The sequence below is a fragment of the Leopardus geoffroyi genome, chromosome A2 (genome assembly GCF_018350155.1).
Source record: "Leopardus geoffroyi isolate Oge1 chromosome A2, O.geoffroyi_Oge1_pat1.0, whole genome shotgun sequence".
Lineage (NCBI taxonomy): Eukaryota > Metazoa > Chordata > Mammalia > Carnivora > Felidae > Leopardus > Leopardus geoffroyi.
This window is the reverse complement of record NC_059331.1, coordinates 157,246,587-157,386,907: the sequence shown is the minus strand read 5'-3', so window position 1 is coordinate 157,386,907 and position 140,321 is coordinate 157,246,587. Positions and strand designations below refer to the sequence as shown.

General features: G+C 47.6%; 5 protein-coding genes across 15 annotated transcripts; 3 read left to right on the top strand and 2 right to left on the bottom strand.

The window, feature by feature from the left end:
* The first annotated feature begins 35,530 nt into the window (after nt 1-35,530).
* On the top strand, nt 35,531-60,571 carry KEL (Kell metallo-endopeptidase (Kell blood group)). 5 transcript variants are annotated; one of them, XM_045495964.1, is made up of 20 exons: nt 35,531-35,645; nt 37,463-37,623; nt 41,659-41,746; nt 42,020-42,182; nt 42,467-42,643; nt 44,109-44,233; nt 44,579-44,725; nt 47,773-47,835; nt 47,935-48,123; nt 48,366-48,514; nt 49,615-49,744; nt 55,626-55,736; nt 56,907-57,005; nt 57,242-57,319; nt 57,760-57,860; nt 58,047-58,157; nt 58,300-58,367; nt 58,580-58,749; nt 59,099-59,194; nt 60,284-60,571. In XM_045495964.1, exons 1-20 carry the CDS (start codon nt 35,604-35,606, stop codon nt 60,443-60,445), a joined length of 2,430 nt encoding a protein of 809 aa, XP_045351920.1. In that variant the 5' UTR covers nt 35,531-35,603; the 3' UTR covers nt 60,446-60,571. The 5 variants fall into 5 exon arrangements, with proteins under 5 accessions (XP_045351920.1, XP_045351923.1, XP_045351924.1 ...); XM_045495967.1 differs by lacking the exons at nt 35,531-35,645; nt 37,463-37,623 and adding an exon at nt 41,203-41,326 and having other exon boundaries at nt 47,683-47,835; XM_045495966.1 differs by lacking the exons at nt 35,531-35,645; nt 37,463-37,623 and adding an exon at nt 41,399-41,430 and having other exon boundaries at nt 47,683-47,835.
* Nucleotides 60,572-60,740: 169 nt separating this feature from the next.
* On the bottom strand, nt 60,741-62,549 carry LLCFC1 (LLLL and CFNLAS motif containing 1). The gene is made up of 3 exons (XM_045495970.1): nt 62,160-62,549; nt 61,924-62,044; nt 60,741-61,335 (listed from the first exon to the last, which is right to left on the bottom strand). The coding sequence occupies exons 1-3, from the start codon at nt 62,193-62,195 to the stop codon at nt 61,157-61,159; spliced, it is 336 nt and encodes a 111-aa protein (XP_045351926.1). The 5' UTR covers nt 62,196-62,549; the 3' UTR covers nt 60,741-61,156.
* Nucleotides 62,550-66,450: 3,901 nt separating this feature from the next.
* TRPV5 (transient receptor potential cation channel subfamily V member 5) lies at nt 66,451-95,689 on the top strand. The gene is made up of 15 exons (XM_045495963.1): nt 66,451-67,015; nt 69,497-69,594; nt 69,749-69,871; nt 72,438-72,575; nt 72,872-72,970; nt 73,073-73,248; nt 73,620-73,766; nt 75,600-75,812; nt 86,731-86,817; nt 86,916-86,992; nt 87,238-87,403; nt 87,562-87,628; nt 89,709-89,977; nt 93,444-93,550; nt 94,240-95,689. The coding sequence occupies exons 1-15, from the start codon at nt 66,888-66,890 to the stop codon at nt 94,544-94,546; spliced, it is 2,202 nt and encodes a 733-aa protein (XP_045351919.1). The 5' UTR covers nt 66,451-66,887; the 3' UTR covers nt 94,547-95,689.
* Nucleotides 95,690-109,489: 13,800 nt separating this feature from the next.
* Nucleotides 109,490-124,269, top strand: TRPV6 (transient receptor potential cation channel subfamily V member 6). Of its 2 annotated transcripts, XM_045495962.1 has the most exons (16): nt 109,859-109,913; nt 114,381-114,491; nt 117,686-117,783; nt 117,933-118,055; nt 118,371-118,508; nt 118,805-118,903; nt 119,006-119,181; nt 119,553-119,699; nt 119,782-119,994; nt 120,309-120,395; nt 120,495-120,571; nt 120,784-120,949; nt 121,346-121,412; nt 121,785-122,053; nt 123,074-123,180; nt 123,475-124,269. In XM_045495962.1, exons 2-16 carry the CDS (start codon nt 114,436-114,438, stop codon nt 123,752-123,754), a joined length of 2,103 nt encoding a protein of 700 aa, XP_045351918.1. In that variant the 5' UTR covers nt 109,859-109,913; nt 114,381-114,435; the 3' UTR covers nt 123,755-124,269. The 2 variants fall into 2 exon arrangements, with proteins under 2 accessions (XP_045351917.1, XP_045351918.1); XM_045495961.1 differs by lacking the exon at nt 114,381-114,491 and having other exon boundaries at nt 109,490-109,913.
* Nucleotides 124,270-124,381: 112 nt separating this feature from the next.
* On the bottom strand, nt 124,382-139,739 carry EPHB6 (EPH receptor B6). Of its 6 annotated transcripts, none has more exons than XM_045495957.1 (19): nt 138,458-138,569; nt 132,514-132,649; nt 131,680-131,751; nt 131,184-131,383; nt 130,845-130,909; nt 129,904-130,657; nt 129,016-129,171; nt 128,288-128,644; nt 128,042-128,166; nt 127,752-127,914; nt 127,368-127,482; nt 127,068-127,120; nt 126,727-126,846; nt 126,364-126,611; nt 125,925-126,098; nt 125,542-125,691; nt 125,089-125,282; nt 124,813-124,968; nt 124,382-124,704 (listed from the first exon to the last, which is right to left on the bottom strand). In XM_045495957.1, the coding sequence occupies exons 4-19, from the start codon at nt 131,281-131,283 to the stop codon at nt 124,596-124,598; spliced, it is 3,039 nt and encodes a 1,012-aa protein (XP_045351913.1). In that variant the 5' UTR covers nt 131,284-131,383; nt 131,680-131,751; nt 132,514-132,649; nt 138,458-138,569; the 3' UTR covers nt 124,382-124,595. The 6 variants fall into 6 exon arrangements, with proteins under 6 accessions (XP_045351913.1, XP_045351914.1, XP_045351911.1 ...); XM_045495958.1 differs by lacking the exon at nt 138,458-138,569 and adding an exon at nt 135,609-135,626; XM_045495955.1 differs by lacking the exons at nt 132,514-132,649; nt 138,458-138,569 and adding an exon at nt 139,622-139,739.
* Nucleotides 139,740-140,321: the final 582 nt, after the last annotated feature.

Genomic DNA, 140,321 nt, shown 5'->3' with positions numbered 1-140,321 from the left:
AACATTACATAATTTATCTATAACTCCCTTGAAATTCGCTTGTCATTGGAATTTTCTCTAGTTACTTGAGACAATTCCATTCTTATATGAGATCTGTCTCTCACTAGATCAAAAAAAGTATGTCTTTTCTGAGGTGATTTTTTGGAAGTTGTTGTGGAAATGGGATTGTTGGCATCCCCTACTCAGCATGTCCTCTACCAACTCACTGCACCAATCCCCCAGCTACTGTGAGGGTTGACTTCAGCCAACGGCTCCTTCTTCAGACAACTGCCCTTGACTAGACAGGAGCCCCGTCATGCAGAACGTTTATAACCTACCCTTCCCCAGAGAAAGACTGACTGACTGAGAGACAGAAAACCATTCCATTTGTCTCAACATGCGACCAACTCTATGGAACAATTATTTTGTCAAAAGTCCTATGGGACCAGGCTAAACTAGTCCTCAGTTGAGACCACGTCTTTGAGTGGCTTTCTTTCCTTGTCCTATTCTGCTTCCCTCACTCTTCCTTTCCAGAGAGCACTCCCACCATAAATCACTTCCTCAGAAATCCTTGTCTTAGGCCATTTCTAAGGAACCCAATCTAAAACAGTTGGTATTAGAAGTGGTCTTAAAAGCAGACACAGATGAGGAGACTCTGGAGGTGGATCACTTGTTGGTCAGATGTCAATCACTGACAGCTTGGATAGACCCTAGAATGATTATAAGGATATATCAAATGCAATTGTTAAGATTTTTTACTCTGGTAGACTAGTATCTGAGAGGTTCAAGGAAAATAGTAACTGTAAGGAAAATGGAATTTGGTAGATATTGTGAAGTGCCATTATTGAGGAAAGAAAATGGCAGGCTCCGCTCTATTTAAAGCTAAGTGTGAGACTTTCAGGGCCCTCTTTGGCAACATTAAAGACACTCATTCTGTATAGTCAGAGGACTGACAGAGTGAAAAACAGACACAGAATTTAATTATAAAAGTAATGTAATTTCAAAGAAGGCTCATTCAACCTTGCCAATTCTCCTTGTTCCAAAGACAGGGCCCTGATAGGAAATGAGTGGGACTCTCAGTGTCAGTATGATGATTTCTGGGTAGATACAAATGGGAGCTTTGAACCCCCAGATTCCTCTAAACTCTCTTGATCTGCAGTAATGACGCATTCCCCTTTTGGAAGACATGCCCCCTCCTTTCCTTTAGGACTAAAAGAAGTCAGATAAGGCACAGGCCTTATAAGACAATGCCATCTTCCTCAGGATCTTCATCCATCTCTTCTCCTTCTACAAGATTCATAAATTAAGTTTAATCTCCACATAAACTAGGGAAGAGCTAAATCTGCCAGCAGAAGAGAGATACACATCAAAGTTTCTGCAAGAACTGACTAACATGCACTAGCAGGCACTGGAACAGCCTGCCCAGGAGTGAGTTTAGAGGGTGGGGGATCAAAGGATGGTTGGAACTTAAAACTGAATAAGAGAGAGTCTGTTGATATGGAGCCACTCCCCCATCATGCAGGATTAAAACCTTGGCAAGGGTCCTGGGGATAAGGTCTAATGTATGCAATTTTCTGACTCATAGAATTTTGAAAAAGGTGAGAGCCTTCATTAAATTAAGTAAAAATGCCAAAAATTGCCTTGGAAGACTTGGAAGGAAGGAATAAAAAGGCTTAGAAAAGTAGAAATGTATAATGGGGCTATTATATAAGACTGAGAAACCCATCAGTTTGCCATGTTGCTTGGGAGGGAGGACCAAGAAGGTGATAAAAATGTATGGTTAGGGAGGACATCAGCTGAGGCTGTTGTTAGGAGATATTGTTACAGAACTGGGCTTCCTAATGGCAAGAGCATACAGGTGACCAGAATAACAGAGGCCACATGGCAACACTTAACTGTCAGATGCAAAGTGCACATACTTTCTCTATTAGACAGCAAGGTCAAAATGGCAAACAGGAGGAGCCAGAACTGCATCTTTGGATATAGAAAATAGAACATGGTGTTCATGGGGCAAGATATATGGGCAACCAACAAGAGTATTGCTTAGTGTACACAGTGAAAGAAAGTAAGAATAAATGAGAAGGCTCAGATCAGCTACTCCAATGGAGTCATGATCCCTTCGCGCAATCTCTAGATTTGAACCATCTCTCAGCTCAAGTATCATCAAATAAAAGAGTGTGAAGCACCAGAAGTAGGACCCTATAATACCAGAACAAGTATATTCAATGTGATTTCCCCAGCCTTGCCCCTAAAGCCCACAACCATTTACTTGGATAACCATCACTAGAGAAAGGGGGAATACTCAGATATTTTAAGAGCTGTGGGATATAGTAGGAATTGAAGCTTATATTCAGGGATATGAGGCAACAGCAATGCTCCCTTACTAGAGAAACATGTGGGAGCCAGGTAATTAATGGAGTTTGGATCCAAATATCTCATACTAGTTTCACTGGATTCATCTATTTTTAACTCTTTTTCTCCCTGTTTTCCTCTCCATTTTCCCTCTTTCTCTCTTCTCCTTTCCTCTCCTCTTCTACCCCTCTAAATTCCAATCTCTCTCTGTCCCTCCACCACCCCCCCCCCACTCTCCCTCCTTTATAAACACAAACTGCAAATATTCATTCTGCATCAGGCCCTATGCTAAGTACTGAGAATTCAAAGATGAGATCCAGACTCTTCCATCAAAGAGCTCACAGTGCAAGGAGGGAGAGTCGCAAGTCAGAGAACAGCACATTGTGATAGGATCCCTCTCAGAGTCATGCATAGGGGCGTGTGTCAGCATAGAGGGGGAGCCTCCAACTCAGCTAGGAAGGAGTAAAGTAAGGAAATTATTCTCAAAATCAATCATGTTTCACTTCATGTTTGAAAGAAAAGTGAGCATTATCAGGCAGAAAATGGGAAATCCCCTGCGTTCTTATGCTCATTTTCAACTGGACCTGACTTCCTTCAAGGTTAATCTCTTGGCATGTATTCCTAGTCATGTTAAATAGACGTTTCAGAGAAGACACAGTTGGTGTTCAGTCAACCATAAGAACGTTCAGAAAGCCATCTTGTAAGCAGGCACTTCCCCCTCAGGAGTTTGGATTCTAGAAAAAAACTGGCTTTTGCCAGATTATATTATTTCTCTCTCACAGATGAGCTACCTTCCTGGAGCAACCTGGAATACTCCAAGATGTAAGTAGAAAACTGTTCCAGTTAGAGAAGCTATACATGCAGAGGAGAAGCTTCCCCAGGAGCCCAGATTCTTTCTCTGAACTCTCTCTTGCCTTTGGAAGATGATTAATAGAGAAACATGAAATTTACAACCAGGCTTAGGCTCAAGGCTCTGCTCTACTGTTTCTGAGTTGTGTGACCCCAGGTCAGATATCCAACCTCCCTGAGAATTACAGGGTCAACCTCTAAGGAAGTTGCAGAGAATTAAAAATATGGTATTTAAAGGAGCAGGTCCTCAACCAATGCCAAAGTTGGAACAGCTGTCTGAAATTATCTACACTTTTCTTTTTACATAAATCATTGTCTAAATTCACATAATCAGTGCCCATGCTAGAAATTAAACTTGGATCTGCTAAATTAAAAGGAAGATGGTGGACTTAAGAACCAAAGGTCCAAGAGAGAGTATGTACTGAATGGGCAGGTTCATGGTAACAAACACTGCAAATTGCTTAGGTCACTTAGGAATCAGTGGAAATCAGGAAAGATTCACGGTCGAATCCTAGAAAGAATTTGCCAGGGAGCAGAAATGTAGGTAAAATATGAAAGAAAAAATAAACGGCTGAATGTTGGTAGATTAAGGGGTCTGTAAATTAATCTATAGGCAGGACTCCACACTCAAAGGAGGCTAAGACCTCTCTCAGAGTGCAGACCAGATGTGATGGGCTCAGGAGGCTGGGGAGGCTGGAGTCCACAGCACAGTGATGACGTCTACCTGACAAGCCTAGTGATGGTCGTTCTGTTCTTTTTAAGTGAGAGATCTGTTTCTTTATAAGAGGAACACCTTGAGGGCCAAGCCACATTAAGGAAAAAGGGGACTAGACCAAAATGTTATGTGGTGATCTGGGGCATCTTAAGAGAGGGAGGTGCTGATGAAGCGATGACTCTAGAATATTGTATGTGACAGAGGAAGGAGAGGGTAAGCTGTCTGGTAGACCTCGCTGAACTAAGAGGTGAATTATCCAAGTAGGTGCGTTGAAAGAAGTCGGTGTGCACAAGCAAGGTGTTAGAAATTTCGGGAGATTAAAAAACAAAAAAGAATTAGGAAAAGGTTGATCACATTTAGTGATATGATAAATTGGCCAATCTCTTACTTACATGTGGGTTATAATGGTGATTCTTTCCCCTTGTGTTAAAAGTATAATGCATTGATGTAATTTTGAATAGGAAATTGGAGAGATGAAGGAGGAGACTATATGGTAAATAGATATCAAAATAAGGTCATAAACATGTAAAAGGAAAGACACAGCAGGGGACTTGACTGGATACAGAGGAAAGTACTCATTGTTTGAAAAGATGACTCCATGTAGAAGCCAAGAGAAGATACAAGGAGGCAGAGGTTGGGCCGGTGCGGTGGGGGAGGCAAAATCCTGGGACAACTAGATCAGTTGGCTGACAATTGGATAGAAAACCTGGGGTCCAATAGGAAAGGATAAAGATTGTCTCTAAATATCAGAGATACAGCAAAACTGCTTAAGAGTGAAATTAACTTTTAGCAACAATTACCACCATTGCTGGGAACACACCTACAGACCTCATGTTGATGACCCTGTATACATTATTTGGAATCCTCACAATGACCTTGCCAAGAAAAGGTTATTATCTCCACTTTACAGATGAGGAGTAGGAGACCCACAGAGGTTAAGAAACACAGCTTGAAAGTGACAGAAGTTGTGGGGCGCCTGGGTGGCTCAGTTGGTTAAGCGTCCAACTTTGGCTCAAGTCATGATCTCACGGTTCATGAGTTCCAGCCTCACATTGGGCTTACTGCTGTCAACACAGAGCCTGCTTCAGATCCTCTCTCCCTCTCTATCTGCCCCTCTCCCCCCCTCTCAAAAATAAATAAACATTTACAAATTAAAAAAAAAAGAAAGTGACAGAAGTTGTATTTGAACTCGAGTCTAGCTGATGCCAAAGCACCACCCTGGTGCTTCCTTCCCAACCAGGGTTATTGCAAGGTACTTGCAAATACGTGTGCACACCAAGCATTGCCAATACACTGAATAAATAATAGGGCCAGTGTAAATGTAGGTAGCTGCAGCTCTGATAAATGAAATGTCCATCTGTTAAAAAACATTGCTGATTTTGCAGTTTTGTGTGAATTTTCTCAACTAAGGAATATTAAAACTATCCATTTTATAACCGTAGTGTCAAGGGGAGGGGTTTCATAATTTGTTACCACTTAAAAGAGAGTCCTGCAACTGAAAGGCTCCATGCTGTCTCACCCAAGCTGGCCCCATCCTGCATCACGTTGGCCCAGGTTGTATGTGTCCTGCAGGCCAATAACACGCACAAAGTATGTACCCTGAAGTTCTTCACGGTGTGCAAAAAGGCACTGTGTACTTTATACAGATGTGTGAATATGAAGTGCATAGAGAGACACGTTATGAAATGAGTGAGAAGGAAAGGTAAATGCCTTGAGTCTAAGACACTTAAGTAGAATTTGAATGCTGTTAATTAGAGACCAGAGGTGATAGGAGAAGCCTTTTGCTTAAGATGGTTTCTGCTTGATTATACGTATCTTCATTATATTTATCTTATTTTTTTCAAGTTAATTAACGTTCTTAAACAACTACTGTTACCCCCTACCCTTTAAAATCGAGAGCCAGAACCTTGGGAGATCACAATTCCCAAGTCTCACAGGTGTGCACCTTCTCAGAAATGTGTCTACACCTCCACCTAGTGGCGGCTCTGAAGAATTCAGCTGTGATACCTGGGAGCTGTCAGGCAACAAACTGCGTATTCCAGGGATGATGTCATAAGGAAAAGTGAGAACCAGAGCATATGCTCATTTTTCCTGAGTGAGGAAGGAAGAAAAGAAAGAAAGAAAGAAAGAAAGAAAGAAAGAAAGAAAGAAAGAAAGAAGAAAAGAAATAAGGATGAGGGAGGAAGAAAGGAAGAAAGAAAGAGAAAAGAAGGGAGGAGGGAAGGAAGGGAGGGAGGGAGGGAGGAGAAATAGAAATGAGGAAAATGAAAAGAAAAAGTTAGGGAACTTTTTTTTAAAACTTGAAAGTAGTAGACATTTCTTTTTTAGATGTTCATTTATTTATTTTGGGAGAGAGAGAGAGAGAGAGAGAGAGAGAGAGAGAGAATGGGTGGAGGAGGAGCAGAAAGAGAATCCAAAGCAGGTTCCACGCCCAGCACAGAGCCCGTGAGATCATGACCTGAGCCAAAATCAAGAGTCAGATGCCTAACTGACTGAGCCCCCCCCCAAGTACCCCCCAAATAGTAGACATTTCTGAAACAAATTAGATTTTCAGAGATTGAGGAAGATCCATGAACAGAGAGACGCTCACTACCTGAGAATAATTAACAGAGTTCATTTCCAAGGATAGGAAAACAGAATTGAACTGATTGTTAAGAGCTGGATTGAACAATGGCCTGAAGAAAGTAGTATAGTGAAGGGGATTCAATATTATGTTGATTCCCTCCAAGACAGCTGAGGACCTGGGGACAAATGTTGGGGCCACAGTTTGAGCTATAAAACCCAGAATGCTATGTCTGAGAAGATCAAGTTCTCAGACACATATTTAACTGGGTTTACTGTCTCTGGGGATTATGGGTGGTACACATGAACGTTTTTATGACTATATTGAGTGCTATTAATAATGTAGCCACCGTCTGTGAAGCCCACACCATGTCACAGGTCTGTCATGGGGATTTTGCTGCCTCATCTTCACCATCACCATGTAAAAGAAGTGTTCTGCCCCAGGTTAAGGATGAGGAAAACGGAGATACAGAGATGCTGAATAACTTGCCCATACTGTCCTAAGAACTCACAGGTTAAGATGGGATTCAAATTCAGGACTATAATTCCAGGTCCTGTTCTTTCCACTACATCATATTACTTTTCTTAGAAGTACATGCATTAAATTTTTAATTTTAATGTTTACTTTAAATTGTATTTATTTGTTGAATTATTAATAAGTTTGTGTGGTATAAAGTTCAAAAAGTACAAAATTGTAAGAGCAAGTGAAAATCAAATGAAAACAAAATGAGCAAGTGAAAAGCAATCTTCTTCCCACCCTAGCCATCCAGTCCCCCTCCTGAAGGCATCCCTCTCTTGCCAGAATCTTCTATATCTTTCCAGAGTATATTATCCACATGCATGACGACCACATGTTAACAGCAATTTATTGAGCCTCCAACATAATAGGAAATTTTATTTGTATGGCGAATGCAGAAAATCACAAGAGGTAAATTAATTTAAATATCATAATCAAAATTACCTTGCTTGCTCCAATAGAATTTGCAGTTCAGTCAAGAGTTAAGTATAGAGGATTTTCAAAATAAAATATGTGTTAATTCATCATTCAATCATTTGAATAGTTTTGAGTGACTACTAATGGAAGGCTTTAAAACGATTTCTTAAATTTTCTCCAGAACTTGCATGGATTCCCAAAACCCTCTTGAGAAGCTTCCAAATTATCCAGAGGTTTTCCCCCTTCTTTTTCTTTTATTAAAAAAAGTGTTGTTCTTATTCCCAGATCCTTTTCTTGGTTATTAGAGCGATCCTTAGTCAATCAAGTTAATGTTGGCTGGAGACACCCTCAAAAGAGTCCGAGCCAAAAATGTCGGTCTGGATTTTATTTCTGGATATATTATGGGCAAGCTAGCTGGTCATTTCTCCAACCAAATGCCTTGAAGTTTTGAAAATGCTCTAAAACTCTTTTCCCACATGTTGTTTTGTCAGTATGAGTTCAGTTTTCACATGCAAAGTGAATCAGATTCACTGCACTCAGTTTTACAGTACATTTTTGCAAGAGATCCCATTTTTAGCCAAGTCACAGCTGAGCTTTACTTTCAGCTAATTAGTACTTGTTCTCAAATTGGGCAGTTCTAACCCAAGCTAGGAGATGAGATGCAATTTACTTCCTCTCTACTCTCCTAAAATTAACTAAGCTATAAAATGTGAGTGTTCCCTTGTTTTCCCCTTTGTCTGCCCCAGGATTTGGTTCCATCATAACGAATTCAACAGAATTCAGAATGTTTCAACAAATCTTGCCGTTCTGATTTGAACAGTAATGGAGTACTTCCTTTCAAAATCTCAGCTCTTTGGTTGCCAAGCAACCATTAATTTACTGTACCTAGCTAATATTTAAAACTATACTTGATAATTAAACAGAACAGTATGCATTTCATATTCCTGAATATACACACAGCTTTGGCCAGATCACAATGAATATGGCTGGTTTGGGAGCATCAAAAACAAATCACAAGGAATGCTTCTTGAGATTAAAAGGAGAGGGAATCTGCCTGTTCCTATGTACGAGCCCTGAAAGTGGTCTTAGAAACTACAGTGATCTGTGAGGGTCACACAATTAAACTGTCCACAAAATTGGAGGAAGCCCAGGTACTAGAAGATCCTTGTCCCTAAAGAAGAATTCTATGACTTAGGGATAAGATATAGGGATCCCTTGAAAGGCCCCAACTACGCTTCAATTAACTTGGTTAAGCTGATCCTTTTAATCCATGATTTTTTGTATAAGGACATTTCTAAGTGTGTGTAACTAACTTATTAAATGAGCTTAATGGGATAGAGATAAGTGGCTTTGTTTTCCTTTGAACCTTTGTTTTCTACGTGCTCCATCAGATATCCCTTCCCTCCCTCTGTGTGACATTTAGGGTATATCCCACAATTTTCCAGTCACTTTTCTTACAAAAACAGCCTCATATTGTTCACAAAGACCTGTTATCAGGTCCTAAACCACGCATGCTAGTCTATATTAGAACTTCAATGTTTCATCTCACTTAAAGGTTTTCTTCTCCCCTGGTCATGTCTGAACTGCATCTTGGAGACCTGCAGATGGAAAGCAGGAATGGTTTGCTCTTTCTCTCATCCTTGTTGATCTATTCCAATTCTCCATCTCTGCCCTGAGTCTTCTTGGGTACTGACAAGGAAGAAGTTAGGGGAAAGGGACTGAAGTCCTTATACTTGCCTGGAGCCATTCATCTTTTCCTTTCCAGCTGATGCTCTTTGTGGGACAGGGGTTCTCATTGGACACATTTGTGCATTCTTTAGATATCCTGAAAGAACATGTGCATTTCAAATTGCTTAGTGACTCCTCCTCCAACTTAGAGCCTCTCAGTGCCAAGGTCTCCTCCCATACAAGGAGGTAGCCCTCTTGGATCAGGAACCTTCAGATGGCTCTTACCTTCTCTGTTATCTACTTGGCTCCTTTTGCCTTATCAGTAATAGGAGGGCAGTCTTGCTATAATCCTCACCTGTGATGAGGCAAAGCTCTCCCAGCCTTCTCAAACTCTGAGGATGGGTATTTATTTCTTCCTAGAACTTTGTCACCATGCTGCTTCTTTAGTGGCACCAGAGTGGGTCTGTAGGGTTTTGCATCCAACCAAGCAGTGGGATAAGTAGCAGACTACTCCTGCACTTCTAAACTCTTTGGCAATTTCATTTTGGAGACTGCCTTTACCTGCCTACAGTGTGTGGGGGCAGTTGGAGCAGGGACTACAGAACTCTACTCCTTTGAACTTCTTCCCACTAGTAACTGTTGTCTTTTGTTTTTATAGCCTGGCTGGGTGATGAAATGAAGGTCACTCCATTTTTAGTAAGTCTTGCAGAGTTGTGCCTGGTACTTCTCCTTTAGAATTTGTGGTACTTGATACCCATTTTCTGAACTTTGGCCTTTGAAATTCTATGATGATGAAAAGGGACATTTCAATATGTCAGTATATAGGCAATCAGAAAATGACCAACATTTCCTCAATAGAGGCAGAGCCATGGGAGGGTGTGATGCTGCCCATCTTGGAGTCCACCAAGTTTACTTAGATGACTTTGGTTTACTTAGGTTGAAAGCTAGATGGGAAGTTCAGAGTTGGAACAACGTGAGGGATCCCACAGGGAGAATGAAGGCATTGAGAGTAAAGCTTGATAAGATAGCAGGACATGTGGCTGGCAGGCAGACAAATACTAGAAAGTCTGGAAAGGAATCTGCAAGAAAGAAGATAGGAAATCAAGTATTCTTCTGTTTCTGCTCTTATCCTTCAAACCCACTCAAGGTTATTCCACTCTGTGTTAGACTCGGTTCTTCAAGATGTAGACACCAAGCAGGATCAGAAGTCCAAGAAATTTCTTAGGGAAAATGCCCATGAAGAAGAAGGGAGGAATCCTGGAGTTGGGAAGTCAGGGAGATCCATCAGATTGTCATTCAGGTATAAGCGTTGTGAAGGAGAGAGGACAGGTTATAAGGTTGGGTGACAGAGCCTGACACTGTAGCACAGTCATAATACAGTTCAACAAGGCTATCAAGTTGTTCTTGAGCCTAAGTCACCCATCTGAACTGTCCTGATTGTCGTTCCAGGAACAGACCTGCTTTGGTGCCCCTGCCACCCACAATCGTCAGCGGGGGGTAGCCATGGGAGGCATGGCAGACAGGGAAGCATTTCAAAGCACAGCGTCTGGAGCTGCCTGTCAGTTAGTCCTGCCATTAGAGATACTAGAGGTACCTTTGCATGGTCGCTTCACACCCTAGACAATGAATGAATGAGCAAATAAATGAATGAATATCCTTTTCTTCTTTCTTAGCCATTGAGTTACCATTCAATCTTACCTTTCTCGCCAAATTTCCTGAAATAGAACTATACACCCACTGTTACTATTTCCATATTGTCCATTCATTTCTTCACCCACAGCAAGGTGGGTTCTCCTCCCCATTGCCCAGTGAAACTGCTCCAACCAAGATGACCATGGACTTCGCAATTACCCTATTTGAAGGATTGAGTGAGTTTGGAGTTCAGAAATAGTTAATGAGGGATAATACTTGTGGATACAGGGATGTGGAAACAGCCACAAATCTGAGGGAGGAAAAGAGGAGCTAAAAATTTGGAAGTTTTATAAAAGAGATGGAAGAAATGAAAGAGGCAGGGAAATTAAAGAAAAGTATAGGATTTTAAACTAGCTTTTGGGATATTGAAAAATCTTTTCAGACAGAGAGTCTAGGAAAACCCTTAGGAAAAATAATCAAAACTGCCATTTCTGACTGATTTCATACTTGCCAGAAGAGGTCAGCAAAGGCATTAGTATCAGTCTGCCCTCCCTAGAGGAAAGGTGGTTGGTTAGGAAGGGATTTTTGCCTCGGGCTGGGCCAGATTTATACAGGGCTTCTTCCATCCAGATTTTCCTTTTTCTCAGACCTTCTTCCTAGAGGTTAGCCTTCTCTGTGTTCCTGGTGAAGGGATGGATTGGGTTATCTGTTTCATGAAATGACAGATCTTCAGTTTAAATGTATATACTTCCCCTCTAAGTCTGAATAAATGAATTAAAACTTCTGGCATGTTAGCCAATGCAATTAGACAAGAGAAAAAATACAGGGGTAAAATATTAGAAAAGAGGAGAAGACAAAATTAACCTTAATTTCAACTAAATTGATTGAAATCTGGAAGACTCAAGAAAATATTCAACTAAAATACAGTAAGGCAACTTGGTAATGTGGCTGGGTATAAAATATATACTCAGAAATCAGAATCTTCACACATACAAAAAGATCCAATTAAAAAAAGTAATGGAGGAAAAGGACCCCATTTACAGAAGCTACAACAAAGAAATACAACATATTACTAGGAATAAACCCAAGAAGTTCATGATTTACATAAAGAAAACTTCAAAATACTCCTGAGAAACACAAAAGAAAAGTGAACAAATGCAAAGGTGGACTCAAAGGTACAAGGATATCAATTCTCTCCTAAGTTTATCCATAAAAACTATATACAATTCCAATGAAAGATATCAACCTTTCTTTTGCTAGAAAGCTGATTAAAATTTGTATATGGAAAATAAGCAAGAAAAGATAGCCAAAGACATTCTGAAAGAGAAGAGTAAGGAGAAACTATCTCTGTAAAACATATTATATAGCTATAGTTAAAATGCTCAAGTATTATCATTTGGGAAAGGTGGATTATTCAACACGTAGGGAGACAACGAGGTGACCATCTAGGGAAAAAAATTAAGTTGAGTCCGTTCCTGCATGTTTCACACCAGGATAAATTTTAAGTGGGCGAAAAGTTTAATTGTAAAAATTAAACCATAAATTTAAAAAGAAAATAAAAGAATGTATATAGGAATAGATAAGACCTTTTTAAATATGACATAAACACAAAGTCAAAAAAGAAAAGATTGACAAGTTTGATTTTATTAAGAATTAAAAAAAAAAATATCAGGTGTGGTTGATATCACCTGAAACAAAGTAAATAGACAAATGCCGAACTGAGAAACATATCTGGGACACATATCATGAAAGATTGATTTGCCTAGTGTATATAGAGCTTCTACAAATCAATAAAAAAGTATAATAACCCAACAGAAAAGATGGGTAAAAGATAAGAACATATGAGAATATCATCATCTTCACTCATAAGGAGGTCAGTGCAAATTAAAACAACATTAAGATACCATTTCCACTTATTAAATTGACAAATATCAAGCAGTTTTATAACACACTGTGAGAAAACAGGTAGCATAAAATGAAATAACCTGCATAAAGGGCAGTGTCATAATATCTATCAAAGATGCAAGTGCTTATATCCTTTGTCTTAGCAATTCCTCTTCTAGGAATTATCATTTAGATATTCTGGCACAGGGATATGATGTATGTGTTTAGTTATTAAAATGCATCATTGGTTGTAAAAGCAACAGATTGAAAACAACTTAAATATTGATCAGTGGGGAAACAGTAAAATAAACAATGGGACATCCATATGGTAGAATAATCTGGAGCCACTGAAAAAGGAAGAGCAAAAAGAGTGATCCCTTATGTATGGATTTATAATGATCTGCAAGATATTTTGCCAGGTGTAGGACATGTGTTTAATACACTGCCATTTGCCCAAAAAAAGAAAAATGTATTTGTGTGAATTTGCATACACATGGTTAAAATACCTCTATAAACTTACACTAGAACATTGATAACATTGGTTGTCTTCGGGGAGGGGTAGTCAGGTGGCTGGGGAACAGATGGGAAGAAAAATGTTTTAAAGTATTTTAAAAATTTTGAACCATGTGTGTATATTATGTTTTCATGCTTTAATATTTGAGTATGGTTATATCTTCCTTTGATAGTCTGGCATTTAAAAAAAAAGTCTGTGTTTGGGATACTTTATAATCCTAACTCTAGGTATGCTAATTAATATATACAGTAAGATCTTGTTCATCCAAAATTCAACTATAGAATCTTTTCATCTATCCAGAATCTGACTAGGATCAGGAAATAGCAAAATAAGCCATCAAGCAGGCAAAAGAGATGTCCCAAAGTCCATGTACAAAATAAAGCCTAGGCATTTTTCTCCCCGGAAATCCATCAGACTTCCTTTAATCTAATTATTTAATTTATTTATTGGAGGCAATTATATTAAGCTTGATAAAGTGGTTAACTCATAGAAAGTATATGGGGCAGGACAAGGCCGACTGAAAGCACTGAGCAGTGTTGGTTCACAACCTGAGAAGCATGTTGGAGAAAAGAAGCACATGAAGACCATCCAAGACCTGAAGACAGCAAGATCTGAGTTCATTAGTGCAGGCACAAACCTTCTCAAAGATTATTCCCTATGGCCACTACATCGTAACAGTGCTCTTGAGGAACCAAAATCACATTCAGGTATGCTCAGTAGGATATGTTGAGACTAATTTTTATCCCTGATGTTTAAATGAAATAGAAAAACTTTTCATGATAAAAAGTCGTAGGCTTTCTGGAAAATAAAATTATATATTTCAGATAGGTGGTGTTTTAGAGTATATTTTTAAAAACACTTAACTGGAGACATCATCAAAAATGGCAGAATAACTGGTCAATGATTCCTTTATCTAATGAGCACAGTAAAATTCCTGCACAAAGCTTCAACAAATGAAAACATCAGTATCTAAAACTGACAGTAGATATGGAAAACATGAGGCAAGAAAAATATTCTAGCACAAGAAAAGAATCTCATAAGAGCCCAGAAGAAATTTCTAATTTCTCTGTAATAGAATGACTTCAAAAATCATTATTCAAATTTAAAGGATGGAAAATATTTATTAGCAAAGAAATGAGAGGAATCGTAGCAGTTATTAATCTAGGACGGGTTGGAATGAAAGAGACAGTAACTTAATGATTAACCAATAGAGTAATTAAGAATGTTGCTGGCATACTCTTTGACCCAGCTATCCATTTCTAGGAATCGTTCTCTAGATATACCCACACCAGGATACAGAGATATATATGCAAGAACATGTATACCCCTGTGGGAGACGTATATATCAAATAAGAAAGCTAGAAGCAACTAGAAATAACAAAGCCAGAAGCAACTTAAAGCAACTTAAATGCCCACTAAAAAGGGAATGATTAAGCCAAGTATGTATATCCACAAGATGGAATATTAGGTAGTCATTAAATAGGAGGGAATACTATACATACTGATGTAAAAAGTTGAGTACTTTGAAATAAATAAAAAAGCAAATTGCAAAACATTATTATATATTTTGCTTCAAGAAATTTCTGTGTGTTGTGGGGGCACACATGCATGTGTGTATGTGTTAGGATATGGATGGAGAAAGGGTTAGAAAGACAAACATGAACTGTTGTATCAGTTGACCATGAATTTGGGGGAATGGGCTTAGGCCAGAAATTCACAATTTACTTGACCCTACCTATTTTATTTGATATGTTAAGAATTATTTTTTAATGTTTAAAAAGAAGACTATTGTTAACCCTGAAAAGCCCAGTTGATGAGATACACTAGGAAATGAAACCCTGTATAGTCAAACTATAATTGGACTAAAATAAAGTAACAAAAATGACTGAACTTGAGAATGGTGTACAATAATCTGCCTTGGGTTTAATTCCTTTATAGGAATTCCTACAGAGAATATAGGTGGTTTCAAATCAGCAAAAGTTACTGTAATGAATAGGCATTGTTTTGTTTGCCTAAAATTCCTCCCTCCCTTCTCTGCAGCAGCACCCTCTCCTCTTGGGAAATGCTTCTTTCCCTTTTGCAAACATTTGGCTTAAAGAATATTAAGCTCAGAACTTGTCTTCTATTATATTTACTATCATTTATACTTCCTCTATAATTTAGTAGTATCTTAGCTCTTATTCTACTTTTAAACTATAAGTTGGTTTTCCTTTTAAATATAGAATGAGACCTTTTTTTCAACTCTTTCAACTCTATGCTCTTGACCACAAATAATAGGCCTAAATGCGATTACCTACCCCACCCACCTGAGCTAATCACTTAAAGACCACCACCTCACCCCAGTTGTAACTGATGATATAGGTATCTCCCTGACCCAGGAAAGACCAATCACAGCCCTTTCTTGGCATTTTTCACACTGGACTTTGAGGAGAAGGAGAGTCATTCCTTCTTCAGTGGTGAGAATTAAGGAACATGCATCCCCAGAGTTGTCACCACCCATGTGGAGGAAGCTAGTTTGCTGGAGATCATGGAGTCAATATTAGAAGCTGTTATGAGAGATGGAGAGGAAATTACCACAGTTGTACTCCTGCCCTGCTTCCCTTCTTGGGGCTACATGGAGAAACAACTCTCCTTTTCTGGCCAAGTTCAGGTTGGGCTTCTGTCCTTTACAATCCAAAACACACGGGCTAATAACAGAAAAAAGGGATGAGCAAGCTAACACATTTGTTTGCTTCCACCTTCATTTCAGTGGCAGTGCAATGATGATACATGAACCTAAAAAGGAACCAATAATATTGAAAAGATTACAGATTAGGATGGCTACAACTTTTAGAAGCTAAATAATAAAATCCTGGAAGAGGGAAGTATTTATAAGTTCTTAAAGAATATCTATTCTCCCAAAACCATTTTTTTCTGGTTGAGTGACCAATCATTTTGGGGGAAAAAAAGTAGAATGATATTTGACAAGTTCAAAGTCCATAGAGAGATTTTTTTTTGACCCCACATCTCATCTCTATCATTTAAAAGTCATTTTTGGCAGCTTACTGTGTGGGAAGATGATGCTGAAAAGATTTAATTGAAAATTCATGATCCTCATGATCAATATAATGCTGGATTCAAAACCATATATGAAATCAAGAAAGAGAATGAACAAAACACATACTCAGACATGAACAATTTGTGCAAAACTTAATGTCAGAGAAAGGAGTCCAAAGTTTCTATTCTCGATGTTCAATGTAAATAGAGATAAGAATGTTAGTTAACCTTGTAGAATTGAGTTCAATAAAGCTATCTTCAACCCATTTTAGAAAAATAGTATGGGGCGCCTGGGTGGCTCGGTCGGTTAAGCGTCCGACTTCGGCTCAGGTCATGATCTCACCGTCTGTGAGTTTGAGCCCCGCGTCGGGCTCTGTGCTGACCGCTCAGAGCCTGGAGCCTGTTTCAGATTCTGTGTCTCCCTCTCTCTCTGCCCCTCCCCTGTTCATGCTCTGTCTCTCTCTGTCTCAAAAATAAATAAAGGTTAAAAAAAAAAAAAAGAAAAATAGTACATGTAAATGCAGTCTGCATATAAAAAGGCATAGTTGTCAAAGAAAAACAGAATAACAAGTACAGGAGGGAGAAAATTCACTAGAGTCGATTTCAGAGATTCTCAAAAAGACAAAATTCACCTCCCCCCCCAAAAAAAGGTCTCATTCTATATTTAAAAGCAAAAACCAACTTATAGTTTAAATAAGAGCTAAGATACTACTAAATTATAGAGGAAGTATAAATGATAGTAAATATAATAGAAGACAATGTGTAAGTTATTAATTATAATAGACACTACATAAGATAATGATAGGGCACAATGAGAAAGACCATTTTATTTATTATTTTTTAATGTAATTTATTGTCAAATTAGCTAACATACAGTGTGTAAAATGTGCTCTTGGTTTTTGGGGTAGATTCCCATGGTTCATTGCTTACATACAACACCCAGTGCTCAACCCAACAAGTGCCCTCCTCAATGCCCATCACCCATTTTCCCCTCTCTCCCACCCCCCCCCCCATCAATCCTCAGTTTGTTCTTTGTATTTAAGAGTCTCTTATGGTTTGTCTCCCTCTCTCTCTGTTTGTAACTAATTTTTTTCTCCCTTCCCTTCTGCCATGGTCTTCTGTAAAGTTTCTCAAGATCCACATATGACTGAAAACATAATGATATCTGTCTTTCTCTGGCTGATATATTTCACTTAGCATAATACTTTCCAGTTCCATCCATGTTGCTGCAAATGGCATGATTTCATTCTTTCTCACTGCCAAGTAGTATTCCATTGCATATGTAAACCACATCTTCTTTATCCATTCATCAGTTGATGGGACATTTAGGCTCTTTCCATAACTTGGCTATTGTTGAAAGCACTGCTATAAACATTGGGGTACATGTGCCCCTATGAATCAGCACCCCTGTATCCCTTGGATAAATTCCTAGTAGTGCTATTGCTGGGTCATAGGGTGGTTCTATTTTTAATTTTTTGAGGAACCTCCACACTGTTTTCCAGAGAAGCCGCACTAGTTTGCAATCCCACCAACAGTGCATAAGGGTTCCCTTTTCTTCACATCCTCGCCAGCATCTGTTGTTTCCTGAGTGTTAATTTAAGCCACTCTGACCTGTGTGAGGTGATATCTCAGTGTGGTTTTGATTTGTATTTCCCTGATGATGAGTGACATTGAGCATCTTTTCGTGTGGAAAAAGACCTATTTAACAATTTTACATTCAATCAAACAATGTGGCACTTGTATATATTAATGAAAAGTTATTTGTAATGAAGGAGAATATGGCAGCCATCAGAACTCTGCCCAGTACATTGAGAGAAGCTCCAGCTACTGGGCTGTGGGATCCATCATTGTGGGAGGCTCTGGCACCCATGGGCAGCTCCCATGAGCACACTCATTCCTGGAGATAAGGAATTCCTCTCACTGAAACTTCAGTTTAGGGACTCCTCGATAATTTCCCAAGCATCCTGAGACCATGCAACAGTCTAAGATGCTTCTGCCCACCTTCTCTCCCCCTTTCTTCCACTGAGGATCAGACTTGCATTGTACCTGATGACTCTCCCAGCCTTCTCGGTTCCTTTCCCATATTATCTCTCTAGCATTTTCTTTTCCTTTCCTTTCCTTTCCTTTCCTTTCCTTTCCTTTCCTTTCCTTTCCTTTCCTTTGTCTTTCTTTCTCTCCTTCTTCTTCTTCTTCTTCTTCTTCTTCTTCTTCTTCTTCTTGGTGTTTATTTGTTTTGAGAGAAAGGTTGGGGGGGGGAAGAGGGAGAGAGAGAGGCACGACAGGCTCTACTTAGTGTGGAGCCTTATGCAGGGCTTGATCTCACAAACCATGAGATCATGACCTGAGATGAGATCAAGAGTTAGACGCTTTACCAACCGAGCCACCCAGGTGCCCCATATTACATCTTTTTTTATCCATTCATCTATCAATGGACACTTGAGCTGTTTCCATAATTTGGCTATTGTAAATAACACTGCAATGAACATAAGGATGCGTATATCTTTTCAAATTAATGTTCTTGTATTCTTTGGGTAAATACTCAGTAGTGCAATTACTGAATCATATGGTAGTTCCTGTTTCTTCATATCCTCACCAACACTTGTTTCTTGTGTTTTTGATTTTATCCATTTTGATAGGTGTGAGGTGATATCTCATTGTAATTTTGATTTACATTTCCCTGTTGATGAGTGATGTTGAGCATCTTGTTCATGTGTCCATTGGCCATCTGTAGGTCTTCTTTGGAGAAATGTCTCTTCATATATTCTGCCTATTTGTGTGTGTGTGTGTGTGTGTGTGTGTGTGTGTGTGTGTGTTGGGTTGTAGAAGTTCCTTAAAAATAACTCCTTATTGGGACACCTGGGTGGCTCAGTCGGTTAAGTGTCCGACTTCAGCTCAGGTCATGATCTCACGGTTCATGAAATTGAGCCCTGAGTTGGGGTCTGTGCTGACAGCTCAGAGCCTGGAGCCTGTTTTTGGATTCTGTCTCCCCCTTTCTGCCCCCACCCTACTCGCACTCTGTCTCTCTCTGTCACAAAAAATAAACATTAAAAAAAGTTTTTTTAAAATAACCCCTTATCAGACACGTCATTTGCAAATATCTTTTCCCATTCAGTAGCTTGTCTTTTAGGTTTGTTTGATAGTTTCCTTTGCTGTTGCAGAGGAATTTATTTTGATGTAATCCTAATAGTTTATTTTTACTTTTGTTTCCCTTGCCTCAGGAGACATATCTAGAAAAATGTTGTGGTCAGAGAGTCAAGATGGCAGAGAAGTAGGAGAACCAGAATTTCCCTCATCCCTCAAACACAGCAGTATTGAGATCAAAGCACTTGGATTTCCAGGTGTCCAGGCTACAGAGTGACAGAAACATCTCCATGGGTGTACGGAGACAGCTTGGTGGGACTGAGGTGTGTGTTTGTGAATTAGGAGAGATAAAATGGGTGATGTAGGCACAGAGGGGAGAGGATCCCTTCAGTGGGGAGACAGATGGAAGAAAAAGAGGCTGTGGAAGTGTGGGATTGTATTTAGACAAGAGAAAAATCTCTCCAGACCATGGTCTGGGGAATGAAAAATACAGACAGAACCAGTTTCTGCCTTGCAAACAACCTTAGGAGTGAAGATGAGAGTTTTCAGGGTTGCATGACTTTCTCTGGACTGGAGGCGGCAGTGTGTGTGTGCCTTGGGAGAGGGGAGCCAGCTCCAAGACTTGGTAGTGATCTTGGGGGCACACTGGGAGAGAGCAGTTCCCTCCCTTCAGTACTGTGGGAAGAGGGTATATTGCCCGTACACGGACAAAAGACCCTGCAGGTGCCAGCCAGAGGCCCTTTGGGCCAAGTGGCGCTATTCCAGAACCAGGTCTGTGGGGAGTAGGATCCTTTAAGACACTGGGTTTTGAATCCCAGCCCAGTGCCTGGGAGGTGTGGGAGACTATGAGCAGGAAAAGCCAGCCTGCCATCCCTGCTCTGTGAGGTCTGCCTGAACAGCATGGCTTGAGACACCTGGTCCAAAGAGGAGATATTGGGATGTCACCATTTTTCTCCCTATCAAGCACACAGTGGGACTTCAGGGAACAGGACAGCAGCCCCCAGTGGAGGCAAGACCTGCTTATACCAAACCCCGCCCATTTGCTTATCTCCACCCTAGTAACTGTTTATCTACCAGAGTGAGATTGACACTGACCGAATCAGATGGCCTCTCCTCCAGACCAGCACAGTCACTGGTCCCAGGCACCAACAGACAACTGCCCTGTGGTTTTGCATTTTCTGATTTGAGTTTTGGTTAATTCATATATATATATATATATATATATATATATATATATATATATATTTCTTTCTTTCTTTCTTTCTTTCTTTCTTTCTTTCTTTCTCTCCTTTCTTTCTCTGTTCTGGTTGTTTGTTTAATCAGGCATTTTTACTCTATTCTTTTTACACCTTTTCTGTATCTCCCTTTGTTTTATTTTCCTCCCACTCTCTCTAGATTAAGCCTTACAGTTTCTTTGATTCTCTGCCTAGTCTTTTTTTTCCTGCCCCAGTCATTTCTCTGTTTGTATGAGATAAGGCTTCTTCCACCTCCCCCTTTTTCACTTTTTCCAGGGTTACTTCAATGAACACATCACAGCACACCTGGTCGAAGGTCCAAACCACTACTATGAGTAGGGAGATAAAGCAACCAGAGACACAACAACAGAGTGCACGCAACACACTCCAAAAACATTTCCTGAGGTGCCAGGCCCTGGGCAATGTATGATCCCTTGTTAATATAGTAATACTTGCAGGTACAGGACCCATAACAAGCTATTAAAGTATGTAAAATACAGAAAACTAGCCAAAATGACAAAATGGAAGAATTCTCCTCAAAAGAAATTTCAGGAAGAAATGACAGCCAGAGAATTGCCCAAAAGAGATATAAACAATATATATGAACATAAATTTAGAATAATAGTCATAAGACTAGTAGCTGGGCTTGAAAAAAGCATAGAAGACAGCAGAGAATATATTGCTGCAGAGATCAAGGACCTAAGAAATACTTACAATGAATTAAGAAATGCTGTAAATGAGGTGCACTTGGGTGGCTCAGTCACTTAAGCATCCGACTTTGGCTCAGGTCATGATCTCATGGTCCATGAGTTTGAGCCCCACATCAGGCTCTGTGCTGACAGCTCAGAGCCTGGAGCCTGTTTTGGATTCTTCCCCACCCACCCCCACCCCCACTCATGCTCTGTCTCCCTCTCTCTCAAAAATAAATAAACATTTAAAAAATTAAAAAAAAAATAAGTGTTGTAAATGAGGGGTTCCTGGGTGGCTTAGTGGTTAAGCGTTTGACTTCAGCTCAGGTCATGATCTGATGTTTGGTAAGTTCAAGGCCTGCATCAGTCTTTGTGCTGACAGCTCAGAGCCTGGAGCCAGCTTTGGGCTCTGTGTCTCCCTCTCTCTCTGCCCCTCCCGTTCTCCTGCTTTCTTTCTCTCTCTCTCTCTCAAAAATAAATAAACATTTAAAAAATCTTTTTTTTTTAATTTTTTTTTTCAACGTTTATTTATTTTGGGACAGAGAGAGACAGAGCATGAACGGGGGAGGGGCAGAGAGAGAGGGAGACACAGAATCGGAAACAGGCTCCAGGCTCCGAGCCATCAGCCCAGAGCCTGACGCGGGGCTCGAACTCACAGACCGCGAGATCGTGACCTGGCTGAAATCGGACGCTTAACCAACTGCGCCACCCAGGCGCCCCTAAAAAATCTTTAAAAAAAGATATGTTGTAATGAGATGCAGAATAAACTAGATGCAGTGACAGCAAGGATGGAAGAAGCAGAGGGGAGAACAGGTGAAATCGAAGATAAATTTATGGAAAATGATGAAGCTGAGAAAAAGAGGGATAGGAAATTACTAGATCATGAGGGGAGAATTAGAGACCTAAGTGATTCAATGAAACATAATAATATCTATATCATAGAAGTTCCAGAAGAAGAAGAGAGGGAGAAAGGGACAGAAGGTTTATTTGAACAAATTATAGCTGAGAACTTCCCTAATCTGGGGAAGGAAGAAGACATCCAACTCCAGGAGGCACAGAGAACTTCCTTCAAAATCAACAAAAACAGATCAACACCACAAAATATCATAGTGAAACTGGCAAAATACAAAAAGAGAGAATTCTGAAAGCAGCTGGGACAATTGGGCCTTAACCTACAAGGGTAGACACATAAGGGTAGTAGCAGACCTGTCCACTGAAACTTGGCAGGCCAGCAGGGAGTGGCGGGACATATTCAATGTGCTGAATAGGAAAAATATGCATCCAAGAATCCTTTATCCGGCAAAGCTGGATAGAATAGGAGAGATAAAGGCTTTTTCAGACAAACAAAAGCTAAAGGAGTTCATGACCACTAAGCCAGCCCTACAGGAGATCCTAAGGGGATTCGTGAGTGAAAAGCAGCAAAGACTACAAAGGACCGAGACATCACCACAAGCATGAAAACTACAGGTAACACAATGATACTAAATCCATATAGTTCAATAATCACTCTGAATGTAAATGGACTAAATGCCCCAATCAAAAGACATGGGGTATCAGAATAGATAGAAAACAAGATCCATCTATATGCTGCCTACAAGAGACTCATTTTAGACCTGAGGACACCTTCAGATTGAAAGTGAGGGAATGGAGAACCATCTATCATGCTACCGGATGTCAAAAGAAAGCTGGAGTAGCCATACTTATATCAGAAAAATTAAATTTTAAACCAAAGACTGTAAGAAGAAAAAGGGCATTATATCATAATTAAGGGTTCTATCCATCAAGAACAGCTAACAATTGTAAATGTTTATGCCCCCACATGAGAGCACCCAAATATATGAATCAATTAATCACAAACTTATTGATAATACTACTGTAATTATAGATGACTTAATACTCCACTTATATCATTGCACAGATCATCTAGACAGAAAATCAATAAGGAAGCAATGGCCTTGAATGATAAACTGGACCAGATGGACTTAACAGATATATTCAGAACTTTTCATCCAAAAGCTGCAGAATACACATTCTTGAGTGCACATGGAATATTCTCTAAAATAGATCACATACTGGGTCACAAAACAGCCTTCAACAAATATAAAAGGATTGAGATCATACCATGCATATGTCCAGATCACAATGCTATCAAACTTTAAATCAGCCACAAGAAAAAAACTGGAAAGCCTCTAAATACATGGAAGTTAAAGAACATCCTACTAAAGAATGAATGGGTAGGGGCACCTGGGTGGCTCAGTCGGTTAAGCATCCGACTTCAGCTCAGGTCATGATCTCACAGTCCGTGAGTTTGAGCCCCGTGTCAGGCTCTGTGCGACAGAGCCTGGAGCCTGCTTTGGATTCTGTGTCTCCCTCTCTCTCTGCCCCTCCCCTGCTGATGCTCTGTCTCTCTCTGTCTCAAAAATAAATAAAAACATTAAAAAAAAAAAGAATGAATGGGCCAACCAGGAAATTAAATAAGAAATTAAAAAATATATGGAAACAAATGAAAATGAAAATATGAGAGTCCAAACCCTTTGGGATACAGCAAAGGCAGTCCTAAGAGGAAAATAGATTGCAACCCAGGCTTATCTCAAGAAGCAAGAAAGATCCCAAATACAGAACCTAACCTCATGTCTATAGGAACTAGAAAGAGAGCAGCAAAGAAAGCCCAAAGCCAGCAGAAGAAGAGAAATAATAAAGATGAGAGCGAAAATAAACAATATAGAATCCAAAAACAGTAGTTTAGATCAATGAATCTAAGAGCTGGTTTTTGAAGGAATAAACAAAATTGATAATCCCCTAGCCAGATTTCTCAAAAAAAAAGAGAGAGAGGACCCAAACAGATAAAATCATGAATGAAAGAGGAGAGATAACAACCAACAACACAGAAATAGAAACAATTATTAGAGAATAATATGAAAAATTATATGCCAACAAACTGGACAATCTAGAAGAAATGGACAAATTCCTAGACACCCACACACTATCAAAACTCAAATGAGAAGAAATAGAAAATTTGAACAGACCCATAACCAGCTAAGAAATTGAATCAGTTATCCAAAATCTCCCAACAAATAGGAGTCTTTGGCCAGATGGATTCCCAGGGGAATTCTACCAGACATTTAAAGCAGAGTTAATACCTATTTTTCTCAAGCTGTTCCAAAAAATAGAAATGGAAGGAGAGCTTCCAGACTCATTCTGTGAGGCCAGCATTACCATTATTCCCAAACCAAAGACCCCACTAAAAAGGAGAATTACAGGCCAATATCCCTGATGAACATGAATGCAAAAATTCTCAACAATATACTGGCAAACCGAATTAAACAACATATTAAAAGGATTATTCACCATGATCAAGTGGGATTCATTCCTGGGCTGCAGGGCTGGTTCAATATCCACAAATCAATCAGTGTGATACATCATATTAATTGAAGAAAGGATAAGAATCATATGATCCTGTCAATAGATGCAGAAAATGCATTTGACAAAATATAGCATTGTTTCTTAATAAAAACCCTCAAGAAAGTTAGGGAAGAAGGAATATACCTTAACATCATAAAAGCCATATATGAAAGATCCACAGCTAATATCATCCTCAATGGGGAAAAGCTGAGAGTTTTCCCACTGAGATCAGGAACACCACAGGGATGTCCACTCTCACCACTATTGTTTAACAGAATGTTGGAAGTCCTAGCTTCAGCAGACAACAAAATGTAATAAAAGACATCCAAATTGTCAAAGAAGAAGTCAAACTTTCACTTTTCACAGATGACATGATACTCTACATGGAAAACCTAAATACTCCACCAAAAAACTGCTATAACTGATACATGAATTCAGCAAAGTCACTGGATACAAAATCAATGTATAGGAATCAGTTGCATTTCTATACACCAATAATGAAGCAACAGAAAGAGATATCAAGGAATCAATCCCATTTACAATTGCACCAAGAACCATAAAATACCTAGGAATAAACCTAACCAAAGAGGTAAAAGGTATGTATGCTGAAAACTATAGAAAATATGAAAGTAATTGAAGAAGACACAAAGAAATGGAAAAACATTCCATGCTCCTGGATAGGAAGAACAAATATCATTAAAATGTCGATACTACCCAAAGCAATATACACATTCAATGCAATCCCAATCAAAATAGCACCAGCATTCTTCTCAGAGCTAGAACAAAGAATCCTAAAATTTGTATGGAATCACAAGAGACCCTGAATAGCCAAAGTAATATCGAAAAAGAAAAGCAAAGCTGGAGGCATCACAATCCTGGACTTTAGCCTCTACTACAAAGCTGTAATCATCAAGACAGTATGGTATTGGCACAAAAACAGACACATAGACCAATGGAGTAGAACAGAAAACTCATAAATGGACCCACAAATGTATGGCCAACTAATCTTCAACAAAGCAGGAAAGAGTATCCAAATGGAAAAAAGACAGTCTCTTTAGCAAATGGTGCTGGGAGAAGTGGACAGCGACATGCAGAAGAATGAAACTGGACCACTTTCTTACACCATACACAAAAATAAATTCAAAATGGAAGAAAGACCTAAATGTGAGACAGGAAACCATAAATTCTAGAGGAGGAAACAGGCAACAACCTCTTTGACTTCGGCTGCAGCAACTTCTTATTTGACATGTCTCTGGAGGCAAGGGGAATAAAAGGTAAAATGAACTGTTGGGTCCTCATCAAGATAGAAAGCTTCTGCACAGCAAAGGAAACAATCAACAGAACTAAAAGTCAACTAAAAGACTAAAAGTCTGATGAAGAGTTAGTATCCAAAATCTATAAAGAATTTACCAAACTCAACACCTGAAAAACAAATAATCTAGTGAAGAAATGGGCAGAAGACATGAATATACACTTCTCCAAAAAAGACATCCAGTTGGCTAACAGACACACGAAAAAATGCTCAACATTACTCATCATCAGGGAAATACAAATCAAAACCACATTGAAATACAACTTCACACTGGTCAGAATGGTTAAAATTAACAGCTCAGGCAACAACAGAGGTTAGCAAGGATGTGGAGAAAGGGGTCCCCTCTTACACTGTTGGTGGGAATGAAAGCTGGTGCAGCCACTCGAAAACAGTGTGGAGTTTTCTCAAAAAATTAAAAATAGAACTACCCTATGGCCGAGCAATAACACTACTAGGAATTTACCCAAAGGATACAGGAGTGCTGATTCATAGGGTCACATGTACCCCAATGTTTATAGCAGTGCTGTTAGTGATAGCCAAATTATGGAAAGAGACCAAATGTCCATCAACTGATGAATGGATAAAGAAGACGTGGTAGATGATGGATAGATAGATAGATAGATAGATAGATAGATAAATAGATATAGGTATAGATATAGATATAGATATATAGATATAGATAGATTATAGATAGATAGATATAGATATAGGTATGTACACTCACACACACAATGGAATACTACTCAGCAATGAAAAATAATGCACTCTTGCCTTTTGGAACAATATGGGTGGAACTAGAGGGTATTATGCTAAGTGAAATTAGACAGTCTGAAAAAGACAGATATCATGTTTTCACTCATATGTGGAATTTGAGAAACTTAACAGAAGACCATAAGGGAAGGGAAGGAAAAATAAGTTATCAACAAGAGGGAGGCAAACTATAAAAGACTCCCAAATACAGAGAACAAACTGAGAGTTGATAGGGTTGGGGTTTGGGAGGGGGGCGAGGAAAATAGGAGATAGGCATTGAGGGGGGCACTTGTTGGGATGAGCACTGGATGTTGTTTGTAAGTGACGAATCATGGGAATCTACTCCCAAAGCCAAGACTACACTGTATACACTGTATGTTAGCTAATGTGGCAATAAATTAATTTTTAAAAAAGAATTAAAAGAAAATGTTGTTATGGCCCATATTACAGAAATTATTGCCTGTTTTCTAGGATTATTATGGTTTCCCATCTCACATTTAAGTCTTACCTTTTGAGGTTTTTTTTTTTTTTTTTTTTTTTTTCCTGTGTGTGGTATAAGAGAGTGGCCCAGTGTCATTCTTTTGCATGTAGCTGTCCAGTTTTCCCAACACCATTTGTTGAAGAGACTGTCTTTTTCCCATTGCATATTCTTGCTTCCTTTGTTGAAGATTAATTAACCATATAGTCATGAGTTTATTTCTGGGCTTTCTAAGAATTTCCACTGATCTATGCATCTATTTTTTTTTATTATTGTTTGGGTTACTACAGCTTTGTAATATAACTTGATATCTGGAACTGTGATACCTCTAGCTTTGTTTTTCTTTATGAATATTTCTTTGGCTTTTGGGGGTCTTTGTGGTTCCATACAAATTTTAGAATTGTTTGTTCTCGTTCTGTGAAAACTGCTATTGGTATTTTGATAGAGATTGCATTAATATGTAGATTGCTTTGGGTAGTATGGACATTTTAACAATATTTGTTCTCTCAATCCATGAGCATGGAATATCCTTCCATTTATTTTTGTTGTCTTCAATTTCTTTCATCAATGCTTTATAATTTTCAGAGTATAGGTCTTTCACCTCCTTGGTTAAGTTTATTGGTAGGTGTTTTATTCTTTTTGGTGCAATTGAAAATGGGATTGTTTTCTTAATTTCTCTTTCTACTGCTTCATTTTTAGTGTATAGAGACACAACAATTTTCTGTACATTGATTTTGTATCCTGAAACTTTACTGAATTCATTTATCAGTTCTAGTAGTTTTTTGGTGGAATCTTCAGGGTTTTCTACATATAGTATCATATTATCTGCAAATAATGAAAGTTTGACTTCTTCCTTGCCAATTTGGATGCCTTTTATTCCATTTTCTTCTCTGATTGCTGTGGCTAGAACTTGTAGAACTATGTTGAATAAAACTAATTAAGAATTGACATCCTTGTCTTGTTTCTGATCACAGGGGAAAAGTTCTTAGTTTTTCACCATAGAGTATGATGTTATCTGTGGATTTTTCATATATGGCCTTTATTATGTTGAGGTGTCTTCCCTCCATACCTACTTTGTTGAGGGTTTTTATCATGAATAGTTATGTTGCATTTTGTCAAATGCTTTTTCTGCATCTATTGAAACGATCATATAGTTTTTATTCTTTCTGTTATTGGTGTGATGTATCACATTGACTGATTTGTGAATATTGAACCACTCTTGCATCCTGGGAATAAATTGCACTTGATTGTGGTGGATGATTTTTTTAATGTATTGTTGGATTAAGTTTGCTGATTTTTTTTTTTTGAGGATTTTTGCATCTATGTTCGCTAGAGATATTGACCTGTATCTCTCTCTCTCTCTCTCTCTCTCTCTCTCTCTCTCTCTCTCTATCCTATCTCTCTCCCTCCCTCCCTCCCTCTCCCTCTCTCATCTTTATCTGGTTTGGGTATCAGGGTAATGCTGGCCTCATAGAATGAATTTGGAAGTTTTACATCCTCTTCTACTTTTCAGAATAGTTTGAAAGGAACAGGCATTAACTTTTCTTTAAGTGATAGAATTCGCCTGTGAAGCCATATGGTTCTGGACTTTTGTTTCTTGGGAGTTTTTGATTTCTCATTCAATTTCATTGCTGTTAATTTGTCTGTTCAAATTTCTATTTCTTCCTGATTCAGTTTTGGGAAATTATAAGACCCTAGGTATTTATCCATTTCCTCTCAGTTGTCCAGTTTGTTGGCATATAATTTTTCACAATATTCTCTTACAATCCCTTGTATTTTTATGGTGTTGATTGTCATTTCTCCTCTTTCATTTCTCATTTTGTTTATTTGAATCCTCTCTCCCCCTCTCTCTCTTTCTCTCTCTCTTTTGGTAAATCTGGATAAAAATTTATCAATTTTGTTGGTCTTTTTAAAGAACCAGCTCTTGATTTCATTGATATGTTCTATTGTGTTTTTTTTTCTTGCTTTGCTTTGTTATTTTGTTTTGTTTTGCTTTTGTTTTTTAAGTTTCTATTTCATTTATTTCTGCTCCAGTCTTTATTATTTCCTTCCTTTTACTGGTTTTGGGTTTTGTATATCCTTTTTCTAGCTCCTTTAGGTGTAAGGTTAAGTTCTTTATTTGAGATTTTTCTTGCTTTTGAGGTAGACTTGTATTGCTAGTAACTTCCCTCTTAGAACAGCGTTTACTGCATCCCAAAGATTTTTGAACTATTGTGTTTTCATTTTTGTTTGTCTCCGTGTATTTTTTGATTTCCTCTTTGTTTTCTTGGTTTACCCTTTCATTGTTTGGTAGCATTTTATTAACTTCCATGTGTTTGTGGTCTTTCCAGATTTTTTTTCCTTATGTGTTTGATTTCTAGTTTCATAGCATTGGGTTGGAAAAGATGCATGGTGTGACTTCAGTATTTTTAAATTTGTTGAGACTTGTTTTGTGGTCTAATAAGTGATCTGTTTGGGAGAATGTTTCATATGCACTTGAGAAGAATGTGTATTCTGCTGTTTTAGGATGGAATGTTCTGAATATATCTGTTAGATCCATCTGGTCCAATGTCATTCAAAGCCACTCTTTTCTTGTCGATTTTCTGTTTGGATGATCAATCCACTGATGTAAGTGGGGTGTTAAGGTTCCTTACTATTATTGTATTACTATTGATCACATCCTGTATGTTTGTTAATAGCTGCTTTATGTATCTGGGTGCTCCCATATTAGAAGCATAAATATTTACAATTTATATCTTCTTATTGGGTTGTTCTGTTTATGATTATATAGTGTCCTTCTTTGTCTCTCTTTACAGTCTTTGTTTCAATGTCTATTTTGTCTGATATAAGTATTGCTACCCTGACTTTCTTTTCACTTCCATTTGTATGATAAATGCTTCTCCACTCCTTCACTTTCAGGTTTTTTTTGTTTTGTTTTGTTTTTTTGTTTTTTTTTTTTGCATGTGTCTTTATGTCTGAAGTGAGTCTCTTTCATGCAGTTCTTATTATTTATCCATTCTCTCACCCTAAAACTTTTTTATTGGAGCATATAGTCCAATTACATTCAACGTAATTATTAATAGGTATGTACTTATTGCCATTTTGTTACTTGTTTTATGATCGTTTTTGTAGTTCATCTCTGTTCCTTTCTATCTTTGCTCTCTTCTCTCAAGATTAGTTGGCTTTCTTTAGTGATATACTTTAATACCTTTCTCCTTATTTTTTGTGTATTTATTACTGGCTTTTGATTTGTGGTTACCATTAGGTAACCATTAGGTTTGTATGTAGCATCTTCTACATAAAGCAGTCTGTATTAAGTTCATGGTTGCTTAAGTTTGAACCCATTCTTTACTTCTCTCCTCTCCAGTGTTTTAGGTATATAATGTCATACTTTATATCTGTTTATTTTCTAAGCCCCTTGACTGAGTTTTACAAATACATTTATTTTTACAGCTTCTGTGCTTCCTGCTTTTCTTACTTTAGATTTTGGTCTTTCCTTTCCATTCAAAGAGTCCCCTTTAACATTTCATGGGGCACTTGGGTGGCTCAGTCAGTTGAGGGTCTGACTTCAGCTCAGGTCATGATCTCACTGTCTGTGAGTTCAAGCCCCATGTCGGGCTCTGTGCTGACAGTTCGGAGCCTGAAGCCTGCTTCTGATTCTGTGTCTCCCTCTCTCTCTGCCCCTAACTACTTGCATTCTGTCTCTGTCTCTCTCAAAAATAAATAAACATTAAAAAACATTAAAAAACCATTTCTTGTAGGGCTGGTTTAGTTGTCATGAATTCCTTTAACTTTTGTTTGTCTGGGAAACTTTACCTCTGCTTCTATCCTGAATGATAGTCTTGCTGGATAGAGTACTCTTGGCTGTAGATTTTTTCCTTTTAGCACTTTGAATATATCATGCCACTCCCTTTGGGCCTGCAAAGTTTCTGCTGAAAAAATCAGCTGATAGCCTCATGGGGCTTCCCTTGTGTATAACTGTTTTCTCTCTCTCTGCTTTAACCCTGCTATTGTGGCTGAGCCACTTTTTACTTCAGTCCAGTCATCTGCAAGTGGCTCTCTTTTCCTCTTGTGGGCAGTGTTTGGTCCTTGTGGTGTTCGTTGGTCAGTCTAGGGCTGTCTTGCGCTTTATTCGACAATTTTAACAAATTATTGGGAACTTTAATGAGAGAATTTAAGAACATTCCTGTGTATAGCTATCACACACACAAAAAATCATAAATAGGCCATAAAAGTATTTTAAAAATACCAGCCACCAACCTAATAGAAAGAATTCTGCCCAGCACAGCCTCTAATCATAACACATTTAAAGAAGAAATAAATAACGAAAATATTAACAAATTGCTTAATTTCTTGTGATATTAAAAAACACCTTTTTAAAGTAAAAATTAGCTTAGGAAAAATTAATAATTCAATAAAAAATCTATTTTAAAGTAATAACAAACACAAGTCTGTATAGCAAAATGTGTTGAAATGTGGCCAAAACAGTGTTTAGAAGAAAATGTACTCATTTAAAAGTCTTTAATAAGAAGAAATTTAAAAAGGATATTAATTAAAAAACTATTATACTGTAAATTTCTAAAATAGAGCAAAGTATTAATCTAAAGCAAAATAGGAAAATAATATAAAAGCATAAATCAATAACATGGAAAATAACTGGTATAAATCAAACATAAAATTAAGAGCTGGTTATTTGAAGAGAAGAAAACTGATAAATCTCTGTTAAATATAATTTAAAAGACACAGAATACTTCCAGTGCATAAAGAGATCTGAATGGATACCCATGCATCTATATATCTCTTGGATATCTGCAACATCTATCAGTGAAATAACACCAACACACACACACACACACACACACACACACACACACACACACTCCTAACATTCCCCCAATTAATCTTTTTTTCTGGCTTCTTCTCTTTCTGACCATCAAATGTTAGAATGGCCTGTGTTCCAATCTCTTAGACTCATCCGTACATGATCTCTTCTGGTCCCTTGGCTTTGAAGATAATCTACTTAAATTCAAATGTCCAATTTATTATATCTATTCTTGACCTTTCTGTTGATCTCTAGATGTTTATATTTAATTACCTACACAGCATTTCTCCTTCGGTGTCTAAAAAGTATCCTTTGGGGGCGCCTGGGTGGCGCAGTCGGTTAAGCGTCCGACTTCAGCCAGGTCACGATCTCGCGGTCCGTGAGTTCGAGCCCCGCGTCGGGCTCTGGGCTGATGGCTCAGAGCCTGGAGCCTCTTTCCGATTCTGTGTCTCCCTCTCACTCTGGCCCTCCCCCGTTCATGCTCTGTCTCTCTCTGTCCCAAAAATAAATAAACGTTGAAAAAAAAATTAAAAAAAAATAAAAAGTATCCTTTGATTTAAATACCTAAACAGAACTCTATGCACATCCACTCATCCTCTCTCAATTTTCTTTCCCTTAGGAAATGGCTAAAATCTAGGCATTATGCTTGCTTGCTATATCTCTCTCATCTCATCTCATCTCATATGAAACCCATCAACTAGTGTCTTTGTATAAATCTAGAATTTACTGGCACTGTCTTTGAATAAATCTAGAATTCAGCTGCTTCTTACCACCTCCATTGCTATTGCTTTAATTCATATGTTCATCTCTTACCTGGATTTTGCAATGATTCCGACAGCCTCCTAACCAGCCTTTCTGCTTTTCAAAAACACCTTCCCAGGAGGCTGGCTGATCCTTTAAAAACTGCCCCATGAATTCCCATCACACATAAAGGGAAGTTCAAAGTCTTCCCTCAGCTCACTTGGTTGACTCCATCACTCCTTTGGCAAAAATGACAGATCACATTATCAAAAATGGTGCTACATTACCACTATCCTTCATCTCTCTCTACCCCTGTTTCTGCTTTATTTTTCCTCACTGCCTAAAATTGTAGTATTTATTTGTATATAATTGTTTTGTTTGCTTATCTCTCCCCCTGAATGCCAGAATACTACATATAGATTTGCTCTGCTTCACCTCTATTACTTCTTTTTTTTTTTTTTTTTTTTTTTTTTTTTTTTTTTTTTTTTTAGATCTATTCAGAATCAGCAATTCCCAAAAATATCTAAGCAAGAAGGTGGATGGGAGGCTTGGAGACGGTAGTGCATTCTCTGAGGCTGTGGAAGCTCCCATGTGTCATGGTCAGAGGCAACTACAATGAACACAGTAGTTTCAATGCATGCTAGGAATTAGAGTTTTCACACAAAATGGAGAAGCTATGACCTCAGTAGAGACTAGCTGTATTGATTCATGCCTGCTAGAAATGTAGACAAGGCCTGAAAGTACTACCTGCCATCAATAAATAGGAGAATGGGGATTCTGGGGTGGAACCAGAATGGATTCTTTATTTTTTAAGTGAGTCTCAAGATATAAACAAAGCACGCTAGCTTTCATCCACCTCTCAGAAGAATCTTAAATCAAAGAAAGGATTAAAGAGTTATATTATTGCTTCTCACTACTCCAAGTACAGTGAGTATGGAAGTGCTGTGAGAAAAGTTGCAGGCGGGGGGGTCTCTTGACAGTCTGTGAGCCCTCAAGGAAATGTGTTGCCCCCAGATTCAGTCAGTGGAGGAACAGCACTTGCACGTGGGTTTCAGTAAGCTCATGAGTAGTAGCTCAGACAGGTGTGTGTGTCTTGTAGTTGCAGACATTCATAGTCAGCCAGCGTCTGCATCACCTCTTTTTTGGAGAACCGCAAAGTGTGGTTCTGACCCTTCTCAAGAGTGATTAGGCATTTCAGGCTCAAATGACCCACCAGTCTTTTAAACATAGATAGTACAATTCCCATAACATCCTTACGTTTCATACACAGCATTGGCATCAAAACTCGAACTGCTATACTAAAATCAAGTGGCATCCTCCAGGTCTATATTTATGGACCACAGGCTTTAGAAAATGTAAAGACAATCTGGAAGGCACAGTAAGAAAATTTCAATTCGAAATAGGGTTTGCTTGGGAAACTCCAGGCCCCGAAAGAGAATTGTCCTGGAGGCCCCTTACCAAGACAACCACACAAATAGATCTAGAGCTGGGATAGAGGCAAAATACACATTTTCCTAAATCTGGCAATCTCATCTTGTTCAATTAAGAAGAGAAAAAAGCCGGGGACTAGACTTAGGAGAATCTGATTTTAGGAACCAAATGATGGGATGAGGATATGATTTCTCCCTCTCTATTGTTAACTCCAACTCTTGAATATAAGCTCTACTTCCGCACAGGTTTCCAGCAGCTCTGGGGCTAGAGCTTCCTCCTTTATGCTAGTCTGACCTGAATTGGGGTGGGGGTGGGAGATTCTCTTCTCCTAACAGGTAGGAGCCTTGGATGTTTTTAAATCGGACTGACATAGGTCATGTGCCCACGCTTGAACCAATCACTGTGGCCGGTAGGATGCCAGGCACTGATTGATTATAACTGAGCTATTTGCATTGGTGAGGCAGTGGGTGTGTGTGTGAAATGACTCTGATTGCTTTAGGTCAAATGGGACCCATCCCCAAGTATGGTGGTGGAGTCAACCCACCTAAACTGCATTTCCAGTGGCATATGAATGGAATGACTGTTGGAGAGATCATTGGAGTTATTACCAGGTCCTGGATTTCAAATGATTTTTGTTTTCTTTTTTGTGTTGTTTTTTTTTTTGGTGGGGGGGGGAGGTTGGGGGGGTTGATTTTCAAATTTGCTATAAGGAACATGTATTTTGTAATAAAAAAAGAGAATGCAATACAAAATAAAATAAGATTAGAAACAGAAAGAATATATAACAATGGAGAAAATGTTAAAACTAATTTTAAAATGTTAGGCACAGTAAAATCCAAAAGACAAGTGAAATGTATGAATTTTTCAAAAAAATTTTTTAATGTTTATTTATTTTGAGAAAGAGAGATAGAGAGCAAGCAGGGGAGGGGCAGAGAGAGAGGGAGACAGAGTCTTGAGCAGGCTCTGCGCTATCAGTGCAGAGCCCGATGCGGGGTTCGAACTCAGGAACCGTGAGATCATGACCTGAGCCAAAACCAAGAGTCGGACGCTTAACCAACTGAGCCATCCAGGTGCCCCAAATGTATGACTTTTTAATAAAATACAATATATCATCATTGGATTAAAAAATAGAAACTCACAAGAACTGAAGGGGAAAATGGGTAAGTTATCAAAAAAGCATACTTCCTCTATCTACCATACTCATCAGAATTTGAAATGTTTCTTTAAATTTTCAAAAAGTAAATCATCTCTTGGCTGCAAAACATGTTATTGTACTTATGGTGGACATTTGTCATGTTTGTGACTGACAAGTGTCTTTTGGAAACCTTTCTAGACCTGGGGAACTTCGCATTTTATAAATCCCACTTCTCCAGGATAGAAGCCAGGCCGTGCTCTCTCAGACTCTCTTGTAGTCAGGCAGAGGCAATGATCTAGGTTTTACCAACCAGAGACACCTGCACTGGACATCATTTGCAAAGTGAAAAATAGGAGAAAGAGTACATGATGTGGGTCATCCTGGGGCAAATGTGGTGCCAGAGATTCTGCTGTCTGTTCACTGATGGGAACCACAGGGCCTGGGCAGCAGCGGCCTGCGGGAGAGGTATATGGACAGAGCATGGTGTGATTCTGGGTTTGGGGTTTTTGTTTTTTTTTTTTTCTGCATGGCCTTCGATTCTGTCTCTCTGCCCAGCCAATTGGAATTTGTGAAATTCCAAATATCGTTGAATAGATTCCCTTACTGACTAAATTATCCAGAATAGATTCTGTTACTTGCAATAAAGAATCAGACTGAGGGGCGCCTGGGTGGCTCAGTTGGTTGAGCGTCCGACTTCGGCTCAGTCATGATCTCACAGTTTGTGGGTTCGAGCCTCGCATCATCTTGCTCAGAGCCTGGAACCTGCTTCAGATTCTGCGTCTCCTTCTCTCTCTGCCCCTCACCCGCTCATGCTTTGTCTCACTCTGTTTCTCAAAAATAAAAAAATGTAACAAAAATTTTTTTAAATGTTTAACAATAAAAAAAGAATCAGACTGATACATTGTCCAATTCTATGGGACAATTATAGAACCTATCTTGCAACTTAACTATCATTTAAAAAAAATTTTTTTGAGATACTTGAAGATTCACAGGCCGTTGTAAGGAATGACATGAGAGACCCCTGTACCCTTTACCCAGTTTCCCCCAATGGTAAAATCTTGCAAAACTGTAGTACAATTTCACAACCAGACATTGATAGAATATTGATATGACATTGATAGAATCAAGAATATTTCCTTCACCACCAAGGATACTTCGTGTTCCCTTTTTATAGCCATGCCTACTTCTATCCCATCTCTACCTTTTCCTAACCACTGGCAACCACTAATTTGTTCTCCATTACTATAATTTTGGCATGTAAACTTTGTTATATAAATAGAATCGGTAAGTATGTAATTTTGAGGGATTGACTTTTTTTTCACTCAGAATTTGATTCATCCAGGTTTTGTTACTTTGTTCCTTTTTATTGCTGAGTAGTATTCCAGGGTGTGGGTTACCATGGTTTGTTTAACTGTCTACCCACTGAAGGACATCTGAGTTGTTTCAAGTTTACTATGAATAAATCTGCTACAGACATTTGTGTACAGGTTTTATGTGAACATGACTTTTCTTTGGGACTCACGCTCGGAGTATAGTTAATGTGTAAAATAGTAGCAGCTTATTTAGTTTTTAAGAAACTGTCAACTTGTTTTCCAGAATGGCTGTACCATTTTACATCCCCATGAACACTGGATGAGTGATCTGGTTTCTCTGTGTGTGCCCTAGCACTTGGTTGCCAATATTTATTTTACCCATTCTGATACATACTAGTGATATCTCATTAAAATTTTAATTTGCGTTTCTCTAATGGCTAATGATGTTGAATATCTTTCAAGGTGCTTATTTGCTGTCTTTATATCCATTTTGGAGAAATACCTCTTAATGTCTGCTGCCCACATTCTAATTGGGTTGTTTGTCTTTTAAATGTGGAGTTTTGAGAGGTTTTTAAAAATGTATGTTCCAGATACTAGTCTTTTGTTGGATATGTAGTTTGCAAGTATTTTTTCCCAGTCTTAGTCTGTCTTTTCATCCTCTTAACATGATTTTTCGAACAGCAAACATTTACAAAAATTCTTTTAATGTTTATTTTTGAGAGAGAGAAAGAGACAGAGACAGAGAGCAAATGGGGGAGGGGCAGAGAGCAAAGGAGACCCAAAATCTGAAGCATGCTCCAGGCTCTGAGCTGTCAGCACAGAGCCCAAAGTGGGGCTCGAATTCACAAACCCTGAGATCATGACCTGAGCCGAAGTTGGATGCCCAACTGACTGAGCCACCCAGATGCCCTGCACAGCAAAAATTATTAATTTTGATGAAGTCCAACTTGTTATTTCTTCCTTTTACAGACTGTGCTTTTGGTCCAAAGACCTGCGAAGCAGGAACACCAGTGTCCAAGGGCAGGATATCCCAGATATCCCAGATCAAGCAAAAGCAGAAAATTTGTCCTTCCTCTACCTTTTTGTTCTATTTGGGCATGTGGCACATTTGATGGTGTTTACCCACCATGGTAAGGATGACCATTCTTGGTAAGGATGCTCTTGGGATATAACTGACATACAGCATTGTGTAAGTTTAAGGTGATGATTTACTACACATATAAAGAGAAGAGAAGGTGGCATGAAAGAATACTAAAAAATTAAGGACAAGGATCTTCCTTTTGAGACATTGACATGTACACATTTCAAACTTCAGTCTTCGGGGCATTACTTTCAAGTTTTTGCCATGTTCACCACCAATCCATATTTTTTATTAATTTGCTAATTTTTTTTTTAATTTTTTTTTCAACGTTTATTTATTTTTGGGACAGAGAGAGACAGAGCATGAACGGGGGAGGGGCAGAGAGAGAGGGAGACACAGAATCGGAAACAGGCTCCAGACCCTGAGCCATCAGCCCAGAGCCCGACGCGGGGCTCGAACTCACGGACCGCGAGATCGTGACCTGGCTGAAGTCGGACGCTTAACCGACTGCGCCACCCAGGCGCCCCTAATTTGCTAATTTTTAAAAAAGTTTTTATTTATTTTTCTTTCGAGAGAGAGAGCACACATGCATGCATACACTTATAGATGAGGGAGGAGCAGAGAGAAGGGGAAAGGGAGAGAGAGAGAATCCCAAGCAGGCTCTGCACTGTCAGCACAGAGCCCGATGTGGGGCTCAAAGTCCCGAACTGCAAGATCATGACCTGAGCCAAAGTTGAAGGCTTAACCGACTGAGCCACCTAGGTGCCCCATTAATTTGCTAATTTAATTAAACAAGCCTTATGTATTCTAGTCTTGTATCTATAAAAGAAAAAGTATATATGGAAATTGAAATATTAAAAGCATTCCATCTAGACTTGTCACTTAAAGTGTTTCAAAAACATAAGTTTTTCTTCCCAGAGGTAATCTGCAACTTTCAATATGGCTTCCTTTGAAAAAGCAATTAGAATGCCCCCAACCCTGACCCAGTGATCTGGTTTTTCCTCCTCTGGTCAGTCTCCTCAGCATTGTCTATGACATCGAAGCTTACTCTGGGTCATCCAAGATGGGATTTATTGCTCCTTAGGAAGAAGCTTCTTCGTTGTTATCACTGAAATCAAGTGATCTGAGAGGTAAACTGTCACTGACATACATCCCTGAGAGTGTAGATAAATGTCCCATCCTTAATTTTGATGCTTTAAGCACTGTCCATGTTGGCTGGTTATGGACAACAATAAAGACATGATCTTCAAAACGTGAAATGGATGTTTGAGAGTCTGGGGAGTAACAGCCCCCAAGGCAGTCATAACAAGATCATAGTAAAGGGTAGTTGAAAGAGTTTAGACAAAAGATTCTGCCAAGGAAGAGACTTCGAAAAATAGAAACTTAATGACTGAGGGTCTCAGAAGGCTTTCCTTCAGTTCTCAGCTCTGGTGATTGCTGACTTTATAACTTGGGGCAAGTGTACTGCACTTCATGCATCTGTCTTCTCATCTGTAGAATGGGGAGAACAGTTCTCATCGCCCTCATAGAATTGAAGACTGAATGGAAAATATGTACATAAGCAAAGCATTTTTATTGGAGTCCCGGCACATAGGAAGTGCTCAGTAAAAATTAAGATACTATTGCTACTGTTATTACTAGTTAATATTATTCTGGTATCAAACAAAAGATCCTGGAATTCAAGTAGACTGGATCGAACAGTGAAAGAGACCAGGAGGCAGTGTCTGGCTGCCGTGCGAGCCTGTGGTTGCTAGCTGGGGCTCTCTCGGTGCTTACGGCTAATGATGATGGCTGCACTGGTGTGTGGGGCTCCGGGCCGGCGGTGGTGGCGGTGGTAATGACTCACTGCACAGTGGGACGAGGGAGATAAAGGGGTTGTGTTTCTGAGGCAGCTCCCAGAACAGAGGCGGCAGGGCGGGCAGGGCGGACAGCACCCGTGTTGCCACAGGTCCATGACTGGCTCAGCTTCTCCAGGACAGAGAGACACTAAGTCCAGGCCTCGGTGGATGTTCGCAGTCACTGATGTAACACAGCACACCTGTGCCTTAACCAGCTCTTATCTAACCTGGATTGCCCCCATTACTATTTTCCTAGAGAAACATCATCCCAGAGGGCTCCACTGGTACAAAAGGAGTGGGGAGGGAGCTAGAAGTTCAAGGCTGAGTATCTGGGGGAAGGGGAGGTAACAGACAAGGCACAGTTGATTTGTATGCAAACAGACCGAAAACCTCTAAAATCCCGAATCATCATTTTGGTGTCAAGGTGATTCCTACAGCCACCCTTAACCAAGGTCCCACTTTCTGCCACCGCCATCACCGTGCCCCTTGTCATCCAGAAATAAACTACGCAGCTCATCTGTGACTGTTACTTACACTCGCTGTCTCCTCCCTGACTCTATCAGTTTCCATGACTTTGTTTCCTCCCATAAGATTTTTCCTTCCAAGTATTTACATCCCTTCTGCCGTCACCCTGGACCAAGCCTTCCCTCTGTGTCTCTTGTCTTTCATCTAAGCAATCCAGATCCAGTATCACACCAGCTTTTCACAGCTACTAAGTTCATCGTGTGAAACTCCTCCTCAGAAGACTTCAGTTCCTCCTTTTGAAAAGCCCTGACTTTTCTTCATGGCTTTCATGATACCCCATAGTATGGCCTCCATAGGCATGAGACCTTTGTTCTTCTTCACCAACCATGGACCCGTCCTTGCCTCCATCCCGACAAAGCCACCATAGCACAGTGTCAGGAAACACTGCCGAAGGGTCTTGAGTGTGACTGTCCTATTTTACCTGGGACAGGAAGACAAGGGACAGACGTGAAATGCCTTCTCTCAGAAACGTGCTCACTGGGACCCCAGGTGAGACCTCAGTGTGGTGTGGGAAGGAGAATTTCTGGCTTGGAACGCAAGTCATTCCTACAAATATTTATAAAGCATCTCAAGTGGACATGAAAGAAAAAGGGACACTGTCCCGGCCACTAAAGATTTGCCATCACTAGGGAGGTGAAGATGCCTGTGGAAGAGAGTGCTGAATGAAAGGCATGGTAATGCCTCCTTCTTTTGTAGAAGGTATCAGACCCCAGGGCAGGGGCAAGGCAAACATTAGACTCATTTTCTAGATGATGAAACTTTCTTACCTGCCTGAGAGTTTAAATGGCTTATTTATTATCACAGGGCTAATAATTAGCTCATCTGGGTCTCCTGGTTTGTTGGATTTTCTTTGCACTGCTCTGCTCTGCCTGCAAACAGCAGGGTTATGACACCCTGAGAGCCATCGAGCATTCCCAGGAGCAGGGGGAATGGACTCCGAGTTGTGAGAGTTCCTGGGGGAAGGTGGCATTTACCTGAGAATCGAAGGATCCGGAAGATTTCAATCAGAGAAGAAAGAAGGGAAGAAAGAATATTCCAGAAATAAAGAAACTCCATGAGCAAAGGCACAAAGCAGGACAAGAAGAGCCACCCAAGGGCAAAATTACTTGAGAAGTGAAGACTCCCTCCCTTTGCCTCCCCTGAGAGTCTGAGATAAAGGAGGAGGAGAGGTCTGGGTGTCTCTGGACTGATAAACAGACTCCACCCAGAGGCCAATAGCATGGGTATATGGGGACAGGAGGGTCAAGTGGCAGAAGTTCCCCTTCTCCAGTACAGAGGAACTGGGGGGGGGTGGTAGGAGGGAGGCCATTTCCTGAACCCCACTTCTCAGATTCAGCACCTAGAGCAGAACCAGGAAGGATTCTGGGAGCCAGAGAGGACTGACAGACGGCAAGTCCCCTAGAGAAAACTGTTCCCCTCTGGGGTCAGGTGCCTAGGGTGGGGGTGGATGGCCACTGTGTGTGAGTGCCCTGCCCCATGGGAGAGGAGGAAATGTGAGGCTTGGACAGCAGAAATGGGAAAGGAAAGGGAGGTGTCAGGAGAGGGAGCAAAGTCGGGGTGCATCCAGGGGAGGGGCCGTTCTGAAGCCGGTCTAGGAACACTGCCCTGGGATGATAGCGGGCGCGTGAAGGGAAGCGTCAAAACCACCTGATAGACCTGATATAACTCTCTTTAATGCACCCCCTTCCTGACCCAGCTTCTCTCCCTTCTCTCCTCCTCAGTTCAAGAGGGTGGAGACCAGAGTGGGGAAGAACCCGGCCCGGGGGAATGAGCCGGGCATGGGGAAGGGGGCCTTTCTTAAGGCAGGAGGTAAGTGCAGTCCCTGATCTTTGCGGGGCAGACGTGTGACCTCCCTTCCAGCTCTAACATCCCACAGACTCTCACCCCTCACCGTCTGCCTGGTCCTTAGCATGTTTGTGCATCTCCCAGGGGTCCAAAACGGGTTGGGTTTAGGGAGAATGAGGAGAATCCTCTCTCTACGAGGAGGCCCTGGCACTAACTTTCTCTTTCTTTCCCCTGTCGCCCTCTCTCCCCCACCCCTCTCTGCCAACCCCCTCTCTCTTGTGGCTTTCCACTTCCTAGTTCCCTGCACGGCGATCTCCAGTATCTCAAGTAGAGTGGCCACAGGAACGCCACATAACGGCGGGGTTCATGGTCCGGCGGGTGCTAGTGGCTGGCCTGCTTTTCAGTCTGCTCCTTGGTTCTTCTGTGCTTTTGGTCTACATCTTCCGGAGCTGTGGCCCTAGTGAGCACGATCCTGGAATCCTCCAACCGAGCCAGCCCTCTTCATCAGGGCCTCTGTGGCTTTGTGCCCACTGACTCATTCACCTCCCCTCCTGCCTCACCCTCTTGCCCTCTCCCTCCCAATCTGGCCCCGCTGGGCTCAGTCAGGCCCTGTCCTTCTCCTGGGGGGCCCTTCCCTTTTCCCCACCAGGCTGTCCTTTGCCCAGCGCCTCGGGGGACCCCTGGCCCTTTCTCTCTCCCTCTCCCAGCTCTGAGCTCCCCCCGCCCCCCACCACCACCTGGCAGGGCCCTGCAGGACGCCCGAGTGTCATGATCTTCAGGCTCGTTACCTGGCCTCTGGGAACACCAGTGTGGCCCCCTGCACCGACTTCTTCAGCTTTGCCTGTGGAGACGCCCAAGGCACCAAGAGCTCTTTTCAGGCTCTTGCAGAGGAGAACAAGAGGAGACTTCGGAACATACTGGGTGAGGCTCGCTGGGTGGAAGCGTCTCTGCAAGTGGGTGGCCCTGAGCCTAGAACTATCTTGCTGTCCCAAACCTGTGTGGTTTGTGGCACAGCTGCTGGTTTGCTGCTCCGTCTCAGTACCTCCTCCCTTCTCCTCTCTGTCCCTGTCTTCATCTTTCCTTTGCCACTTGCCCACGACTACTGTCCTCTCTTCAAGCCCCCCACATTTCACCGATCTGCCCCTTCTCTGTTGCTGCGCCTAAATCTTCCATTTCTCTCCCGCGCCTGGGACCTCCCATGCCAATGGCGCTCAGCCCCTGCCGCACTAAAGTCCAGGTGTGTCGGTTGCCCCCAGCCCCGCCTGCCTGCTATCGCTGGGGTCACTGTTAGCCTCTCCCTGCAGTCACTTCCCCACCCCCTCCCTCAGACGCTGGTGTGCAAGCTCTAGGGGAAGAAGTGGGGTGCTGGGGCTGGCTGGGAGGACGTGGCCACGCGGTGAGAAGGGGAGGCATCTGGCTGTGTGCCAGGGAATGGATCCAGCCACAGAGGGCTTGCCGGAAGAGGAGAGGGCCAACCTAAAGCCCTGGGGGCGCAGAAGTCGCCTGTAGGCAGTGACTGTGGAGAAGACCGAAGATTTGAGTTCATCTCTGAGGGAGCAACCGAGGCCATCTGGGAGGTTGGAAGCGGGCCCCAGGAAGTTGGAGGATGGTGTGAAGGTGTGAGGAAAGGGAACAAGAACAGGTATGATAGGCACACATTTCCAGTGTAAGGGAGCCCAGGATATGTGACGGGATTCACTGGAATTTGGGAGGAGTGAACGTGTCCCTCTGCCCTCTTTTTGATGGACAAAAGAACTGCAGGCAGGCATTCTCTGGAGGGGCCATGCTTCCAGTTAAGGCCAAGATATGAAAAGAAAATGTATGTTTAGGATAAAAACTGTTGCTCACTACAGAGTGAAAGGCATGGTGACTGAGTGGGTGGGAGGTGCCCCAGGGTAGGTGATTGCAATGCACAGGCATGAGGGTTACTGCCGTGTGTGTGTGTGTGTGTGTGTGTGTGTGTGTGTGTGTGTGTTTCCTGGGTCACCAGCCAGGGTCTGGACCTTGTTTCTTCTTGCTAAACCTGTCTGGATGAGTTTTCCTGACTCTGGTCCCCCAAAGTTCTCTGGTTTGCCAAATGTTTCTAATTTCTTTACTCATCTCCGTCCTGCCTTCCATTTGGACCCATAGGTGTTGCTAGGTGCTCCCATCTCTTCCTTTTCTCCCGTGTCTTTTCCTCCCCATTTCTCTTTCGTGTCTCCTTTGTTCCCCTCTGTCTTCCTCCCTGCCCTCACTCTCCCATCGAGCTGACCCAGCCCTCCCACCTTCTGACCTGTCCTCAACCCCGTATTCCCCCCTTCTTTCCATTTCCCTGGGAGTCTTCCCCTTCTGTCCCACCTTCCCTGCTTGGCTTTTCTCCTCTAATTCTCCTATGCTTCCTTTCTAGAAAAGCCAGGTTCCCGGCACCTGGGCACTGGAGAGGACAAAGCTTTCCAGTTCTACAGCTCCTGTGTGGACACAGGTGCCATCGAAGCCGAAGGGGCTGCCCCCCTCAGACAAGTCATTGAGGAGGTGAGACCCAGGGCAGTAAGGTTTCTAGACACATAACACATGGGACCCATGCATGCTCAGGGCTGCCCTTCCCCCCCCCCCTTTTTTTAGAAAGGGAGGGGGGTGTCTCTTTCCTAGGCATCTCCAAGTTCCAGGAGGGAGATAGAAATGGCAGTACGCTCTGGAAGCATGAGGACCCTGGGTGAGGGCAGAGAAAGAAGGATAGAGACGGAGCCAGCCCTGGAGGGCTCCAAGCACCCAGAGTAGCAGTCAGGAAGTAGCAGCTGGCTCAGGAAGGGGAGGGGTGGGCGGGACAGGTCTCCCAGGCCATCCCCCACTGCTGAGCCCTGTCTCTCTGCTTCCCAGCTTGGAGGCTGGCGAATCTCCGGTAATTGGACTTCCTTAGACTTTAACCGAACCCTGAGCCTTCTGATGAGTCAGTATGGTTATTTCCCATTCTTCAGAGCCTACCTGCGACCTCATCCTACCCTTCCACACACGCCAGTCATTCAGGTGAGGGGCGCACCAGCACACAGCAGGACTGGGCCTGCCTCGACTTCTAGCCTAGCATCTCCTAGAGGAAGGTTGCGGGCTGGACAGATAGGACAAATGGGCAACGTAGATAAGATATTTATCTTGAGGGAAAATTATCAATGTGACAGTCAGGGATACTAGGTGAGATCAGAGAAGGGAGCAGGAGAGCCAGTCCTGTGAAGATTGAACTAGTTCCTATCTTCCTGACTGCTTATCTGGATCACACCCCCCCCCCCAACAGCCTTTTAATTAGCCCCCTCATCTCCAGTATTGTCCTCCTCTTATCTACTCTTGAGTTTTGCTGGAGGGACCTTTCTAAACCAAGAGTTAATTATGCTATTGTCTCTGTCTAAATGCCTCCAGTGGCTTCGCCAGGTCCAGGTCGTCAGGATCTAGCTCTTAACCCCCCAGTCTCCAGCTTTATCTCCTGCCACATCCCTTGTCCCCCTTAAACCTCAAGCCATGCTCTGTCACTTCTAGCTTCAAGAATATTCCTCAGTGCTTTTCATCCACGTTTCTCTTTGCTTGCAACACTACTCCCCAACGCTATTCCCATACTCAGCCTGGAAAACTCGTACATGTTTTTCAAATTTGGGGTTTGATTATTATCTCTTCCAGGAATTCTTCACTGACACCCTAGCTATGTGTTAGGTAGACCCCTCTGTCCTCCCAGCTTCCCAAGCTCTCATCACTGAAGACCGTGTTAAAGACTGCGAGCCCCTTAAGAACAGGACCATACCTTACTCACCTCTGTTCCTCAGGACCTAGCAAAGGGCCAGGCATCTAGAGGCCCATGGAAGATGTTTGTTGAGCAAGTAAATAAATAAAAATGTTGAAGGCATCGGTATTGTTGTAGATAATGCAATGCCATCTATTTGGCCCCTGCCCTCAAAAATTCCAGAAAATTATATGGGGATGAATATACAAGAAAAGCTGTTAATCAGTATGAGACACTCTAAAATTCAGCTCTAAAGGGTATGTTCAGGAGCTTCTGATGTGGTCTTTAGGGAGTACCTAAGATCTGAAATAGTTAAGGAATGGCTCAGAGAGGGGAGAACGTGAGCTGAGCCTTGAAACATGGTGAATCACGCAGGTGAAGGTGAAGTTAAGGGCATGAAAAGGACTTCGGGAAAGTCCTGAGCTAAGGCTGGAATGGTATGACTCTTCTGTGGGGTCAATGAGAAGGCTGGTTTATTGAACAGAGGATTTGGGGTAGGGGTGAGGTGCAGTGGGAGATAAGAGAAGAGTAAGGCTGAAGACATGAGGTTGGGCCTGATTATTCCTGGCCTAAGAAGTCAGATGGAGGTGATTGCTTCTGACTTCGGGGGAAAAAATATGGCTATGCATTGAGTGTAAGCAGAGGGAGCGATTTTGTAGGTCAACCTGGAGTGGTTGAGGAATCTAGGTGAGCAATTTGGAGCAGTTTAAGATGATTGTGGTAGAACTTGAAAGGAAAGGCCAGGAATGAAGATTTAGGCAGCTTCATCTCAGTGGTAATGGTCCGTGGTGCTTCTAAAGGACTTGGCAACTGGTTGAATGTAAATGCAGAAAATGGAAAAGTTGGAAAATTAGTTTTCCACAGTTTTGATGTGGTGTGAGTAGGAAGAGGGCAGTTACCATCAACTGGAGACTGGATGGACTCTGAGGATGGACTTCAGAGGGAGTACCCCACCAAGGGGCCTGGGGGTAGGGAGGGGGTATGAGACCAGCATGGCTGTGCCACAGAGGACAGGGGAGGAGTGATTCAGCAGGGAAGGATCATCATGGATTCCAGAGATTTCTGATCCCAGAAAATAAACGATAAAACCATTGAGAACCTTCTAGAAGAGAGTATTGAAAACAGTTTTGGAAATGGACAGATTGTACAGCGTTTAAGAGGAAGGCAAGAAAGTTGGAGCAAGAAAGGGTCATGGATGACTTTTAGTTCTTCAAAGTGTGGACATAAAATGTGACAAAGGAGCCAAGCGAAAGATTTTTCAAGATGGGGAAAGTATACAGTCCGAGGAGCGGGCAGGATATTGAAGTTGGAGTAGAAAAAGGCATAGTTTGGGAGCAAAGATCAGAACAGAGTCAAGGACATGCCAGAACTAAGGTGGGGCAGGCAGGTGAGGTAAGTGAGCCACTCACCTATGTACAAAATCAAAGAGGCTACCAAAAACAGTAACCAAAATAAATATTTTTAAAAATTAAAAAAAAAAAAAAGGTTAGAGAGGGAGGGAGCCAAAACATAAGAGACTCCTAAAAACTGAGAACAAACTGAGGGTTTATGGGAGGTGGGAGGGAGGGGTGGGTGGGTGATGGGTATTGAGGAGGGCACCTGTTGGGATGAGCACTGGGTGTTGTATGGAAACCAATTTGACAATAAATTTCATAATAAAAAAAAATTTTTAAAGCCAATGCAAAAACCTGTGATGATCAAAAACTATCAAATTTTTGTTAATTGTGGATTTTTTGGAAAAGAGGTCCTTTCCCCCTAAAATGGACCAAAATTTTATTGCAGACTTAAAAAAAAATCTATAATTTTTCTTCAAAATGGATAAAAGATACAGTCTAGATTTTCAGAAAAAAAAATCTGTGTTGAACAAAGTTTTGCTATTTTAGTCAGCATGGATTTTAGCTTTGATTTTTATTTGAAAAATATCGGTTAAGACATCGATCTTCATTACTGTTTTCAGTACCTCTTAAATTTTGCACCTGAGATGGTTTCCCCCTCCCTTAACCCTGGACTTGGACCCAGCACAGGGGCTGACCCCCTTCAGGACACGGATTAGTGGGCTTCTCCCTTGACAAGCACCCCAAAACTGGTTGAAGCACCCGCCCTGTCCTCACATTTTCCATGTCTGTATAATATAAAGAGTATCCTTTCCCCCCTTGCCCCCGACCCCAATCCCTCCCTCTCTTGCTGTCTTCTCTCACACCTTCTCTGTGTCCTGAAGCTGTCTCCTGTAGCACCTTCCCCATCCTCCCACACCTGTCCTCTCCTCCCTCCACGCTCCCTACTTCTCTCCAGTATCTCTTGTGTCCAGATAGACCAGCCAGAGTTTGATCTTCCCCTCAAGCAAGAGCAGGAACAGAAGATCTATGCTCAGGTAAGATGCCTCCATGGACAAAGGTCAGGCCCTGACCTCTGATGCTCGGAGAAAGGCTGGGGCCTCTGGTGGCTGTGACTGATGTTGCCCCTCCCCCAGATTGTGCGGGAATACCTGGCTTATCTGAGTCGGCTGGGAGCCTTGCTAGGAGGAGACCCAGACAAGGTGCAACAACATGCCTTCCTGTCCATCTCCATTACCTCACAGCTGTTTCAGTTTCTGAGGCCCCTGGAGCAGCAGCAGGCAGAGGAGAAGCTCTTTCAGCTGGTCACTATTGACCAACTGCAGGTGCCTTGAACCAGGGACTGGAGGAGGATGGGCAGGAGGGTTTCTCTCCTAAACTTTCTGGATCTCCTGAAATCCTTTCTCCTCATTCCTTAATTCCTTTCCATCCCTAACTTTCCCAGGCCCATCCCTTTCCCCAACCATCCCCTTCCCCACCCCCTCTCAAACCCTGAGGGAGAGGACCCCCCTCTCCTGCCTCCTCTCCTCCTCTTCTGTCCCCCTCAGCCTTGTGTCCCTCCTCTAAGGAAATGGCCCCTGCCATCGACTGGTTGTCCTGCTTGCAAGCGACATTCACGCCAATGTCCCTGAGACCCTCCCAGCTCCTCGTAGTCCATGACCTGGAGTATTTGAAAAACATGTCTCAGCTGGTGGAAGAGCAGCTGTTGAAATACAGGTTTGCCTCAGGTGGGGCTGGGGGAGTATGAGGGCGATGAAGAGTCCGAGGACCTGGAGGCCTCAGGGACAAAGGAGATTGTGGAAACTGCATGCTGGTAAGGTCTTCCCAGGAAGATGGAAGGGATCCACGGGTATGTGAGGGCAGAGAAGTGTTGGGGTGAATGGCCCAAGAGAAAATGGAGGCAACAGGAAGCATGGGAGGCTTGAGGGGCACAGGGAAGGGAAAACACACATGAAATGAGGCATTCATGTGCCCAGCACCTGGGTTTGCTGGGAGTAGAACCCAGTCTTTGAAGAGCCTCTGAGCTATAGGAGATGCTGGAAGGCCAGTCACCAGGGACAGCTCAGGCATGCATGTCTTGTCAGCAGCTAGGAGGTAGGGGTAGGAGGTGGAGGCCCATGGGGCCAGTGGATGGAGGAGGTGAAGGCTGGGGGTTCTCTTGGGGGAGGGCTGGGGGAGAGGCCATTTCTCAGCTGTGAGAGGATCCAGAGGCCCTTGCATGTGAGACTCTGTTGGGCTGTCTGCCATCCCCAGTAACTACATGGCCACTGCCTGAAGACAGGGGCTTCCTTCCAGGGACTTGGGCTCAGGGCCCTTCTTCATAGTACCTCAGTGGCAGCAACATCTAGAGATTCTTTTTAAGGAAGTGAAGGACCATTCTTGTGGGTGTGAGCAGGTTTATGTAAAGCTATAAATCAGACCTGGTGAGAGTTGACAGCAGGGCAGAGGAAGGTCTCAGGTCCCAGCTTTGCTGTGCTTAGAAAATACATCTTAAGGTGAGCTGAGATTTCTTGGTTGGGGAAGTAGATGAATCTGTTTTATTACATTTTTTAAGTCTAGTCTTCATCTAGCCCAGACGCTTCACTCCCTGCAATTTGAGAAGTCACTTCTGCATCTAGTTCCTTCTATGACCATTTTCCAACTCACACCAAGAAAAGCTCTTCTTGACTTGTTCAAAGGTCAAGCCACTATTTTCTATAGATACAGAAGAGAAGGGGCTTCCTTCAGGAATATCCAGGTGACTACACAAGGGCAGGCTGTTCTTGAGACACCTCGAGAGCCCTGAGTGTATGTGTGGGTCTCTTTTCCCTCCACAGAGACTTTCTGCAGAGCCACATGATCTTGGGGCTGGTGGGGACCCTCTCTCCAGCCCTGGACAGTAAGTTCCAGGAGGCACGCAGATCACTGATCCAGAAACTGCGGGAGCTGACCCAACGACCACCCATGGTGAGGAGAGAAGGGAGGAATTTTCCCAGATTGGGGGCTAATGGAGCATCTGTCATTTTGAGGGATAATTGTTGGTGTATCTCTCCCATGGAGAGGGCATGGGGGCAGATGCCATTCATTGTCTGGATTTTCCATAGAAGCAGAAAGGCTGTGCATACAGTGGTTATGTTGAGAACTGAGATGCCAGGTACCAGAACTTTTGGCACGCATCTGGCTACTTTTACAGCCTTTTGCTGAATATTAAAGTTTAAATATAAAACTTTAAAATTATCAGCAATTGCTTTTCCTTTCAATGACCTTTAAACTATTTGCCTAGTTAGTTATCCAGAACTCTGTGATTTAAGGACGTGGACTTAAAGCTTGGGATTTGTTGGGATGCAAGACATGACCAGCAAGTGGCCTCTCCTCTGTTTAGGTGCTTCCAGTGTTTGATGTTCAAGGGTACTTCCCAAAGAGTTCATCTCTGACATCCAGTGGGATCTGTGGGGCCATAGCATGGGCTTCACAGTGCAGAGCCTGATATATCTGAGGTGGTAGTTCTGTGCCAAACACACTAACCGAAGTCTCCTGTGTTGCATAAGATGTGGAGACACTCCTTTACCAAGAACTTTGAAATCCTAGGTCGGACACATCCAGATGCAAGTGAAGTCTAGAACATTAGATATGCTCCAACCTGAGTACTAGCCTCAGTGTAGTCTTGAAAAGCACGGTTTTTTTTCTTCATAATTTGTGGACCATTTCTGTGTCTTGGAGAAACTCACTGCTTTGACAACTTGAAATACCCGTGGAATTCAAAGAGGGTAAATGGGTGCACAGGGACTGGCATGTAGTTATTGAGTATCGGGAGTGAGACATTTTTCTTTTTTTAAATAGGTTCCTTTTCAAATTAAATTAAGTCAAATTTTTTAATGATTTAAAAAATTTATTTATTTATTTATTTTGAGAGAGATAAAGAGAGAGCATGAGGAGGGGAGGGGCAGAGAGTGAGGGAGGGAGGAAGGGAGAGAGAAACCCAAGCAAGCTCTGCACTGCCAGCACAGAGCCTGACACAGGGCTTGAACTCATGAACCGTGAGATCATGACCTGAGCCAAAACCAAGAATGGGAAACTTAACCGACCCAGGCACCCCAAAGTTCTTTTTTTAATGTTTATTTATTTGGGGGGGGGGTAGGGGCAAAGAGAGAGGGAGAGCGAGAATTCCAAGCAGGCTCCTTGCTGTCAGTGAAGAGCCTGACATGGGGCTTGAACTCACTGGGGCTCGAACTCACGACCCATGAGATCATGACCAGAGACAAAATCCAGAGTCAGATGCTTAACCGACTAAGCCATCCAGACGCTCCAGGAGTGAGACATTTTTCTAAACCCTTTAGATAGATATGAACTGAATTAATCCTCAGAAGAATCCCGTGAGGCAGGCACATCATTTTATTCCTGTTTTATGACAGGGAAATTGAGGCACAAAAGCTAAGGAACTTGCTCAAGGTATTACACCTAGTAAGTTGGTAGATCTAGGATTTGAATTCTGGCAGTCTGGCTCCAGGGTCTGTGTGCTTAATCCTTTGGCTAAGAAACAAACAAACAAACAAAACAACAGTAAAACACTCCTTTTTGGGACTTTTCTCAGGTTGGTAAGTGCCCAAGAAGCTTCTGCCCAGCCTTTCTCTTGACACGGATGAGGCTGACAGGGCTCCAGCACCTCTTAGTTAACATTGCTACAAAATCCCTGTCAACCAATAGCTTCCTGTCAATCCCAGAACCATGGTCTGATGGCACTTCTTGAAGGACGTAAATGGGCCAATATTGAAATCACATTTAAAGGACAGGAAAGTCTTATAAATTGCTGAAGCCGCCATCTTTTGTATACTTCTATACATCTGTTATATCTATTATGTCCATACTCATTATACCCATTAGGATTTATAGTTGTCCTTGGGCTTGAAAATTGAGTCAAGTTCTACCAACAAATAGAATAACAGTTGATATGAGGGTTACTGTGTATCAGGCACTGCATGGAACACTTAACGTGGATGATTTTATTTAATTCTCCAGAAACACTCTGAGGTCCTCAGAAAGGGCAAGTGACTTTCCCCAGACCACACAGCTCATAAGTGAAGGAACAGGTTTCAAAACAGATCAGTCCTGCTCATGAGGACATGTTGTTAATCACATACTATGCAGGATTGAGGAATGAGTGGGTAGGAAAACAGAAAATGAGTTTGAGAATTCTTTCTACAAAGGCCAAGATAGTAAATGCTTTTGGTTTTGTGGCCCATTACAGTCTGTGTTGCAACCACCCAGCCCTGTCCTTGTAGCACAACAGCAGCTGCACGTGGAGTGAATGAATGGGTGTAGCTGCGTTCCCCAAAGACTCTGGCTCACACAACAAATTCTCAGAGTTCCCAAGAGGGACACATGAGGGAGGGTTTGAATGGCAGTGGTGGATCTCCACGCAGGAGGTGGGAGAGAGGCAGTTGCCTAGAGAGTTTAAAGGGTTTTCTGGTGGGGTGCCTGGGTGGCTCAGTCAGTTGAGTGTCTGACTTTGGCCCAGGTCTTGATCTTGTGGTTCATGGGTTTGAGCCCTGAGTTGGGTTCTGAGCTATCAGCTCAGACCACCACATGAACAAAAGACAGAGGTCCCTGCCCTCAGACACTTATGCACTGATGAAGGAAGAAAGACAATAAACTAAGTGAATAAAATATATTAGGGCGTGATTAGTGTTATGGAGAAACACTCCAGAGACGTGGCGTGCTAGGTGGGGAGTGCATACGAGTGGGTCAGGCAAGCTCATACGGACTTGGAGTCATTAATCACTAATGTTTCTTTATGGTTCAGCCAGTTATGAAGCCACACAAATTACACTATCTTCCAACACAGAGTTCTCCATCTAATTCACAAGGACTCAATTTGCGGTTTTACTAAAAGCCTCCATGAAACCAGTGCCAACACAGTGAGGGAGTACATTAAGATTTGCAGAATGATTTTGATGTGTTGCTTCACCTGATCTCCTGAGCGGTGCTGCCAGGGAGGTAGAACAGGTAGTACTCTCATGGTGACAGTTCGAGTAGCTGAAGTGCAGGGGTTTAAGTTAATAACCCACATTTGGTAAATGCTGAATTCTCTGTTCAGAGGTAGTATTTGGTAGCTCCTTGAGGATGAATCTGGCCAATACATGTGTTTTCTTGGCCTTAAAGCTTTTTACAAACTTTTAGTTAATCACCAGAAGTCAAAAATTAGGAGATGGTGTGTTGATAGTCACATTTCCAGCATTTGTGTGTGTGTGTGTGTGTGTGGTACATGGGAAGCTTGAGCAGCACCAGACTAGGCTTCTCCAGGGTGACTGGGGCTGAGTGGTGCAGCTCTCTTCAGCCCGGCTGTGCTGTACCCGTTGCCCTGGCCCCTCCATGCCCCATGGGCCTGATGCTGGCTGCTTCTCAGTTACATCACCACATGGCCCCTACCCGAGTTCATGACTCTGGCTCTCTTAGGTTATCCTGGTTTGATGAAGCTTTGAACCAGAAAAATTGTTATTATTTTGGCATTATTTGTCCTCAGTGATCCCCAGAAATCCCTTAGTAGTTACATACTATTTTCCAAGTATTCAAAAATGATCAGTCCAATGACTCATTCTAGAATTTCCTTTAGAAATTAGCATTAAGGATTCCTGGCTGGCCTGTAATCTCCAAAATCTCTTTCCCTCTATGGCAACTTAAGAACATTTTTGTTTCCTCCAGACTCCTGGAATTTTTTCTGATTTCTGTTATTTCTTAAAGTGTTATTACTTATGGTTCTAAGCTTATATCTGCAACTTTTCTTTTGTTCCCTAAAATTAATCTACTGGGTGTCAATATCTTGGATCTGAAGTATTTCTTTCATTTTTTTATATTATGGCAATGATTGTTCCCTATATTTCTCTTTGTCTCATATATTTTTAATACATATGGGATGCTGTGTCATTCCATGTCTTGAGAGACAGCGTGGATACTCATAACCCCCAGTAGATGAATAGTTAACCTGTCAACCTCCATCCCTGAGACCGACATTTATTTAGAGATTCTGGAAGTCATTTTCCTGCTCATGGGAGATGTGACCCAGCACAACAGTGATGAAAAGAATCTCAGAGTTTCACAGGAGTTAGCAATGGGTAGTCTGAGGTGGCATCTGTGTTCTCCAGGAACCAGGTCAGAGTCTGCTGTGGCCCAAGCTATGAGCACAGGCGTGGAAGAGGCAAAAGCTTTTGGAGAAATGGGTGGGCGTTAGCAGAAGGGATCAGGAAACAGCTCAAGAACCAGGAGGTGTGAAAAGGGCAGGCAGATCACACTACCAAGCTGAAGGTTGATGCGTTTGCTGCTGCTCCAGCGGTGGAGCCTACCTCCCACACCAACAGCCTGATGAAAGGCAGTCTCCAATCCAAGCCCTTTGTCAGGAGGGCTGTGGGAGATGGACAGACACTGAAGGTGGCCCACAGATCCTGCCCTTGACCCAGTCATGGCCATCAGATCCATGTTTCCTTTCACTTCATCTTTGCTTTTCACAGTTGTGTTTTAGAGCTGCCACTAATACACAATAGAAAGCATCTGACTCCTTATCCTCACAAGAGGAGAAGTCCTTAACAGACCTCACAGTGAGGGGACAAGAACAAAAAATGTGGGCAACCAGGTCTGGAGCAGCCTCCAAAATGGTAAATGTCCTATCAGGCAGAGGCCCAGGAGCTCCTTCTTCCGTGACAACAATACTGGTCTTCCATTTCTGTTTCCTCTCTGTGGGAAACCCCACAAACTCTCTCTCTAATTTTGGCACCAGAAAGCAGGGTAGCAGCCTAACCATCTTCCCTGTGAGGACATCTGTGAAGAGTAAATAAGTTACAGGAACGGAGTCTTGTGACTTCATCCCACTTAACCCAAACTGGCATGTTAGCTGTGTTTTCAAAGTCCCAGCTCAGCTCTCCCCCAGGCTGGTGCTCTCACCCTAAGCCCCTTGGGCATGTTTCTCTGTTTGTCTTGTGTCATCTCTGGGCCCCCTTCGTGGTCAGCTCCTCAAAGCTATCCAAGCCCACCACAAACATCCCCCCCCCTGCCCTCCACCGAGCATCTCTCTCTTATGTTGCTTATTTTTTCTGTCCCTGTGCTAAAAACACCCCAGTTGCCCAAGACTCTACTGAGTTTTTGTCTAACCATCTTTCTGCCTTTGAAGTTGATAATGTCCCTCATCTCATACTATTTTCCCTGATTTCATCCAAAGTTTCTTAGCTCTCTGAATTCATGTTTAGTCTTTTCTTTTGTCCCCTTCTCCTACCAAACAGTATGGGGTCTAAAACCCATTTTCACTCTGACCGTTTTCTTCTTTATAAGACAAGGTCCTATCATATGATCCACGCTAACCATTTGGAGAGGCAGGGAGAGGGGCAGAAAAGAAGAGAAGAATTACCTTCTCCAGTTTCCATTTTAGATAAACAAACATGGATGGGTGGCTGCCTTGGCTGGGCTACCAGTGTGGTGCATGTGGCAGGTGGGGATGGAGTGGCCAACAGACCTTCTATGGTAAGAGGTTTGGTATGTAGTCCTCTCCTATCCAGGAGCCTTTCTGTTCTCCAGAAGAATACCTCAGAGAGGACTTGCTTTCAATTCAATAGTCAATAAATAAGGATGATTTGCCCAATCCAGGCTCACGAGACTAATCCTGGAAGACATAAACCCCTTTTTACCAAGCAGCAATAGCCCATGTGTATCACCAAAAGGGAAAATGAAGTAAAGTGGGACAAACCCAGAAAGACCAGGAAAGAGAGTATCCTCTGGGGGTCAAGATCTAGACAAGATTGACCTGGAGAGATGGATGAGAAAGAACCCTTGACAGGAGCCACTCATTCGAGTTTTGTCTCTGCAGCCCGCCAGCCCTCGATGGATGAAGTGCGTAGAGGAGACAGGAGCCTTCTTCGAGCCTACCCTGGCAGCCTTGTTTATTCATGAGGCCTTCAGTCCGAAAACCCAAAGTGCTGTATGTGAGGGCTCTTCCCCAGCCCATGTCTCTCAACCCCTTCCCACCCAACCATTCTCTCCTAATGCTATTCACTGTGCCCTTCTTGATGGTCTGCATGGTTGGGGGTGGCAGAGGGTGGGGGTGTCAGCCAGTCACAGAGAGAAAGAGTGACCTATGCGAGGGATGCCAAAGGAGGCTAGGCCATGCTGTGTCCCTAGGGTTTGCCTAGTTTTGCTATGAGACAGAAGTGTATACAACATGCACGAATTTGGGTAAGTCTCCCAACTTCCCTGCTCTTATGCTTCTTCAACCATAAAATGAGAAAATTGAACTCCGTGGCCTCTATGGCTACTCCCTGTTTATCTATGATTTTTTAACAACACAGGAAATGGTATGAGAATGGAATGATATCATCTTAAGAAGTGCAAGTAAATGAGTACTGAGTAGTCTTTGCGTGCCTACTATGTGGCTAACACTCTTGTTAGCACTTGGCATGAACTACTTTAATTGCTAGTATTATCCTAACGTTAGAGAAGAGAGAACTGAAGCACAGAGAGGTTAGATAACTTGTCCAAGGTCACACAACTACCAAAAAGTAGAGTCAGGATTTGAATTCAGGCTTCAAATATTGTCATCCATTTTCCTCTATCAAGAAAGGATACAAACAAGATGGTAGACGGCTGGGAAAGCAGTAACTACACAGTCAGTTGTGAAGCTGGGAAAACTTCAGCTTGTTGGAAAGCTGAAGAGCCCAGAAAGATGGAGAGAGGAAATGCATGCCTTAATAAAAAGAGTGTGAGGACAAGGGCTCTCAAGAACAGAGAAGGGAATGATGGTCCTCTTCCTTTGCTTTCTGAGTGGATTGTTGGCCAAGGGTAAGGACAGCATCTCCCTCCCCTGGCGGGCTGAGATCTTCCCACAGAAAGGAACTGTCTCCCCTATTGACCCTCAGGACTGACCAGCTCCCATCTTCCCTTTATGTTCTTGGTACCTCCTTTCTGTCTCCACAGATCTCTGTGCCCTGGGTTTCCAGTCACCTAGTAAATATTACTTTCTGCTTTCTCTTTGGAGTTCTTCCCCCTTCTCTGGTAGCTCCCTGGGGCCAAGGCCCTTCCTAGAGGCCCAGGGGGCAGAAACCCAGACCAAGGCTGACTCTGATCCTGTGTCTCTATCCGGGCCCCTACACAGGCCATGGAACTATTCACTGCAATCAAGGACACCCTCATCGCTCGCCTCAGGAGGGTTCCCTGGATGGATGAGAAGACCCGGAAAGAGGCCCAGGATAGGGTAAGTCCAGGAGTGAGAGACAGAAGTAAGGGTGGAATTGAGTTTTGGGCCCAGAGATCACAATGACAGAAAGACAATGCAAAGGCACAAGAACACATGGCAATGTAAACACCAGTATGCCATACACACATCCTGGTGACAATATAAAAGGTGGGGCCGGGGCAGTGAACACAAGCAATTCCCTCCGATAGACTTGGGGTAGCTAGGTTTCTTCTACCTTTTGTGTCTCTCCCCAGGTCACCCAACTGCAGGTGAAGATGGGGGGCCCAGAATGGGCCCTGAAGCCATCACTGGCCAGGGAGGAATACAACGATGTGGGTCCCTGCCCTTGCCAGCTCCTCATTAGTCCTCAGCTTCTCCTCACCTTCTGACTCGCCCAAATGGCAGACAATCTGTTTGCCCTGGGCTATCCTAACTGACCCCTTCCTTGCCCTGGTGTTGGCTGGGTTTTATGGGTGAATATCCACACTGTGGGTCTTGCCAGCAGAAGAAAGGAACCTTTTCAGGTCACAATAAGTGTGTGTGCACACATGCACACATACATTCTTGGGACTTGCCCGAGTGTGTTTATCTGTGCGCTGATTCATGTGAAGCCTGTCTGCGTCGATGTGGTGTCATTGTGCTGCTTTCTACTGTACTGCGGATGTCTGTCTGTCAGGGCTTACCGTCTGTGTTCAGATGTACCCATCAGCGTATATCAGTGTGCATCCGTATTTGTCTCTGTGTATCCGAGTCACCTCCTGCCTCCTCCCAGATACAGCTTGGACCCAGCTACCTGCAGTCCTTCCTGAGCTGTGTCCGATCTCTCCGAGCTAGAATTGTCCAGAACTTCTTGCAGTCTTTCCCCCAGCACAGGTATAGGAGCAAGGGAGACATAGACACTGCATCCCAGAAATGCCTATTCAAGATTAGCAGGAAAGAAAGCTGGGGGCCTGAGGGAACAGGAACGGTGACAGTAGTTGGGAGGGTGGGGCCTCCCATATGTCTAGTGGGCAGGGCCATACGTGACGGAGCTGGTGTTCATACGTGCTCTTCCCATAGGTGGCAGGTGTCCACCTGGGGGGTCAGTGCTTACTATTCAATATCTGACCATGTGGTGGTCTTCCCAGCCGGACTCCTCCAACCTCCATTCTTCCACCCTGGCTACCCCAGGTAGGGGCCGTTCTATGAGGGTGGGCAGGGGATTTCCCAAGGGCGATGGACAGACATTATGATGTATAGGATTCATGGTTGGCGAACTGGGGTCAAAAACTTTGAAGGACTCTCGGAGTAAGATAAACCTTTGTCTTCCCAGAGCCGTGAACTTTGGCGCTGCTGGCAGCATTATGGCCCATGAGCTGCTGCACATCTTCTCCCAGCTGTGTGGGTAACAGCGGGCCATTGGGAGGTGGGACCATTGGGAATCCAGGTGAAGGCCCTAAACGAGGCCAAAGGAAGAGAAAGGGAGGGCTCCAGGTGGCACAGTTAAGAATCTTTAGCAATGCTTTGGGGGGCTAGCCCAGTCTGTGGTACCCCCTGGTCCTCATCCTTACTCCATATCTCACCATTCCTTTCCCTTGCCCCATTTTCAACAGTACTCCCTGGGGGCTGCCCAGCCTGTGACACCCATGCCCTACAGGGGGCGCTGCTGTGCCTGAAACGCCACTACCAATCCATTCCGTTACCCAGCGGACTCTCCTTCAATGGCTCTTGGACACTACTGGAGAATGCCGCCGACATCGGGGGGCTGGCCATTGCACTGCAGGTAACTCCAATCCCAAGGGCCAGGATCTATTGAGAGCCATTCTGTCTTCACAGGTTTTTCCTTCTACCATCCCTTGTGCAAACATAGCTGTAAAGCCTCCTGCCCTTCACACCCTCACTGAGCAGATGACAGTCTGGGAATCCCCCTCTGACCCCACAGATCCCTCTTTTCTAGGTTATCTATAGATCTCACAAGTACATTTTTTTTCCTGGCTCAGACCAGTGTGTCTGTGGAACTTGGGCAAAAGGGCCGTGAACTGGTTTTCGGCATTATGGGTGGGGCATCAGACTTCTAAGTGGCCATGGGTCTAGAGTCTGAGGGTTACTTGCCATCCCACCCCTATATCCAGGCGTACAGCAGGAGACTGTTAGGGTACTACGGAGAGACTATCCTGCCCAACCTGGACCTCAGCCCTCTACAGCTCTTCTTCCGAAGCTATGCCCAGGTAGGCAGCGGCCACCTCCCTCCGCAGCTCGCTCCATGTCAGATAAGTACCTTATTGGCAATGCTTGAAGAGGGGTGCCTCCCTGAAACACCTTCCCCCAAACAGCCCCAACCCTCTGCCACAGATGTCTCCGCTGTCATCTTTTCATACATGCTCCTTGGGACCATCTTTTCATATTTCTATAAATTCTTCTACCAAACTCATGACCCTCTTCAAAAACAGAAAAAAATTCTACTGCCAAATCCCTCTCTGAGATGAGCCCAACTTTTTCTTCTTTCATTTCTCCTAAAAAACGAACCTTCGACAGACTGTCTATAGACCATATTCCTTGTTGGAGACCTCACCCCCCCAGGTCCCCACATGAGTACCACATGCTCCCTCAACAGACACTGTCCCCAGTTCCTCAGTACACTTAAAGACCCCTCAGGGCGCTTGGGTGGTTCAGTCAGTTGAGTGTCTGACTCTTGATTTCAGCTCTGGTCATGATCCCAGGGTCATGAGATTGAGACCCAGCGCAGAGCCTGCTTAAGATTCTCTCTCTCTCTCTCTCTCTCTCTCTCTCTCTCTCTCTCTCTCCCTCATCCTCTCTAAAAAATAAAAATAAGAAAGACTCCCTCGCGGAGTTTTTACAATAAATCCCACCTCCCCACCTTTCAGTCACTTACGAATGATCTGATTACACAGCCCATGCCCTCCCTCACACACATCCTGCCAGATAAATGACCTACAGGGGTATCTGGGTGGCTCAGTTGGTTAAGCATCAGACTTCAGCTTAGGTCATGATCTTGCAGTTTGTGAGTTCGAGCCCCACATCGGGCTCTGCACTAGACAGTGTGGAGCTTGCTTGAGATTCTCTCTCCATCTCTCTCTCTGCCCCGTCACGTTCTTTCTCTCTCTCTCTCAAAATAAATAAATAAACTTATAAAACAATAAATTACATACAAATGTGTGGCTCTATCTCTGCTCTCATCTCTGTCTGCTGTCCCTACTCACTACATTGGCACCAGGTCTGCCTCGTCCTCCTGACCCTGATGGACGTTACTATTCTGCTCTTCTCCTTACCCCGCGTGGACCTCTCTTTCTCCACAGGTGATGTGTAGGGAGCCCAGCACCTGGGAACCCCAGGATCCTCACAGCCCTCCCATGCTTCGAGTACATGGGCCCCTCAGCAACACCCAAGCCTTTGCCAGACACTTCCACTGTCCGCGTGGTGCTCTCATGAACCCCTCCAAACGCTGCCAGCTCTGGTAACCTGGCTACCACAGAGACTCCAACTTAGATGTAACAACACCTCCCTGCCCCATCCATGGAATCAGATGCTATCTCCTTTCCCGTTCCCTTCCAAAAATAAAAGCTGGCACTTGGCCTCTGACTGTCCATTAATGACTCTTTCCTAATATGTTCTATGCCTAGAAGTCAGAGAAGATAAGAGGAGAAAATGCCAAGAGAATTCTGTAGACACAAGAAAAGTGAAGAAACCAATGGGTCTAAAGGTCAGTGGGCCAAAGGTTGGGCGATTAAACAGACCAGTTAGAGACAAAAGGGCTTTGGTTAAGTCTCAGAAAGCTGTCCCCAAATGTTTTCAGGACTTTACTGCTATTACTTTTATTGTTGCTGCCTCTTTCCCCTAATGTGCTGTCCAGAGCAGAGCCGGGAGAGGTGTGGGAAAGAGAAGGCCGTGGGTCTGGTGTCTCCGGCCCTGGGAGAAGGTGCTCAGAGCGTGGCGAGGCGGTCAGGCTGGGGCAATGGACAGTTGAAAGGCCAGCACCAGGATCTCTCAGATGCTGCATCCTGAGGTGACGAGCCACTGGCGAGAGGCAGGAAACTGTGTGTACGCCTCCCCTTGGGAGTAGTGACCTGGAGCCCGGTGGGGAAGAGGGGGTCAGTAAGCTATCATGAAGCGGAAGTAGATAGCAAGGTCCTCATCCAGGAGCCAGGCTACCACCTCAGCCTCAATGTCCCTCATAAAAAAACCATGATGCTGGCCAGATTGAAGCAGAAGGCTAGGTTAAATAGGTGGTCACGAAGGGCTGCTGTGTCTGATGTCCCGTCATCCTCTTGCTGGGCCATGTCCACAACCTGCCACATCTCCCCCACGGAGGAGGCCACAAAGTGCTCTTCAAAGTTCTCTTGATCCTGGTCTGCAACCGTGGAGAGGGGGAGGCACTGAAAGGGCCGATCCTAACCTGCCCCCGCCCCGATCCCGGTCTATACCAGAAAGGTGATGAAGTTAGAGAGTCTGAGAAGAAGTTAGGGCCTGGGGCTTTTGGCCCAATTGTGCATCCCCTTATCCTTGGCCAGGGAGGCAGTGCTCCATCTGGAGGTCTCCTCTGGTCCGTATTCAATCACAGCCCCAACTCAGGTGCGCACACACCGCATTTCTACCTCAAACGGCCTCCTCCAAAGCATTACAACACTTGGGGTTGGAGGGACCACCCCAGCGAAGGGATGGAAACTACAACCTCTTCCAAGATAAATGCACTCCTGCCCATACACACGAAAGCCACCTGTGTGGTGCTCTAGCCAGCCCGTGGTATGTCTCTGAATACGTCCCCCGCTAAGAACCCTGCTCTAAACCCTTAACCTGACTCTCTCACGCTACAATAATAAGGGACTGGGCTTCTCTCCCCACAACCCGACCTATCTCAGGTTTCACTCCAGCCTGATAGGAACTAGGGGGGCTGACTCCAAAGAGGTCTGATCCCTAGCTCCAGACACTGTTGTCCTACCTGTGGAGGGTGTTTTCTCGTTCTGACTCCTCTCGTTGGGATCCAGGCTGCCTTTCTGAAGCTTCACTCCCTTGACCCGCAGCAGCAGCAAGATGGCGGCCAGGAATGCTGCCCTGCAGAGCTGGGAGCCCAGGGAAGTCATGGGCCTGCCCATCCACCACCTTTGGTCTTCCCTACTCCCCTATGCCCAGTTGGCTCCCCCCACCTCCCTCCCCTGTCCCTGTCCCAGCCCTTACCACTTCCCTGCACCGTTTTCTTCCCTTCCCTTCCATAGGACCTCTGACGTCATGAGCTTTGTGACATCACAGCCATGGGCCTGCCCCTCATTCAGGTTACTAGGTTCCCTTGCCAGGCAAGAGAGTGGTGAGTAGCCAGCAGAGGCTTCTAGGATGATCCTACTGCATCATCCTGTGGAGGGCAACAAAATGACTTCAGAGTTTGTGAAGTACTTTCACATCCATTACATCATGAGATCGATATAGCAACTGGGACTCAAAGTAGTAGTGTCATCATACCCATCATATAGATGAGGAAACTGAGGTTCACAAAAGAAATGACTCTTCTGCTTAACATCACACAGACAATAAAGGGTGGAGCAGGACTCTCGACCACCTCTTTTTGTTTTAGTGTTTATTTATTTATTTTGAGAGAGGGAGGGAGAGAGAATCCCGAGTAGACTCCATGCTGTCAGTGCAGAGTGTAACACAGGGCTCAAACCTCAAGATCATAACCTGAGCCAAAATTAAGAGTCAGGCACTTAACCGACTGAACCACACAGGTGCCCCTTGACCACCTCTTTTGATTCCAAACATCACAGCTTCCTCTCTTCCATGCAGCCATTCTCTAAGGTAAGTGGCTTGTATAGAATGTGGCCCAGAGCAGATGTGGAAATATCGGATCCTCAAGTCCTGGGCTGTACCTGAAACTCAGGTCCACCAAAACAGAGGAAGGTAGAGAGGCATAGGTGTTGGGGGAGAAAAGAATACACGGTGTGTGTGCGTGTGCGTGCACACACACACACACGCATGTGTACATAGAGAGAGACAGAGAATGGGGTACCCTGTGCCCAAGCAGAAATCATTCCTTCATTCTTCACCCTCCCCTAGACTTTCCTCTCCCTAAGCCTTTGGCCTCTTGAACTGGTAGACAAACCCCTCTTCTCTCATTTTACAGCCCCTCATACTCTCAGACACAAAGAAAAAGTTGTTAGAGGCTCATTCTCCAAACTCCTTGCTTGATGGAAGCAGAGTCTTTTTTTTTAAGTTTTATTTATTTATATTGAGAGAGAGAGAGAGCATGCATATGAGCTGGGGAGGGGCAGAGAGAGACACAGAAAGAGAATGGGCAGAGAGAGAGAGAGAGAGAGAGAGAATCCCAAGCAGGCTTTGCGCTGTCAGCACAGAGCCCAATGCGGGCTCTTGAACTCACGAGCTGTGAGATCATGACCTGAATGGAATCAAGAGTTGGACACTCAACTGACTGAGCCACCTAGGTGCCCTGTAGTTAGAGTCTTTAAAGAAGCAGCAGCATGGCAGCGAGGACAGGATCCCAAATAACAGATTTCCAGAAACTTGCCTCAAAGCCCCAATGCCTGCCAGGCCCGTGAAGCCGGTGAGCACAGACCTGCTGGCAGTAATGGGCGGTGGCTAATTATCTGCTTCCCAGAGCAGAGATGGCTGGGGATGGGGCAGGTGGGATTGGGGAGATAGGATGGAGTCCTGCCCTGGTAAACCAGAAAGCAATGCAGGCCAGGAGCTACAGGGCAGGTGCTGGGGCAGGTGGGAGGAGATTGTGGGCACACTTGAGCTATCACAACCCTCTCACACCACTCGTGGAGCCCATGCATCCCACGCCTGAGTGAACCACCAAGTGCACGTGCAGGAACGTGTACCCTTTCTGGAAGACGGAATTGTAGACGTGGAGTACAGCTGGACCTCTGCTAGCAGAGTGCTCACCAGGAGGCCCCCCTGGGACAGCTGCAACCTCTTGTATACTTCCCGCCCACCCAGGCCAGGTGACTGGGGAGTGGTACACGAGGTCACTGGATGGTGGGGGAAGAAAGATTCAAGTAAGCAGGTGACCCTGTTCACCCCTACCGTGCACTCATTGACCTTCATGTCCAGGAAACAATGCTTGGGTGGAAAAAAGTCACTAATCTGGTTATTTTGGGGGAGGAGCTTCTTGGTTCCTGGCAAAAAGAGAAGCCAACCCAGGCTCGGTGCGTGTGGATGGGGAGGGCCGCTGGGCGTGGGACAGGCAGGCGTGAAAAGAACTGGGTTGTACTGACCACCGTTCCTTGCGTTTCCTCACCACCTGCTGCTGGTTCCCTGTGTTGGGAGAGATAATTCGAGCAGGAATTTAATTTGTTTTAGTACAAAAGCAATTTAAGAAGTCTGGAAAACAACAAGGGTCAGTAATTCCACTATTCAGTGCTAATCACTATTAATGTTTCAAAGTGTATTCAAATCCTTTCCTTACATGGCTGTGGGTATGTGGGGTGGGAGTGTATTTCCTAAAAAGATAAAATCCAGGCATGATGCATTTCCCTCTCCCTACATCACATCCAAATAAGAGTTGTGACTGCTTTGACACCAAGAGGCTCTGGGACCTGAAAGTGTAGTGAGGGGCTCCTGGTCCCCTAGGGGCCATCAGGGACTCTCCTGAGACTGAGGGAAGCTGCTACCTGGGGGGAGAGGGGTCCTAGGTGTTCTTGTCCACAGAAGGCTGAGGGAGCATGAGAAGGGATGAGGGAGAAATAAGGTGGTGGAGGGGGGTATGACAAAGGAGAAGGAGTGAGGGGAGAAAGCCAGCAGAGAGCAGGCAACTCCTTAAAGATCAGGGGTACGGCTGACCCTGGAACAACACGAGGTTAGGGGCACTAACCCCCCAAGCAGTCAAAAGTCCAAGTATATACTTTTGACTCCCCCAAACCTAACTACTAATGGTCTACTGTTGACTACAAGCCTTACCGATAGCAAACTATCGACTGGCGCATATTTTGTATGCTATATGTATTATATATTGTATTTTTATAACAAAGTATGCTAGAGGAAATACATTAAGAAAATCACATGGAAGAGAAAATATGTTTACAGTACTGTGCTGTATTTATCAAAAACTATCCTCATAGAGGTGCACTTGTGAATGGGGCACCTGGGTGGCTCAGTTGGTTGGGTGTCCGACTTCAGCTCAGGTCACGATCTCACGGTTAGTGAGTTCGAGCATCGGGCTCTGTGCTGACGGCTTAGAGCCTAGAGCCTGCTTCAAATTCTGTGTCTCCCTCTCTTCCCGCTCCTCCCCCGCTCATGCTCTGTCTCTCTCTCCTTCAAAGTTAAATAAAAACATTAAAAAAAAAAATTTAGAATTGGACCTGTGCAGCCAGCCTGGGCCAGTGAGAGGGTGAAGACCCAGATGCGGGCACCTGTTCCTGAGCCCCCCTCTCTCCCCAGCCCCAGCCCCAAGGACGGGGCCCTTGGTGGCGAGCCCCCCTGTACCTGCTCTGTGCGGCTCTGACTGGGCCGGCCCCTCCCCGCCCCCACCGCCTCCAGGATTAGCTTTATGGGTTGAGTATTTCTTAGGCGGGCCTCCTTCCTCTGCCAGTCCCTGCTTATCAGAGCATCTACAACCCCCACCTCAACCTTATCACTCAGTCCATCTCCTTAGACTGGAAGTCCCAAGGCTTCAGAGGCCATTACCATCCCACACAGCCCCAACCCCCAGCAAAGCAGAAAGTTGCCCTACAAGGTGACCCCCCTCCCCTTTCCCAGCTGGCATCTCCCTGCCACCTGGGTGAGAGCATGGTTCCTCCTGGTCTCTGGCATCCCCTCTCCCTTTCCTTATTTGTTTTCCTTTCAATTCCCCTTCTATAAAGGTCACTTTGCCCATCCTTCAATCTTGTAGTAAAAGAAGAGGGGAGTCCCCTGCTCCTGAAGACCCCCCAAGGTCCTGTGTCCCCCCAAGTCTCTTGCATCTGTACGGGCCGAAGATTCAGGAGAAAAAGCAAGTTATGGCGGACGATTTGGAGCTAAGTTTCCAAGTTTAAAGCCAGTCTAGTTTTGTTACTAGCCGTGGGCCATCACCCTCCCTCTCTGTGCTCTGCCCTTCTCTTTAGAAAATTAGGAGAGCCCTCAGCCTATTCCCAGGTACCGCATCTGTCTCCGGGTGACTCGAATTCAGTAACAAGCATTTCCAACCAGAAGAGAAATAGAAACCACCCTATTAGAAAATAACACAAAAGGTCATGTGTCCTCAGTCCTGCCTCATCGTTCCTGAAGAGAGTCCCCAGATTTCTCTGTCCACCACCTCGGCTCAGCTCCTGCTGTTCCAGTTCTGGGGTCTCCCCTGACTGGGGCTCCACAAAGCTGGGAAGGAAGAGAAGTTTCACTGAGGACGTGGCCTGGAAGCCTCCGGGAGGCCGGCTGCAAGGTTGAGAACAGAGACAACCACAAAGACCGCAATGCAGACAAGCAGCGCTCAGGGCTTGGAGCCCATCTGCGGAAGGAGAACCAATAGTCACTGAAGTACTTTTCCACTTTCCTGTATCCCAGTAAGTGCTCACCTTGCATGCGGGGCCCACATTCTGGGCTTCATCCTTGCTCCCCCTCTACATCCCACCGTCTCCTAGCCTTCCCCTGTCTCCCCTGCAGCCCCAACCCACTGCTGGGAAGGAAGTTCCCTCCTCCACCTCCCCTCCCAGCTCTAGAGCAGGTTCTGTGCCCGGGGGCTCTCTAGAGACAGCTCCTCCCCTCCAGGTAAAGCCACATTCTCCTGGCAGGGCCCCCAGTCACCTCACTGCATACACACACACTCCACCCACAAACTGCACGCTGTATACACAAGTCACACTGGAGATATACTCACTCTCAGTCCCAACCCCAAACAGACCCCGCCTCCTCCTCTGTGGACTCCTAGACCGGCTCCTTTTACCACATTCCCTAACCTGCCAGTGCCTGAAAGAAGACGATATGGGGGCTCCTCCACCTAAGGCAGAGGGGCCCAGGGTCCAACTCCAGAAACTTCTGGCCTCCTGGCTGCTCAGAGAGCAGGACTGGGATCAGCATCTGGACGAGGCCCACATGCTGCAACAGAAGAGGTAGGCTGCCCCAGTCGTGCCACGTCCCACCTCCTCCTGATCCCCCAACCCTCTGATCCACTCCGCTGCTGTATCTCTGCTTGCAGCGGCCCAGCATTCAGTGTCAGGTGGTCGGGTGCACCCAGCCCACTCCTTCCGAACCCCAGCTGTCTCTGTCAGTGGGCAGGAGGAGACTCGGTGTAGATTCGAAGCCAGGGACAAAGTGACACTACAGCTCCAACCTGCCTGGCTGGTGGAGGAGGGGGCTGGGGGACAGAAAGGGACGGGAACAGAAGAAGGATAGAAGAAAGCAGATTGGGGGAGGGGGAGGACAGGCAGGTGAAGGCCGGTGGGGAGCAAATTACCGGGGAAGGCACGAGATCCTGCAGGTGTTGGAAGACTTGTTGCCTGGAGAAAGAGCGAAGCATTCCCATTAGCGTGAAGGAAAATTGCTTGTGTGAAAAAGAGGAGGAGAGCTGTGTTCTGTAGAACTTCTGGAGCTGACCAGCTGATGAGGGAAACTCAGCTTATCTACCTTTTATTGAGTGTCTACTTTGTGCAGCGGAATGCTGGGTCGGGAGGATCATCGGTAGACTGAATGAGGCCTGTGCCTGCCCGGCGGATGCCTGCAGGTCAGGCGGGGCTGATGTGTTTCACGGAAAAGCAGCGGCCAGGGCGGGGACCTATAGCCTGCAGGTGGGCCTCTGCCTCAGAGCATCTGGGGAACCTGTCACCCGTCTGAGAGCTGCCTGGGGATGGGGTGAGCAGACAGCAGCAGGCCTGCGGTCCAGCCAGGGCTGGCCTCGTGGGCAGGTGGCCTCTACGGTGGCACAGGATCCCGCGTTGCAGAAAACCCCTGCACTTGGTTTAATGCGCTGCTGTGGTCAACTTGAAATTCTTAATTTTCGGGGCGCCTGGGTGGCGCAGTGGGTTAAGCGTCCGACTTCAGCCAGGTCATGATCTCGCGGTCCGTGAGTTCGAGCCCCGCGTCAGGCTCTGGGCTGATGGCTCAGAGCCTGGAGCCTGTTTCCGATTCTGTGTCTCCCTCTCTCTCTGCCCCTCCCCCGTTCATGCTCTGTCTCTCTCTGTCCCAAAAATAAATAAACGTTGAAAAAAAAAATTAAAAAAAAAAAAAAGAAATTCTTAATTTTCGAACAGGGAGTCCTACATTTTTCTTTCGCGCTGGGCCTCACAAACGGTACAGCTGGCTGTGGCTGCAGTCGGAGCCCTCATTTGGGAAAGGCTCTCTGCTTGCTCACCAACCCCCACCCCAGGCCCTGTGAGGGAACCTTTGGCCTCCCCACCTCCCTCGAAACTTCAGGGTGAGGCCAGGGCAGTCTTGGAGAGAGAGCTGGGTTCTGGACCTGCCCTCTGCAGAGGGCGGTGCGCTAGAGGCCCGGGTGCTGAGGCTGTGTGCGGTGCGTCCAGCACAGGGTGTGAAACCAGGTTAGCCCTGGTTACCCTGAGCTGGGACTATTCACCCTGAGGGTCTAGGTGAGGTGGGGAGGGCACTGGCCCTTACTCTGCTGGTCCCTCCTGAGAGTACTTTTCTAATGGGCAGACCTGAGCTCCACCTCAAGATAAAAGCCTTCTTTAAATAAAAATGTTCTTCCCCCTGGCTCACAGGGCAATTGGAAGAGAGGATGGGGGACCTGGGGACACCAGGGGAAGCACTGGTCAGTCTGTTTGCCTCTCATTTCTCCCCTCGTGACCCTCCCCTGCCTTGTATTCACCCTGGGATCTGATTTGTGCCTGCAGCTTTAGCTTTTTGGTTCATCCAGGCAGGGAAGAAACAAAGATGAACTGACAAGAGGTGCCTTAGGACGGATACGTCCACAGGGCTTCTGCTCCTAGCTGCTAGGTTCCCAGAGGAGCCCAAGGCTATGATCCTCCTCAGTTATGAATGGGGTAAAACACGGAAGGAATCCGTCCTCCGCACCCCCCCGCCCGCCCCCCCCCCCCTCCGCCACACACAGCGTGGATCTGACTCTGAGCAGCCCTGAGGGGTATTTGGAATTTTGGCAGCTTGTAAATAGCCTAAGTTCCAACAGCTGGTCCCTCTCTGCCTCTCTGCCCCTCTGGTCTCTCTAACTCCCTTAGCCTAAGGAGAGCTAGCTCAGCAGGCCTGGGAGCAGGGGTGAAAACATTTACTCAGCTTAGGTGGCCTGATGGCCTCCTGTCAGGGTCATCAGGGCCACCAGCTCTGCAGCATGGGCCCCTTCTGCCCCCACAAGTCTTCTGCCCACTGGAGTCTTGAGGCCTCCCCCCCGCCAACCACCCCCCACCAGACTTGGGCAGAGCTGGCAATGACACAACCATGGGGGAAACTCTCACCCCAGTCTGACCCTCAGCTAGAGTCCAGTTAACGACTCTTTGCAATGTGTCACTGCACACTTTGTGTGACTCGTATCTGTTCCACATAGAGAAGGTCTCTGATCCTCTCTCTGCCTTTGGCCTCTCAGTGATTCTGTCTCTACTGGACTCACGTTCATCTTCTCCCAGGATCCGAGAGTCTCCACTGCTTCAGGCAGCCAAGGAAAATGACCTGTGTGCCCTCAAGAAACTTCTGCTGGACCGAAGCTGTGATTTCCGACAGAGAGGTGGGTTGGGTGTGATGGAGCCAGGCCACCTGCCCTGCCTCGCCCCAGGACGCTGAGGACTCCTGCGAGGAAGCGGGGAGAGAGCCTTGAGCCAGAGCCCCTTCCTCAAGATGCTCTTGGAGGTGTTTGACACTCCTATCTTACTCCCCTCCAGGAGCCTTGGGGGAGACCGCGCTGCATATAGCGGCCCTCTATGACAATCTCGAGGCCGCCGTGGTGCTGATAGAGGCTGCCCCGGAGCTGGTCAAGGAGCCCACCTTGTGTGAGCCATTTGTAGGTGAGGAGCCCACACAGTAGTTCAAGGTGGAGACAGGTGTGGGAGAGTCTGATGTCACCTCTTAAAATGGGTCTCCGAAGGGTGGCCTGGGAAGAGGTGCTAGAGGGTTCAGGAAGGTTGCCCTTGAGTTGGAAGGCATGCAGACGTCCCAGTCTTGGCCTTTAGCATCCGTGACTTTCTTTCTTTCTTTTTTTTTTTTTTTTGAGATTCATCTCTTCATAGAGGACTCCAAACGCAGCTGCCCTTTACTTATTGATTGATTGATTGATTGATAATTTAAATCCAAGTTAGTTAACATATAGTGTAATAATGACTTCAGGAATAGAATTTAGTGATTCATCACTTACACGTAACACCCAATGCTCATTCCGACAAATGCCCTCCTTCATGCCCATCATCCATTTAGCCCATCCCCCCACCCAACTCCCCACCAGCAACCCTCAGTGTGTTCTCTGTATTTAAGACTCTCTTATGGTTTGTCTCCATCTCTGTTTTTATGTTATTTTTGCTTCCCATCCCTTATGTTTTGTATTTTAAATTCCACATATGAGTGGAGTCACATGATATTTGTTTTTCTCTTATTTCTCTTAGCATAATACCCTCTAGTTCCAACCATGTTGTTACAAATGGCAAGATTTCTTTCTTTTTGATCACTGAATAATATTCCATTGTATGTATATATATATATATATATATATATATATATATATATATATATATACCACATCTTTTTTTTAAATTTTTTTTAACGTTTATTTTATTTTTGAGACAGAGAGAGACAGAGCATGAATGGGGGAGGGTCAGAGAGAGGGAGACACAGAATCTGAAACAGGCTCCAGGCTCCGAGCTGTCAGCACAGAGCCCGACGCGGGGCTCGAACTCACGGACCATGAGATCATGACCTGAGCCGAAGTCGGCCGCTTAACCGACTGAGCCACCCAGGCGCCCCAGTACCACATCTTCTTTATCCATTCATCAGTCGATGGACATTTGGGTCCTTTCCATACTTTGGTTATTGTTGATAGTGCTGCTATAAACATTGGGGTACATGTGCCTCTTTGAATCAGTGCTCCTGCATCCTTTGGATAAATACCTAGTAGTGCAATTGCTGGGTCATAAGGTAGTTCTATTTTTAATTTTTTGAAGAACCTTCACACTGTTTTCCAGAGTGGCTGCACCAGTCTGCAATCCCATCAGCAGTGCAAAACGATTCCTATTTGGGGCACGTGGGTGGTTCAGTTGATTAAGTGTCCAACTTCAGCTCAGGTCATGATCTCGCGGCTGGTGAGTCTGAGTCCCACATCGGGGTCTGTGCTTACAGCTCAGAGCCAAGAGCCTGCTTCAAATTCTGTGTCTCCCTCTGTCTCTGCCCCTCCACCTCTAGTGCTCTGTCTCTCAGAAATGAATAAACGTTTTAAAAAAAGGTTTCTCTTTCTCCCCATCCTTGCCAACATCTGTCGTTGCCTAACTAAATTGTTAATGTTAGCCATTCTGACTGGTGTGAGGTGGTATCTCATTGTGGTTTTGATTTGTATTTCCCTGATGATGAGTGATGTTGAGCATTTTTTCATGTGTCGGTTGGCCATCTGGATGTCTTCTTTGAAAAAGTGTCTATTCATGTCTTTTGCCCCTTTCTTCACTGGATTATTTGTTTTTTGGGTATTGATTTTGATAAGTTCTTTATAGATTTTGGATACTAACCCTTTATCTGAGATGTCATTTGCAAATATCTTCTCCCATTCTGTTGGTTACCTTTTAGTTTTGCTGATTGTTTCCCTCACTGTGCAGAAGGTTTTTATCTTGGTGAGGTCCCAATAGTTCATGTTTGCTTTTGTTTCCCTTGCTTCCCAAGACATGTCGAGTAAGAAGTTGCTGCAGCTGAGGTCAAAGAGGTTGTCGCCTGTTTTCGCCACTAGGATTTTGATGGCTTCCTGTCTTATCTTTAGGTCTTTCATCTGTTTTGAGTTTATTTTTGTGTATGGTGTAAGAAAGTGGTCAAGGTTCATTCTTCTGCATGTTCTGTCCAGTTTTCCCGCACCATTTCCTGAAGACACTGTCTTTTTACCATTGGATATTCTTTCCTGCTTTGTCAAAGATTAGTTGGCCATACATTTGTGGGTTCATTTCCGGGTTCTCTATTCTGTTCCATTGATCTATGTGTCTGTTCGTGTACCAGTACCATACTGTCTTGATGATTATAACTTTGTAATACAGCTTGAAGTCTGGGATTGCAAGCATATGTGACTTTATTTAGCCATTCACTGTTTCCTTTCCTTTCAACTCCTCTCATGTTCCCTGTAGGACAAAACTCTGTTTCTTTCTCTTATAGCAACATTACAGTGATTCCATGTACACCCTACCCACAACAGTCAAGAGGTGGGGACAGTGAGGTGGACAGCCTGTGAGACAAATTGCCCTGAGTCTCAGGCCACTGTGCTAAGTCAAGGGCAGAAATCTATGCCAGGACCTGTCAGGGACCTCCTTCCTGCCAGTGAGATGTTGTGTCCTTGGAAGAATTGGGGACAGCCCCATCACTGAGATGTCTCTCTCTCTCTCTCTGGGCCAGGTCAGACCGCCCTGCACATAGCCATCGTGAACCAGAACGTGAACTTGGTGAGAGCCCTGCTTGCCCACGGGGCCAGCGTGTCTGCGAGAGCCACAGGCACGGCGTTCCGCCGCAGCCCCCGCAACCTCATCTACTTTGGTGAGAGCGGGGCCGGGGCTGGGAGGAAGGGACATGGGGAGGTGGGCAAGAGCAAAGGGAGGGCGGGCCGAGGAGGGCTCCTGCCCCCGGAAAAGCCGGAAGCGGCCGGGCCTTCCAGGGTTTCAGGCCAGAGCCAAGCCTCCCCCGACGCGTGCTCCATCCCTGCCTCTGCTTCTGCTGGCGAGCGTCCCCGAGCCCAGAGCTGCCACGCGAGGGCAAGGAGGCAGTCACTCGGGGACGCTGCCCATCCCCCAGCCCATTGGATCCTCACGGCAGCCAGCCTTCTGTGTCCACAGGGGAGCACCCCTTGTCCTTTGCTGCCTGCGTGGGCAGCGAGGAGATGGTGAGGCTGCTCATTGAGCATGGAGCTGACATCCGGGCCCAGGACTCCCTGGGTAAGAGCTGGGGGCCGGGAGGGCAGGGGCCACCCCAGGTCGGGCAGGGCATCAGCGGGGACTTCAGCGCAACGGCCACGTGACGCCCGCGTCCTCCCCCAGGAAACACCGTGTTGCACATCCTCGTCCTGCAGCCCAACAAGACCTTTGCCTGCCAGATGTACAACCTGCTGCTGTCCTATGATGGGCGCAGGGACCACCTGCAGTCCCTGGACCTCGTGCCCAATCACCAGGGTCTCACCCCCTTCAAGCTGGCCGGAGTGGAGGGCAACACCGTGGTGAGGGACACTCCCCTGGCCCCATGGCGGCCTTTCAAAGACCCTTGGTGCCCAACTGCCCGGAGGGTGGGGCCCCTTCCTCCATACTCCGTCGCTAAATGCTCAGCCTCAGGGACCCCTGGGCGGGAGGCTTTGAGAATGTCGCTTTAGGACATATGCTCTGGGAGCCTGGCGTTCTGTTCCCTTTGCCCGTCCTCCTCTTTCAGATCCTTATAGGGTGTGTGGGAAAGAAAGACAACCAGAAAAAAGGAGGCTCACGCAACTAACTGTCCATCAGTCGCAAGGAGCGGGCCGCAGCCCTCTTCAGCGGTGGAGACCCCCCGGCCCTGCTTCTCACACTGACCCTCCGACTCACCACCGTGTCTTCTCAGATGTTCCAGCACCTGATGCAGAAGCGGAAGCACATCCAGTGGACCTACGGGCCGCTGACCTCCACTCTCTACGACCTCACCGAGATCGACTCCTGGGGGGAGGACGTGTCCTTTCTAGAGCTGGTGATTTCCTCCAAGAAGCGAGAGGTATGGGTGCCACAGATGACCAGGGGCTGCCAAGTGTCTGAGCAAAGCCTGTCCGTTTGCTTACATCCTGGGCTCCAGACACTTCCCTGATTTATAATAAATGGAGATGAGAACCGAACCATGGAGAGAAGTCCAGTCTGACTGCGTTCTCCCTCTGCCCAGCTCCAGCCCTTTCTGCTTACCTTTCTCACACTAACCTTTTAGGTGAGGGACTCTCCAAATGGAAGCCGCTTCGTAGCCTTCATTCATTCATTCATTCAGCACACTGAGGACCTTCTGAGTCCCAGCTGCTGTATAAGGAACTGAGAGTACAGAAATAAATCAATCATAGTTCCTGTCTGCTTCCTCACACCCCACTCCCTGTCCTCAGTAAGTGCAATGGAGTCCAATGTATGCCACCATAGGAGTCTGCACCATGCACAGTGGCAGCAACACTGAGGTCAAGTGACTTGTCCTGGATGGGCCAGGAAAGATGTCACAGAGGAAGGGCTTGAGCTGGGTCTTCTAGGGGAGCTGGAATTCACCAGGAAGAGGAGGGGAAAGAGAGCTCCCCAGAGAGCGGGAAACACGTGCGCCATTCTGATAGTACTGAATTGAGTGAACGGTAGGAAGGGAAAATTTGTCGAAGACTCTAGGAGCAAGGAGCAAATGCTTCAGGTCCTCGGAAACTTCCAAAATAGTGGCAAGATAGAATTTCTGTTGTTTATCTGCCACCTGGCAATTTCCTAAGAACCTTTCTGCCATAAAATGCAGGCAATCGTTAGTAAGAGAGAACTTGAAAGGTCACTTTGTGTGATCTTACTCAGAGAACATTCCTGGAAACAGATAAACTTCTATCAGGATTTCTTAGGAATTAGAACACCAATCCCGCTGTGTGAATTGTGCCTACATAAATCCTTGATGTCCGGTTTCAGTGAGCTCTCGGTGTTCTCCTCCAGGTTTTATTCTTGTCTTAGTCAGCTACTTTTCCTTTCCTTCAAAATCCCTAGCCCCTTTTACATCTCTCATAGCCTTCCCCCCTTAGTTCCCTCGAAGCCCAGACTCCTACATTATGGCAAAAATTGAGGCTCTCTGCAAAAATCGGGTTCCTCCTACTTCCTGCCTTGAGCTGCCAAATATATCAGAAACTGCCCACCATCTCTCCTTCCCTCTGGGATCAGCAGAAAAGGTATTCTGTTGGCTAATGGTTCATTCCTACAGCTATGGTTTGACTTTTGCCTTTTCTTACTTTCTCAGATGCCTCATCCCTTCCACCCCCCACTCTCATTTGTGCTTAACCCCTTGCTGTGTACTTCCGTCAGACTCCAGCCCACCGCAGAGGCTTAGATGGTTGCCTCATCCAACTTTCCGTGCCTCTACTGCTCCCCTCCAGTGCCTAAGACTTGCAGAGAAAATAGGACCACTTCCTTGCTTGAACCCCCTGTGCTCCCTATTGCATTCGGAAAGATAATTCAAACTCCCCACTGTGCTCCCAATACCTGATGGTCTGCCTCTTATTTACGTCACCCCTTACAACTCCTGCCCGCCACTCCGCACGGGTCTCCTCACGTCCCCAGATGCACCTTGTTTGCAGATGACCACCTCTCTCGCCTGGCTGCCTTGGCGACTGCTGCTGCTCGTGGACCGGTCTCTAACTCCCCCTTCTTTCTACTAACTACTGCTCATCCCTCAAAGCCTCATTGGGGTTCTGGCGTCTCGTGCTTACTTCTTTAACAGAATGAATGGTGATGATGCTGTTGTTGCGCTGCCCTCTGGGACCTGGCGGGAAATCCAGCACTCCTCACCGTGCCAGTCACCCCCTGCCCTCCAACCTATGCACTGCTTCCATGGTAGGCTCGCCAGATCCTGGACCAGACCCCAGTGAAAGAGCTGGTGAGCCTCAAGTGGAAGAGATACGGACAGCGGTACTTTCACATTCTGGGTGCCTTGTACATGCTCTATATGATCTGTTTCACCGCCTGCTGCATCTACCGCCCCCTCAAGTTCCGCTCGGGCAACCGCACAGATCCCCGGGACAACACAGTCCTCCAGCAGAAACTGCTGCAGGTGACTCTTGCTGGAAGGGGATGGAAGGGAGTGGGAGCGTGGGGTGCTGGTGCTGGGCGCCTGAAGGATACCTACCCAGGAAAGGCACTACTCACTGGGCTCCAGCGGCTACAGGCTCCTGGTCACGCAGACAGAAATTCGGCATGAGATAGCCGACCAAAAAGGGAGCTTAATGAGTAAAAAACACACTTACCCAGGGACCTGTGGTTTTTCTCGCTAACCCTGAAAGAATACTTGCTGTTACAAACACCATACATTTGTGAACTTCCTTATAATTCGCAAGCCCTATTGTTCAAAAGGGAGGAAAATCATACTCCAAGTACATTTCTGAGTCCATTTCTGGTCTGTTAGGGCAACACAGACGTCCCTCCTGGCCTGCCCTCTCTTCTGTGTACTGTCAACACGAGGGCATTGGCAATCCTGTGTCAGCTGTCAGACCACCTGTCAGGTCCCCTGCACAAGGTCCCTGGATTAAGTAGCAGGTTGAAGTAAATAATTTCTGAGGCTCCTTTTATGCCTGTGGGCTTGCCATTCTGTAGTGTTGTTCAGAGACCCGGGGTGGTAAGGATGGCTGGGCAGAGGTGTAGAGTAGCCGTAAGAGTCTGCTGTTGATGGGAGCAAACTCTCCCTCTCGGGTGACGGCATTAGTAGGCTCTAATGGGAGCCCCTGAGCATCTACAGTCAACGAGTGTGGCTACTTTGGGTTGGTTTACAGTTCGTGGCTAACCACAGTTTTTGTCCCGGGGACCTGAAATAGCCAAAGGTGGGTGCAGGTATGTGGGCAGAAGGCAAAAGACAGGGGAAGAAGAATTTTGCCAGGCGAGTAAGAGCTAGGTGACTGGAGATTTATGTTCCATGGAGGATGGGCCAGCCACAGGTATGGCGCAGCCTCGGCTAGGAAGAGGGGTAGTTCGGGTCAGAAAGAGAGCATAAGTTGCTTGCTTCATCTAGGAACAAAAACCCTGAGTCAAGTTAAGCCAGAGAGAGTGGGATACACAGAGAAACAACAGGGCAGAGCCTCATTAAACCGCAGAGTTGGTCACAACACTCCACCTCACTTGCTCCTGTAACTGCCTCTCAGTATATATTCAGCGTGCTCGTGTATCCAGAGCCTGTCTCTGACAAAGGAGGGTTTGCTGCCCAGAGAGGATGATCCTGAGTGTGGAGTGGCTGCCCTGTTACGGGGGGCACCAGTGTGCTGGGGGGAGGTTGTATTCCATGCATCTCAAATTGGGCACAAAGGCTGGCCCTGGTGTGGAACCCACACAGGGGGAAGTAAGGACATTGAGAAGATGGCCAAGTGAGATGGGTGAGAAACTAGAAATGGGGAAAATGCACACCCATGAATGAGCTGAGGGTGACTGGGCTTTCCAACATTCTAGGCCCTATTTCCCAGATGTGTTGTTCTTCCAGTCCCCCTTTGTCTCAAGCTTACCTAGGGATTTTCTGGATTTAGATTGTAGATAACGTTCTGGCCTGAGAATTGGGTGATAACTGAGCAATTGAGTACTCTAAGTCTCCTCCCTATGTGCCCCTTTCTCTTTAGGACAGGACTAGCATGTTTTTTGACCCAGATAGTCTATATTTAGAAGATCCCCTCCCCTTGCCCCAGGACTAGGTGAAGCATAGTTTTAGCTAAGACAACCTCCCCATCCTTCTCTTTTCTTTCCTCTTTCCTTCCGTTCTTCCCCGGTACCACTTTTACCCTTTTGTCTTGCACTTAGATAATAGCTACTTTAACCCAAATAGAAGATTATTGACTTTCAAATATTCTTTTCTTGGTCAGGGGAGAGAGGCTAAGGGTTACAAATGGTCTTATAAGAGGATTGGGTAGCAAAGACCACCAATGGAAGGTCCCTGTTGCTTGGTGTTACCCCTTGAGCCTTGTCCTGAATTTATGGAATATCTGGGTCCTCTTATTCAGTAAATAAATCAATCTGGATAATATCAGGGGCTTCTCAGCTGATCACCTGATCTGAAAGATCCTGATTTCATGATGTACTGGGCTTATTAAATAATAGGAAATTCTCTTTTTTTCCTACTTTATATTACTTGAGAGTCTTAGAGCAATGAAAATGCACCAAGTGTGCCTTGGTTTGATTTTTTAAAGTTTATTTATTTGTTTTGAGAGAGAAAGAGCATGGGAGCATGAGTGGGGGAGGGGCAGGGAGAGAAAGGGAGAGAGAGAATCCCAAGCAAGATTAAAAAAAAAAAAATGTTTATTTATTTTGAGAGAGAGAGAGAGAGAGTATGTGAGCTGGGGGAGGGGCAGAGAGAGAGGAGACAGAAAATCCCAAGCAGGCTCTACACTGTCAGCGCAGAGCCTGATGTGGGGCTCAAACTCACAAACCATGAGATCATGACCTGAGCCAAGGTTGTGCTTAACTGACTGAGCCACCCAGACACCCCTTAACTTGATTCATGCAGTTGTTGACATGTTAGTTGGCCCATGGGGATTTATCTTAGACAAATGAATACTTTAATATCCAATTATATTAATAAATTGGACGCACAGGGCTCTCAGTCACAGAAGAATTTTCTCTGTGGATCTCATGGAATCCAGAGAAGTCACTGTGCTCCATGAGAGCTGCCCAGCCTCACCTTCTCAGGACAGTTGAAATGAATGGAAAAACTCATCTATTTATATGCAACAAAACAAACTACACAAAAGCAGACATCCACGAGGATGGAATTAGTGTGTCTCTGTCCAGTTTTGGGACTATCTTAAGGGGTTACTTCACTCTAAGATGCCTCATTGTTCAGCCATTAAAGCTGTGCTTTTCCAGAGTTTCCTAAGCATGCTATTAATTACTGGATTGATCTCCTACCTCCATTCAATGTCTAGTTGGTTTAGGCAGAATGGCATGCATTGCAGTCCTAGTTCTCTTGGGTTTCCAGGGGAGCAGAAAGTTCAAAGTGTGGGAGTCAGGTGGCTTGGGTTTTAGTCCTGACTTTGAAACCAAATAGTTATTTGACCCTGCACAGATCCTACCTCTTACTAGATCAGTGACTTTTCACCAAGAAGGGAAGCTGGTGAAAACACTGGTTCCTAAGCTACACCACACCTAATAAATCAGAATGTCCATTGATGGTATTTTTAAGAACTCTCTGAGTGATCGTAATATTCAGCCAGGGCTGAGAACTACTGGCTCCATTTCGGGTATCTATTTGTCTCTAACTTTCCAGTCTTAAGTCAATCACTCTGGTCCTTTAGATTCCTGATTTGCTGTTTAGCAAAAGGGCGTTGCTCTCTCATCAAATTTCCTTTTTGTCTCCTGAAGATTTCCTCCATCTCTCCTCTGCCTACTGAACCTAGACCTTGTTATAGGTGTTAGAAATTCAACATGGTCTGAGCAAAATACACACTATCTCTCTGCCCATTTGCAGTCTACAGACTGGTGTACATTAATTAAAGGAATAGATATTTCATTACAATCCATCATTGTTACAATTCACAATATTTTTTCCTCTGGTAAGGAAAAGGACAGGATGCTAAGAGAGCTTACAGCAGGCGCCTGGGCATGCTGAAAAGCCAGAGAAGGTTTCCCTGAGGAAGACACCTAAGCTGAGAGAGCTGGATACCAGTTAGAGGTGAAAAGTTAGTCCTAGGCAGAAAGAATGGACACACAAAAGCCCTGAGGCAGGAAGAACTTTGCCAACATCTGAGGACTGAAAGAAGAGCTAGAACACAGGAGCCGCGGTGAGGGCCTCCGGATGAGATTGTCCACGTGGATCCTTCTCAAATCGTGAAGTGCCTTGTAGGCCATATTGAAGATTTTACTCTCTATCTCAAAGGTAATGGGAAGCTGAGAAGGATTTAAAAAATTTTTTTGGTGTTTATTTATTTTTGATAGAACACAAGGCAGGGGAAGGAGAAGAGAGAGGAAGACACAGAACCCGAAGCAGGCTCCAGGCTCTGAGCTGTCAGCACAGAGCCTGATGTAGGGCTCAAACTCACAAACTGTGAGATCATGACCAAGCTGCAATCAGTCACCCAACCAACTGAGCCACCTAGGTGCCCCTCAGAAGGACTTTAACTAGGAGAGGGACTTGACAGGACTTCTGGTTTAGAAAAATGTCTGCGTAGGATGGAGAACAGATTTGAAGGGGCCAGGTGGATGTGGGGAGACTAGTAAAGAGGCTGTCTAGTTCGGCAAGTGAGAGATAATGGTGGGTTGGCCTGGGGATGTGCTGGGGGGTTGGCATCACTACTGTACAATGGATTTGGTGCAGGGAAGAAAGGAGAAGACTGTGGCAGGAACGACTCATAGGTTTCCGTTCATTTAAAAGCATGAAATCTTGCCATTTGCAATGACGTGGATGGAGCTTGAGAGTATCATGCCAAGAGAAATAAGCCAGTCAGAGAAAGACAAATACCTTGTGATGTCACCCAAAGGTGGAATTTAAGAAACAAAACAAAAGAAAAAAAGAGATAAACCAAAAAGAAAAGAAAAAAACCCACTCTTAACTACAGAAGACAAACAGATAGTTAGCAGATGGGATGGGTAAAATGGAGGAATAAGAGTTCATCTATCTTGATGAGCCCTGGGTGATGTATAGAATTGTTGAATCACCATATTGTACTCCTGCAACTGATTTAACACTATATATTAACTAAACTAGAATTAAAATGTTTTAGAAGAAGAATAGAAAGTAACCCTGCCGTAAGAAAGAATAACTAAGAAGACAGCAAACAAATTGAATAATTCAGAAATAATTTATTAAATATTTGCTTTGTGCGAAAAAAAAAGAAATTGTCCTCTACCTGTCATGGTCAGTGGGATTGATCTTTTCACATCGTTACTCCTCACAAGCTCTGAAAAACCCAAAGCACCACAGCTATTTGAAAAACCCAACTGACCTCCAGCTCTACACAACTTTGTTCAGCGTTCCTAACCAACTTACTGTGAGACAAGCACAGCAAATTAAAGAAGAAAAGAGGCGAGGAGAAGTAGGGAGCCTGGTAGGTGAAAATAGCATCTAACTGAGCATCAAACTTAGTGCTTGCTTTGTTCACTTTACATGCATTTATCAGTGCTTGAAGGAGCTGGTTAAAATGCAGATTCTAGGAGGTTCCTGGGCTGCTTAGTCAGTTGAGTGTCCAACTCTTGATTTGGCTCAGATCATTATTCCAGGGTCGTGGGATGGAGCCCCGTGTCGGGCTCCATGCTGAGCATGGAGCCTGCTTAAGATGCTCTCTCATGTCTCCCTCTGCCCCTCTCCCCTACTTGCACTCTCTCTCTCACCCTCTGCCCCTCTCTTCTGCTTGTGTGAGTGCTCCCTTTCTCTCTAAAATAGAAAATAAAGGGGCACCTGGGTGGCTCAGTCAGTTATGCACCTGACTCTTGATTTCACCTCATGTCATGATCTCACAGATTGTGAGTTTGAGCTCTGTCTTGGGATCTGTGCTGACAGCACGGAGCCTGCTTGTGATTCTCTGTCTCCTCTCTCCCCCTCCCTGCTCTCTCTCTCTCTCTCTCTCTCTCTCTCTCTCTCTCTCTCTCTCAAAAATAAATAAATAAATATTAAAATAAGTAAAATAAAAAATAGATTTATTTTTTATAAATAAATTTTATTTCCGCAGATTCTGACAATAAACCTCCAGTGAGACCTGGGATTCCTAACTAGCTTTGGGGGAATGCTGATGTTGTAATTCTATGAACCACATTTTGGATGACAAAGCATTAGATCATTTAATCCATATAGATATCCTAATAATTAAAGAAAATCATCACCACTTTAAAGACAGTGAATCTGAAGCCAGAGAGCTTAAGTACACTCAGCTAGTAAGAGCATCACTGGGATTGGGATTTTGGTCAGCTTTATTTCAGAACTTCACCTTTAAATACCAACTGAGGTCATTTCTCTGTCCAGAGTTATGTGCCGAATACGAGTGTTCTTTCTTAGTGGACCCACTGTGTGAGAAACTTGTGTCCCCAGGGCTTTGAGGGCTACCCACACTCACCTGTGTCCAGCTACAATTGATCTGTCCCTGCAAGACAAGGGACATGGAGTGTGAGGGGCAGCCTGGTTAGAAATCCCTGAAACTCCTCATTATTAGCCAGCAGGACTCTTTCTGGGCACTTCATTCCTTTGCAAGCTGGGGTCTTGGGGAGGCAGAGAAGGTCTAGGACTGGAATTTGACCACTGTTTCTGCTGTCTTCCCACCTCCTCTGGGTGGCCCATGCTCCCTGCCTGTCTCTGAGTGGTTCAGGTGACTTTGACTCTGCTATGCCCACCCGCTCTGGGCATTTCCTTCAAGGCAATGAGCTCAGTCAGCTGGTAAATGAGAGCAAGGCCATTAGGCTCACAATGAAGTATGAATGATCAGCCTCCTCAGGGGATTTGGCTGTTGACAACTCTGAAAATTCCAAGCCATTGATGATGTAAAGAATTCCAGTCATTATTGAAAGACATTTATTTTTAGAGTGGGGTGGAGTATTTTCTCAGTGCATTATTAGCCAGGCTTGCTTAGGTGACCTTGAGCTACGAATATGGAAATCCTAAAAAGGCCTAATTCATTGTGACCTTTTCCCCATCTGCCTCCAGAGAGGTTTCCCAGTCCCACTTCCCGATTCTGTCTTTATCTCCCCTTTGCGACTTTCTGGTCATGCTCAGCTTGCACCTGCCTTCTTATCCCCTCTTTTCCTTCCTTCTTTCTTTCAAATCAATGGAACATCCACTACATGGTGCATTGTGGGTAAAAAGGAGTAGTACATCCCTGCTCTCGGGGGACTCTGAGATTACTGGCGAGGCATTTGTGGTCTTTATGAAAAGATTGCAGTGTGCTGGGTGAGGTATGTAAGCAGAGTGGTGCCATGTGCCTATGGGAGAGCCCCTGAGCGGGGTGTGGAGGGGCAGGAAAGGAGGCCCAGGAGGAATGCTGTGACCTGAGTCTTAAGGCTTAAGCAGATGTGAGCCAGTAAACTCATGGAGGAAGACATTCTAAGAAAAGGGCACAGTCCATGCAAAGGCCTGACTTAACAACCGAGAACCCCAATAGTTCAATGTGCCCGGAACATCACACAGAATATGGGGACACAGAGGAGAAGCCAGACCAGCAAGGCTTCTGTACATCACGTTTGCTAGTCTGGGTCTTATTGTTCTTTATTCTCATCTAATCAAAAGAATTAGAAGAACACATGCACATGACTTGAAAATCACATGGCAGGTATAATGAAGAGCAGCAGTGTGGGGGCCTCTCCTGGCCCAATGTCTTATTCCCTGGAGGTAACCCAGGTTTTACCTCTTCAAGTTTTCATTCCTGTTGCTGTCTCCATGCTACTGAATAATATGCTTCCATCTTTATTCATTAATTAAATCCAAACATTATTGGAATATAATGGGATTATTGTTGGAATATTTGGAATTTCTGCTATGGTAAAGATCTAGAGAGTGCCCTCCAATCTTATCTCCCCTTCATTTCTATTCTGAAGACTTCAGGGAACTAGGAATGGTAGTGAGCAGCTCAACCATGTGATGCTATTTGCATTTTAGAAAGACCAGTCCAGAAGCATGGTGGACGGTGGGTTGAACGAGGGGAAATGGTTTCATGGTAAACCAGATGACAGATGCTGCAGGTTTGCATTAAGGGAGTAGTGCTGTGACTTGAGAATGGACAGGGGAAGCCTTTGAGAGAGAATTGAGAGACTGAATGTATAGGACCTTGAGAATGAGTGCCTCTTCTACTTTATTTTGTCAAACATGACCTTGATTCCAAAATCCTTTCAGAAAGACCACACATCCCAAAAGCTGTGGGTCAGCCTTTCAACAGAGACAGAAAATCTCGAATACAATCTCCAGAGAATAAAATTCTCAAAATTCAAGGGAAAACTCATTTACCAGTTTAAGTTTAGGGTTCAATTCACAAAGGTAGTTAATTAAGAGGAAATTCTTATTATCAGTTCAATAGACACCAGTAAGTCATTTATAAAATTCAATGTTCCTGTCCGTTTTTTAAATGTTTATTTATTTATTTTGAGAGAGAGGGAGAGGCAGAGAGAGAGAGAGAGAGAGAGAGAGAGAGAGAGGGAGAGAGAAAGAGAGAAACCCAAGCAGGCACTGCACTGTCAGCGCAGAGCCTGACCTCACAAACCATGAGATCATGACCTGAGCTGAAATCAAGAGTTGGACGCTTAACCAACTGAGCCACCCAGGTGCCCCACTCCTGTCCATTTTTAAACCACTAAAATCTTTCTGAAAGATTTTACAAACAAAAGAGTATCTATTCCGAACCGAGAGCCTACGTTAAACACACGGTGTGAAACACTAGAATTCCTTTAAAATCAAAAGAAAAACAAAGTGTTTTAAAAGCCCAATAGTTCCTTTATTTTTTCATCTTTATTGATGTATAATTGACAAAGAAAATTGCAAGTTTCCTAAAGTATACATTGCGGTTATTTGGAATACGTACACACCATTAAAGGATCCCCACCATCTAGTTCATTAACACACTCATCACCTCACATATTTATCTTCTTTCTTTGCTTTTGATGAGAACAATTAAGTTCCATTCTCTTAGCAAATTTCAATTATATAACGCAGTGTAATTAACTACAGTCATGTTTTACATTAGATTCTTGGAGCCTATTCATGTTATAGCTGAGAGTTTGTGCCTTTTTACCAACTTCTCCCTATTTCTTTCACCCCACCGTCCCTTTTCTACACTCTGTTTCTGCGATTTTGACTTTTTTTCTCTTTCTTTCTTTCTTTCTTTTTTTTTTTTTAAGATTCCACGTATAAGTGGTACCATGCAGTGTCTCTCTTCTCTGTTGGGCTTATTTTACTTAACATAATGCCCTCAAGGCCCATCCATGTTGTTGCAAATGGCAGCATTTCCTTCTTTTTTGTGGTTGAATAATATTTTATTGTATATATATATATCCCCCATATCTTCTTTATCCACTCATCTATTGACGGACAGTTCCTTTACATAGATGAGCCAAGGAAAAAAAGGTCGGTGGCAGTTCTTCAGACATACTAAACCAAGATATAAAGTTTTAAAAAGAATTCAAAGTTTTTGTACAAACACATATGCGGTTATTTTATTTCTACATTTAATATTATTTTGTTTCTGTATTTAATATACTTACCAGTTATTCCACTACTCACTACCTGATTCTCCAAAAGGAGTTGGAATGTTTTACAATTAAAGAGAGATGCTATAGGAACATTAAGATAAAGAAAAAGAAGGAGGCCCGTGAAGTGAATTTCAGGACAGAAGAGGGGGTATTCAGTTAGAGCTGAGGATTTAAACAAAACACAAAACAAAACAAAATAAAACCAAGCTCTGAGCTTCCTTGGAAGCAAGGCAAAAGGGAAATTTTCCATTAGATGATAAAATAAAATTGACCAGTTTGTCAAGAGAACATCAATTCTCTAAACAACAATAACAGCAACAACAGCAGCAACATCAACAATAAAGTAACTGAAGTCTAGCCAAGTTTGTTAGATCACATTGCTCACCAACCACATAGACATCAGCTATTTTTTTGATCTCTCCTGGTCCCACATGATTTACCTGAAACATTTTCACCCTCTGTTGGTAAGTCTGGTTCTATTCTTCCATAAAGGTTATATCCTTGTCTTCTACTGAGCTGTCAGTTTCTGAATATCTGTGGGGCTCCTGTGGGTACCTTCTTTATATCACAGATCACCTCCTACTACATAGCATCTCTTCCTATTTCAAAACTATGCCTCTCACTGGACCCTCCAAGTAGCCTGCTGAGGGATGCTCAGAGGTTCCAGTTTATCAGCAGAGCAGAGATGATTAGCATTCCTTATGCCTAATGAGGGATCACATCCTTCCTAGCTTAGATCATCAACTTTCCCACTGGCCTCAGGGACTCTCAACTCCGTTCTTGGGTGCACTACTCAGAGAGGTGACCTTAGAGAAGAGATTTCCTAAAATTTTGAAGTGTACCTGAATGTGTTGAAATTATTTGTACATTTCATGTGGGGATGGCATATATATGAACACAGTTTTCTGGTAAGAGGGTCCACAGTCTTAATGATATTCTCCATAACTTTCCAAAAGTTGAGGATCAGTATTGCAGCATTCTTTCACTACACGTATGTAATGTTGTAAGCCTTTTACTGTGAAACAACATGCCCAGAAGAAGGATGGTCTTCTTTTATCTTGACCTTAGGGCTGTACCTTCTACACCTACTGCTCAGGATAAGATGGGGACCCTTCCTCAAAACTAAAATCCATTCAGTGTCTCTAACCCTCTTTTCTGACCTTTTCTATATTACCACATCATAATATAATCATAAATATATCTATAGTGATTTATGGCTTATAAAGTACATCCAGATACATCCTCTAATTTAATATCCACAATAACACTAGGAATAAGCATTAGAGTCTCCGTTTTTACAGATGAGAAACCTCAAACTCAGAGAGGTTTAGTGCCTTATTCAAGGTTCTGCTAAAACTGGTAGATTCTGGGCCTATTCTGGAATCTGAATTCTGTGAGGTGTTTATAAACTGGTCTACCTTCCAAAGACCACATGAGATTGGAAAAGTTGGACTTTCAGCATAGCCAAAACCATCCCAAGCCAATAATGCCTCTTCCTGTTGGTTTAGTCTTCTTAACTTGATGCTGTGAAATGTGATTTCAGCCCCTTGGTACACACATCATAAATTACCACTCATAATATATATTATAGTGATTTGCTAGGGGGTGGCTCAAGTTATTTAGAATGTATATTAAGCCTTGAATACATAGGTTAATGGCCTGGTCATAGAATTAAGCACAATTGACAAATACAATGGCAGGGGAGGAGGGTAATGGTGGTGGTAAGGGGAACTTTGCTTCATCTGGGATGGACTTTAGTTGCTTTAGACCACCTGCCCCAAAAGACTTGATTCTCAATCCACCAAAAAATACTTCTTACTCCGAATTTACTCCCACAGGAGGCCTATGTGACTCAGCAGGATAAGATCCGTCTGGTGGGGGAACTGGTGACCATCACGGGGGCTGTGATCATCCTGCTCCTGGAGGTGAAGTACAACCAGGGTCCAAGCTGAGGCTATCCACCTGGGGCCCCAGACTGAACTGCAGTCCACATTGTCTTTTTGTTTTACTGGCCTTTTCCCAGATCCCGGACATCTTCAGGGTTGGTGCTTCTCGCTATTTTGGACAGACTATCCTCGGGGGACCGTTCCATGTCATCATGTGAGTGTCTCTTCCTTTCAGTCCCATGTCTTCCCTTGCCAGAATTGTTCCAGGTCTCTATTCACTCTTTGGGACCTAGACTTCAGCTGACTCTCACTTCTAGGGATTTTTTGCCCAGTGGGCTTATATGTGTGTTTTGGGTGTAAGGACTAAGACTGAGTGGGTACCACCCAACTCATCACCATGCTAGAGGAGACCTGGAATATTTCCTCTCTCACTCCTTGTTCCCTGCCCCCTCCCCCAAGCATCACCTATGCCTGCATGGTGCTGGTGACCATGGTGATGCGGCTCTCCAACGTGAACGGGGAGATGGTGCCCATGTCCATTGCCCTGGTGCTGGGTTGGTGCAGTGTTATGTACTTCGCTCGAGGATTCCAGATGCTTGGTCCCTTCACCATCATGATACAGAAGGTCAGTGCCTTCCCCAAAGATTCCTCTGGCTTTAGCAATAAGTCCTTTCCAGACAAAGGGAGGAGATGGAGCTAGGTGGCCTCCAGCTTAGCAGGATAGCTGCAGAGAAGCAGGTAGAGAAGGTCATTCCAACCTCCCTCCCCTTCCCTTTCCTGTAGATGATTTTTGGAGACTTAATGCGCTTCTGCTGGCTGATGGCTGTGGTTATTCTGGGATTTGCCTCAGGTAAGAGCACTGTCCCCCCACACTACTAGGTCATGGGATCCAGTTCTCCAGAAAGTTCACTCACTCTTGCTCTCTGTTCACATTTATACTCTCTTTTGCTTATTTCCCCCCGGTGGATATTGAGTCAAAAAGCACACTCATATCCATAGGATCAGGGTCACTTAAGATGACCTAGAAGGTAGATGATATGCTCTGAATTTATGGGCTAGTAACATTCATGTTGACTAACAGCCCAGGAAGATTTTTAAAGAAGAGATAGATAAAGGGCTTTGGAGAGACAGCACCATTAAACAGGAAAGACTGGCCAGTTGTGGATCTCAGAAAACTATGTGGGCAAACAGAGTCAGTGCAATATTTAACTCTTCTGTCTCTACACTTCAAAAGAAGAAACACAGAGAATTCAATAACACATAGCATCCTTTTTTTTTCTATGTGCATTTAAAGTTGGGAGAAAAAGAAAGAAATCAAAGAGGAAGTACAGAAAATGATTTTGGAGAGTTTGAGAATGAGAGAGGAAAACAGAAGAAAAAGAGCTGTAAAGAGAGATTGGGGAAAGAGGGAGCAGGGACTTAGTTGCAGCCCAAGGCACACGTGGAATGTCAGGGTAGAGAGGGGAACACAGTGAGAAAATAACAGCCAGGATAGAGGGTGAAGGCAGTGAGAAAGTAGGAGAAAGTTCTTATGGAAAGGCACTAAGAGGAAGGAAGAACAGTGAGATATGGCAACTCAAATCTAGTCTTCTGTGTCTGCAACCAAACATCCGTAAGACAAGGGGATGTCCTAGGCGCTATTTGAAGACCTCTCAACTCTAAAAGACGATGGCCTTTTAGAACAAAAGGCACTATTCTTGTCCTAGGAATTCTCATTTGACAGGAATTCCCACCAAAAAGACCAAAAAAAAAAAAAATACCCCAAGATCTGAGCTTATGAAAGGGTAAAACTGTGGTAGTCTTGCCTGTTTGGAGTATTCCTTACATATTCTTTCTCCCCACCCTCTACCCCATCTGCACACATCATGAATTACTGCTCACAACATGTGTGCATATAGTTACTCAGTAAGCATATGTTATATATAGTATATGTATGTTATACAGTACATAGTATCATGACCTGCCAATTGAAGTCATAATGACAGAGTAGTTTTCTGTAGATGTCCTATACCCAGGATCTCCTAAATTGTCTCTTCTTGGTTGTTGTGCTTCCCTTGTCCATCAGTAAATAAAAAAGTGATGTTTTGTCATAGATACTATTTCCATTCTTGAGATCATTTAGTTTATATTTCAGAGAGTTTATACACAGAGAGAAGTCTTTTAAAGGTTCTAATGCTGTACTAATGTTCCAGGATGCCCAGTATCATCCAGTAGGCTACACACTGAGCAGACCTTTTCCATGACGATCCAAGCTCACCCAGGAACCTCAGAATGATGGATGGTCATCTAGGGGCCACTGAGATTTTTTTTTAAAGGTGCTTTTCTTTTGGCCATTTCATATGGTCAGTTCTTTAAAATTGTTGGAGATTCCATGCATTCTTGTAACAAATTACCTTTTATTTATTTTTTAATTAATTAATTAATTAATTAATTTTTAAATTTACATCCAAGTTAGTTAGCATATAGTGCAACAATGATTTCAGGAGTAGATTCCTTAATGCCCATTACTCATTTAGCCTATCCCCCCTCCCACAACCCCTCCAGCAAACCTCTGTTTGTTCTCTATATTTGAGTCTCTTATGTACAAATTATCTTTTAAATATTCGATTTCTAAGATGTGAAAAGCAGTTAGGTGACTTATTTTGTGTATATCTATCATATATATAATACACACACATTTTATGTACACATTTTGCTAAATGGTTGGGTGTTACCATCGTCCAGAGTAATGAACTTGGTCATAAGACATCTTAAGGCTAGCTGGGTCCACACATAAAGTGTGACTTACATGTACACAGTCATACATGTACATTTATGGGTGTGTATGTGTGTCTGCAAGTGTGTAAATGTATGGAGATATAACCGGGCCCATGCTTATTGTGATAATTCCCTATTTCCCCATCTCCATGCCCACTTCCTGGGCGGAGCAGCGTTCTATGTCATTTTCCAGACAGAGGACCCATCCAACCTGGGGCAATTCTATGACTATCCCATGGCACTGTTCAGCACCTTTGAGCTTTTCCTCACCGTCATTGATGGGCCTGCCAACTACGAAGTGAACTTGCCCTTCATGTTTGGCATTGTCTACTTTGCCTTCACCATCATTGCCACGCTGCTCATGCTCAACCTGTTCATCGCCATGATGGGTGATACACACTGGCGGGTGGCCCATGAGCGGGATGAGCTCTGGAGGGCCCAGGTGAGTTTACTAGTGTTAGTCTTACTAAGGGGAAGGGAATGGAGAGAAAAATCAAAGTGGAAAATGTTATGCTACACGACTCTTAAGAGAGTCACAGAACAATCCAGTGTTGTCACCTCAACAAAGGTACATTTGGACAGAGGAGGAGATAAAAGGAGGGGTAGTTTAACACCCAAGAGCTGAGGTGTTGATCACAGGGGAAAAGTAGATACAACAGTCAACCTCAAGCCCAGTGAGAACTAGAGACTGTCTTATATATTCTAGTGGGTTTTTTTTATTTTTGTAATTTTACTTATTTTTTTTAAGATTTTTAATTTCAAGTAATCTCTATACCCAGTATGGGTGCTTTACTGACTAAGCAAGCCAGGCATCAGCTATATATTCTAGTTTTAAATTTTAATTTTTAATCTTATCTTCTATTTGCTTCTCCCTGTTTCTCTATGATTTTTTTTAATATATCAGTGAAGATAATATAATTTTAGAGTTGGAAATATCTTTAGTGGTCCTGTAGTTGAGTTCTTACTCAGTGATTAGTTATTCATTGGTCAAAGGGTCATTTAATATCTTCTTTAATGCTGATTAGGACCTTCTTATTATCATATGGATTTGGGTAGTGGTTGGGAAGAAGAGAGCTTTTTCATATTTCAAAACTTTTTGTTATTAGAAATGTCCATGTTGCATGGAGCTGAAATCTATCTTTCTACAATTCCATTCTTTGGCCCCAGTCTTTTCTTTTAATATACACAGAACACACTCTTCTGTATGAACACCATCCAAAAATTTGAATAGAGCTATAATTTATCCACTCAGACTTTCCATTCACTTAACAATAATTATGTAGAGCCTGTTATGTGTTGGGAAATGTCTGGGAGCTGGGGACACCAGCATGAACGCAACAGATGCCATCTGTGTATCATGGAGCCCACAGTCTGGTTGGGAAGACTGCCATTAAATAAAGGACTTCATGGAAGTCTGTAAAACTACAGTAGTAAAACTATCACACAGAAGTAGAAGATGCTAAGAACAGGACACAACAGAGAAGTCTGATTGCAAAGTTAGGAAATGCTTTCCTGATGGAGTGACATTTAAGATGAACTCCTAAACATGGGTAAGAATTATCCAGTTAAGGAGAATGACAGAAAAGGATAGAGGTTAGGATTTATATCAGTCAGGACTCTTGGCTATAGGGACAGAGAACCAAATGCAAACATACTTAAAAAAAAAAAAAAACAGAGAAAGAAAGAAAGAAAAGAAAAAGAAAAGAAAAAGAAATAAATGGCATTGGAAGCAAGATGTGTTGGTCCTCGTAACTGGAAAGTTTAAAGAACTAAACTATCTTTAAGCATATCTGGCCAAAGTGTGTATTTCCATTTCAGTAACTACATCAGTTTCTCTGTTCTGCTCTCCTATCCAGTCTGCTCTCCTAAGTCAGTCTCTCCCATCACGTTGGTGAAATGTCTTCTAGAAGCTCCAAATTCCCAAAGGAATGAGCAGATGTACTGTATTGCACAATTCCACGGGTCCCATCTGTTGTATTCGCTGTGCCTTCTGATACTGTGTGAGGTGTAACCCCTCAAAGAGCATCTTTTCCCCCAAGAAGCCAGTCTAAGTTCCATCTCACTGCAACAGGTTTGAGCTATAGGTGCATCCTTGAATTTGAGGTTAAGGCGAAGGAGTGGTGATGGTGGTAGTGGAATTTAGGGGAGAATCAGCTAATCAGCCGGAGTGCAGTCCAGTCTACCCTAACTGATGGACAGAGTGGTGAAGTGACAATGGTCTAAGCAAAAGGGGTCTATTACCAGAACAAGGTGGGAGCCTACTGATGGCACAACAGGACACATAAATGTCCTTTTCAAGATAAAGGAGAGCTTCTATATAGGGAAAGGGAACACATGATTAAAAGTCCTGAGGTTAGGGGCACCTGGGTGGCTCAGTCGGTTAAGTGCTGGACTCTTGATTTCGGCTCAGGTCATAATCTCACAGTTTGTGGGTTCAAGCCCTGCATTGGGCTCTGCACTGACAGTGCAAAGCCTGCTTGGGATTCTCTCTCCTCTCTCTCTGTCCCTCCCCTGCTCATGTGCTCTCTTTCTCTCTCTCTCAAAAAAGGTAAACTTTCAAAAAAAAAAAAAAAAGTCCTGATGTTGGAGGGAACTTGGTCCAACTAAGAAATCAAGTAGAAAAATACAACATGGGGAATTGGGCTACTTTAAGAATTGCTAGTTTCTTCAACTAACCAAGCTTTCTGCACTTGTTCATGCCTAAGAGATCATGGTCCTTTCAAAAGTAGAGTGTTCCTGATAGGATTGAAGTAATACAATATAAAGAGGGGTCATGCCTTCCCTTGCTTTGGACACTGTAGTAGAAATAGCACCTCAAATTGAGCCAGGTCTTGGGGCACCTGGGTGGCTCAGTCATGGAAGTGTCCAACTCTTGACTTCAGCTCAGGTCATGATCTCATGGTTTGTGGGTTCAAGCCCCACATTGGGTTCTGCACTGAGAGTGAAGAACCTGTTTGGGATTCTCTCCACCCCCTCCCTGCCCCTCCCCCACTCTTGAAAGAAAGGAAGAAAGAAAGAAAGAAAGAAAGAAAGAAAGAAAGAAAGAAAGAAACTAACTTAAAAAAAAATTGAGCCAGGTCTTTAAAGAAATATACATCTGGCCCTTATGAAGGTCATGATCTACTAGAACCCATGCATCTTTGTTATTCAACTTAATTAGTAAAGCTCCTTTACCACTTCCTGTGCTTACCCAGATACTTTGTTCTTAAACATAAGTGTAGTACCTTACATTTGGTTCTCTTAAATTTCACAATATTGGTATTTGACTAGCATTCCAGTCTGGTGAGATCATTTTTATATGGCTTTTGTCACCTCACATTATTACATATCCCTCCGAGTTTTGTGTCACAGTCATATTTGATAAGCTTGTCTTCTATGTTTCATTTAAGTAATTAATGAGGGCTGGGCAAAGGACAGAACATGTGACATGCCACTAGAATTTTCCTTGCCAAGTTTGCAGTCATTAACCCACTCTTTTTCTTTGGAGGATATGGGTATTTAATTTGCTGCAAATTCCCTGAACACTAGCAGCGTCATTTCATCCCACAATCATAGAGATTCTATTTAATCATTTTATTTAAATCAAGATAACTAGTCTGGCTTTCCTATGAAAAAGCAAATGAGATTAGTTTGGACTGACTCATTTTCTATGAATGTGAATAGTAATGTAGGGGTCACAGTTTTATTCAAAACACTCATAAAATAATCTCTCTCCTTTTATGATGAGTGAGTAAAGCAGATAGCATGATGCCTGGCACAAGCTAGGGCATGGCCCAATGGCTGTCATCTCCCCAATTTCTGGTGTCCCCATCTGACAGTTTCCTCTTTGTTCCCATGTTGGTGGCTTCTAGTGTTCCCTGAGACCTCATCACTCTTCCTGAGTTTCCTCTACCTCTCACTCCTCCCAGGTGGTGGCCACCACAGTGATGCTGGAGCGGAAGCTGCCTCGCTTCCTGTGGCCTCGCTCTGGGATCTGCGGGTGCCAGTATGGGCTGGGGGACCGCTGGTTCCTGCGGTGAGTGACTGTGCATATGTATAAACTGCTAACAAGCATGAAGCCATGGGAGTAGGGTGCCCAGTTTCACATTTATCACACATATTTATATTCCTGAGATCCCCAACTGGACCCAAAGGAGACATCATCACTCTATAAAGTGAGACTGCATTAGCCTGTTTAGGGGAGGGGGGTGGAGCCAACAGGGAGAGCGACAAGATGGCTGATAACTGATGCCAGGCTGTGAGTACATCAGGGTAGTAATGTGTGTGAGGTTATATACGTGTCCATGCTCAGATGTGGGCATGGGCTACCCAACTTGTTCTAGTCTTGTTCCTATCTGACCCCCATTTCTAGTAAATTCTTGCCTTGAACCTAACCTTCTCCATACTCTACCTTCAGATCCTGACTTGGCTTTTCTTCTCTCTTGGTTTTCTCTTTCATATTCACAACCACACACACACACACACACACACACACACACACACACGCCACTACCCTCCAAATCCTGATTGCTTACCTCTTTGGTCTCTATCCCACTTTACCCTCCATTCCACTGCTCTTCCCTTCATTTCCTCCTAGGACTCTGGTCCCTTCCTTGCCCTGTCCTCTTGGTCCTGTTTCCTACAAGTGCTCTTCCCCCCTCTCCTTCTCCTCATGGCCCTTTTTCCTTCACCTCACCTGAGTTCCTTCCCCTTTGCCCTCCTCAGAGTTGAGAACCACCATGATCAAAATCCTTTGCGAGTGCTTCGCTACGTGGAAGCTTTCAAGGGCTCAGACAAGGAGGATGGACAAGAGCAGCTTTCTGAGAAACAGCCCTCTGTTTCTGTGATCGAAAGTGGGACCCCAGCCAGAGCCTCTCTGGCCCCTCCAACGCCTTCCCTATCCCGGACCACATCTCACAGCAGCAGCAGCCACCGGGGCTGGGAGATCCTGCGTCGCAACACATTAGGACACGTGAATCTTGGGCTGGACCTTGGCGAGGGAGATGGAGAGGAAAATATCTATCATTTGTGATGAGGACCCCTGTTACTATTGGCCTGACAAACAGGTGGGCTTAAATGGAGGGAAGTATCTGATTGTTTTGCCTGTTAATCATGAGAGGGGATAGGCAGAATAATTCTTCAAGGTCATGTCTCATCCTTCACATCAGCATTTCTGGAGATGGGCAATGGACGTCTGTTGTCCCACGTATCTTCTGGTTTCCTGAAAGTCCCACATCTTGAGAAAAGAAGGTGTCTCTTAGAGCAAAGTTGGATTTAGCCATCAAAGACATGAACTAGGGATGCTAAACTAACATCTGGATCATCTTTCTTTCTGCCTCATGCAGGCACTAGAAAGTAGTGAGCTGTGAAGCCTGCTTGGTTCCACAAGGCTTAATGTGGGAAGATCCAGGCATGGCACTGAGGTTATGGCCCTTCCCTTTTCCCCTGTAGGACTCTCTCTCACCCCGCAACCAACCCCCAACTAGAAAACTGCAATAAGAAAGGTTCTTTATCCTTGCTTTATTTTTCAGAAATTTTATTGTGGGAAGATACACATCACATAAATTTACTATCTTAACCATATGTAGGTATACAATTCAGTGGCATTAGGTACATTTACGCTGTTGCATAATGATAACTACTATTCATCCACAGGATGCTCTCATCATCTCAAACCAAAACTCTGGTACTCATTAAACATTAACTCCCCACTGTGCCCTCCACACAGTCCCTCATAACCAATATTCCACTCCACATCTATGAATTTGACTACTCTAGGTACTTCATACAGGTGGAATCATTCAATATTAATCCTATTGTGTCTGGCTTATTTCACTTAGCATAATAGTTTCAAGATTCATCCTTGTAGCAGGCATCAGAATTTTATTCCTTTTAAGGGTCAAATAATATTTCATTGTATGGATATATCACATTTTATTTATCCATTCATCCACTGATGGGTATTGGGGTTGTTTCCACCTTTTGGCTATTATGAGTAATACTGCTATGAACATTGGCATATAATTCTCTTCAAGTTCTTGCTTTTGATTTCTTCGGGTGTATCCTTAGCTGTGGAATAGCTTGGACTTATGGCAATTATTATTTAATTTTTTGAGGAACTGCCACACTTTGTTGTTTTTCTTTTCTTTTCTTTCTCTTTCTTTCTTTCTTTCTTTCTTTCTTTCTTTCTTTCTTTCTTTTTTCTTTCTTTCTTTTTTCTTTCTTTCTTTCTTTCTTTCTTTCTTTCTTTCTTTCTTTCTTTCTTTCTTGTTTTCTCCTTCTTCTTCTTTTTGGTAATAGCCATCCTAATGGATATGAAGTGGTATCTCATTGTGGTTTTGATTTGTATTTCCCCAATGACTAATGGCAATGAACATCTTTTCATATGCTTATTGGCCATTTGTATTTGGAGAAATATCTATCAAATCCTTCATCTATATTTTGGATTCTGTTTGTTTTTTGTTGTTTTTGAATTGTCTTATCCTTGCTTTTTGAGACTCAGAGTCTAAAGGGTTTGTATCTCATTTGTGTCTACATGTATGTTTCAATAAGTGGTAAATTATGCCTTTTGTGCTTGAACAGCTCAATCATTTCTTTATGGGACTCTTCCTGGTCTGTCCCTCAGGTGGCTCATTAGCAGCTAATCACCCTTGTGCCTGGGGGTAGCAGATTTCTGGCTGTGTCTCCTGCAGCAGCCATCTTTTGCCCCACCTCCCTCTTCCCCTGTGCTGAGTTTTGGGATGGACAGCAACAAAGCAGGATGGGCCATCCCTCTCCAGGGAGGAAAGTGGGAGCTAGGTGTCCAGGGCACCCAGTACCAGGCTCTTGACAACCTCCCTCTTGTCTCCAGTCCTTTACATCTCACCTCAACCCTAATATCACCCTCACCCAAAAGCCATATTAACTTTTAAGAGGACTGTGGTCTGGAATAGCAAAGAGGTAAGTCGGATTTGTGAAACCACAGGCAGGTTCATCCAGATACTCATACAAAGCATAGATGAGTGTGGAACGGGGAGGAATCACACGAAGGTACAGGCACAGGGTCCTACACACTTGACCACCAGTGGCATGATTTCTAAAAGTGCTGAGTCATCATGACTCTTATTTTCCTTACAATGGAAGCACTTCCTCTCTTGTGTAAAGCTAAACTCCCATCTGAGTCCCAGATTCCGTTTCCTTTCTGTCTCTTCAGACAGCCATATCCATCACTGTTCTCTCTATACTTCTCATTTGTATATGTCTTCTCCTCCCTCTCCACTAGTTTCGGGGATCAGCAAATAAAGATGCTCTATTCTTTCCCATCTCCAAAGAAATGGAAAACACCCTCCCTCAACCCTTCCTCCTTTCAGCTACTGCCCTATCTTTTCTACTCCCTATTCAGGGCCAAACTTCTTAGAGAAGACTTTATTGTCTACTGATCTCATGCTGAGTCCTCAACCCATTGTGATTTGACCTTGCCTCTCCATGCTACTGACATCTATGAGGGAGGTTATCTACCTTTGGCTAAGCCCACTGAACAGTCTCAGTCTTGCTTGAACTGTCGGTAGCCTTCAGACTACAGTCAACCACTCGCTATCTCTCAGCATGTCAGTGCCATACACTCTTGTCACGCTGGCTGCTTCTCTTCTGTAAATCTCTTAAATATTTTCGCTCCACAAGCCTCTCTGTTTTCCTCACCACCTGGGCAGTCTCACCTGCTTCTGTAGATTGTATTAACATGCACATGTTCATGACTCCCCATTCCCTATCTTCAGTTCACATCTGTCTCCTGAGCTCCAGGCATGAACAGCTTGGATGCCTATCTATCAGACAGCTGAACCTGGATATTTTACAGACACCTCAAACTCAACATGTCCCAAACTGAAAACTGAACGGCTTTTTTTCCTCACCAAACCTGCTCCTCCACCAGAGTTCCTGACCAAATCATAGGCAAAGTGGCCTAAGCCAGAACCTGGGCGTCGTCTTCAACATGTTTCTGTTGACTCTTACATCCAGTAAATCTCAAATCTTGTGGATTCTGTTCCCTAAAACATCTGCTTCGAAAAGAATTAATTTTGGTTAGATAATGTAACATATAGCACAAAATTCAAAGAGCACACGCAAGAAATACAGAGACAAAAAGCTTTCCTACTTCTGTGCTGGCCCCTTTGTTGTTCTTTCCAGGGACATTCACTAATAAAAGTGTATTTATCGTTCCAAGAATACTCTGTATATCCAAGCATATGTATGTACATATTCCTCTTAAAAAGACATATAATGGCACAGTTTATTAGAAAAAAGTGTTTGCTTTTTTCACTTAATACAATTTGAAGATTATTCCATACCAATATAAAACCTTCCAGTTGTCCCTGCCTCTCGGGACCCTACTGCACAGAAGGAGGTTCCTAACTGCTCTGTTTGTATGTAGTCTCGGTCTTCTTCAATCCATCACCCACACTATGGCCAGAATGATCTTTGTAAGATGCAAGTCCTACCCCTAAGTATGGTCCTTCTGGAAGTCTTCCATAAGCCAACCTTGGGCAACCCTCCAGCCTCCTCACACCTCTCTTCTCTCAGGCTCTATTTCACCAAGCTGGATTTCTATCAGTTCCTGGATAAGGCTGAGTTCTTCTTCTTCTTGGCCTTCACAGTCTCTAGAGCTTTCTACCTCCTTGCACTCTCCCTTCCATCTTTGTAACTTCTATTCATTTGTTGGTTTCAGCCTAACGGTCATACATTGGTTGTATGTGTAATTGTGGGGATGCTGATCCGTGGGCAAGGTTAAAGTCCATCTACTCCATGTTTCCAGACTACCTATGTTTTCTTTTTAATTACACACCCTGCACATTATTGTACTTATTTGTTCAATGTCTGTCTTCTTTAGTAGACTGTAAGTGCCACAAAGACAAAGATGGTGTCTATTTTATTCATCATTGTGTTCCCAGTGTCTGGTGTAATTCCTAGTACAATGTAGTATGCAATAAATATTCATTAACTAGATCTATGAATGATTGACCTGTTTTTATTCTAAGCTCTCTCACTGGCCACACTGGAGTCTTTTTTCACCTGTCAAAGGTGGCACAAAAATACTTGCCTTTCAGTGGGGTTGTAATAATTAAAGATAAGCACATAATATGGGTAGAAATGCTTTGGAAAGGAAAAAGAAAACAATGCAAATGTAAGTGATCATTGGGAAATTTTTTCAGGTTAAATATACTTTGCGTGTATGTGTGTGTGCGTGAGAGAGAGAGAGAGAGGGAGAGAGGGAGAGAGACAGCGTGAGAGACAGAGAAGAGAGAGGGAAGGAGGAGAAGGCTGGAGGAGGAGGAGGAAGAAGAGATGCAGAATATCATAAGGAAGAGAGAAAGGAGGGAAGAACCCCAGCAGCAAAGCTCTGGAACAGATCTTCCTGAACCTCTCGTGTGTGGTACCCTGTAAAGGAGCATTCAAGGTAACAGACAAGATCCCACACCTGCCCTCCGGAGCCCAGATGAGCAAGGAAAAGAAACACACACAGACATCGCCATACCAGCAGATGCAGCACGAGAACCGTGTGCTGAAGGGTTAAAATAGTTGGCGGATGTTTTGTGCCGCCAGGCAGATGGCAGCTTTATTTACGGGGATCCAGAGACAGGGACGGGGAATGGGGCGAAAGGAACGCTGATGTTCCTGCCTCAGGAGTTCTTCGGGTCCCCCCGAACTGTGACCGTTCTCCTTCCCATCTCCTCCCCGCTGGCTACTTTAAAAGACAGAAAGCAGAAAACTCTTGCTCCTGTGTGTGCCTCACAGACCAGAGGCAGGGAGGCACGGGAGGTTTTGTGCTCCCAGGGATCACTGGACTTCAAAACTATGTCCCCGCCCAGCCGTTGGCAAAGTGTTTTTCTGACAAGTTTCTGGGTTCTGGTAAAGAATGGTGGTGTAGCCCCTGAGGGTTGGCCTGCCTGCAGCCTTGGGAAGGAAGGGCAGAGGTCGGTGTCCCTCCCTCGCGCCGCGCTGGGGAAATGCAAGATAAGGTCTGGGACAGAGACCCAGGAGAGGGGGCAGCAGAACGGAGAGATGAGGGTAGTTAGCGCTGGCTCTGTGGGTGTCTGTGCAGAGACGCACAGAGAGACGGAGCTGGACGAAGGGCACACTATGGGCCCTGGCACATCTGAGACCTCTCAGTGGACGGGGTGTCAACAGTCATCGTCAGAGGCTAATGAAGGAAAAATGAGAAACGTGCAAGGAAAGGAATACTTTGACCAGTACACTGAGTGCTGTCACACCGACAGGAGAGGCTGGGTAATGTGGCCCCTCTCTGCTGGGGGCAGGGGGGTGCAGCCAGACAGGAGCCACCTGGGGCAGGATTGGACACACCCGCCTTTGTCTGTGCCACCTCTTTGTTAACCCTGGCACTGGGGAGGCGGCAGTTATGGCCATGAGGCCCCAGGGAACGAGGCTTGTGCAAGGCCAGGCTGCAGCTGGAGGGAGTGACTGTGGGTCCCCGCTGGGGTCAGTGCCCTGCTGGGCTCCTTGGAGGGGGGATCCGTGCGTCTGTGGGCGTGCACATGCGTGGGGATGGCTCTCAAAGCACCACTCTCTACCAGGACTTTTTCGTCCCTTCCAGCCCTTCTGCTGGACATGCTCCCCTAACTGCTTCACGACCAGGCTGTGGAGCCCTTTAGGGATGACATGGGCAGGTGAAACCTGATTTCAGTTCCTGCTCCCCGCCCCCCGCCCTGCTGCTGGAGTATTAGCTGATGACTTATGCCATGTCCACCTGCCATGTCCCTGACAGTAACATCAGCACACACAGGAGAGCGCGTGGCTCACTAAGATCTTACTGCAGTCACGGGTTGTCAGGGCAGTATCCCTGCCTTCCCCTAGTTCGCTTCTCCTAGGCTCTCGCTCCCTCTGCTGTTCCTCCACCCTAACTGAGCACCTCCTTCAGATTAAGAGATAACAAGGTCAGGGAAAGAGGCAGATCAATCAGTGACTGTGGCTCCATGAGGTGACCCGTGACCGGGTCCTTAGAGGTTCTCTCCACCCTGGGTCAGAGGGCATCACCCCCAGATGGGTGGCTGGGCCTCTCCTCCCAGGGACTCCCAGACTCCAGCACCTGCTCTTTCCGCATCAACCAGGTGCAGAGAGGACAGTGGCAAATTGTTCTTCCTTTGCGGGCAGGACGAGGAAGTGTCTGCCTCCTCACCTTCTCCCTCCCTCCAAGCGTGAGCCTGGTGGGCAAGAAGACAGCCCCCTGGGGTCCCAGTGGCCTCTGTCCCAGCACCCTCTAGACCTTAGGTCAGGGGTCTCCGGCTCCCCCTGAGTCCCAGGCCAGCCGGGAGGGGGCGCTCAGGGTGGGAGGGAAGGGCTTCCCAATACACACCACACCCTCCCCTTCACCCCAGCTGCTGACTCCCCACCTTTTGCAGACTAATGAATCTTCCAAGGGCGGAAGTCATTTTCTCTTTGTGTGTGTGTGGGGGGGGGGCTGGAGTTTAACAAACACCCTCCCTCCTCCCGGGACACACACATACACACACACAGGGTTCCCTGCCACCTCTCCTTGTTCCCTGGTCACCTCCCCGGCCCCTTTCTGCACACGGACCCACCTCTGCCTTGGGAACCTAAGATAGGAAGTGTACCCACTAAATAGCTTGCAATTTCCTTGGCACAGATGATTCTCTGTAAGACACAATTCAGCATATATTCTATCTCAGGTACTCCGATGGGGAGAAAGAAAACACGTTGTGCTTTAACCTCATCCTGTGGGCTCTGCCCACAGGGGAGATGGGCAGGTGAGGGGCCGCGTGGATGCAGCACCATGCTTTACACAAGGGCATGAAGACCGGAGATGGAGTGGAGGTGGGACCGGCCCTGGGAGAGTGGGGATGGGCGCAGAGCGAGGACAAGAGAATGTGATTTTGAGTTGAGCTTCAAGGGATGCGCGGGAACCTATGAGCCGGATAATTAACGGGAAGCGTCTTCCCCAGCTGGGGCAGGACTGATGCAGTGACAAGGCCTGGTGTAAGGGAGATGCCACAGACCCTGTTTCCTCCCTACTCAGTTCAACGGTGAGCAAAGGAGTTCCACGGAACCATCTCTTTGGGAGGGCCGGGGGGTGTGGGGTGAGGCCCATGGGATGAACAGCACAGAAACACACCCTGTGCAGATGGCAACAGCCTGAGGTTGGATCTGCTCCGGTGCCCCAGGTGGAGGGGGGGGGGATTTGCCCACGAGAGGATAGGCTGGCGACTGAAAGGGCTCCCTGACACAAAAACAGCAGAAGAGGGGGACGAAGGATCAGGAACGGAGGCTATCACCGTGCATTCGCCGTGGCCGGGAGCCCCACCGGGCTCACCCCGTGCTCACAGGGAGCCTGCATGCCAGCTCTTGTCAGCTTGTTACAGACAGGCAGCTGGGGCCCAGAGAGGGTGAGCTCCTCACCTAAGATCACATGAGTATGACTGTGCTCACTTTGTGGACGGGAGACCGAAGCTCAGAGGGGTGGACTAATTTACCCAAGACTGACTGGTAATTAGCAGTCTGACTTCGAGTCCAGACGTATCTGATCTCAAGTCCATGCTCCTTCCGCTAGGAGATCCAGAGCCCCTGAAACGAGAGAGTCGACCGTTTTCTACTGGAAAGTTATTTCCTGGAAGTTTTGATATCAAATGCTCCCACCCAAGCCAAGATGATAAAGCAAATGACTTGCATTCATGCGACACCGTAGGGCACATAAAGTCCTTTGCGCCCATTATCTTCTCTAACCCAAATAACAACCCCTGTAGAGTAAATAGGGCAGAATTACTATCCTCATTTTACAGATAAGGAAGCCGATTCTCAGAGAGATTGTATGATTGAGGTCACAGATCTCACCAATGCAGAACAGGACAATAACTTGGGCTTCTGGGCTTCTGGAGAGAGCTGTCCTCACGATAGCTCCCTGGCTCACCTGTATGGAGAGATGGGCAAATCCAGAGCCGGGGGTGGGGGACGGGGCGGGGCACCACCCCCTACACCCAGTCTGCAGCAAGGGCTGACTCAGAGGGTAGAACTCAGAGTTACCCGGGTGTGATGCTAGCTCATGGCACTTGCATACCTATGACAGTAAACGTTTTAGTACCTCCATTAGCCCCCCTTGACAATGTGCGCACAACCTTGAAGAACACGCTAGCACCTTCGTCATAGACTCGACAGGCAGCCCTGTGCTCTGCCGTCTCCTGCACTCTGGTCTGTGTGGAAGGATCTGGGGCCCAGCCCTGTCTGGGTGATAGTTCCTGGACTTCCCTGTAGCTTGGGGACACATCAGAGTCAGCTCTTGGGAGTTGGGAGCCTCAGCCAGGCCTGAGAAGAGGGAGGGGTGAGGGAGGGGAGCCAGTGATCTGAGAAGGGCCCCCAGGCACAGTGTGAGGCTGGATCCCTTGCTGATTCCCCTGGGTCAGTGAGCAGCTCCCTATCAGGAGATCCCACCAAGTGCCCCCACACACGTGCCAGTTACCAGTGCACTCGCGTGTAAATAACGCCCACACTCCCACGTGCACAGGGTCCTACACACAGAGGGCACCAATGTGGGGGGAAGCCTGTGCCTTGTGGGCTCCGGTGGAGGCTGGGGGGTACACAACAGCTAAGATCATTTTATTTGCCAGTCTCTCTTATTGTAGTGGCTGGCTGACCAGTGACCTCAGGCTCTTGGTGCCCAGGCAGGTCCAGTATTGCCCAACAGCCTTCTGGAGAATGTTCTGTTTGGCTTCAGTCCCTCCCTTGTACCTGCTGGCCCCTGGCCCCCACGTCCCCACCTTGCTCCCAGCCTCCCACCGCACCCTGTGCAGGTATCTGCCCCAGAATCTGCCTTGCCATGTGGGGAGGCCTCCCCCCGAGCCTGTCCCCGTCGCCGTCCATCCAAGCCCAGCTTTGGGAAGAGAAGCCCCAGTTCCTGCCCAGGTGTGCCTCCCAGGGTCCTGTCCCCTTACCTCAGCACATTTCTGCTCCTTCCCAGCTGCTCCTTGAGTCCTCTGTCCTGGGCTCTCAGACCGGCCCTCGGGAGGCAGGAAGCAGCCAGCTTGCTCCCCTCCCAGTGTGCACGTGCCTGTATGCATTCAACAATCATCCCGACTTTTAGAACAAGCCTGGCATTTTGCTTGGTTTTTATGACGGAGGCGCTGGGGCGTCTGCGTGAGCGCTGGAGCTAAATAAATAGAATTTGAAAGAGCTCTTATCACGGCCTGTTGCCCTTTCACTGAGTGTGTTGGGGTGGGGACAGAAGAATAAGAGGTGCAGGTGGGGACAAATCGGGGGACGATTGCTGATAAAGGGCTACCCCTGAGGGCTGCTGCTGGAGAAACCTGCTATGGCTTCCAGGTTGAACCCAGGCTTTGGGTTTGGGCTTTTCGTAACAGTGATCCGATTTGGGATAATGGCTAGACCCTTTCTCCTGAGCCCTAAACCGATGCTGTTTACTCTGGGCCTAGTGGCCCCACAGCTCTCCCACCCCCAGCACGCCCCGAGCCCAGTGTGGGGAACATCACCCAGAATGCAACAAAGTGGTGGAGAGAGCCAGCCCCGCCCCACCTTGGCAGAGGACCTCAGCCTCCTCTCTGGCTGTCAGCGCTCAGAAAGTTGTCGTGGTGAGGGAGCTTGGCCCTCTCCCCACCTAGAACGTTGGGGGTCCCAGGATCCTGCCATTTGTAAGGCTAGAGGGTTATTGGAAGCCATGTGGCCCCACGTTCTGCCTGCTGACCTCCTCTCTCTTCTCTGCCTGGTGGAGCTTCTGCCCTAGTGATTCAGAGACAAAGACAGACACGTTCCTCCTGAGAGATAGGAGGTTGCTCTGAGCGCCACGCTTTCTGCACCTGGAAGCTGATGGGGAGCTGTCTGGGGGAGCAGAGCGTTGAAGGCAACAGGAAAACCTGAGAACTTAAGAGTCCTTTTTGCACATCGGGAAGTGCAAAGGTAAGTGACTTGGCCAAGGTCTCACGGTGATTTCTGGTCCAAGTGGGGTTGGAACGCAGCCATCCTGGTTCCCCGTCTTGCTCTCTTTCACCTTTTCCAGAAACAGCCTCATGGCACATTCGTCATGTTTGGAAAGGTCTTTGAGGGCTGTATACCCTTCAGCCTCTTTTGTCTTTAGTACCTGCTAGGGAGGAGCCCGGGGCCAGGTAAGGTGGGGTGACAGAGGGCGGGGCAGGTGGCTGAGCGGAGGGGTCCGGCTTTGGGAGGGAGAGGCCTCGGGATCTGGGGAAGAAGGAGCAGGAGGCTGGGGCAGTGTGGCCAGCGGGAGGGCTGTGGACTTTGACACCCTCCTTCACAGAGCCCTATCTCCGGAGCATCTGGCCCAGGCCATGGGCCACAGGACTCCAGCCTGTAGAGGCCTCAAGAAAAAGTTAGAGGCAGGTCAGAGCGTGGTGGGGCTCCTTTTAAAGCTTCACCTTCCAGATGGGGGGTTAGGAAACCAGATGCTCTGATGGGTGGGGGAGGGGCTGTCAACCAGGGAGACCTCTCGGGGCTGGCTCAGAAAATCTTCCATTCAAGGCAGGGTGGGAGGGGAGGGGAGAATGGCTGGCCATGGAGGCACATGCTCGGGGGTCGAGGAGGCTGCTTCCCCACAGCCCACAGCCCACATGCCCACCTTTGCCCTTTGGGCACTTTCTGCAAAGGGGTTAGCATCCAGCAGAACCAATGCCTTTGAATTTGAAAACCTGCAGACTTGTAGGAGATGGTCAGAACATATATGCACACACCATGACTGCTCTAGAATCTTGCTATGACATATTGGTTCATGTGACATAAATATTCCGTGCAGAACTACATGTGCAATACCGTGCAAATGCCTGTCTGAGGGGGTGGGGCTGGTGGCGCCATCCCGTTGGTCCTGGCCTCTGCCCTCTCCCCGGGGCCCCCTTTCTACCGCCAGCTCTGTCGTCCTCGACCGTGTTCCTCTGGGCTCCAACCAGGTGTCTTGGAGCAGCAGACAGAGGCTGGGGGTCCTGTGCAGGGTCCCCCGTGGTGTGAGCGTTTAGGCCAGCCGAGGCTGGAGGGTGTAGGAAACGAGGGCAAAGGATTGGGGCCCCACTTAGCAATGGGGGTGGGGGAAGGGGGCTGGGGACGAAGGCCACACTTTGGGCGAAAGTATGACCTCTTGACCTATGAAAGCTGAAGGGACTGTGCACCCACAGAACCACATGTGACTCCACTTCGTGCAGAATCACAGGACGTTTGAGTTGAAAAGGACCTTGGAGGGTTTCAAGCCCAAATCGCTGCCCAGGCAGCCCCCCATCCAGCACCAGAACCCAGTGCCCCCAGCGGGGCAGGCGGCTCGACAGCCCGTCCTCCACACCCGCCAAGTCCCTGGGTGGTGCTCTGTGGTGCATGCCTCTGTGTGTGCATGTGTGTGTGTGTGTGTGTGTGTGCGTGCGCGCGTGTGCACCTGCTGACCTGCCGTCGCTCTGTGCAGGCTTTATGAGCTGGCACACAGGGCTTGTGAACCCAGTGACTGGAACAAACTCCAAGCTGAGTGAGCAGTGGCTTTGACCCCGCTGCCCTGTGCTGGCTCTATCCCCAGCCTCTCGCCTGTTTGTCCCTTGTGGCCAGCCCTGCACACGGCAGCAGAGCCCGGGAGACACCCTCCCAAAGGGCGCCGGGAGCAGGGATGGGGTGACGCAGTCAGCTGGGCCAGGAAACAAAGAGCAGAGATCAAGAGACAGAAGGAAAAGAAACCCAGGGTTCCACAGAAAGACCACTCAGAGTCATGGTCACACACACACACACACACACACACACCCCACACCATATACCACACACACATGCACACACACACGGACACCTTACATACACATGCACACAAATGCCACACATGTTAGCACACAGCCTAAGACCAAGGGAGCAGATACAACTGCAAAGAGAGCCAACAGGAGAGGAAAAGCAGAGGGAAACACAGGAAGGCAGAACAGACAAAAAGAGGGACAAAACCGGAAAAAATTAAATGTATATTTTTGGCCCTAAATTAGTGGTTCTTGATGGAGAGTGATCTTGCCCCCCACCAAGGAAATTCCAGCAATGTCCGGAGACTTTGGCTGTCACAGCTGAGGGAAGGGGATGCTATGGTCACCCAATAAGTGGCAGCTAAACTTCCTGCAACGTGTGGGACAGACCCACACTAAAGAATTATTTGTTCCAACACATCAGTATTTGCAGGTTGAAAAAGCATGCCTGAAATGCACACATCGGCGGCATGCGGTGGCTCCGGTCCCAGTCAGGGCTCTGCTCCAGTCCTGCATGTACTGAAGCCCACGTCATCTCCCTGGCCACCTCCAGTCCTGCCAGTGTGGCCCTCGGAGGGGGCTGGTCATCCCCTGCTTCACCACTGTCCCTCTGTTGAATCCTGAGGACCTAACTCGGCTTCGAGTTCAAGCTCGGCCCGAGGCAGGAGAACTGGCTGGAAACCCTTAGCATGTTGTCACAAGCCAAGTGGAGCCTCCTTCCTGTCTGTCCTTGTCTCTCCCACCCCATCCCCCCGCCACGGGCCTTGGCCTCTTCAGTACCCACCCACCCCCCGCCCCCCACGCCACCACCCCCAACGCCCTGGCGAGGTTGCAGACCAACTGCCGTGAGGCTGAGGGCAGACTGGAAGTCCATATGCTCAGCCTCACACGGGGCCATTGAAAGGGACAACGAGTTGCTGGGGTCATAAAAGTCTTGCGAAATTTGGAGTCTAGGCAAAAGGATTTAAGAAGATGTGATGGCAAATCTCACCAAATGAGGCCAGTGGCTGTGACCACTCTCCCGTGAGCTCTAGTCTCCCTCTCACCCCCTCAGCCCCTGCATCTATAGCCTCCGGTATTCGGACACTTGAGTCAGGGATTCTGGGTTGTGGAACCAACCGCGTCCTCATGGAGGAGTTCCAGCGCGACCTCACTGCCCCCTCAGAGCCGCAGTCCCTGGGAGGAACAGGCAGCGTGGCTTCGAGATGTGAGTGGGCCCGCGTGGGCAGCGGCACTCAACCCTCGGCCCACCGTCCCCGCTGTCCAAGCCCACGGTGCTGCGTCCAAGAACCGAGAGAACACTGTTGGCAGAAGCTCGCACTCGGCCATCTGCCCCCTCGTCTCCCTGCCCTGCGTGCCCTTGTGAGTCTGTTGTCCCTGAGTCGTGGTGACCCAATGCGAAAAGGCAGTAGCAGGTGGACAAAGCGGCGGAAGGCAAAGAAAGTTGGGAATGATGGTGTCCTCCTGCAGCCTCCACAGGACAAACACCCCTCTGCCTTATTCCGTTTCCCACCAGTGGCTGGACTGGGGTCTTTGCCTGGAGCCCAGCAGTAAAGAGAAGGTGGGTGGGTCCGCCGGCAGACGCACTGGCTTAATGGGCACAAAGGTCCTGGTTGAAGGTTTGGGTCCTAGCGCCTCCCCCCGACCCAACCCGAACCCACTGACCCCTGGGTGGGTGGGGAAGGCGGCTAATCAGACTGTGCTGTTTGCTCAGGGCTCTATGGCCTGGCCTTGCGCCCAACAGTAGGGACAGGAGTGCGGCTTTCCCTTCAGATTTGAGGGTGGCCCTCCTACACCCTGCCCACAGAGACACCCCACCCCTGCGCCTACGCTTCCCCCCCCCTCCCCGTCCCCACATATACAAACCCATGCTCACACGCGCACACAGGCGCATACCTCACACACACACACACACACACACACACACACACACACTCCTCGCTGAATCAGAGACACGTAGGAAAAAACAGACTCTGAAGCTAGGGAGTGACCCACACATACCAGTGGCTCTAAGTGCCCAGACACCCATGCCCCAGGCCATCAGGTCCCTGCTTTGCCCCTGGACTTTGCATAAGCTGGGACTCTGGTCTCTTTCCAGCAGAGGGTTGAACTAAATGCCCGCGGTGGCTCCTGGCTTGTTCCTGGGCAGTGCGACAGGGATGGGCTGCGCTCTCTGTCATCTATCCTCCCTGCTGCAAACCACCTCACTGCCCTGGGCCTCCATCCGCCCATGGGGGTGTGGGAGTGGGTCTCAATCTGGCCACTGCCACCAATTGGCTATGGGATCTTGGGTGATTTACTTTGCCACCTTGAGGTTTATCTTTGTTTTTGTTTTTTAATCTGTAAGATGTGGACAAGAATACCTGCCCCACAGGTTTGATGTGAGTTTCTGTGGGCCCAGAAGCCAGTCACAGTGGATAGAGGCTGCCTCTACCAGAGGTGGCCAGAGAACAGGCTTGCAATACTGGGGACATGTTTACGCTAAAAAAAAAAAAAAAAAAAACCCAACAACAACAACAACAAAAAAAAAACTTCATTGTTTACCTGAAATTCCAATTTAATGGGGCGTCCTGTATTTATTTGGTAACCCAATACATATGTTGGGGATGGGTTCTAGGACTCCAGAGTAGGAGTCTATGCAGTCCAGGGGGGGCCAAATCCTGCCCACGGCTGCCCACTTTTTTGCCCTGGCCTGGGAGCTCAGGATGGATTATCCATCTCTGAGGGGCTATCGGAACAAAACAAAACATGGGTGTCAGAGGCTACATGTTTGTATGTGGTTTTGCCACCCTTAAAATGCTTACATGTACTATCTGGCCCTTTCCGGGAAAAGTTTGCCGGCCCACACTTGGTTTTCATGTTTACATACCTATTTGGGGCCAGGCTACAGATTAAAGTGGAAGAGTGAGAAAAAGCTGAGTCTCCAGGAGGGAAAGACACAGAAAAGACCCTGGGAGAGAGGTGGTCGCTCCTCATTCCCTGTGGGGCCCGTCAGTCCCCAAGGCCCGCGACTCCTCCCCTCCTCCCTCAGGCCTAGTCTCTCAGGCTAGTCTGACCTGTCCAGGCCTTTCTATAAAATGTCACCAGGTGTCCCAAAGTCCAAGGGAGGCCTCTCCATTCTTTGAAGGCCTCCCCTTCCTGGACTGGCCTGGGGGCAGGGAGAGAGACCCAGGCGGGCTGGGAGGGAGTTTACGCAAGGCCAAGGCCGCAGATGGAAGGCAGGTCGGCTGGCCTGTCTCTTTAAATCTCAGGTAATTTGGGAGGAGGGTGGGAGTGTCTGCAGGCTCGCTAGCTCCCAGGAGGAGCTCCCGGGGAGGAACCCAGCCGAGGGAGTCCCAGCTCTACCAGGTGTAAGAACCTCAGAGCCCTCTGGAGTCAGGCTCTGGCGCCCCGGGGAGACTCCTCAGGGAGGTAGGGACCAGGGAGGTAGGAGACGGGACCTCTACAGGGCGAGGGCAGGCCGGCCCTTGGGGGTGCTGATGTGGCCCCAAGGCTGAGTCCTCTGGGGGTCTGGCCTCGGCCTCGGCCCCCCAAGGAGCCGGCCCTACACTCCATGGGGTTGCCGCTACCCAAGGACAAGGGGTTCATTCTCTGCCTGTGGAGAAAATTCTGTAGTTGGTTCCAGAGACGGGAGTCATGGGCCCAGAGCCGAGATGAGCAGAACCTGCAGCAACAGAAGAGGTAAGCCTCAGTCTGCTCCCTCGCCCCTCCCAGCCCTCCCTGCCCCCCCCACCCCCACCTTCCTCTCCCTCTCCCCCTTCCCCTCTCAGTCTTTGTTTGCACCTCTATTTGTACAAACTGTGCTTCCAGTCCTGGCTCCTGCGGAGCATTTTGTCTCAAAGGTCTTAGCCAGTGGGGCTAGCTCCCCTGGAGGCCAGGTGGAAGGGGAGGGAGCTGGCATGGGCACAGGTACCACCGGCTTTAAGATCCAATCTAATTATGCAAGCCCTTCACATTTCCCTAAAGGCCTGGGCCACCTAGCTGGGCCCTGGGAAGATATGGCATCATGGAACCGCCAGCACAGAGGTGCTGGTAGGTCGGGGCAGTGCCGGATGGCTGTATTCCCTGGCCCCAGAGCAGTCTGTCCTGCAGAAACACGTAATGCAGGCACATACACATGCGGGGAGTGGATGAATGAATGATTGAATGAATGAGGCAGACAAGGAACTGCAGGCATCAGTGACCACAGAAGACAAGAGGTGATCACGGCTGCCGTTCCTACGCATTATCGCCACCAGCAGGCATTGACCAAGGCTGAATGCCAGACACGGGGATGATTTTGAACCAGAGCTGGGACCCAGCCGTGGACTTCCTTACCCTCTACGGGGGAGAGGGGTCTGGATGCTTGGCCACATACCAGATGTGCGTAGGACCCATGCTCACCTGAGAAGCTCTAAAGTTTGAGCCCCTAAAAACTTCCCTAAACTCTGATGTCCCCATGCCCTAGGAGGGAGAGGAGAGGAGACATCCCTGCGTGAGATGTCCTCTCCAAAGTGTCCGTGGGTCTCCCTACCCAGGTGCTGATGCCCTAGAAGGGAGTCCTTCCGGTGGGGTGGAGCACCCCACCAGAAGGAGCACCTTCTCAGGGTCCCTGAGAAGGCAGTTAGCACATGTCTCTTCACAGAGGAAAGCCCAAAGGTTTTGTATCTGAGGGTCTTTCTCCATCTCCAAGAGCAGAGGCCTGCCTGAGCCTGCCAGGGAGCGCCTGTGGTTTTTCTTCCTTTGCCCCAGGATTCTGGGCTGGGGGTGTGTTCCTTTTTGAGCTTTGGCTTCCCCTCTCTCACACCAGCCGCCCACTTCTCTCCCCCCGGGCCTGGGAGAGTAGGGGCTGAGCGCATGTTTGACTGATGACATCTTGAGGCACAGAATGGCATTGTTGTTGGAGAATAGGCGGTCACTGGTTCCACTCTTCCCTACCCACTCAGGACCCCGGGGCTGGGGGAGCCAGACACAGAGCACAGAAAGGCCTGGGGCTTGGAAGGGGTGGCAGAGTCGTTCTGTGTGCCAACAGGGCAAAGCAGAGACAGGGACCACAGTCTGCTGCTTCCACTCATCTTTTCGGCCTCTATTTCTTCTGAAGACCATCGGTGGGGCTCCTCTTGCAGCCTTGGGCCAGGAGGGCCTGATGTCACTTTGAGGGATCCCCTCCTTTCCTGATCTCCCTGCCTGGTTCCATAGCTTCTCAGCCCTCTCCTTCCCACCCAGAGCCTGGAGTATTGATTCCCCTCTGGGTGGGCACTTCCAGGAAGGACACTGAAATCACCGGAAAGGGAAGTGTCCTAGGCTTTGCAGTCAACTGGCCATAGGGGAGACTTGCCCATAACTGGGCAACAAGGAGATGACCACGTAAGTGGGGACAATATGACAGGTGAGGAGGTGGGCTGATGGCAGAAAGCAGCAGACGATGTAATGAGCACCTATCTTGTCTTCTATAACCCCAAACCTGTGGGGGGCAGTGCCGGTATCCCCTTGGGAGTGAGGCTGGCTCAAAGCGAGCAAGTGGTGAAGTCAGCTTGGTGCCAACAGCTCAGAGGGGCCTCTGGGTGGGGCTGGCGGATTCCAGGGAGTGGAGCATAGTTCAGTGAGAGGGAAAGGCTCCGTGGTCTCCCCAGGATGACCAGGAACCCAGCATTCCTCTCTCTCTAGCAGATGTGTCTTGGGTCTTGGTCCCACTGCCCCCTCTGCTTAAATCCACAATGCTGGACCCAAGCTGAACCATTACCTTTTTCCCGTTTCTTCTTCGTCATCTCTCCCTGGACCTTGACTTGTCTTGTTTCCTGAGATTCAACATACTAAACACTTATGGAGCATAAAGCACTCTGCCAGACTTGTAGAAAATGAACATGACCTCCCTGCCCTCGAGAAGCTCACGTTCTCATGGTCAAAATGCATCAGGATGCATCTACTTGGGTGACAAGTGAGCTTGGTGAGTGTCCTAAGAAGGGCATAAGCACGTGTCATGGGAGCAGAGAGGACGACACTGCGGTACCTGATTCTGCCTGGTGTCGGTATGCTGGGCAGCTCCCAGAGGCTCTCACATGACCCCGTTGTTGGCACTTTCTCCCTCCCACTAGACGGTGGGAAGGCAGTGAACACGGAAGGTTCTCCTCTGCTTAGATAGCTGTATAAACACGTGTAGCCATGGGTCTGTGAAAAGTAAACTGGGCCTCTCCAGTGTGTTGGGACTCCCTGCCTCAGGAAGCACAGCAGACACGCATGTTGCAGGCACTTGTGCTAAAGCTGCAGGACTTGGAAGGGCGGACCGATTCCAAGTCTGCAAATAACCACTTTTCTCCCAGCTTTGGCTTCCTCATCCACTCGCCAAGAACCTGAGCGGGAGGGAGACAGCCCACAAGTGGCCAGCGTATGCACGCATGCTTCCTCCCCACACACGACTGCCTTCATCTGTGGTCACTGCTCTGGGCTGACCCCCTCCCCCTGAGAGAAATCAGGAAGAACCATAAAACTAGAAGAACCACATAATTTAGCGGTGAGAGCCTGGGGCTAGGTTCTTGGCCAAGCGTTCTGCTTTTAACTCTGTGTGATCTAGCAACAATCTGGTTGTGCTGCCTCAGTTTCCTTTTCTGACAAATGAAAGAATCATTCAGCCCATGCCACAGGGTTGTAAGGAGAAAACGTGATCATATCCTTACGACCTCTATACCCTTTGGGAAGCTGAAAAGCACATTTAACAAATGGGATTACTGTGATGAAAAAAACCAAAAATACAACAGTCAAAGGCAACACCCAACATTGGCAGGAGTTTGAGGGGCTGGGCACCTCCTTTCTTTCAGGGCTGTATCCTCCTGGGAACCTGTACGCTGAGCTCCACGTCGCGTGTGCCCTCCCCTTCCCGAATGGCGTGCTCGTCTGACAGGGTGCTTGGAGAGAGACCAGTGGGACCCATGTCTGTGGACATGGCTCCTGTGCCTCTAAGCCCTCTCCAAAGCCTGAGCCACAGAGAAGAGGGATGGGGAAATGGCCAGTGGGGTCCCAGCCTCAGCTCTGCCTCTGACTTGTTTGGACAAGTCACCTCGGGACGCCAGGCTTCTTTCTCCATCTGTGACATGGACAGATAGGTTAGATTTCTAGCAACTTTCTAGCTCTAAAATTTGGTTTGAATTCTCCTCCAAAGGCGCTCTGGATCTTGTCTCGTTTCCAGCAACCAAATGCAGAACTTTGCTCATGTGCACGTAGGCATGGACACATTCTCAAGAAGGAAGAGGTTGAGTGTGGGACTTCAGCTCAGGTCATGATCTCACATTTCATGGGCTCAAGCCCCGTGTCCCCACATGGGGCTCTGTGCTGACAGCTCAGAGCCTGCTTCAGATTCTGTGCCTCCCTCTTTCTCTGCCCCTCCCCCACTTTCACTCTGTCTCTCTCTCTCAAAAATAAGTAAAACAAAAACAAAAACAAAAACAAAGAAGGAGGAGGAGGGGAGGACAGAGTGCAGGAAACAGGGAGAAAGGGAGTGAGAGATACTTTCTGCTGGCCCAGAGGGAATCTTAAGGAGGAGATCAGTGATTTATTTACTATGTAAAAAATGGGCTAGGTTTTGTAATATGGTTTTCACCAGTCTAATATTGAGCAAAACCATTCAATTTTATAATTATTGTTCAGCAAAATAAAGCATGCTAGATTCTGAAAACAGCTTTCATACAGCTTTCATACTGCTATAATTACAGATTTTGTCTGCAATGTCTTTTTGCTACTTAATCAGCAAGTGCTCCAAAGGCTTTACCTTTTTGTTTCTCTCTTAAATATTTAACAATCTGTAAGAAAGCACGTATAGGGAGTTTCTCATTCTTCTTAATGTGAAGAGTCCTCTTTTTTTTTTATTATTATTATTTTTTGGGATAGAGAGAGACAGAGCATGAATGGGGGAGGGGCAGAGAGAGAGGGAGACACAGAATCGGAAACAGGCTCCAGGCTCTGAGCCATCAGCCCAGAGCCTGATGCGGGGCTCGAACTCACGGACCGCGAGATCGTGACCTGGCTGAAGTCGGACGCTTAACCGACTGCGCCACCCAGGCGCCCCAAGAGTCCTCTTTTTAAAAAAAAAAATCGCTTATGAACAATTCAAGCTATAGGTCAGGAATCCCCTACCTTGCAGATGGACACTTTGGACAGAATAATTCTTCGTTGTAGGAGACTGGCCTGCATAAGATCCTCCTGAACAGCATCCCTGCCTTCTACCCGCTAGATGCCAGTGGCACCTCTCCACCCTACCCCAGTTGTGACAACCAAAAATGTCTCCAGGTGTTGCCAGATTCCTTGGTGGCGGGTGGGGGGGGGGTTCACCCCTGGTTGAGAGCTACAGCTCTCAACCACCATTTGTAAACAAGAGATTCTGGTAGCGATGTTAACTAATCTACTAAATAAAGTAAAATTTCCCCCTGGAAGGGACCAAGTATAATGTAACCATTCAAACCAGAAAGTATGTTATCAGTATCTCCTCTTCCTGCCTTGGGGAGGTGCCTGGTAGAGACCTAGTAAAGACCTGTAGATTTTGCTCCAGATCTAAACGTCTGTGCTGGGTTGCTCTGGTAGAAACCACTCGTGTCTCAGGCACAAAAATTGTTGGATGGGTCTGCTCTTGTGCCTTTTTTCTGGGTCCCAAGTGTAGTCAGGTTTTGGGGTTCCGACTGACTGCCAAGATCGTGACTGAGGGCTTTCTCTGCTGTCCCCTTGTGGCCCTATGGTGCCACTGCAAGTAATTGCCTTATCTGATCCCCTCCGGACCATTCATACACTGCCCCCTTTTTCTCTGAATTCTGGAGTTTGCCACCCAAAAGAGACCAGTTCTCTACAAACTTTGCCAGATAAGATACGGGACATGGAGTTAAATTTGAATTTCATATAAATGATTAACAAGTTGTTAGTATGTCCCAAATGTCACATGGGACATAGTTATATTAAAAAAGTATTGGTTGGAAATCTAAAATTAAAATCTAAAGGAGGATCCTGCATTTTTATTTGGTAAATCTGGCAAGCCCCAATGGACAGTAAGTACTTGTTGTTTCCCGGCCCGCTAGGGCAGTCGGCAAGGCAAGAAAAAGAGCACATAGGAATGGAGGCTTGTCGGGGACATTTGTGGCCTTCAGAGACACGTAGGGACCCAAAGGGGTGTCTGTGGGCCTTCCACCAACTAGCCTCCCCACCCATATTTTAGGAAGTAGGGAGCAGAACCCTGCACTTGGGTAAGAAGCTCCCTTGGGTCCATTTGTAACTTTGCCATTAACTTTAGTCAAAATAGGCCATAGAGCCAGAAGCTAATTGAAAGAGAGCAGGGAAAGGAAACAGACAGGAGAAAGCGGCTGACCTCCGCCCTTAAGTGTCCCTTGTGTAGAGGAAAGACAGTACTAATCACAACACACAGTGAAAGATGCAAAAATAAAGAGCCAGACTATATAGTGTGGAAAACTTCCTGGGAGGGTGTGTATGTGTGTTGGGGAATAGGGCTGGCTCTAGAATATTTATAGAGGAGGGGTTTGGGCAAATTGTTGGAAGGGCAGTGGTGGTGGTGAAGGGGGTGTGGAAAATTTGCTTTGCAGCTGTGTTTGTATATTCAGCATACTGTTTTTTACTTAGATTACATGTTCGCCTAAGGTTGGCCTAAAGGGTGGCCAATGGAGACAATAAGCAGGGGCAGTGAGGCCACACTACCTTCTGCTACTGCTACAAATTCATTCATTCTGCAGATGGTGGTGGTGTGTCTACCATATGCAGAGCACATCCCTAGGCATTGGGGTTACAGAACAGAAATGAACAGGGTGAGGCAGACGCTCTGGATTCCAGGTGGAAGTTAATATGGCACAAGCCTCGGGAGAATGGAGTGTTCGGGGGCGGGGGGTGGCAGTGGTGGGGCCAGAATAGCTGGGATAAGGAGTGAATGGGAGGAGGAAAGAGGGGAAAATAAGGTCACCGAGGCTAGAAAGGATCTCTGTATTCCTTCTCCGTGGGCACTTAAGGACCCATCAGACTTTTCTTTTCTTTTTACATTTATTTATTTTTGAGAGATGGGGCACAAGTAGGGGAGGGGCAGAGAGAGAAGGAGACACAGAATCCGAAGCAGGCTCCAGGCTCTGAGTTGTCGGCACAGAGCCCGACGCGGGGCTCGAACTCACAGACCGTGAGATCATGACCCGAGCCGAAGTCGGACGCTCAACCGACTGAGCCACCCAGGCGCCCCTCCCATCAGACTTTTCTAAACGGTGATGGCAATGCCATTTAGAGGGTGTACCTTGGCAGCATGGAGAAGGGCGGATTGGGGGTAAATAGGGCACGGGAAACTAGCTAGAATATTTTGCTAACGAGGGGCAGAATAGAGAATGAAGACATGAACGATGAGGGCCGGTAGGCACGAGGAGGTAGGGATTGAATGTTGAATTGACAAAGCCTGATGGCCATCCAGGTGGCATGGAAGCGGGGGCGGGGAAGCTGGGGCCAACACTCTAGGGGATATGAGTCTTGTGCTCCTCCCTCCTCTCCCGATCACCCTCCCGTCCCGGCTCTTGGAGTTGATTTCCTGCCAGCACCAGTGTGTGATCTTCCATTCACATAGTTGGCCATCTATGGGTAAGTGGCGTTATTTCATTTAGATCCCATAGAAAGACCAAATGGCTCTGGGCCAAGACAGAAATTGAACAAAGGGGGCCCCATGGGTCTTAGTCGGGCTAAGTTTTTATAGTAATACAGGTTTTTAGTTCATTGTAGGAATAAAACTCAAAAGGGTTTGGTGAATCAGAGAAGATGATTTGTGTGTGTGTGTGTGTGTGTGTGTGTGTGCCTAAAACAAATGGGAAGCAGACAGGAAGTAGAAAGAAACTATACTCTGCTTAGGGGTCAGAACAAAAAGGATCCACTGTTGCTCTCTGATTGAGCTCTGAGGATGCTGTTGTTGGAAAGGAAGTGCCAGGATCAACGGGCTTTGCTGAGAAGGTCTGGAAAGGCGAGCATCATGCCGCTGGGGAAATCTAGCCTCTACATGTTGACTTTCTTCACAAATATGAGGGAGGAATTCCTTGTACCCTTAGTCCATGAAAACAAGGCTTATCTCGGGGGTAATCACGGGGCACTTAATGAAGCTAAACAGGGTTGCCCCAGAGGTCAGTAGGTCAGGAGGTGAATGAGTACTTTAACTCCTCCCCTCCATACCCGATATGCACAGATAACACACACACACATATTCTGGTCCCAGCACTCAGGGGATGGGAAACCAGTCACTGATGCTTCTCCCACACAAGCTGAAAGGGGGAACAGTTGGTTTGGGGTAGCTAACCGCTCAAGAAAAAATCCGGCAACCCTCGGGACGCTGCTGACCTCAATTCCCTGGATCAAGTTCAGGGTCATGAGGTGCACGTGTCTGTATATGAAGGAGCCAAGCCATCAGCCCTCACTGCACCACTGGGCACGCTCACCATTGCCACCTTTCTGATCCCATTCCCTTCTAGGATCTGGGAGTCTCCTCTCCTTCTAGCTGCCAAGGAGAACAATGTCCAGGCTCTCAACAAGCTACTCAAGTATGAGGCCTGTGAGGTGCACCAGAGAGGTAAGGGGCAGAGCCCTCAGCACCCGTCAGAGCTACACATGTGGCTCCCAGTGTAGCCCAGGACCTTCTGTGGTGGACCCCTAAATGCCTATGGTCACCATGCCCCTGCCCCATGGAAGCCATATGACTCTTCTTTCTGTCAACACCAGGAGCCATGGGGGAGACAGCACTGCACATAGCGGCCCTCTATGACAACCTGGAGGCCGCCGTGGTGCTGATGGAGGCTGCCCCGGAGCTGGTCTTTGAGCCCATGACATCGGAGCTGTATGAGGGTGAGGGTGCTGGGTGTTTTAAGCCAGTCTCTGCAGTGGATTAACTCGGGGCGACCAAAGAGGGCTTCGTTCCTCCCCCCATCTCCCTTTGTTCTTGTCATCCTCACCACGCACCGTTAGAACACCAACCCCCCAAAATGCAAGGGGAGAAGAGGCAGCAGCTGGTTTCCCTGGGAACCCTGCCAGACCAGGGGCTCCATCACACCCCCCTGCCACCTCAGGCTGCGGGAGTGAGGAGGACTGGGTGTAGATATGGGAGGGACCCTTGCAGGATCCTGGGGACAGACCCCATGACTGAGGCTCTCTCTGAGCCAGGTCAGACCGCCCTGCACATAGCCATCGTGAACCAGAACGTGAACTTGGTGAGAGCCCTGCTTGCCCGCGGGGCCAGCGTGTCTGCGAGAGCCACAGGCACGGCGTTCCGCCGCAGCCCCCGCAACCTCATCTACTTTGGTGAGAGCGGGGCCGGGGCTGGGAGGAAGGGACATGGGGAGGTGGGCAAGAGCAAAGGGAGGGCGGGCCGAGGAGGGCTCCTGCCCCCGGAAAAGCCGGAAGCGGCCGGGCCTTCCAGGGTTTCAGGCCAGAGCCAAGCCTCCCCCGACACGTGCTCCATCCCTGCCTCTGCTTCTGCTGGCGAGCGTCCCCGAGCCCAGAGCTGCCACGCGAGGGCAAGGAGGCAGTCACTTGGGGACGCTGCCCATCCCCCAGCCCATCGGACCCTCATGGCAGCCAGCCTTCTGTGTCCACAGGGGAGCACCCCTTGTCCTTTGCTGCCTGCGTGGGCAGCGAGGAGATGGTGAGGCTGCTCATTGAGCATGGAGCTGACATCCGGGCCCAGGACTCCCTGGGTAAGAGCTGGGGGCCGGGAGGGCAGGGGCCACCCCAGGTCGGGCAGGGCATCAGCGGGGACTTCAGCGCAACGGCCACGTGACGCCCGCGTCCTCCCCCAGGAAACACCGTGTTGCACATCCTCGTCCTGCAGCCCAACAAGACCTTTGCCTGCCAGATGTACAACCTGCTGCTGTCCTATGATGGGCGCAGGGACCACCTGCAGTCCCTGGACCTCGTGCCCAATCACCAGGGTCTCACCCCCTTCAAGCTGGCCGGAGTGGAGGGCAACACCGTGGTGAGGGACACTCCCCTGGCCCCATGGCGGCCTTTCAAAGACCCTTGGTGCCCAACTGCCCGGAGGGTGGGGCCCCTTCCTCCATACTCCGTCACTAAATGCTCAGCCTCAGGGACCCCTGGGCGGGAGGCTTTGAGAATGTCGCTTTAGGACATCTGCCCTGGGAGCCCGGCGTTCTGTTCCCTTTGCCCGTCCTCCTCTTTCAGATCCTTATAGGGTGTGTGGGAAAGAAAGACAACCAGAAAAAAGGAGGCTCACGCAACTAACTGTCCATCAGTCGCAAGGAGCGGGCCGCAGCCCTCTTCAGCGGTGGAGACCCCCCGGCCCTGCTTCTCACACTGACCCTCCGACTCACCACCGTGTCTTCTCAGATGTTCCAGCACCTGATGCAGAAGCGGAAGCACATCCAGTGGACCTACGGGCCGCTGACCTCCACCCTCTACGACCTCACCGAGATCGACTCTTCAGGGGATGAGCAGTCTCTCCTGGAACTTATTGTTACCACCAAGAAGCGGGAGGTGCGGGTCGTAGGGTCAGAAAGCAGCTGGCGAGGGAAGTCAGGGTCTCCGAGGTGCCCGCTCTATTTTCTTTCTGCCGCAGGCTCGCCAGATCCTGGACCAGACCCCGGTGAAAGAGCTGGTGAGCCTCAAGTGGAAGAAATATGGGCGGCCATACTTCTGTGTGCTGGGCACCATATACCTGCTGTACATCATCTGTTTCACCGTGTGCTGCGTCTACCGCCCCCTCAAGCCCAGGACCAATAACCACACCGGTCCCCGGGACAACACGCTCCTACAGCAGAAGCTACTTCAGGTGATGCCCTAGGGGCGGCTGAGCTCAGGGCAGGATTCAGCTCCCTGGCCTTCCTCAGCCCCGCATCGCTTACCTGCTCTCCAGCCCCCATTTCTCCCCTCACCCAGCTCTCAATTACGTAGGCACAAACTCAAAGTACAGGCACACAGAAACATACATATGCTCAAAGAGCAGTTTGAGAGAGCCCAGCCTACCAGGTTAAAAACAATCCTACAGGGCTGGTGACTTTATACAGGAGACACAGACTCGTGCCCAGGGACAGACAGGCAGGATGCATGGGGTCCCTGAGTGTTCTGACCCTGTTTCCCCTTCAGGAGGCCTATGTGAGCCCCCAGGATGACCTCCGCCTGGTGGGGGAGCTGGTGACCGTCATCGGAGCTGTGCTCATTCTGCTTGCAGAGGTGAGGATGGTCAGGATCTAGGGTGAGGCTGTTGGCCCCAGGGATCCAGCCCGAGCCCCAGTCTACAAGTGCCTTTGTGTCTTCCTGGCCTCTCTCCAGATTCCAGACATCTTCAGGGTGGGGGTCACTCGCTTCTTTGGACAGACCATCCTCGGGGGGCCATTCCACGTCCTCATGTGAGTCTCCTTGCTCTCCGCCAATGCCCCCACTCACTCCCTGGATTCCCGACCCCTGGACAATCACGGGAGAAAATTAACTCCAGAGATCCTTCTCCAATGATTGTGTGCCCTTGTGTACTGAACTTGGGGAGGCCAAATGTGAGTGTGTGGGTGCAGTCCCCAGGACAATCCTGGTCTCTTCTCATTCCCCCTCTGCTCCCCACCCCCAGCATCACCTATGCCTGCATGGTGCTGGTGACCATGGTGATGCGGCTCACGAACGCCAATGGGGAGGTGGTGCCCATGTCCTTCGCCCTGGTGCTGGGCTGGTGCAATGTCATGTACTTCGCCCGAGGATTCCAGATGTTGGGCCCTTTCACCATCATGATCCAGAAGGTCCGTGCCCCCACCCCCCCCACCACCCCCACCCCCACCCCAAGCTTTCTAGAGAAAGGTCCTGGAGTTGGGGCTGCAGCAAACATTTTTCTGAAAGACCAGATAATAGATGGAAGATTTTGCAGCCACATGTGGGTCTCTATTGCATTTTCGTTCCTTTTCCTCCTCCTCCTCCTCCTTCTTTTTGTTTTCTCAATCCTTGAAAAATGTGAAAAGCATTCTTAGTTCAAGGGCCATACCCAAAGAGTCCGAGGAGATTTGCCATGCAGCCACAGCTTGCTAACCCCTGGAGGGCAGAACTGTGGGACTTCTCGGGGCGAGTCCAGCGAGAGGCCGCAAGGGGCAGTTGCTCAGGGGACCCATGTGGAGGTATTTTCCTTCCTCTCCTCCCTTTAGATGATTTTTGGCGACCTGATGAGATTCTGCTGGCTGATGGCTGTGGTCATCCTGGGCTTTGCCTCAGGTAAATCATCTGGCCGGGAAGGGGCCGTGGGAAGGGGAGGCTGGAGGAGGCTGGAGAGCCCAGAATGCCTGCGGATAAACGTGGGGGAAGCTGGGAGGGAAGACAGGGATAGGAGGCTGTCAGGTCTGAGGACGGAACATGCCTGGAGGTGAGACAAAACTGGGAGTGCTTCCAGACGTGCCTCTTGGGATCAGGATAAGCCATACTGAAAATAAGGGAATATAAGAACCCAAAGCATGGAGCACGGAAGGCTGGATGGGGACACTGGATGGAGAAGAGGGAAACAGGGCTGGAATGGGCAGCAAAGAGCTGGCCGTGGTCCAGTCTGGTATGTGGTTGCCATGGTAACTCTCACCCCCTTGGGTGGAGCAGCCTTCTATATCATCTTCCAGACAGAGGACCCCGACGAGCTGGGCCATTTCTACGACTACCCCATGGCGCTGTTCAGCACCTTCGAGCTGTTCCTCACCGTCATCGACGGGCCTGCCAACTATGACGTGGATTTGCCCTTCATGTACAGCATCACCTACGCTGCCTTCGCCATCATCGCCACGCTGCTCATGCTCAACCTCCTTATCGCCATGATGGGTGACACTCACTGGAGGGTGGCCCACGAGCGGGATGAGCTCTGGAGGGCGCAGGTGAGCCCCCTGGTGGCCGGGAGGGCTAGTGCAGGCCATTCTCCCCCCACGCCCCCCCCCCCCCCACCAGCCAAGGAGAGAGCTGAACTCAGACAGAAGCAGGATATTTTGACCCCACGTAGGTTTAGACGGTTTTACTGCGCAGGACACAAAATAACGCAGAATATTCGCAATACAACGGACTAATACCTGAACAGCTGAAAAGAATTCATCATTTTCCCAAAAAGTAAAACCTCAGGCTTTTCTAGAAGAATCAACAAGAAATACAACTAATGGTGGCTGAAAGTGCATTTAGGAAATCAGTCTGTAAAACCTGATGCAGAAAACTTGGACAGGTTAAAAAAAAAAATGCTACAAAAACTTCCCAGAGGAGCGGAAGTTATCTTCGGTCAGATCATCACGATGGAGACAGAAGACCATTAAATGAGTCAAAGCACCGTTTAAAAATGTACTTAGAAAATAATTTCTCTCCACAAAAATAAAAATGCAACCCCCCCCAAACTGAATGGCACTTTGCTGTGCTGTGTAGAAAACAGAGTTAAAAGGCCCTAGGTTGGCTAAATGGGGTTTGCTCAGGAAAATAGGTTTCCATGCACATGTCCTGATATTCGATTTCTCAGTAGGGTGGTAGCATTTATAAGTGGCCTTTATGTCTGTAGGGTCAAAATATCCTGTGGCCCTGAGGATCTCTTCCTGTCTGCTTTGCCCTCCTTCCTGTCTCCTTGGGGCGGGGTCCCTCAACCTCCTGCAGGATCTGCGTAGATGTCGGGTCCCGGGGTAAAGAGCTGTGGGCTCATGTCCCATGGACTCTGTCCCACAGAAGAGGGTCAGCCAAGCTGACACCCCGCACCCCCCAGCTTGGGGGTGTTGTCCCCTCTTGGAGCCCATGAGCTCCTGCGTTGCCTAGCTACTGCTACACTGTCCTTCCTCCGCCCGACGCCCTCTCCTCTTCCCGCCCTCCTCAGTCGATTTCTCGGTCAGCACCCCACCTCTGATGGCCCCTTCGGCCCCCCCACGCAGGTGGTGGCCACCACGGTGATGCTGGAGCGGAAGCTGCCTCGCTGCCTCTGGCCTCGCTCGGGGATCTGCGGGCGAGAGTATGGGCTGGGGGACCGCTGGTTCCTGCGGTGAGTTCCTGCCGGGTTGGACGGCCTCCTGCTCCCGGGGCCCTGCGCCCGTTGACCCGCGTTGCCCGGAGGTCCCCTAAGGGATCCCTGCTGTTAAGGGAGGGGCCCCGCTAGATGCTCGGGCCCCCCCCGAAAGCCGCCGCTGAGATGCCGGCAGCCCCGTGTGCGGACTAGCCGCAGTGGTGGGAAAAGGCCGGTCACGGTGGGATGGGGTCAGCGGAGGACACGACGCGGGCGCGGGTCCGGGCCAGCCCGTCCGTCCTCGGCTGCCTCTCATGGCCTTGCGCTCCACAGGGTGGAAGACAGACAGGATCTCAACCGGCAGCGGATGCGGCGCTACGCACATGCCTTCCACATCCCGGCCTCCGAGGACTCGGACAAAGCCTCGGAGAAACTGCGGCTGGACCACCCCTCGGGCCCCCACCTGTGTCCGTCCACCCCCTCGGTGTCCCGAAGTACCTCCCGCAGCAGCGCCAACTGGGAGAGGCTTCGGCAAGGCACCCTGAGGAGGGAACTGAGGGGGTTGGTCAACAGGGGTCTGGAAGACGGGGAAGGCTGGGAGTATCAGATCTGAGCCCACTCTGCCGTCTGGCCCCAGCAGCTGCTCTCATTTTCCCGGGGGGGGGGGGGCATCAACACGCAAAACCCAAACACCTCTCCCCGGTGGGGGAGGAAGGCAGAAGGCACCCCCCCCCCCCCCCGCCCCCTTGAGGAATGCAGCTGGGGAATCGCTGCCCCAGGTCCCCACTACTCGTTCGGCTCAGGGGGCGAATAGAAAGCAAGGGGGGAGGTGGCCCTCGCCTCACCCCGAGCACAGGGCTGGTGCCAGTGAGGACGAGGCTGCGGGCTCTTCGGCCTTACTGAAGTACTCTGCACTGTCAGAGCAAAGCACTTTAAGGACAGGCTTGCCGCCTCTGTCCCAGGGTCATGGTGGGAAGGGGACAGCCCTTCCCAGGGTGCTCCAGACAGCTGGGTGGGGGGAGGCACGTGGAGAGCAGGAGTGAGGGGGACAGGAATGCTTTGGGGGTGGGGTAAAGCTGCTCGAGTCTTGCCACCTTCTACCTTCCAATAAAGCCGTTCCCTGCTCTGCTTCCTTGCGCATTCGGCTCTGCTGTGTCCCCTTCCGGCAATGGCCCTGCGCTCCTTCTCCGAGGCCTTCCCAGCCCTTCCTCGCAGACTCAGCTCTCACCACACTTCCAACTTGCAAAGTTTCTTCTTTCCCTTTAATGCGGGGGAGGGCGGAGGAGGCCAGAGGAGGACTGGGGAGCGAAGCGTCCAGGGGGGTGGGTGTAGTGAGGCAGGCGCCTCTCGAGGAGGAGGCCAGGACGGAGACTGGCTCTGGTCTCGCATATCGCTCCTGGGACCTAGGCCGGGGCTGTCCGGGGCATCGCCCACGCACAGCTGGAGCCCAGGCCTCAGACCTCCACTGAGCCCGGCTGTGTCAGGTGCCGCTGAAGGAGTTGGATGTTGTGCAGCAGTTTCTTCTGGTGGCCAGCCAGGGTGATGCCCAGGGCAGGCAGGTCTCTGGTGGGGGAGGAGTGGATCAAGTCTGGGCCCGCTTCTCTAAGATCCCAGGCATGACCCCTGGCCTGGGCCCAGAGGAATCCCCACCCCACCTCTCTCCCTGCTTACTCCAGGCCGAGCTGGACCACATCACTGAAGGTGCAGAGGCCAAACTTGGAGAAGTTTTCTTGGTAGCACTCCAGTCCAATGGCCAAAAGCCAGGCCTGGGGTGAGTCCAGAGAAGGAAAGTCCAGGGCCACAGGGTTCAGAAGGGCCTGGGAAGGTCTAAGTGAGGGGAGGTGGGTGTCAAAGTCTCCCCTTCATCTTAGCCCCCTCGCCTCAGTTTGTTTTCAGTTTGTATCTACCCTCCCTGGTTGTCCCAGGCTCCAGCCCCAATCTGCAGACCTGTCCCCAGGGCCACCGTCAGCCTGTAGAGTGTCTGGCTTTCGGATCATCTTGTCAAACGCAGCCACCAGCTGGTCAAAATGGGGCCGCTGGGTACGGTCCTTCTGCCAAGTGTCTAGCATGAGCAGATGTAGTCCAGGAGGACAGCCTGGAGGTGGGGGAAGCCGGAACTCCTGTTCTATTGCATTTAGCACCTGGGGGTTGGAGGAAGACCGTGGTGATGAGAAGCTACTGCTAGTGGAAAGGAGTATCTTGTTGGTTAGGTCAGTGGGTGGGCTGGGATCAGGCGGAGCATGAAGCTGGAGCAGGGAAGGGACTTAACGATACGGAAGCCAAGAGAACTTCCGGTGTGAGCAGATTAGAGACTAGAGGCTAAGAACCTATGAGTCTGTGAGGCTGGTGGATTGGAAGGATGGGGGCGGGGGATCAGCAGTGTCTAGGTCAAGAGCTCACCTCCTGGTCACTCATATCCCAGTAGGGTCGCTCTCCATAACTCATCACTTCCCACATCACTATCCCAAAGCTCCAGACGTCACTGGACGTTGTATGTTTTCCGTGAGCGATGACCTCTGGGGCTGCCCACCGAAGCATACAACTTGGGCCCTGAGGGGTGCGGTTAGAAATAACAGCAGCAATAATGATCTCAGCGGCCGCATTTATTGAGCGACTGCTATGTGCTCACGTGTCTGCCCGGCGTTCTCTCCTGGATGGAGCCCTGGTGAGCCCCATCCCTTCAGACACTGTGATATGCCACGGGTGGTTCAACCCTGGGTCCCAGCTGGGCCTCCAGCGCCCTCTGGAAAAGGCTGAGCCCCCCCCGCCGGCAGTGCTCTCACCTGAGGACTGTGGCCAAGACGAGCCACTTTGCACACCAGGTGGCTATTCACCAGCACGCTGTGGGCAGAGAGGGCACGGTGCACGAAGGCGAAGCTGGACAGGTACTGCATGGCTGCGGCCACTCCTCGCTGCATGGCCACCAGCTGCAGGCTGCTGAACTGGCCCTCCCGCTGCTGAGGGGCAGGGGGGCAGAGCTCAGCCTCCAGCAGCGGGGTGGGAAGCCTTGACCTGCTGCACAGCCCAGCAGGTATCAGCATGAGAGGGAGCGGGGATTAAGGAATCAGAAAATGGCCTGGGAACGAAGGATGAAGACCAGCGGGGGTGGGGGAGCAAAGATATAGGGCTCTGTCTCCTGTCTCCGGGACAGCTGAGAAGTGTAAACCTCCCCGGACCCCAGGCTTCCCCAGCCGCGCCTCCCGGCCCCCAGGCTGGACTGACCCTGAGGAAGCTGTCCAGGGGACCCAGCTCCATGAGTTCCGTCAGCACCATGAGGGGCCGGCTCTTGGTGACCACGCCCTCCAGCCGCAGGATGTTGGGGTGCTGGAACTGGCCCAGGACTGCAGCCTGGCCCAGAAAGGTCATCTGGAGGCTCTCGGTGCCTCCAGCCCACAGGGCCTGGATGGCCACAGCCTGTTCCCGCCGTCCCCGGGGCTGCAGGCGGCCCCTGCGTACTTCACCAAAGGAGCCTGGGAGGACAGCGGCAGGTCGGGGAGTATGGAGGAAGGACTGCAGGCTCACGGTGTCCTGCCCCAGTTTGAAGGGATCCCGTCCCTCCCATCCCCTTCCTCTGCCCCTGCACACCTGCCCCAATGACCTCCTCGATCTTGATATACGCGGGATCCACCTCCCTGGTAAACTCCCGGATGGCCTGGCAGGGGTCCTCGTACGTGGAGGGGTCGATGTAATACTTCACCCCAAGTCCTGTGGGCAAATGGGGTGCGTCATGAGGGCGCGGTGCAAGGCCAGGCTGCCCGCACACCGGGGGGGGGGGGGCGTGCCCTCTTACCTACAAAGGCAGGGTCAAGGGCTTCCCCTCAGCCTGGGGGGAAGCTAGCCTTGCCTGCTGTGCTCAGCCCCCAGCTCTTGGTCTGGGAGCCCCCCCCACCCCCGCCGTCCTGGCCCGGCCCCTCCCCACCCCACACCTGGACTGCTGTACTGCTGCAGTTGCTCTGTGTAGCCCGTCCCACGCCGCTTCCTGAGGACAAACCAGAGTCCTGGAATGACTCCCTCCCGTTCTGTCCCCCTTTCAGCCCCCACGCTGGCCACCCTCCGGCCAGGGGTCTGTGATCCCTCCTTCCCACCTGGGCACGGACCCCCAGGGAAGGGGCCGGGTGGCGGGAGGTGGGCGCCAGTGGGGGTTTCTGCGGTGGGCTGTGGGGCTGCAGGACGTGGGGCTGTGCTGCGGGGTGAGCGGTGCCCGGACACGGCCGGAAGGGGCTCACCTCCGGAACACGACAGCCAGCACGGTGATGGCCGCCAGCAGGAGGAAGGCCAAGGCCCCCAGGACGGACCCAATTACCAAGGAGAGTCTCTCTGGCAGCTGGGTGGACAGCTCACCTGAGGAAGCAGCCACCCAAGATCACTCGTGGGTAAGGCCTTCCCTGCACGCACACCTACATACCCCCCGCCCCCCACCGTGCACCTGCTCAGACCCACCCACAGACCCAAAGGCCAGCTGCTCAGCCATGAGACTATCCTCAGCCTCCTGGCCCACACGATCTCTAGTCTGGAGGGTGCTGGGTGAGGGGTCAAGGCCTGGAGGGCCCCCTGGGCCTCTCCTCACCATTCCCTGGTGCTGCCCCCTCCCCATACAGGCTTCCTCTCACCTTGAGGCAGCGTCTGGAAATAGACCTTGCCCCCGTAGGGGCCGTGGCCTGCGGCAGTCCGCGCCCGCACCTGGAAGCCATAGATGTGGCCAGGGCTCAGCTGGGTCACGGTGGCTGTGTTGGTCTCGCTGGTCAGGGTGAAGGAGTGGGATTCATCTTCTGCCTGGGGGTGACAGCCGTTCACTCCCTGCTGCCCAGTCTGGTCCCTCAGCCCTGCTCCCACCCCCAGGCTTCCTGGCACCTCTCCCCCACCCCTGGCCCCACTGTGGGGCACCCCCTGTCCTCCCCACCTGGTCATAGTAGCGGAGCTGATAGTCCAGGATATTCCCGTTAGTCTGGTCTGGCTGTGGCCAGGACACCGTGATGCTGTTGGATGCCCGGCTCACCTGGTGCAATGCAGGGACTGCAGAGGGAACTGGGGTGTGGGGGGTTAGTAGGAGGGTCTCCAGGGCCGCCCCCCCCCCCCCCGGCAGCAGGAGTGGGGGAGGGGGCTGTAAGGAGGCCAGGCCAGGCGTCAGGCAGAGTAAAAGGCTCACCTGCGTGGCTGGTGCTGACATTGATGGCGGCAGCCTGGGGAGGGTCGGGGCTGAGCTCTGACACCCCGTTCACAGCCTGCACCTCCAGGATGTAGGGCACATGTGCCCGGAGCCCCCCAACTAACACTCGGCTCTCAGTCAGGCCCCTCTGGCGGGGGTCGAAGTGCACCTCATCCCTGCAGCGGCGACAGGCGCCCGGGGTGCCCGTGCCAGGCTCCTGGTGGCCTCCGCATTCCTTGCACACGACATTGAAGAGCAGGTCCCCGCGTCCCCCCAGCTCCTGAGGCAGGCGCCAGTGCAGCATGAGCACTGAGCCTTGCACCTCGAACCAAAGCTCCCGGGGAGCCGAAGGCGGGCCTGGGGAGGCCGGCGGGGGTGGGGGCAGCGAGCAGGGCCAGGGAAAGGAGTCATTGGGGTAGAGGTGGGGGAGGAGGGGTGGGCATGATGGAGGAAGTTAGGAAGCAGGGGACAGCAGGTGGCCCAGAGGGGAGGAGACCAAGAGCATGGGGTGGGGACCAGAAAGCGGCGGTGGGTGGGAGGAGGGGTAGGAGGTGGGCCAGTGCAGATGGAGTCAAGGTGAGAAGGAGGTGTGTAGCAGGGAGGGAGAAAATGAGGGAACAGGAGAAAAGTCACTGCAAATGCACACCAGCCCCATGTGTAGCCCTTGGGCTCCCCTTCTCTGCCGCCCCCAGTCCCATTTCCACCCCCTGGGCTGGTGGGAGACTCACCAGTGCAGGGGGCCTCTGGGGGGTCGGAACCGGCCCTGTAGAAGCCCTCAAGGCAGGGGCAAACAGGCGCCGCAGGGTCGGGGGCGTGGCTGCGGGCTGGGCAGGGCAAGCAGGGGGCGTTCCCAGCCATGGCCTTGTAGGAGCCCTCGGGGCAGGCTGAGGGGCAGAACCGGGTGAGGACTTCAGGCTCACTCCACTCACTGCCTCCGGAGCCCACATGCGTCACTCGGGCATCCTCCCAGCCTTCCACTCCCCAGGGAGGTCTCTCCTTTCCTCCTGAGACCTACCCCCCACCCCCTCTTCCCTCTCTCCCTCACTCAGGCAGATTACTTCCACCAGGTGACTGGGGTGGGAACTGCATTTCCTTGGATGGAAAAAGTGAGGTGCAGTGGGGGGCTATGGGCAGGACAAGCCCCTGATATAGGTGTCTGGCTCGACCGTGTAACCTCCCTCTGCAGAGGCCTTCCGCAGCCTCTACCCTGCAACAGAAGCATCCCCCTTGGCTGGTATCCACTGCCTTCTCCCACCTGCATCCTGGTCACCTGGCCCTGTGAGGATCACTTCCGAATTACATGGCATATAGGGACAAAGGACCCACCCCAAGATAACCCAGGAGTGTGATCTCCATCACTTCCCAGGCCTGCAGCCCCAGGAGGCTCAGCAATGTGGAAGTCTCCAGAAGGTTCTAGAAATTTGAGATGAGCCTATGACACCACATTTGTGTGCTTTAGAAAATAAGTCTGGAGAAAACAAGTGTCCTTTCCTAAAAATAGCTTATTCCTGAACTTTTGGAGGACAAAGTAAAGTTTGGGGTATTCAGCAGAGGCGCCCAAAGGTCGGGAGATGGGTGGGGAGATCTTGGGCAAGTGCACAGTGGCAGAATCTCACCTTGGCAGGCCTTGTCTCCGCGGGCGGGCTGGTGCCCTGGCTGGCAGCGGCAGCCCCCAACAGCTACCATCCACTTGCCCTCCCCATTGCAGTGCAGCCTGGGGGGGCTCCCCCCGGCCTGTCCCCCACCTCCATCCTCCTCTGGCTCTGCGTGAGCCACACAGGTGCCCACGGCGGCCACCAGGGAGGCGCCTCCGGCCCCACTGGCCTGCGTCTCAGGGAAGGAGGCGAAGGCGCGGAGAACGGAGGGGCAGGTGTAGGAGAAGAGCTTGACCGCCACTAAGGCCAGGCACGCCCCCGTGTCCTGGAAGGCCACGTAGAAGCCGCGCTGGGTGAGGGGGCCGAAGCTCCTCTCTTTGACATTCAGCTGCAGCCCGGCCCGCTGCCCAGCGCCGCGCGGGCCCACGGCCCAGGCGGAGGAGGCGGGGAAGCTCTCGTCTGCTGCAATCGTGTCCACCTTGGTCCAGCGTTTGAGGTGCCAGGAGGAAACGCTGTCGGGGCCATCGGGCTCCTCCGCCTGGCGGTAGTAAAGCGTGAAGGTCTCCCGGCAGGTGCCTCCGGCCACGCCCAGGCTGGCACACGCCCGCACGGAGAAGTGGAGTCTGATGTGTGCCCTCTGCGCTCCTCGTCGCTCCACAAAGTGTGTCTGCAGCCAGTTGTCCTGCCCGGTGCCCGGAGGGGCCCCTGCCACATGGCATGCCTCGAAGGTCCGAGTCAGGCGTCGCTGGTCGTCCAGAACGCTCACTTCATCCCACTGTAGGGAGGGCGGCCGGGGAGACACTGTTAGCTGCATGCAGAGCGGGGTAAGAACACGCAGAAGTCCTGTTCCTCTCGGGAGAATGAGTCTTACCCCATCAGTCTCTACCCAGGGCCTCCCTCCCAAGTTCCGCACTCTAGGAGCAGGGTGGGGGAGGTGCACTGGGGTCAGGAATGCCACTCACCCCGCCTGGTGGGTAGGTGAGCCAGCCAATCTCGGATGTCTCTCCAGTGGTGTCCAGAAGTACCTCTGCCCAGAGATAAGAAGGGACACTCAACGGCCAAGCCTCCGGCCGGTGCTGCTAACCCTCACCACATTCCCATGAGGAAAACAAGAATTCCCCTCCCTGGTCCTTCGGATCCACCAGCAGGGGCACAGCTGTCTGTCAGGAGCCTTTCTCGGAAACCTTCCCCATCCTTTGCCCCTTCTTGACGTCTTCACTCTTTTCTGCCTTTTCTGAATCTTTCCCATTTCCCACCCACGGTGGCAGGTAGGGAATTCTCCAGTCTCCCCTCCCTCTTACCTTCCAGAGCCAGAACTGAGGACGCCAGCCCCAGGACCCAGAGACTGCACACCATGCCCGCCACTCCGCTCCCTGACCGGGCGGCCCCCTCAGCAGCCATGGGGCATCTTCAGGGCTCCCACCATTGCCCTGGCCACCACCCTGCTCCCAGGCGGGGCTGCTGCTTTGTAAGACTGGGGGTCTGCTGCCGAACGTGTTTCCTAGGGAGACACATAGGACCAGAAGAGGCAGGTGGCAGGGAACTCCACTGCTACACAGATGGCCCAGACCCCAAAACCTGACTCTGTGTCTTGTCCGATAGCTCTCAAACCACCCCAGCACCAACCGAGGGGTAAGGGCCTGTAGGAAGCCGACTTTCTCCTGACTTGCGCTAAGTCTGCCATCTTAGAGGGCCATGTGATGGGTCATTCCCTCCCTACTTCCCACAGGTGACCCATCTCTGAGCATTTCTCACGGCCCTCCCTTAGAGCACAGGGTAATTCTGGGCCAGTCTTACCCTTTTCTTCTGGAAGGAGCTATTTCAGTTCTTTCTCTTCATTTCCTCTCCTCTCCTCCTCCTACGGCCACCCTGCGTTGGAAGTCAGAAGATTCTCCTCATTAAAACAAGCAGAGTAGAAAGCTGCTCCTTCCCTAAGGACACACGATTCCCCCTCGCCAGCACCTCCTGACCCACATAAGACCTGGACACTCTAGACATTGCAAAGAGGCAGTGAAGCAAGAGGGAACACAGGAAAGAGCTGTGGGGTATGATGGGAGGGAGGGTGGGGGAACAGACATGAGAAGAACATAGGCATAAAGATGCCGTCTGAGGAGTGGAGAAGGGGTTGAGCTCTGGGGGACTGGCATGCCTACATTTGTGAACAGAGGTCTCCTGTCCACAAGGGGTACACTTCTATGGCATGCGGAAAAATAAATGTATGCCACATATAGGAAAAAATGCTTCTAGCACGCTCACAATGAGAGGACAGAATGGGGAAACAACAGTGGCATGCCATCTTGTCCTAGGAGATGAAAAATGCCCTGGGTTGAAGGAAATGTGAGAAACAGGCTCTCTAGATTCACGGCGCTTGTAAGTTCAAACTGGTGTTTTCTCTTGGAAGGACACTTGGCAATGTCTAGCTAGCAGCTTCACTTCTGAGAGTTTGTCCTTCAGGTACTGTATCATTTTTTTTTTTCAACCTTTATTTATTTTTGAGAGAGAGAGAGACAGAGTACAAGCAGGGAAGGAACAGAGAGAGAGGGAGACACAGAATCCGAAGCAGGCTCCAGGCTGAGCTGTCAGCACAGAGCCCGATGTGGGGCTCAAACTTGCGAACCGTGAGATAGTGACCTGAGCTGAAGTGGGATGCTCAAGTGACTGAGCCACCCAGGCGCCCCAGTACTCTATGTTTGGATCTGGTTGCACAGAAGTTCAAACACGGATATTTATTGCAGAATTGTTTGGAAGGGAAAAACCTGTAAAGTAACTGTTCATCAAGAGAAAGATGGTTAATAAATTATGGCACAACCTTAAAAAAGAATAAGGACAACAGTTTATGCACTGATTACAAAAATAATTTCTAAGGGTAAGTAGTCCATGCAGAATGGTATAAAGTGTGTTCCCAGTTGGGAACCTAAAAAGGCCATCCCTGTACAAGCACACCCCCATGGCTCACAAGCACATGACGAGGGGGCATGGCTGCCTCCAGGGTCACGATGAAGACCAGTGGGCTCAGACCTGCCTTTGCTCATTGGTCTAGAGATTAGTGGGGACCCATTTCTCTCCTTGTGACTGAGTCTCAAAAGTCTGCAAGTTGCATGGACCAGAGCGGTACATTCCATTTATTTCTGTGAAGAAGAAAATAAGAGGCAGGTTGTTCAAAGCCGTCAAACTGAGAGAGAAAAAAGAAAGCCATTGGAAACTGGAACCTATTTCCTCCAGGACAGTCGTGGCCAGGTGATCCACACCATCATTGAAAACTGCACATTTCATAATGAGGTCAAAATCAAACTACTGCACTATTTAACTTCGATAAATAAGAAAGTCATAATTTGATTCCTGCTAATCTAATTTCTCCCGGCAACGCTGGCTGTCTTGCAAGATGAAGCCTTCAGTGTCACCCCCATGTGGTTGTCATGAAAGGGCACAGCTTTTGCAGCTGTGTGGGCTGGTGCATAATGGGTATCTGCCCATCAGCCACTGAAATTTCCCTTTCATGCCACTAGAACCCTACTTGTGAGATAGAGTTTAACTTAGAGCATATAGCAAGTAAGAAGCATTTCCAAATCACCTGGTTGTACACCTTAAACTTACACGAGGGTATACGTCAATGGTCTCTCAATAAACCCAGAAAAAAAAGGAAGCATTGCCATACGGCAAATGATTCCTGAGAAACAGAGGTTCTTTGCAAATACTGTCCTCAATGCTGCTAGAATTATTCACAGACTAAATGTTTCAAAGAACAGGGAGACCGTGAAGTAAAAAAGCAGGGCCCCACCACCAATGGCTGCTCAGTAAATATCCTGAAGGAACTCATGTTGTGGCTGCATCCCCCAAACTCTCTGTGGCTTAATTTGGAGACATGCTTGTCACACCAAGGCAGACCAGACTCTGTCCAGCGCTATAGGGTCTTTAGGAATGCTGTTATCAAGAACTGAAAATGCCAGCAAAATGTCTTTAAACAAGGAAAGCTATTATATCATTTGCCCAGCAGATATTCTCCAAAATAGCCTCTTTCAGGCAGAAGATGGATAGATTCTGGAATATGTAACAAAGAAAAAACTGTAAGCACTGTGTCTTCTTCAACTTATAACTAGACAAATAATCATGGAGAAGGAATAATAAACACTTTGGATGCATCTCAATGAATTTTTGGGGGGGGGTGGGGGAGACAACAAGAGGGAAGAGATATACTGCAGATCATATCAGCTGCGCAATATGGAACATTCTAGAAGATGAGGGATGGCAAAGTATTTGCTTTGATGACCCACAATACAAGCAACACAGTCGCTTGTGGCTACAATAGGGCGTGTATGCACAGCCTCAGCGTGCATCTTAATGACAACATGAAGCTGGCCTGTCTCCAGAGGATCCAGAAAAGAGCAAAAGCAAAAGCAATTAGAGAACACGTTAAAGCCACTCAGCTTCTGTCCTCAAGAGGCATCAGGAAGAAAAGAATTAAATGGAGACATTGCGTGTGGATTGCCACTTTCCAAATTTTGTACAGATTTTTGCCAAGAACAAAGATATTCATTAAAAAATGGTTGAGGATCTTCAAGTACCCAGAAGTGTCCCTTGCTGTCCGAAGGGACCTCTTTTCGATGTGGATCCAGAAGACTGAAAGTTATAAATGAGTTCCTTCAGAAAACAAAAACTGGTTGAGTGAGACTAGGAGGTTAGGTCAATTCTCGCTTATCAAAAAAAAAAAGACAGATAAATTCAAGTCTTTTCCTTTTTAATACATAAAAAGAACTTGGGTGTATCTCTATGGCAAGAATAAAAATTAGGAAAGAGGAAACTTTAAGATATGGAAGAAACTGCTGTCAGCTAATTCCTACCACCGCAGATTCTTTTGAAATAAGTTTCAAAGGCAGAAATGTAAGTGACAAGAACACGCGCTCCATCCACCTGCCTGGAATACTAAACAAGCAGGACTTAGAACTTGATTTTCAAAGGTGCCTTCAGTGGCTGAGGACTAGGACATCTTCCTGCATTTAGTCTAGGAGTGTGTCCTAGAAGCAGTCAAGGGCATCCCTCTTGCAACACAGGCTGGGGGGCGGGGGGGGATGGGGGTGGTGTGAGGGTGGGCCTGCTTTGGATTCCTCTAACTTCTTGAGCTCGTGAAGGGAACCGGTCCATGTTGAGAAATCCTTTAAGCCATGAAAGAGCAGAAAACTTCTCCCAATCAGGGAAACATTCACATTTCAGATGTGTGTATGGTTTGAAAAACAGAACACCAGAAGCAGCAGAAATGTGGATGGAAAATGGTAGCTCAGAAAAGAAGACTGATTAGACAAAATTTCATATGACAAAAATTGCATTCTATGACTTCACATTTTTTTTCTCAGCTTCTTTTCTACATATATCACTTTACATCTTTTCGCTATAGTAGACACACTGCATCCACAAGCCTGCTACATTTCTTTGGTTTATAAAAATATGACAGTTCGTAGGCATCAGAATTGTGTTTTGTTTCCAGAAACTGGCAAAGATGAAAGATGTGTAGACTCTTAGCTTATAAATCATAGCTTCTGAGTTCTGTTATCTTTAAAAATGAGAGACTTAAAAATACATTAAATGAGTACATCTGTAAGAATTTAAAAAATTAACTGTCCTCGAATTGAAATGTTAAATACGGTAATTTTATGAACAAACTGAGGTGGCTTAATATAGTTTATGCACCTCAATCCACAAAATGAGTCTTAAAAACATTAAGTGATATAAACCTTATGAATAAGCTTGAAGGAAGGTATGGCAGAAAATACACTGAGCCGTTAAGACTGGTTCCTGTAGGAGGGAGAAATGAAGGATGGTAGGTGGGGGGTTATTAACTTTGTCTTACGTATATTCCAATGGGTTTCCTTGTTACAACGAGCGTATCTCATTTTTACAATTAAAACAAAATCTCATCATGACCATCGAAACAAAAAAAAAAAAAAAAGGAAAAGATTTTCAAAACCCAGACTAACCTAGCGTATGTTTACATGTTATCCTCCCCCCACCCCCTTTTTCTCTCTGGGTTTCAAAATAATCTAGAGATTTTCATCTATAAGAAGAAAGCAGAGAGAAAGAGGCAGTAGGAGTTGGGAATAAATGAGCAAAATAACTTTATCCCTGGATTTTCTTTAAGCTTCTCTCCGAAGAAGTTCAAACTGCCCCACTGACAGTACCATGCTTCTCTTACTCGGTCCTAGGCAAAGGACTGTAGCTTTCAAGGGGGGACCAAGGCGGCTGGACACTCAGAGCACAAGCCAAGGGCATCGTCACTAAGTGAGCCCAGACGGGAGCATTCGGAGAGGCAAAGCAGGCTGCGGGGCCCAGCAGGGCAAGGGAGGTCCCAAGGGCAAAGGGGCCAATGGTTAATGTGTGGTGTGACAGGTCCTCACACCTGTTAGCCACAGGGTCAGCGTGGGAGGGGTCAGAAGCACAGTCCCTGTCCTCGTCCTGTTCTGCAGCTGTTAAACGCCCAGGAAATTCCAGGATAATCCTTGCTCAGCTTAACGCTGCTGCCTCTACCCTTTAATCTCCACCTTGGACATGGTCTCAGTCGCTGTCTCTTGGAGCTCTGGCTGCCGGCCTTGGAAAGGATCCCCTCAGTCCTTACAGCGGCATCCAGAGCACATAGTGAGGACATGGCTGTCCTCTGGCGCTTCTGGCCCCTGCCGCCCTGGTGGGAGAAGCCAATTTGTGGATTACCTAGCAGAGGAGAGTCCTGTGTCCCTTGAGGCCTCCAGGCTCCAAGAATGTCCCCCAGAGCACGCAGATGCAGACGAATGTGCCTCCCACTCCCAGGCTGTGGAGCTGGGGGAGGCTTTTAAGATGCAGGCAGTGTCTGGGAGTGGCAGACAGCCACTTAGACTGAGCCACTCTGGCTGTGCACGGACCACGGACACACGCATGGCTTTGGAAAAGGGCGGAAGGGAGGATGTTGGTGCTGTCAGTACGTGTCCGCGGGAGAGGAGTACATGGAAGAGTGTAGAAGTCCCCAAGAGCCAGGACCAGTGCCCGTGGGAGCAAGTGTGAGAGCGTGTGAGGCAATGTGTGTGAGGCGAGATGGGTGCAGGGCAGCACGCGTGCTGGGAGGAGTGCGTGTGCGTGTGTGTGCGTGTGTGTGTGAGCATGCACATCAGAGCAGATCCAGAGTGCTCCTCATACTGATGCCCACGAGCCCTTCTCCTCACCCTGGGTCTGTCCCCACTCTACCCCCAGGGGGCCTGTCGACTGCCCTCTACCCCAGGAGTCGCTGCTGCCGAAACATCTGGGCTGGGAGAGTGCGAGCTGAACAGGAAAGAAGAGAAAGGGAAACCAAGGCTGCCTCAACTCCCCAACCCCGCCAACCTGCCTCCACCTAGTGGGAGGGAGTGCGGCGGGGACATGGGACCTGGGGCCTAGCTCAGGAGAAGGTGAGGAGCTGGAAAAGCGGCCGGCAGAGAAGAGGAATGTTCCAGCCCTTCACATGCTCAGACCGCTGGTGCCTGTTGCTCCTAGGCACTCTGGTGACATAATCGTCACTGCCAGCCATCTTCTTGAGCCCTGAATGAACCAACAGACTCCCAAGGAGTCCCCTCTCTAGGCCACTAGGTAGGTACACAGAAGCCCCCACCCTCGCCTTCCTGCAAGGAAAAAGGGCCACTGCTCTGAAAGAACCAAGCAGCCCCTCAGAACAGCACCCTCAACAAACGACAAGTCCCAATCAGGCAATGCCCATTACCTGGACATCTCCCCGCACTGCCAACAGTTCCACAGCACCTTCCCACCCAGCCAGCATCTCCCCTTCTGGAACCTGAGTCAAGTTCTCCTGGCGGGTGGAGGGCCTGGCCCCGGTTTAACTTATTGGGAACAGGCCCAGCCGCTTCTCTCCACCGGCACCGCCAGGGACATTACAACATCAGCTATGCTGGGCCCAGGCCAGCTCCCCCAGGGATGGGAGGAGCGAGGGTGCCAGACAGCCAAGATTGGAGGGTGGGGGTGGGGGGCAGGTAGGGCCAAGCACCCAGATGCAAAGCGAGGGGGTGGAGCTGGGGCAGAAGCAAGCAGCAGACTTTGGTTGCAACTTGGGGGTTACGGCCGGGGAGCACGAACGGAGCCTTCTCTCCGCTCCACGGCTTAGGGGTGGGAATGGGGGTGGGGGAGCCGGGGGCAGGCGTGGGATCAACGTCCTCGCCCCTCCCAGCTCCGTGGGGATTGGAGAGATGCCACGGGAGTCAGAAGGGTGGGCGATCCTCTTCGGAACGCTGGGGGCCCGGCTTGGCGAGGACCCCTACGTCAGGACCCCCAACCCAGAGCCAGAGCAGCGCCTCGGGAGACACAGTGGGGGATCGCAGCAGCGAGGGTGACAGTGGTGTCAGTGATGGCTGGTCAGAGGTCGGGCAGCCAGCGTGGACAGTTTCGCACCCCTCACGAACCCACCTTCGCCTTGGGGAAGGACACTCAGCACTCCCCCAGGGGGCCCCCCAGGATCTGCAGAGGCCCGGTCTGGAGGGCCCCTCTACTTTTGCAAACCTGGACGCCTCTGTCCCCAGGCACACCGCCCCCCCCCCACCCCCTCAACGCCGCCTGGCACCCCGGGGCTCACCTTCCGCCGGCCGCAGGCTCCGCAGGTCTGCGCCCCCCACCCTCCGAGGCCCCGCGGTGGAGCCGCGGCGCCCGCGTCTCCGCTCGGGTGCGGGGACCCCGCTGCCCGCGGCCCGGGTCCGCTCGCCGCCGCGCGTCTCCGGGGTTCCGGGGCGGCCGGGGGGCGGTGGCCGGCGGCGGGGGCTGCTCTGGAGGCGGGGCGCCCGGGGATCGCGCGGGGCCCGCGTCGCGCTGGCCGTCGCCGCGCTCGGTCGCGGGTCCCGCCGCCCGCTGCTCGGCTCTGGAGCGGCGGCAGGGGCGAGAGCAGCCCGGCCCGCCCCCTCCGCGTCCCTCGCAGCCCGGCCCGCCCCTCTCCGGCCCCTGCGGCCGCCCTCCTTCTCCCCTCTTCCGGGGAGCCGAGCCCGCCCTCCCGGCCTGGGCGGCGATGCGCGGGGGAGAGCGGGGTGGAGGCGCGGGGCTCGCCCTGGGCCCGCCTGAGCGCCGGGCGGGGGCGCCTCCTCCTCCCGGCCGCGCGCGGCGGGGGGACCGGGGCGCCGGGGGAGGCGCGCGCGAGGGGCCCGGAGGGCGCGGGCGGCGGGCCGAGGTGTTTAGACCCCCGGGCCGGGCGCGGGCTCGGGTCCCCGGGAGCGAAGCGCACGGGCGGCCGGCCGACGCCCGGGGCACCGCGGGGCACGGCGGGGCAGGGCAGGGCAGCGCTGCAGCCGGCCCGAACGCCCGCGCCCTCTCCCCACCCCTGCTTTTCAGCTTCAACTCTAGGAACTAAACCCGCTGTTTTAGTTCCTACTCAGGTTTAAACTAAGGTGGGCGTGAGCTGCGAAGAAGAGAAAGAAGGAAAAGAAGGGGGTGGAGGGAAAGACAAACTGAGAAATCTCGGAGGGTACGGGGGTGGGGTGGGGATGGGTAGGCAGCAGTGGAGCGGTGGCGGGGGGGGGGGTGCGCATCTGGGTTATGAAAGTGTCTGTGATCTAGCCTTAAACTCTTCCGCCTCTTCGTGACCCTGGATCTTGGTCAACGTTGGGGCTGCTGACTCCACCCTCCCCAAAGGGCTGGGAAGCCTGGGTCTGAAAGGGGAAGTCCAGATGTAGGTGCCTGGCTTTGCATTGCCCGGGCAAGTCGTGCACCCCTGGGTGGCTCCACCTCTGCCCGCTCCCCAGGGAGAACCTACCCACAGGGATCTGAGGCGTTGGGAGGTGCCTGGAAGGTTGGAGGGACCGAGGGGGCGCCGCGAGGAAAAATGTTTCCGCCCACCCCGAGCCTCTTCCTCCGACCGGGGACAGGATTTGGGGGGTCTATTGTTCCGGTCCTACAGCGCTGAGCCGGGGCTTTCCCACGAAGTGCTGCTACCACCTGCTGGTTCTTTCAAGGAACACAGGCGACTGGTGGAAGTCCCTCTGGCCTTTCCCCCCTCCTCCCCGTATCACCGGGTGGCATCTCAGTTCTCCCACTTACTTACTTCGTTTATGCAAGACGAGGGAAAGCGCTAGCTAGCTGCAAAAGGGCTGATCACAAAAGTGGTACTTAAGGAGCATTCAGAAACCGAGGAAAATTGTGAAAGAGATCTGTGAGCCAACAAGCACAATAAAGGAAACAATGCAACTCATTAGAAGGCACCTGGGAGAAACAAACCGGCTTTAATGAATTGGCTGAATGAGTGATGGAAACTGAAAGGCGACTGAACTAGTCCCCACTTGGCAAGGGGGTTGTTCCCTCTCGATATCTGCAGTCAATTAATAAGCCTAATGATGTTGAATGATTCTGCATTTGGGCAGCTTCGATAAGTCCGCTTGCACCGGTGAGCCTCACCAGATCTTGTTTCTCCCCCTTGCTCTGAAATTCAGTTGGTAGAGAGCTGCTTTCATTTCCTT

What these genes read in the sequence shown, in the direction of transcription:
- LLCFC1 (XM_045495970.1), bottom strand. Translation starts at nt 62,195, where the DNA reads ATGGAAGGGAAGGGAAGAAAACGGTGCAGGGAAGTG. An exon ending in GAAAACGGTGCAGGGAAGTG is followed by an intron (nt 62,045 to 62,159) that starts GTAAGGGCTGGG and finishes CTGGGCTCCCAG; the next exon opens with CTCTGCAGGGCAGCATTCCT. An exon ending in CGAGAAAACACCCTCCACAG is followed by an intron (nt 61,336 to 61,923) that starts GTAGGACAACAG and finishes CCACGGTTGCAG; the next exon opens with ACCAGGATCAAGAGAACTTT.
- TRPV5 (XM_045495963.1), top strand. Translation starts at nt 66,888, where the DNA reads ATGGGGGCTCCTCCACCTAAGGCAGAGGGGCCCAGGGTCCAACTCCAG. An exon ending in CCGGGCCCAGGACTCCCTGG is followed by an intron (nt 72,971 to 73,072) that starts GTAAGAGCTGGG and finishes GTCCTCCCCCAG; the next exon opens with GAAACACCGTGTTGCACATC. An exon ending in ATGAGCTCTGGAGGGCCCAG is followed by an intron (nt 89,978 to 93,443) that starts GTGAGTTTACTA and finishes CACTCCTCCCAG; the next exon opens with GTGGTGGCCACCACAGTGAT.
- EPHB6 (XM_045495955.1), bottom strand. Translation starts at nt 131,283, where the DNA reads ATGGCTGCTGAGGGGGCCGCCCGGTCAGGGAGCGGAGTGGCGGGCATG. An exon ending in TCACCTACCCACCAGGCGGG is followed by an intron (nt 130,658 to 130,844) that starts GTGAGTGGCATT and finishes CCCTCCCTACAG; the next exon opens with TGGGATGAAGTGAGCGTTCT. An exon ending in TTTCCAGACGCTGCCTCAAG is followed by an intron (nt 127,483 to 127,751) that starts GTGAGAGGAAGC and finishes CTGCTTCCTCAG; the next exon opens with GTGAGCTGTCCACCCAGCTG.
- KEL (XM_045495964.1), top strand. Translation starts at nt 35,604, where the DNA reads ATGGGAACCACAGGGCCTGGGCAGCAGCGGCCTGCGGGAGAG. An exon ending in GCACATCTTCTCCCAGCTGT is followed by an intron (nt 58,368 to 58,579) that starts GTGGGTAACAGC and finishes CATTTTCAACAG; the next exon opens with TACTCCCTGGGGGCTGCCCA. An exon ending in TCTTCCGAAGCTATGCCCAG is followed by an intron (nt 59,195 to 60,283) that starts GTAGGCAGCGGC and finishes CTTTCTCCACAG; the next exon opens with GTGATGTGTAGGGAGCCCAG.
- TRPV6 (XM_045495961.1), top strand. Translation starts at nt 109,786, where the DNA reads ATGGGGTTGCCGCTACCCAAGGACAAGGGGTTCATTCTCTGCCTGTGG. An exon ending in GACATCGGAGCTGTATGAGG is followed by an intron (nt 118,056 to 118,370) that starts GTGAGGGTGCTG and finishes TCTCTGAGCCAG; the next exon opens with GTCAGACCGCCCTGCACATA. An exon ending in ATGAGCTCTGGAGGGCGCAG is followed by an intron (nt 122,054 to 123,073) that starts GTGAGCCCCCTG and finishes CCCCCCACGCAG; the next exon opens with GTGGTGGCCACCACGGTGAT.